This window comes from Anser cygnoides, chromosome 2 (assembly GCF_040182565.1).
Source record: "Anser cygnoides isolate HZ-2024a breed goose chromosome 2, Taihu_goose_T2T_genome, whole genome shotgun sequence".
Classification (NCBI taxonomy): Eukaryota; Metazoa; Chordata; class Aves; order Anseriformes; family Anatidae; genus Anser; species Anser cygnoides.
The window spans coordinates 22,665,164-22,809,342 of NC_089874.1; the positions used below are offsets into that span (position 1 = coordinate 22,665,164).

At 40.1% G+C, this 144,179-nt stretch overlaps 1 protein-coding gene and 1 non-coding gene across 4 annotated transcripts; one reads left to right on the forward strand and one right to left on the reverse strand.

The window, feature by feature from the left end:
- Positions 1–4,856: 4,856 nt before the first annotated feature.
- On the forward strand, positions 4,857–115,716 carry ITGA8 (integrin subunit alpha 8). 3 transcript variants are annotated; one of them, XR_007162541.2, is made up of 31 exons: positions 4,857–5,236; positions 5,320–5,444; positions 15,660–15,752; positions 16,462–16,562; positions 19,221–19,344; positions 21,606–21,667; positions 22,617–22,662; positions 23,659–23,784; positions 24,897–24,941; positions 26,652–26,695; positions 27,767–27,823; positions 28,017–28,069; positions 33,283–33,488; positions 35,647–35,838; positions 48,015–48,060; positions 50,117–50,224; positions 55,239–55,294; positions 55,827–55,981; positions 57,113–57,250; positions 57,715–57,782; positions 58,986–59,133; positions 67,447–67,539; positions 72,092–72,171; positions 75,401–75,481; positions 80,244–80,349; positions 82,018–82,176; positions 88,358–88,483; positions 91,881–91,994; positions 103,072–103,173; positions 104,449–105,985; positions 111,211–111,333. XR_007162541.2 is itself a non-coding variant. In XM_048061719.2 (31 exons), exons 1-31 carry the CDS (start codon positions 5,058–5,060, stop codon positions 113,321–113,323), a joined length of 3,243 nt encoding a protein of 1,080 aa, XP_047917676.2. In that variant the 5' UTR covers positions 4,865–5,057; the 3' UTR covers positions 113,324–115,716. The 3 variants fall into 3 exon arrangements, 2 of the variants coding, with proteins under 2 accessions (XP_047917676.2, XP_047917677.2); XM_048061719.2 differs by lacking the exon at positions 104,449–105,985 and adding an exon at positions 113,237–115,716 and having other exon boundaries at positions 4,865–5,236; XM_048061720.2 differs by lacking the exons at positions 15,660–15,752; positions 104,449–105,985 and adding an exon at positions 113,237–115,716 and having other exon boundaries at positions 4,872–5,236.
- On the reverse strand, positions 60,944–61,025 carry TRNAL-AAG (transfer RNA leucine (anticodon AAG)). The gene has a single exon. It is a non-coding gene; the product is annotated as a tRNA-Leu (tRNA).
- Positions 115,717–144,179: the final 28,463 nt, after the last annotated feature.

Sequence of the window (144,179 nt, forward strand, 5' to 3'; positions counted from 1 at the left end):
TTAAGAGAATCTGTTCTAATATTTAACTGGACTACCTAGCAAGTCTGAAGCTTTGGTTTTCCTGAAATGCTCAGGCTTGATGGGTACTTGCTTTAGTTCGTTTGGGTAATTTAAGAAAAATGTTTTCAGACGGACTTTGAAGGTGAGAGTTCACTTCTCTTGCTCCTTCTGGATTCTAGTGTCTGTCTTGGTTTACAATACAGGGTCTCACAACAGAGCTTGCACTGAATCTGTTAGAATGAACAGGCTCTTTCAGTCCTGTGTCAGATATAAATTATTTTTCATCTCACAGGAAAAAAAAAATAGAAGCCCTGCTGCAATACTCTGTAGGAATTTAGCTGATGCCTCATGTAAAGGAACCCTTTTTCTTACACCTTTCTTTTTTCCTTCAAACTGGCTGGTTGTTTGAGGCCTAACTTGGATGTGTACTGAAGTTTGCAGTTAGATATTCTCAATAAATAAATAATGGAAAGATGTTTTCCTAAACTGTGCAAGGTAAGCAGCCGGTATAAATCCAAATGTGGCTATGCTTGTTATATTCCCCATGAAGACCCCTTAAAACAGTACATCACTTAAGTATTCACAGGGCATTTTGGCTTTTGAATACTTGTGTTGAAGTTCTTGGCTTTATCTTTCAGACAGTGCTAATTTCTATCTGATCCATCGGTGCGCTTTTTTTATTCTTTCTTCTCTTCCTTGTGAGGCTGAATTTAGGGCAAAGAAGCCCGAGCTGGGCCTAGATAGTGTATATAGGTGATGTGGGAATAAGATGTGGGTAGTGAAATGACAATGTCTGCACAACACTTGGTGAGCAGGAACAAGAACAGCCATTAGTGTAACACATGCCACGCTGCATTTGCTTTCCAGCTAGATGAGTGTCTACAGAGAGCTTGTGGCCAGTTAGTCTGGGTACTCGTTTGCACACTGAACTGCTTAACATATAGGATCAGGCGTGCTCTGGAGACTGTAGTTGTGGGTTTGCTGTATTATGCTGCAAGTCTGCTGACCACAATAGCCTGGAAAATGCTGGGTAAACAGTAAATGCATTCAGATTCCTCCCTGCAAGATCCCTACTGCTACACCCTTCAGTGTTCCGTGCACTAAGCAGTCTGCTTTCACGAGGATGGTAGGTTAGCTTGTTAGACTGGTTTACATTGATTTCATATGATTAACCTAGCTGACATTTATAAAATAAGGAAAAATCTATTCCCATGAGATGTCTTGAAAATAAGTTGTTTGTTTGTTTTCTTCATGGGCTATAAGCTTAGGTCACTGGAAAGCTTATTCTGCTCATTCTCAAATTAGCCTTAATGCTTTTCATATCTGAATTAATTTTGCTAAGATTTATAACTTGGACAGTGTTCACAGGGGTAAGATTCAAAACTTAACACTGAAAATCATTTGTTGGCATGTCATGCTGAATTCACGTCCCAGCAACTAGTGTCTGGGGGAAGAAGAAAGGTCTTGTGGTAGTAAAATTCTTAATTAGTCTAAGGGACTCTAGCAAACCTTAAAGTACAGCTCAATGAGTTTGCTAATTACTAATTGATTTGGCTACAAGCAAAAATTGTCAGGCGTTTTACTCCCAAATGCAGGAGAGCATCCGTACTTAGGTCAGAAGTACAGAATGAGCCCCCTGATGAACCTGATCGCTTTGTTGCTCTCAGACTTGGATGTGGGCTAAAATTCATCCTTTTCAGTTAGGAAGGACAAGCAGGTGTTCAGATTCAGTAGCTGGCAGTAGCAAGCTGTTAAGAAATGTATGCCTTGTGTAGGGCATGGTCGTCTTCTCATTTCATCCTCTTGCTTTGCGACAGCATAATCAGTACAAAATACTGTCTGCAATGGCTCCAAGTGCGGTTTAGGAGAAGGCTTCCTGCTACAGAAAGAGTTACCGGCAAACAGCTAAGGGAACGGGTAAGCTTTCCTGTGGGAATTGGACACTCAAGGCTTCTGTACTGGCAGGTTTTGGAAAGATCCGACAGTAAAATTGGCGTTAGTTTTGACAAGATTTATGTTAAAATCCCATATGATTCTTTGGAACATTTATCCTTCCTCTGCTAGCAGACAGATTACTAAATAATGGCATAAAATAAGATTAAAGGTTTAATAATAAGAGTCTTGTATGAAATTCTAATATCTAAGTTTTACTTAGGCAAAACTTTCTGTAGAAGCTTTCACTGATTTATTTTTAAGGTTGGAAAGACCATAATGATATGTTAACCTTACCAACTGCATATAATGTAAGCTGCAGAAGTTCACACTGTGAATCTCGTACTTTATCTGTATAAATTATTTGGTTCCACATCCGACCTTCCAGTTATTCTGTAGAGTAAATAGGTTTATAATGACTTCTGGACTCTGGCTAAATGCTCTTATATAAAAGCTCTCTATCTTGGCTCCAGATCAGTTTCTAGAGCCTATTAAGACTTTGTAGTTCAACATAATAGACATTAGCGTAAGGCAACGTTTACGGTAGCTGAATTCCTATTCATAGAATGGAATCACAGAACCATGGAATGGCTTGGGTTGGAAGGGACCATAAAGATCATCCAGTTCCAACCTCCCTGACATAGGCAGGGATGAATATAGTAGTATCACGATATACAACTTTCATTTATTTGCCTTCACTTGCTTTAAAAATGTATGACTGTTAAGAGTAGGCATTATCCCCACAAGTCATTGAGGTACTTCTGAGTTTCTTATTGGTGCCTAGAACTCTAGGTGGTACTAGTTCCATGTAAAATGGCCAAATACTGTCAATGGTTATGTTTCACTCTAATAAGAGTAATAAAGTCAGTCGAGTTGTAAAGCTAACAGAATTAAGGAATATTACAAGCCTGTGGGGACAGCTGAGGGTCACATAGCTAATGCTGGAAATAAACACACTGTTCTATTTTCGTGAGCAGGAATGTCAGTCTTATCAGAATAATCTTACCATAAAACACTTAAAATAAAACAAACACAAAAGAAAAGAAACCAGAACCTCAGAACAAAACAAACTACTCTCAGCTGCTTTCATAGGTATGCACTACTGGAACATGTTTATAAATGGGTTTCATGACAAATGTTCTCAATTTTTCTGATCTTTCCCTGATATTTTTTGGACACATCTTGCATTATAAATGATGAAAAACAACACTTTTTGTCCTAACAGAGCTGATTAATTTTTTTTTTTCCCTTTCTTTGGGTTGGTCAGAAAAAATAAGACTGTCCCTTCTAGATGTGGGTGCGATGTCCCGTTTAGCCTTGTTGGGGAGGGGAGCATTAACAGGCAGATGCAGTTTTACGTACTCTTAACAAAAACAGCTAGAACACTATTGTCAGGCTCACTGGGGCAGAACAATTCAAGAAAGATGTTATACAGCTTCATTGGTTTTAGTTACTTTTAAGAAGAACTTATATGAGGAACTTTCTAAAATTTGGTGTACCTTGCAGTACAGTAGAGTTGGCCATTTCTATGGGAATAAAGGCACGACATCCGCACCTGCACCAAGCTGTGGCGAAGGTCTACAGCAATGCTGTCCTCTGTGCGAATGTAAGGACCTCCCTTCAGCACGACAAAAGCTTATGTAGCCAGGCAAGCACTAACAGAAACTTACAGAGGAATTTCCTAACTGCTAATGATGGCCTCATTCAGAGAGTTTTGGTCAACAGCTCAATGTCCAGGTGGAGATCAGTGACAAGTGGTGTCCCTCAGGGGTGGGTACTGGGAGCAGTACTGTTTAGTATCTTTATTAATGACATGGACAGTGGGATTGAGTGCACCCTCTGCAAGTTTGTGGATGACACCAAGCTGTGTGGTGCAGTTGGCACGACAGAAGGTAGGGATGCCATCCAGAGGATGATCAGGGAACTGGAGCACCTCTCCTGTGAAGACAGGCTAAGGGAGTTGGGGTTGTTCAGCCTGGAGAAGAGAAGGCTCCGGGGAGACCTTACAGAGGCCTGCCAGTACCTAAAGGGGGCCTGCAGGGAAGCTGGGGAGGGACTCTGTGTCAGGGAGTGTGGTGACAGGACAAGGAGTAGTGGCTTTCAACTAAAAGAGGGGAGATTTAGGTTAGATAGAAGGAGGAAATTCTTCACTCAGAGGGTGGTGGGGCACTGGCACAGGCTGCTCAGAGAAGCTGTGGATGCCCCATCCCTGGAGGTGTTCAAGGCCAGGCTGGATGGGGCTTTGGGCAACCTGGTGTGGTGGGAGGTGTCCCTGCCCATGGCAGGGCGTTGGAACTGGGTGGTCTTTAATGTCCCTTCCAACCTAAACCACTCCATGTTTCTATGACTCAAAAGTGTTCTGAACTGGGGGGTTAGTTAGCTTTACATCTTTCCTGTGGTGAGACATTTGGGTTTTTTGTTTGCATGATTTTGTTTGTTTGCTTTTTCTTTAATGCCCATGTCACATAATAACCTAATGAAGGTCTCTTTTTTTTGCATGTGTTCAGTTTATTAAAAGGCATTGTTCAGCTCTCAGACCCTTCAGTGCAGACTCTAGAACATGCTGCAAGCAGAGGGAAATGCCCGCACAAGCCTCAACTCTGCGGACAGGGCTGGCCACACGGAGCTTTGAGGGGACTGACTGCAGGGCAGATCTAAGGGGCTGTCCCAGCTGACAGCTTCTTCTCCCAGCTCCACTGGTGGATTGTCTGTGACAAATCCTCCTCAGACAGCCCGGTGAATGCGGTACAACCACCCCTCAGCTCCACGACGGAGCAACCGCCAGCGACAGCGTCGCCTCAGCGGAGCCCCTCAGCGGGGCAGCCGCGGCCGAGGCGCGCCGGGGCCGGCACCGCGGGGCTGAGGAGCCTCCACGGCCGCCGTGCGGTCCCGGGGCTTCCCCGCCACAGCCGCTCTCCCCCGGGGCCGCCGCCGCCGCCGGCCGCGGGGCCGCCAGGGGGCGCCGGAGCGCGGCTCGCTGCCCGCCGGCCGTGGCGGCGGAGGTGGAGGTGGCGGTGGGGTGAGCGGGGCCGAGCCTCCCCCGCCGGCCCCCCGCGGCACCGCGCAGCTGCGCTCGGCTGCGGGGCGCTGCGGCCGGGCTGGGCGAGCCGCGCAGCGAGGCGAGGATGCCGCGCCGCCGGCAGCCGCCGTGCCCGCTCCTCCTCATCCTCCTCCTCCTCCTCCTCGTCCTGTCAGCGCTGGCGGTGGCCTTCAACCTGGACGAGGAGAAGCTGACGGTGTACAGCGGGCCCCCCGGCAGCTACTTCGGCTACTCGGTGGACTTCTACATCCCCGACCCCGGCAGGTGAGTGCGGGGCCGGCGGCGGGGGGCGGCGGGGCAGGGAGCCCCCCGCGCCTCCCCCGCTGACCGGGCGCCGTGCTCCGCAGGGTCGGCGTCCTGGTGGGAGCCCCCAAGGCCAACACATCGCAGCCGGACATCGTGCAGGGAGGAGCGGTGTACCACTGCGCCTGGCCCGCCGCACGCTGCCGGCAGATACCCTTCGACAACACGAGTAAGTGAAGCGGCTCGCCGCCGGGTCCCCTCCCTGCGCTCCTCCCAGCAGCGGCGAGGGAAAGGTGCTCCCGGCTGGGGGAACGCGGCGCCTTCGCTCGTTTATTTGGGTTGCCCAAGCCCTGCCTCGCCCGCTTCTCCCACTCCTGGAAATCGCAGGTTATTCTGTGCGGTTATGCTCCGTCGCGGTACCTCGCGAGGCACGCCTGTCTAGTTCCTCACACAGAGCAAGAACCTTGCTTTCCTCCCTCTTCCCTCCTCTCAGGACGGGAGGCTAGCTGCAGACAGATTTAGGCGCAGTGTGGATAGATCACATCCACTTCCAAAGTCCCAAGACAGATGGTTCTTATTTAATTAGGGAGAGCACACATTTTAAACAGTTCAGGCTGTTTATGCTTTCTGTTGTCTCTTTAAAGGTCTTGAAAACAATTTGAACCTAGTGTTTCCAGGGACATTAAAACCGATCGGTTTAATTCAGGCGAACTTTGACAGTTTAGCCATTAAACAAAAGTTATGGTTCTTTCGGTTATATTAGATCTTAGCTTTTATGTCGTATTTAAATACAAACACAATACACTTCAGTCTTGGGCTAGGAGCACAAATTGACTTAGAAGAGCTTACTTTAGTGTAGCAAGTAAGTGCAGTTCTTCCCCCCGTCCAGCCCCAGCCACCCTCCCACTATGACTGTGTTGGTGTTTACAGCCTCCTCCATTCGGGACTCCCATCATCCCGTGTCTGAACAGGCTAGGAGCTCCTGCGCCAGGAGCCTGCAAAGCAGTACTGTATGTGCCTGTGGCTACTTGGGCATGGGAAGTGATGTAGAGCATATAGTTACATATGAATGGGAATGTATGGGCATGGTATGCATACAATATTTTTATTGTAATGTGACTTCGTGAGCTAGCACACTAATAAACCTAGCTGAGCAAATATTCTTCTATTTCTATCTTACAATTAGATAATTCGTGTACCAGTAGTAGAATATGTTACCTACACAAATTACTTTTAGGTTTGAAGAGAAAACTTTCAGACCAAATGAAAATTCCTTTGCATTTTAAAGGGGCGTTTTGAAAAATGAATGAAAACCTAGTGATGAAACCTAGAACGGCATCTGGCTTTCCTGTGGGAAACTTCAGAAAAGTTCACTGCAGAGGCTTAGGACAACTCCATATGCTGTAGGCACAGACTTCCATTTGCGGGTACTACGCTTTGAATAAAGGCACAACCACAGGCTGTTGACTAAGTACATCAAAAAGGCTTTGGACTGTGCCACATGACTGTTCAGAGAGGACAGAGAGCTTGGCATCTCCAAAGTGGTGTTCTTTCAGTCTGAGGCATTTTGTATCTCCTCTGGATAGATGCCTGAGTTGCAGACATTGAAGTTAAGCAAGAAGCCCGTTGTATGAACATAAATGCACGGTACTTGGAGGTGGGACTGCAGTACAGACATGTTTGGAAGTGTTACCACTGGCTTTCCAGTTCAGGTACCAAGGGCAGTTCAGGTGTCATTTCACACAATTTGGTGCTGGCCAGCTGCCCTCATAGACAAGGACCCCAGGAAGGTTTGCATAGCTGGTACCAATGCCCATTCTTCACTGCCAGCAACATAAGGGCTATCTCTAATATGCCTTAGATATTCACTTTACTGAAGAAGAGATGTGTATTTCATGTCAGTTTTGTCTCTCCAAAATACTTCACTTACTGGAGCAATTTTTCCATCTTTTCCACATTTCCCCCAGAGCATTCCATGTGAACTCTATCCTAGATGATGCTATTTTAAAGAGCCTGTTACTCACAGTTCCCGTCGAAGCCTTTGACCACTGTATGCCAAGTGAAAGTTAGCTGGTCCTTTTTAAATATTAGGGGTATTTTCAGATTACGGCTCTTCCTTGGACTGGCACCTTGTACTCACTATGTGTTCTCCCTCCAGCATCACTGAGAATTGGGAGTAATACTCCCATTTTCTATTTTAATTTCCATTTTTGTATCCATTCTGAGAAACAAAAAAGTGAGTCTAGGTTGTCAAATATCATACAGGAAGTTGATGATGGACCTGCAAACTGACTGGATTTTTTTGTCTTCCTCCAGTGCCTTAACCAGAAAATAATCCTTTCTCCCAAAGCAGAAACACCCAGGAACTGTCAGAAGACTGGAAATTCAGCTCTAAGAGCTTCAAAATTAAATTATTAAAACAAACAAACAAACAACAACAACAAAAAACCTGCTCAATCAGTAACAGTATTTTTAAATTAACATCAGAAGCTAAAATTGAGGGTAACTAGAAAGAAAGGAAGAGAATAATGTAGCAGTTAAAAGGGAGTGTGACCCAACAAATAGATAAAGAATTTATTAAATCAGTATTGTTCAGCCCGAAGGGTCCAATGAAGAACTTCTGAAAAGTTTGTTAAAGAAAAGCAGATTCACGCATACTACAACCCAAGTTAGAGACATGAAATCTCTGCAGGTCACAGAAACCGTGGAATTTCTACTGTAACCTAAAAATTCAAGTCATCAACAAATTCAGTTGGTTGATTGAAAAACACCGACTTAACTGCATATGAGCATGAAGGCTTTTGATATGCCTTCCATTTTTGAGGGCTGGGTACACAAAAGTAGTTCAGGTATGTTGTGTTCAATGCGAGTTATGCTCTCCCGTTGAGGGAACATACTGTGCACTTGGATGTTATTTGGACTTTTACTGCCAACAACAGCCATCATAGTTCAGAAACAGAGAAGGTTCACTGTGTAAATTAGGACAATTTTACCAAAAAAAGCGCATAGTAGTCTTTTTGATTGCAAGACTGGAATTATCTCACAAGCAGGGTGTCTCTGCTGCCCTGTGCAGGTGCTGTAGTGTGCAGTCATCGCAAATCATCCTGTAACGTCGTAGTGCCTCAGTTTTGCTGGTGGAAATAAGTCTGTAAGTGGGTACCTAGTTGGTGAGACTCATGTGTAGTTGTACAGGTTATTGCACTGTTTCCAGAAAGAAAATAGACCTAATTTCAAGGTTGCCTTCATTTGCAAATGCTTTGATATTATTTGTCTTAACACTATTAATATCTCATTCCTGTGAAAATAATGATGTCATTGAGTACATTGCTTTGTACTAATGCATTGTTTCCCGTTATTTTACTGATTCCAAGACAGTGTTCCAAGACAGACACCTCAGCGAAAAGCTTAACCTTGGTTAGGTTAATATTAGGATGGTAAGTGCTGAGATAGTCTATGGAGGGCCAAAGTTCATCCTGTTTTGTTGATGATTTTTTTTCCCTCTGTTATCATTACCTTCCTATTTTAAAAACAACTAAAGGTTTAGTTTAAAGAAAGCTGTTCTGTATCCTCCATGCCATAAAGTCCTGAAGGGAGAATAGAGATGTGAAGCCTAACTGGACCTGCCACCCTAACACTGGTGCAAGACAACTGCAGGTGTTCCACAGAGGATCGGAGATAGGACACTGCACAGGCAGCACTGGCAAGGTGCAGCTCACCTCCCCTCCACCACGCTCAGAACTAAACTCTGTCCTTTGTCTCCTGTAAGCCTTAAATTACAGAAGACAAACCCCTATGGCTTCTGAAGTTCTCTTGCTCCTTTTTGTTTTTCTTCAGGAACTAAGACTGCATGAGGAAATAGGAATTGTGTTGGTTGCTAACATATACCTAACCGGAACACACAATATTCGGTCAATTCCCTGTGAAAGATAGGCAAACACTTTAACAATGTGTCATTACTTCTGAGTGCCATGTCCTGGCTGTCAAACACAAACTAGGTTCCTTACTACTAGAGGTGATACTCAAGGCTGCTCCTGAACTCTCTGTGGCCCAGCCTGTAGTTAGGATGTACAAGCTGGTCTGAGTGCTATGCGCTGCTGCTGAACTTGTGTTAATGTGGCAGTGTGTGTGGGCTAAGCTGCTCTGATGAGAAGATGGCTTACTTAGAGTTAGCAGAGGGGTAGGAGTATCTGCAGCTCGTTCCTACAAGTCATAGCAGAGAAGCTGTGGATGCCCCGTCCCTGGAAGGGTTCCAGGCCAGGCTGGATGGGGCTTTGAGCAACCTGGTCTGGTGGGAGGTGTCCCTGCCCATGGCAGGGGGGTTGGAAGTAGATGAGCTTTAAGGTCCCTTCCAACCCAAGCCATCCTATGATGCCACCTAACTGACGTTGTTCTACTGAGACTTCTCCCAGATTGTCACTAATCTCTCATGTCACCCATCGTTGCTCCAGAGCAGTCAACCCAGACATTTCCAATGCACTGAGGTTACTTACCTGCAAACTATGTGTATAATTAGCCCTCCTGATGAAATAAATTGAGGAGGGAAGGAGGATGACATTTTGACATATGTTGGGAATTGATTCCGCCCAGCCATATGTAAGTCACGTAACAGGACATTCCCATTTGGGTGGACCAGTGATATGGCCTGCAGCCAAGAAGGGGATTTAGCAGTAACTCTCCGTGTTTCCTGCTGGTGATGCAGTGCTGACTCTGCAGTCCCTTGTTTGCACATCTTCAAAGCTCCCTAAATCTAGGTACTGGAGCCAAGACTGAGAGGAAGCTGAAAGCACTGTCCTTCAGAGCACAACTGGTGCTTTAACCGACCTTGTTGCAGCAGGGAAGTGAGATAAAGTATAATGGAAGGGCTTTTAGTATCCCCTTACTCCAGGAGATACGGACTGAAGGGCAGAGACTCTTCTCCCTTGTTTCCCTGCTCTGTGAGGCTGTCCTATCGCATTGCACTGTCAGGATGCGATACTCTTTGAAACGTAACGGGAGAACAGGGGAACAAGTGTTGGCATTATCGTAGAGAGATGTGATCTGAATTTCCTCTTTCCTACACAAAGCCAACTTCTCCTTTTCAGTTTCTCCATTATGAAATGAGGTTTACAATGAGTTTTTCTGCTTTAGCACTGAGGTAAAATTACCAAGTCCTTGCGTTTAAACTGGATGCTTTTCCTTTTGGCTGCCAGAAGAGGTAGCAGGAGAGCAATATGAAATCTTTCTCCCCTCTTTATTAACTGGGGAACTTCTCTCTCAAGGCATCTTGCAGCCAGAAGCAAACTTAAATGCCCCCTGAAGTACTCTGTTGTGTTTGAGATCTGTTAATAAGCTAATACTTTGTATTTCAGAAACTAATTATAATAGTTATTTTTAATTGTAGTGTTAATTGTAGTGTAGTTTTTAATTGTTACAAACTGTAACAAGTTCTGATGCTAATTAATGTTAAATTAGCTCTGAAGGGCAGAATTTTAAATGCTTGCCCTAGGTTTCCAGGACTCACTGGAGTCGCCTTTGCTATCAGTCACCTTCACCAGTTTTAGTAAAAATAGGTTATGTTTTTTAAGCTAGCTGGAGAGAATTTGAACGGGCTCTGAAGAGGAACAGGTGAGGGGGAATATAGGTCAGACCTGGCCAAGCATGCAGTTGATAAAAAACATGAGCTAATTTGGCCGGCAGTTGAGCTGATTGTAACAGAACCCAGGTATACTGTATAAGGGAAGGATGTCTTGTGGGACTCGAGAGATTCAGTTACATGAAAAAATCGTTAGCTGCAAAGATGCTAAGATTCTGGGGAAAACTTAGAATCTTGTTATAAAGCAGAATTTGCATCTCAAGAGAAAATGCTGAGGGAGAACTTTGTTGTACTTTGAAATGTTGACACATTTCAGTCACTATGCCAGTAAGACCTTATCTGGAGCCTCATGGTTCACTTGTGGCACTCTGGTTTATAATAGACCCTTGTGGGTTTCTTTTATAAATCTCAGCATTATCTAAAGAAAGGAAAAAAATACCCTTAGCTGTGTTAGTTCAAGCCCCGAGGTCTTAATTTGTTTTTGATCAGATAGTACTTAGGCAAAAAATCCTGTTGGGTTTGATGATGCTTTTTTTTTCTTAATTCATGGAATTTAAGTCCAAATAAAGCTCTCTAGATATGATCTATTAAATTAAAATAACTCATATGAATAGAATCTAAGGCACAATAAAATAAAAAAAAACAACATAGGAATTAAATATATGTTTATAGAGTCAGATAAATATAAAAATAGAGGCAACTCTTCTCGTCATGCATGGGTTTTGCATGTCCTTACTGTCTCAAATACTATGGAGTTTTTTTTTTTTTACAGCATTAACGTTGAATGCAACTGCTTGGCTTGGTTCCCTGGATCATGGTTAGCCTTGTATTTGTGTTCTGACTCTCTGCTGAAGACCTAGTATCAGTGGCCCTGTGGAAGCTATTGGCTTACCTTCGGTTAATAATGGGTGGTATCATTTGAATCTTTTATGGTGGTGATACCAAAAATAATCACTCTGCCATGGTGGTAGGGCTGACAAGACCACCTCTTACCTCACTTCTAGAGTATGGGGCCAGTACAAACCCTTCCCTCTCTCTCTTCCCTCCTATAAGCCATGACCTTACCAGTGCAGCAGGGCTGATCTCCAAGTTAAAGCAGGTTGCTTGGAGCTTTGCACGTGTAGCCAAGTTCTGAATTTACCCAAGGGTGGAGATGTCACAGCCTCTCTGGAGAAACTGTTGCAGTGCCTAATCACTCTCATTGTGAAGGGTATTTAATTTATATTTAATCAGAAATTCCCTTGCTGCAACAAATATCTGTTGCCTCTTTTCCTTTTGCAGTGTACCTCAAGTGGGAGTTTGGCTCTCTCTTCTCTCTGCCTATTGAGCGCGCTGACTGAAGTGCAAACAGATGATAGAGATCCTCCTTTGCTTTCTCTTCTTCAGGCCAAGCAACTGCAAGTCTTGTACTGGTGTCTCAAAACTGTACTGTAGCATTCTAGGTGTTGCCCCATGTGAGGGGGATATTCACTTTTCTTGGCCTATAAATATTTATAGAAATATAAATGTTTGGTTTGTTTATGTATTTAGATTCACGTTATAGAAATATGCATAGGCTGAGATGATTATTCGGCTCCACTCTGTGTATATGTAATTAGGTATGAATATATATGTAATAACTATATTACGTTTTATATTTTCCCTATACATTTGTTTATACACATGGATATGCATAAATACATAAATATATCAAAACAGGTATTTAAAAGGGATTTGCCATCCTGGATGTAGTCTGATTAGACACAGGTTAGTGGGCATAGTGTAACTGAGCCTGCTACAGGTGCCTGATGAATGGCCATGTATGTTTATCCATTCCAGCACATACAGGCAAACGCACGCACACAGAGCCAGTGAAGACAGTACTTAACAAAGTTCATGATGAGTGAGAACTGACCTGAAAGAGTTGCAGGTGCATTATATAGCTGGATTTGCTACTTTGATTAGAAGCATTGTTTTCCTGTATTGTTTGTTTAAAGTATTTTGCTTTTATTCGAGTATTTTCAAATTCTAGTAGATAATTAATTTTTTACTTCTAGTTTTCAAGAACTGGATGAGCCACAATGAGCCATTATCAGTATCTGCAAATATTTTTATGCAGATCCTAATTAACAACAAAAAATAAATACTTATAAGGGTGATGTTTGATTCATGCCTGTTAAAGAATTTATAATGTACTCATTCAGTGCCTGAGAGGAGACCAAGCCCTGTAGTGCCAAATTTAGTTTAATATGTGCAAATGATGGGTTGGCATTTACACTTTTTCCAGGTTCAGGCTTTAATTTCCTAAAACCAAATCTCTGTGCTGTTGTTCTTTTGCATTGCTGTTGCACTTTCCTGTCTGGACTCATTTTTTTCTACTTGTCCAGGTACTGTTTTGGTGATTTCAGGGGCCTCTTTCCCTTTAGTAGCCCCTAGGTAGCTCAAGTCTATAGCAGTGGCTGAAGGAACGCTGATCTTGAGAACCACGTTTCACCATCTCCAGCACTACTTCTGAAGCTGGCTTGTGGGGTAGTACCAATGCACAGGAGTTTTGGCTCCTGCAGCAGAAAATGAGATGATTTGGGGCTGCTAACATGCACCTATATTTAGATACAGACATCTCTCTGCCCTTTGCATACTCTTGCTTGTCTGGGCCTTAGCCTGCAATACAGTCCTAGCCAGTACAATTACGAGTGACTCCAGGGCTGAGGTTCAAGCCAAATTTGCGAGTGATCCAGACTGTTGACCATCTGGAAGAGCTCCTGGGCTGGCCCTGAAGCAATCCAGCTGGGACTGAGGCGCTCGCCAGGCCTCTCAGCGGGCAGGCCCAGGCGTTGTGTGCCCGGCCCAGCTGCTGCCTTCCAGCCTTGCTCTCCTCGCACAAGCGTCACGTATCGTGATACAAGATAGCCTGGACTCCTTCCTAAAAGGGGCCAGGCATGTTCCTCCAGAAGAGAAGATGACATTTGTATGCAACCTGAATTCGAGCCAAGTTTTTGCTGCTCACAGAAGTATAGCTTAGCCTGAGGGCAAAGCAGACGAGACATAGCCTGTGGGCCTCAGAACCCCATAAATAACACAAGGAGAGATATTTTGCTGTCTTATTAAGGGTGTTGTCAGGATACAGACATCTTTTGAAACACTTAGCGCAGTTTTGAGGGATTTACCAAAGACAGAAATAACTTCATTGTTTTTTGAGAACCGGAGTGGGATTTATCTGACTAAACAAGTACGTTTTATGTTAGCCTGCTCTCAGCTGGTCCTCCTTGGCTGTCTATAGTCAGTTTAAAAAAATGAAAGGTACTTTTAGGCCATGGTTCTTCTGACCTTCTCAGGTCCTTGCTTTAGGATAAGAACTGTGCAGTAGATCATGCCCTCTGTTGTAAGTGACTGACTAGCTCAGGAGGGGGCATTTATAGGATCTTCGTTTGGAGGCTTGCTGTGTAATTGAGTGCAGTCAGTGCACAGTAATGACGGTCCGTATGTATTCACACAAGTTAATTGTGTTTATAGCTTCATTTTGATAAAGTTATAGGGGAAGCAGTTGCTGTTTTACAGCAATCTGAAACACTGGCTGGTTGTTACATACTAAAGGCTAAACTGTATTGCAAAGCACAAGCTCAGAAAGTTGGCAGATGATGACAGCTCCAGCAAGGGTCCTGAATAAACGTGATTTGAGAATTTCTGTCAAAAAACACTTAGCCAGGGAAAAATAAAAAGCTATTTACTAATTTGTGTGTGTGTGATGTTTTACTAATCAATTTATAATGAAAATCCCATGCCACATGATAAAGGATTCATACTACACCATATGCCACTAAGGGGGACTACAGTTCTCGCAGATACTGCTAAATTCAGCTATGGTTTTCATAAATCCTGCAAACACTTGTCCTAGTTTTGAAACCTAACATCATCTCAAATTTTAGTATACTTTGCCAGTAGACAAGTGAGCTGTTTTGATTAAAAATGTAAGCTCTTTTTAAGTTAGAAAACTGATTGGGAGCCTCCTCAGAGCCAGGCTAGCATTGTCTTCTGTAAGCCAACCATGGCTGATTTTCAAGTTTCAAAAGCTTTGTTTCTATCAAGACCTAATCTGTGGACATTGATCATCTTCAGATCTGCTGAAGCATTAAAACAAATAAATAAATTAAATAGAGGTTTCTTTATGTTTGAAATGGTCTGTCTTCACTGGAAAAAATAATCAAAAGTGGGGTTGCCAACAAGTAGGTAGTTGGCAGCTGCCATAATGCAGTGTCAAAGTCACCGTCTCCCACACTCTTAAAGTTTATGCCTAATTTAAATAAATGTATTTCAAAAGTGAAAGTTTCTAGAATTTTAAATTATTATTTCTGAATTTTGAAGATCTAAATATTCCTGAAATTTATCTCGCTCTTATGAGTGCTCTGAGCATAGATTTCTGTATTAGCTTCAGCACAGCACAACAACAAATACTTGTATGAAGGAAGCTTTCTCAGAGGCTTTTCAGACTTTCACAGGTTTGTTCTTTTTCAACTTTCTTCTATGCTTATTAGAAAAATACAAAGGTAGGGTCCCCTTTTTCTCCAAATTTAAAGCATTTGTCTTTCTGTTTGTGTCTGTAACATTTATGAGATGACCACCGGCTGAGGTAACCAGTGATCCAACATCCTAGAAAAGGATTCAGATATCTCCTCTATGCCTATTGGGGAAATTCCAGGAAGTATTGACTTTTTACAGGTGACAATTATACCAGCTGCATTTTTCCTCAGTTTAAAATAAAAAAGCATATATATCCATAATATTTAATGTGAGATTCCTTTTTTTTTTCCTACGTTCCAAGGTAGACAGTATATGTTTTTATTTTCACTTAGAGTGAATAAAAAGAATTGATTCTTGTGCAATCCCTCTTGATAGGAACCAGAAACAAGCATAAGGGAATGCAGATACAAGGGGAAAGGAGTAATGCCCTGCTTATGTATAAATTGAGAAGTTCATTAGGAGTGACTGGTAAGGGAAGAACATAGCTCACGAACATATGGGAAATCAGTTTACTTCAGAGAACTAAGGGTGAAAGGAAGGGATGTCTGTTTTTTATTAAAACCTGAAATGCATTATAATTGGCCTGAGTCTTTGCCCAGATGGCTTCTCTTATGCTGACATCTGCAAGAGTGTATATAAAGCAACATTAAGAAGCTGTCTCTTTTGACAATGTGTACACATGTAATTCTGTTAAAAACGAAGTCCTTTGCTATCAGTAGGGTTGGGCCCTGAATATTCATGCTGAGAAATTTCACATTTGACAAAAACTAATTATAGAACGTGGTCTTTTTATTTATTTATTTATTTTCAACATGGAAAGTTTCTGCCACTTATGAGAAAAGTTTTTAGGGATTTTTGCTTATTTTTGTAGATTCCTGTGTGTTCACCATAATCTCCAGGTCATGTGCTGGGATTTTTGTTTGTTTGGTGATTTTTTGTTGTTGTTTTTGTTTGTTTGGTTGGTTGGTTTTTTTTGCGTGTGTATGTAACACAGAGTTTCACCTTCCTTTTTATTTCTGAAATTTAAGTGTAATTATTTTGAATTGTCAACTGATAGGATGATGACAGTGGATATGATGTAATTAATATACCCATTGGTCTGTTTACTCGTATCTGTAATTCACCGGGTAATACTTTTTAAAATAAGCTGTCAACATACTTCTTCTTTCTTCGTCAGACAACAGGAAAATTAAGGTCAACGGCACCAGGGAACCAATTGAGTTTAAGACAAATCAGTGGTTTGGGGCAACGGTCAAAGCTCATAAAGAAAAAGTTGTGGTAAGTCTTACGCACTTGGTATTAATTTGGAGATAATGTTTATCTTTTCTCAAATGTGTATCTTTAATAGCTGTCTGTGTATAGATTACATAAGCAAGTCTGTGATTACTCATAGAGTTTAAAACAGATGATGTATGTAGCTTGTAAAAAATCAGTGCGTAAAATCAAGTTGAACTGATCACTTGAAGATGATCCTGCTGCCATGTCAAAATAGCGGAATGCCATATTGGTTATGGAAGCAAACAATATTTTTCTTTAAACAAATAACGGACTTTTTTGAGACACACAGTAACTGTAATAGCTATATGCTTAAAAATACTTTGTATTATGAAGGTTTATGAGGGATGATAAATGTAAAATGTAATGGAAGCCAAGAATCTGTGTTGAAGATCAATTAATAAGAGAAAGCACTGACCTATTTTGTCACATTTACATTGTTTCAAACAGCTATGTCACAGGGTAGAACAGCCACAAAAAAGTCGCAATAAAAAAGCTCCAAGTCATGACTGCTGTTAAAGTGCAACATCTGTGTTCCGGTTTTGCAGAGCATTTTCTCTGTATTGGTTGAAGACCAATGGTCCTCACGGTGCAAGTAGTTTTATTGCTTAGTAAGGTAGTGGTGATGTTGCTTACATGCAGACACTTTATATTTACAATTTACGCACTTTAGTTTGCATTGGAAATACTACTGAAACAATTTTGATATGAATAAATAGTTTGGTGATACCTTATTATTTTTACAATTACAAAGCAATAACTTGTGTCCTGGTATTTGTTTAAAACTTCCAGTTATTACTTAAGAAATAGTCATAAGGGAAGCATCAAAAGGAAGTGCTTTCACTTAAATTGTATGCCTTGTGGTTAACCTAGAGAGGGATTTTGACACGGAACATGTAATGAATAAAACATCACTTACTCTGTTATAGAGTTAGCATATACTGTGTCAGTGTTATCACAGCTCTCAAATCTCATATGCATTGCCTTCATGTACCACTCTTTTGTACGTGCACTTTCTATTTAAATGTTAATTACACAAAGAAAGTATTTGTCACTTTTCTGAATTGTCAATGATTTTTAAATCTTAGAAGTAGCTGAAGATTTTTCCTTTTGTTTACTCTACTAAAAATAATTCACAAACTGTAATAGAATACTACTTTATCACCATTTGCTGAATCTTAATCAAATGAACTGAAAACGTCATCACAGAGTGATGTGTGGTATCTGTACTAACCAAACATTGTCTCCTTTCTCATATATCTCCTCAGGCTTTCTGAAACACAGATATAGTCAACACTTTTCAGGCAAAAACTTGGTCAGCAATGCTAGAAAATTTTCTTTTTTTTTTTTTTAAGGTTTGTAGACTGAAAGGAAAGAAAGGGAAAATGTCAACAAACTGTCAAATTTTTTTTAAACTACAAATCTAATTGTAAACTGCATGAGGTCGACATTTATGATATGTATAATTCTTGTTTCAATCCACTTTGCTCAATGCTATAGAATGTACCTCAATTCACCCTCACAGGGCATGTATTCCTCATTGCTGCAGTCTGGTTTTGCTCTCTGATATATCTCAGTCTGCAAGGTCTTCTAGGCAGGGGCATGTCTTAGGGTCCCTGGTCCTAAACTGGTGTTGCAGAAGCTCTGACTTTACTGGTAAGCTCTGAATAGCACAGGGGCTTGTCCAACTGGAACTGATTGCAGAACTAAGGCCAATAGAGTAATGTGAATAACAACGCCTTGCCAGGGGGAGATGGGTTTCTGATTGCAAAAGTGAAACAGGGCAGGATGCAGATGGAGAATTTGGTTGTATCTTACAGGGGAAAGGTTGTAGGGAGAAGGTAATATCTCTGCCCCACCACCCCCATCAACTGAAAAGTTTTAGGGCACAGGAGACCCTGAAGAGTGACTTGCATACCTGACAGCTTATCTTTTTGGTTTTATAATTATTTATTTTAAAAAAGATTCTCTCTCCCTACATAACTTAAATATATTTTATCCTTAGACTTTCATGTTTGTAACATCACTACCAGAACACAGAAGATGAAATACTAGTCTACTAGCCAAAAGTTATTCAACAAAAAAATTGTTCATTGAGGGTCTGTCAAATGCATTATAACCATATTGCCTCTGTAAAGGTTTGGACCAGGGGTTCATAAGACAGCAGACAATCTGATGCAGTGATAGGCAGTGTGGCAGAACACCCTGACAAATCTTCGATTCAGTAGAGGAAAATCATATCAGTTCTGCTGCAGTGGCCTTTATCTTAAGACACATCAGGACAGAAGTAGGGGTGTCCTCAGCCTAATACACGTAATGTACAGCTTAAAACTACGGGATTGGGTCCTGTGCAGTGAGCAAGCATATTACTTGTGAAGCAGGCTTAGGAGGTATTTGTAACGTACGCTTAAATGTGAGTTGTAGTCCCTGTTAGATTTCACCTGCTAAGGGCTATAAGGGAAGGATGAGACTGTTTTTCAGGTTATAATTTCATTATAAGAAGCAGTAGTTCTGCATTTCATTCTATCAATATGTTATGATAATTGTTACGTGAATGATACAACACCAGAGAGGATCCTTGTAAACTGTTTATTAAAAACTACATTTGTCAGGTACAGGAGTTTATGAAAGGTACGTGTGACATGGTTTCTGTTTTGATAGGCTTGTGCTCCCTTATATCATTGGAGGACGCTTAAAGATAGCCCTGAGAAGGACCCAGTTGGCACCTGCTATGTAGCAATTCAGAACTTCAGTGCCTATGCTGAATATTCACCCTGTCGCAACAGTAAGTATTAATAGAAACTAATTTGTTTTGGAGGAATTGATGTTTCACTCAATGTTTTCATCCTTTCAGTTTTTGCACAGTCTTGGTTGAATTAAAATTACTGTATGTTATTATCACACTGGATGAGGGTTTAAAGAAAAATCAACATTGAATTGTATGCCTGCAATTGGATGCTTAATTGTATAATTAAAAGAGAAGAAATTAAGTAAATCAAGCTCATGCAGTTACAGTGATGTGATATAATTGGTTCGCTTTAAATGGCTTTAAAATGTAACAAACAGACCTAGATAAGAACCAGACAGCATTTTAAACCAATTACTCATGTTCATGCTGAGTATAAATCGCTCGTCACAGGATCACCATCAAAAGACCAGACCCCACACAGAAACACACAAGCCTGTATCGCCATTCGTGCCAACGTCACCCACAGTGACTGACTCACTTAGGAAGGACTTCCAACGTGGAAGAAAGCCACATGCATTAGCACTGTTGTTCCTCACTCTGCTGTTCTGATGATGTGTGCCTTCACTCCACTGTGGTAGCAATCTCTGGGCCTTCTTGGGGAATAGGAAAAAGCAGTGCATGCATATTTAGAACCAAGCTGTTACCTAGAAGTCTGCAGAAAATGCCACACATCAGATTAAATCAGATGTTCATCCTGTTCAGCATCCTATGTCTAGGTGTATGTAATGATTGCTAATACTCTCATTACCTCAATGCTCCAAATTATTAAAATCAATATGAGGTATCTGGTGATTTTACTGAGCTTTGGACTGGGCTAGGCATACTGCAGTTTCTGCACTCACAGATCAGAGAATTATTCATTCAGTTACTTTCCTAAAGGTAATGTCTGTATGATAGCAAATATGATAGGCTTGCCTATCCCTTCCTTTGGAAACTCCCAAAGTAGAGTAATGATGTTGTTCGGTTTAGTAAGGTGGTTTGCTCTTTCAAGTTGTGTGTGCCAGCCAGTGCACGAGAAGTCTGCACATAGCCCCTTATCACAATACCCATTGAACAGATAACCTGCTATTGCAGCCAGCATTCTTAACCACGTGCACATGGGCTAATTTCGAATCGCACCTTCTGACTGTTCCTCTTCTGGAAACTGTGCTCCTACCATCAAGTTTCTCGTGGATTATTTTGCCAAAAAGTACCAGGCATTTTACAGGAAAAGTAGACACACACTTTGCATAATTAAAAGGTCTCTTTCCTTCTACAGTCAGCATTATATTGTGTAGCTGGATTTTCCTGACATCTGACAGATGCTTGATAATACAGCCCAGTAATGCTTTCCACAGTCTACCAGAAAATCTGTACACATAAAGCAGCAGAAAAAGCGCTAAACTGAGTTGTGCTACCAAGTGTTTCTTCATTGTCTAATCCTTATCCCTGGGTGGACAGATATGGAAAGAAGCTGAATTTGTAAAAGAAACGGTGCCCACAGGATCTGCTTCATGTAATTCTGATGTCTCACTGGAGTTTTGCCAAAAGCTGATGCCATTTCAGGAGAGAGTTGAAGTAGTCATTGCTCTGTTTCCTGATCCTACAGACTTCCAGCATGCCAGTGCTCATAGGGAACCCCTAAAATACATGCCAGCACACTTTGTACAATTATGTAAGAATTTGGAGACTAGAAATAAAAATGAACAGAAACAGGGAGGATGTTTTTGCATGTGCATCCAAAATTATATTTCACAAGTCCCAATTGAACAAATGTGTGTCAATTAAAGGGGTGACCCTTGTGAAGAACAAGTGTCCCTTTCCCATGCAGTAGCGCAGATAATCAGGATGCTGTTTGAACATTGACCCATGCTGACTCATCAACTATGTCAGCATTTCTTGAGAATGGCTTAGTAAACACTTAATTCTGTGTTTATGGCAGAGCAGGCTGTGGTGACCATTCTAGGATTCCTTGTTGTGTTGTTTACTTTTGTATCTGCAGACAAATTCAAACTGAATCCTTAGTAGTTGTAACAAGGGTCCTTCCTGGGCAATGAGAGGATGAAGACCCTAGTAACTGGTCCTATTTTCCAAAACCTTCACAAGGAGGCTGCATGTTCAGTGTCCTGTAGAAGGCCTTGATTTGCTCTGCCTCTTTAAAACAAACAAACAAACAAACAAAACAAAACAAAAAACTCCTTCTTTCTACGTAATTTGATAGTTTTGCATTTACAGCCTTACAGCTCCATGGGGTGTGTACACTGTCTTCTGCATGCCCCCATGAAATCAATAAAATGCTTCTCCTTTCATAATTGCAGGCAATGCAGATCCTGAAGGACAAGGCTTTTGTCAAGCAGGTTTCAGCTTAGATTTTTACAAGGTGAGAGATTGTGCTTCTGAAATACTTTGACCAAATATATTTATATGGCAAGTTTTGCAAAGTTGTTGCAAGTTCTTTCCTCCTTTGCAAGCTTCAAACTTTCTGGTTTCATTAATAAAAGAAATATCACTATCAGTAGCTGTTAGCAGCACTCAGATTTGTCTCTCCTCCATCTATCTTAATAGATAATTAAGCAAAAACTGTATGTGCTTCTCTCTCAGTGTTCCACACACACATTGCTTTCCAGAGACCTGACTTTCAGGAAATAATGGGCAGGCACCTGCTGTCTTCTAGAAGTCAAAATAGATTGTATAAGGATGCTTTTGGAGCCAGACCAATGATTGAGACTGTTCTCCTGTGGAGGTGATAGAGGAAATGCTGAAGGGAAATAGCTAGTTGTTCTTACATGCCAAGAGAGTCACTAAAAATACTGTGGGCCAAAGAATATACTTTGCAGCTATTGTTATTATCTTCGCCAGTATTACAGCACTAGGAGCCCACGTCTTTCACATCATTGGAATTGTTTTCAGTGTTGTGTAGCAACAATTGTTATTCACACTATTAATAGGCAAGTAGTAAAAACTTCATTGTAGAATGTACACAGCTGTATTTCTCTGTAAAGCATTACTGTTGCTTCATTGAATGTGAAGGACCTCTTTTATGCTGACTTTGTTTTCTTACAAATAATCAGCAATTTTTAGAATGCTGTGTTAGTTCTGAAAAAGAAAATAGGCTTTCATTCAAACGAAGATGCATAGGATGATCTTAACTTTATTTAACTGTGGATTTTCCTAAACATCCATGTACCTACATCCTTTGCTTGAACAGGACTGTTCTCCCTTATCATTGTTCTGATATTCTTTTGGTCATTTAAATTGTTTTTCCCATGCATGCTTCATTTTGTTGTGTTCTTTTGTTGTGTAATTTTATTCAATTCTGCTTTTTGTAGAATGGAGACCTGATAGTAGGCGGGCCTGGTAGTTTTTATTGGCAAGGTATGTTCATCTGGCTGGTTAACTTGATCTAAGAAGTGAAGCATAAAGTATTGTGGAAAACGTTCTAGATTTCCAGTGTTTTCTCAGTTTAAGATAACCAGTCTCTGGTCTATTTTCAAAAAGTCTAAACAACAGAGGAATTGTTTAGAAGCCACTGAGCATAAAAACAAGTCAGAGAAAATTCAGACTGTAGGTTATATAGAAAGTGAGACAAACAGAAATAACTATTTTTATCTTGGCAGTTTAGCACATTTGTTGTTTAATAAGCTGTTTTCCTAAAAATACTTATATTTTTAAAATAGCTAATATTTGTATAGTAAATGTAATATTTTCAAAGTTTTGTCGCTATTTGTTTCTGAACACCACCTTTTATTGCTATCTACACATATTTTTAGGATATATGTGGCATCACTGCAGTTTCTCAGATGTAGTTTCTCATGTAGATGAAACCTGAAGTAGTTTTGGTAAAGGAGAAAAAGGGTATTTTTGCTCTAACTGTTTTTGACATTTGTGATGTAGCTGATTCCTAGACTCTGCCTACCAACTTGGCTCTTGTCAGCCTCACTGATGTGTGTTTTTTCATAGCCATTAAAAAGGAAGATCTGATTGATTATACTGGTAGGGGATGCATGGCTTTGAATTTTCCATTAAGAAATTACTTCCATTTGTCTATTACATTTAAATTCTACAGCTGCAAAAGGTAGCTGTTCTGAAGAAGCTGAGCCTGAAAATGCTTGATTTTAGTTTGATTCAGCACTGTGAAATGTATATGGAGTTGTTTTTTGTGATTTTTCAATGCAGAATCAATGCCTTGATGTATTTATTTACATGTACTTGTGAGATTTTCAGGGTAATGATGAAGAAAGATTGAGAGAAGATGCCTAATCTTTGCATTCGTGCTATGTTATCCTTTGAAGCTCTGTTTTGATGTTCTGCTAGCTCTATTTTGTGGCTGTCCTTTGTGTCCCTTTCATTTATGAAGCTGTTTGAATTCAGGTCAGGTAATCACTGCAAGCATTGCGGATATCATTGCAAATTATTCCTTCAAAGATATTCTGAGGAAACTGGCACGAGAGAAGCAAACAGGAGTGGCACCGCCCACGTATGATGACAATTACATGGGTAAGCTAAGCTCTTTTTCAGTTAGCAATATGTCCTAAAAGCAAGGGGCTTATATAAATGAGAAAACAAGCCCTAAATTACTAATGTCCCAATTGTGAGATGATTCAAACACATTATGCCTTAAGTAGAACAACAAATCAGTAGTTTGCTTGTGACTTCAGTGGGATGAAGAACATTCTTCAAGTTATGCACAACAACAGGTTTTGAAAGTTGAGATCTTAAATGGCTGATTAGGATTCTTATTATTTGATCTTAAACAAATAACCACAAATACAAAGTTTTCCTATTTATATTTTCTTTCACGCCAAGATAATGGTTTAAAGTAATTAAAGACTATTTCAGGTTTTAATCAATAAAATTCACTTCTGCAGTATTTCATACAGGACTACATAAATACCCAATTTATTCTCACTGCAATTGCTTGCTTGAGTTGTCTTTTAAGTAATTTAAGACCGTTTGAGTATGTTATGTAATAAAAAAGGGCTCTTTGTACCTTTTATTTTCACTAAGAATTTGCATAATGTTCACACATCTCTGTATGCAAGACAATTTTTGCCTCACATTTTTATAGAAAAAATGCAGTGGAATTAGAAGGCAAAGATGCATCCTTTCATCTCTGCCCCTAGATTTGAAATTGCGGTCACTGATACAATCCTGAAGTCTTTACTCTGTCAATATCAATTATCTCACTGGCTTACAAAAGCCTGAGGAGGTAGTCAACTACATCTTTGGAAATCTATCTTCCATATAGAACTAAAACAGGATTCTCACACAATGCAGGACAGTAATGAAGACCTAAATTGTGTCAATAGCTGTTAGGGCAAACTACTGTAGTACCTCCCATTTTTTTCAGAGAAAGTATTAAGTATTAATGCTTTGGCAGCTCATCTGGGGAGAAGAAGGCTAGATCTGTTGTTATTCTTTGAGACCTACAGTTAATTAAGTCATAATAATGTGATAATTTTCCCATTTTTCCCCACACAGTTTTAGAATACTAATTTTAGAAAATTTACATTCTGGTGATTAGATGAGCCAACAAATCTGATTGTCCTTCCACATTTTTGGAAAGAAATGGTTTAACTTTTTTTTGCTTGTGATTTATTTTTAAACAGGATACTCAGTGGCTGCTGGGGAATTTACTGGAGATTCTGAACAAGGTAAGAAGCCATATACTTGAATCGAAACCACATGGCTGTGCACCTATTAAATTCCTCTATTTGGGTCTGTACACAGGTACATACCTTTTATGCACCTGAAACACTGGTGAAACTTAACCTATCTGTGCTCAATATTCTTAGAGGCAAATATTTCCTTAGAAGGTGTAGCATGCCAGAGCAGAATTTAAGTAACTTAAACATCTGAATCTGTTATTGTGGTGTCCTCCTGCTTGTGCATCTGTTCTGCAGAGCTGTAACAACATCATAGGTGGAGTCAGCTAAGCTCACTGAATTTAGCCAGTTCGGCGATGAGTAGTAACGAGTGGAACCAACTGTGCAATCCTCTACAGTTCTGTGGCCTGTACTCAAGTTACTCAGCAGCATAGAGGCTGCTGGAGCTCAGCACCTGGCTGGACAGATGCAACCTAGTTTAGAAATTTCTGTATGTTGAAACATACAGTTAGCTGTAAAAAACACTGTGATCCCTGATGTTTCATACCTTAAGAGCTATATATTTTGTGTAAGGCTGACAGTCAGAAAGTATTGCATAAAGAGGAGATTTCTTGAATATGAATAGCTCCATGGTCCAAACTCACAAGTCAATAGAGACCTGGTACATTTCTACAAATGAAGCCAGCTCCCCAGAACTGCTGCTGCTTAATCCCTGTAAAGTTTGGAGTTTTCCTGTCCTGTGCCACTCTGGAGTCAAAAAGAAAAAAAGACACAATTTTGAGTGCGATATTAAAAAAAAAAAAAAAAAAAGAGGGGAAAAAAAAAGAAAAAAAGAGATGTGCTTCTGATAGTGGAAGGCTGCAGCCACTATATGGTTGGCACAAAGAATTGCATCATTGGCTGACCTCACAGTCCTTTGTTACTATTTTCATCTCCTCTTGGCCAGACACATTCAACCATAGGGGAGTATATAAACCCAAAGAGGAATAGGTGAATGTTAGGTCAGTCAAGGAAGATGTCTGAGGTGCTCTGGTACATGAAGCTCTTTCTGCTGTCTTCTGATGTGGGTATCCTAATGAGGGAAGGTTTAGACAGTATGACTGCCGGCTGTGGCTTTGGTCTTTTTTTTTTCTTCTCACTAGTTGTTTAAGATTTGTTCTCTGAGTGGAATCATGTACAAGAGAGCAGCTAGGTCCAGTGTTTTGTGTTCTAGTTCAATGAATTCCCTCTATGCCACTCACAAAAACTTGGCTTGTAATGCTTTTAGATAGCTAGCGTGTGCACAACTTGTCAAACACTCCCATGGCATCAAGTCAAATAACAGATGGGAGAAAATGTTGTGCAGCCAGAAAGAAAAGGGGAGTTTGTAATGACAATCATATTTACCTTCTGTATGATAGTGTGTGTTGCCACAGCTAATTCTTGTTTGATCAATCCACAGCTGTTAGATAACAAGTTGAATCAGAGTAACAGCTTTATTGTACTGTTCTATGCTAAGTAGGTGGAAAGAGATCTCTGGCTAGGTGTGGAGTGTATTCAACAGTTCAGATGTAGTATTTCAAGCAACTAGATGCAGTGGATGAAAGTTAAAATCTTATGAATGAATGCCTTGTGATTTGCAGGTGTTTCTGATACAGATAAAAATTCAAAATCATAAAGATAATGATGTAACAAGGAAGATATAAGTGGCATGGGATGCATGTTGCATGAACTGCTCAGACAGCATAACCCGTTCACTGCCAATCATTTATCTTTCAGAGCTGGTTGCTGGAGTCCCGAGAGGAGCACAGAACTTTGGCTATGTACGTACTGGACTCACATTTTATCCTCTTTATAGTGAGAATGATGTTAGACCATTTGGAGTGTTAAAGGCTATATTATATTTTCTGTCTCTTTGAACTTTCTAATCAAATAAAACTGCCACTGGCTTTTACACTCAGGCTTGCCTGATTGGGTTGAAATGCCTTACTGGCATCAGCTTTGAATATTAAGCTCTTACTCCATTTTGAAGTCTGTTTTCAACAGCCGATTACCAGCATGCTTTGAGTATGAGTAGTATCCCAGTACCCACAGGTATTAGACCCTGGCCTAAGTTTACCCATAGGCTGGGGTATTTCATGTGCAACTTTCTGTCCACTGTGGAGAGAAGTCCAAGTTCTGGTTATTCATACACGGTGTTTATTTTCAGTGTTCTTTTTAAGGACATAGACTGACTACCAGATGAAAGGAGGTACAGTACACAGTTAGAAACTGAGCGAAGGGTGATGTGTGAATACACAGCTTTTCTCTTTTAGGAAGAAAAAAAAAAAAAGAGTTTCAGGTGTTTCTGATTGGGAATCAGAAAGATCCCAGCTACAGACACACTCTCTAGTTTTGTGGACCCAAAACTCCTTGTGTCTTTGTCTTTGACTCCTTGTGTCCCTGTCATTTTTCAGAGGAAAGGTGTGTATTTATGTATATATATGTGTATAGATGTAAATGTATGTATATATGTTATATGCTTATTATATTTTTTATATATATACATGTATGTGTATATGTGTGTATATATATCTTTTTGCTTAAAATTTCTCTTTTCGTGCTTAATGATGTAGCTGCTGATTATCTGATAGGCTGTGATTTGCAGCTGTTCACATTGTCTGGTAAGGAAGGAAACAATTTTTTTCCCAGTTTCTTCATGGGGGAGTTGAACTCGTAAAATTGTAGTGATTTATCCAAGATAACACAGGAAAACTGTGGTGCAACAGAAAAGAATTGATGTGTTTTCTTGACCACCTTGGACCATCCTTCAGTGTTTCAAGTTGGTTTGCAGCGATGCTATGCTGTATCATCTTTGTCTGTGCTTGAAACTTCCCATATCTTTCTGTTATCAGGTCTCAATCATTAATTCTTCTGACTTGACCTTCATCCAGAACTTCACTGGTGAACAGGTAATGTCAAGCAACTATGTGATGAAGTATTATATATCAAGAGGATATAATTTCATCAATGTAGTTTCAAAAATACGTAAAATATTTTTACCTTTTAGAACTAATAACCATAGAAACAAAGAGGTTTATCAGTAAAAACTTCTTAAAAATTGATATATGATATGAAAGCCTATTTGTTGTTTTTTATTTCCAGATGGCGTCTTATTTTGGGTACACTGTTGCAGTATCTGATGTTAACAATGATGGGTAGGTTACCAAATATATTCAGCTCCACTGAACATCCATAGAAGCAATGCCTGATATTTATTAATAAACACAGTTTTTCAGGTGCTTCATGCCTCAAAATGCTTCTTTTGGCTTCTCTGCTTTTCTGATTTTTCACTTAGGTTTTTCTTTATGCAATTACAGTGGCATAAATATTTTCAGGCCTAGTTTGGGTGAGTTTATCTTCCTGAATATTTATTCAAAGCAGCATGGCAGAGTGGGAATGTCTAAAGTCTTAGGAAACAAATCCAAGTAGAGGTACAGTGAATAAAAAGTGCACGCTGCTGTCGGGAAGAGATAGATGCAAGGCAAAAGTTCATTCTTCTATTCTTAAAAGCAGGTAAGTCTTTTCACACGTAGACCGTTCAGAACCTCACTTCTCAGTTTTTAGAGCTTTTCAGTATCATTGGTTCCTCTTTGCAGTGCCTGCTGGCTGGTCATCCTTTTTCATCATCTAGAGGTCCAAAAAGTGTCAGTGACCCATACTTGTTATGACAGCCATTGTGCTTGTCTGAGGGAGAATGCTGCTCATTAACTGCCAGGGTTATGCTTAATGACACTGACCCCATTCAACAAAATGCTTGCTAACTTTGATCTTATGCAAAATCTGATTAAATGCTTTAGAAAATCAGGACTTCAGTAAGCAAATATTGATACTAACTTTTTAGAAAGGAATTAAAGATTAGTGAGGCTCAGAACCTGGTAAGCCTGCATGAAGGTGAGCCAGGATTATATTTAGAGCTGTTCATACTCTTTCCTCTTGGAACATCTCAGCTTTTTCTACGCCATGTTCTTGTCATTATTTCTTATTAGTGGTGTAAACATAGTGCATTAAATACTTTCTCTGGGGTAAATCATTACTTCCCATCAGGAACTAGTGAACCCTTAAAGTTAGGGATATAAGAAATGAGAAGAGGAACAAGGTAATCAAATGTTACTGTAGTTCCAAAACTAAAATGGAGTGAATAAAGGCTTCAGCAGTTCCTGTGATATCTTTATACTAGTCAAGTCGCTCCAAGGTTCTGAGGTCAGATTTTGTCATAATACTTTAGCTTTCTAAAACTCCTATTTTTTCTGATACACTGAGTCAGGATTAGTTTAGTGTTACTGTAAGGTGTTACTAACATGAAAGGATGGAGAAATATTGATCTTAGTTACAATAGGCACTTATTAGACTTTCAGGGAACTTATTAGTTAACTTCTCATTGAACCAAACTATTTCGTAGACAGGTTATTTCCTGTGAATCATAGGGTTACTTGGCAGGTCTCATATTTTCTGTGTACCTCTAAGACCACAGTTTATGTCAATAATATAATCAAAATGCTGTTGAGGCCTGTGTGGTCTCCCAGTCTATATCTTAAAAGAAATCTAATGACTTTCTCTGAGATCCAAACATCCCACAGAAAACAAAACACAAAAAGCTCTACTTGATAAACATGTCTGATTATATATAGTCCATCATTGCTGGTTTGCACATATAGTCAATGGAAATATTTATCTGAAAGGAAAAGTAAAACTGGAGGGAAAGAAAACAAAAGCAAAAGGGAAATGTCCACTTCAAATTCACTTTTTTTTTGGGGGGGCAGCTAAAGACAAAGGAGGTAATGATGGACTTACCAGTAGCAGAAAGCTGATTAAGTCATATGCTGAAAATATTAATAAATATGATGAATTGCTCTAATAAGGCTGAAGATGTGGCTCTGAGGCTTATCCTAGGAAAACAGCTCTGTAGGCAGAACAGGGAAATTGAGGGTATTGTTTCAACTACCCTTTAGTTGCCCACTGCTAGTAATCAGAAATCTTCAGTGAAACTTAAATCAAGCTGTGCCATCAACTTACAGGCTGAATTCCTAGTGAAGAGAAAAAGAGAGAACACTTTCAATTTAGAGTAAAACGGTTCAATAAAAAATGTGGAATAAATTGTTTACTGGTCTTTTATTTGGCCTCTATCAAAGCTTCCCATAGTTATACTTTGACCTCTTGACACTTCCCATACTCCTGCTTTTTATTACAGGGCAGGGTAGAAAGCAACCGCATCCAGTCTCAGCAGGTGATCAGCTTGTGCTTTTAGGGAAGCAATATCGGCTAGTAACATTTCTGTGCTGGAACAAACATAAATATACTGATCCGTGTTAACTGCACCACCATAGTGCAGTGACAAAATAAATCTAATGGTGCAGTTCAAAATGCTGCACACTGAACTGCCCTTTTTGATTTAATATTGCTGTTAAGGGACATTTGCTTTGCTTTTGTTGCCCTTTAAAAGACAGGACGTGAGCCTGAATTTGGCTCACAACTCCACTTCTGTAAATATAAACTCCTACAACTAAAAGCCAATTGAAATGTCCTCCTTCACCAATAAAAATAAATAATTCCAATCACATGATACTTACAACCAAACAAGTGACAAGTGACTCATCTTGAGTGCTACGTATATTTAGAACCTGTAAAGGTCCTAAAACACTGACTGTAAAGCATGGTGAGCAATAATTGATTTCTTATTACCCGCTTGGTGAGAAACTAGAGTAAGAAAATGAGGATAACAGAAGGCAAGGTAGCTGAAGAATCCTCTCTGTCTATTGTATGTTGCTATGACAGTGAAAGAAAAAAAAAAGTCCGTCTTACAGAGGACTTGCTGAAGCAGCTTATCTTGACCTGAGCTTGGGCACTAAGAAAGAAGAGGGAAAAGCAAGAGGGTGAGAAGTTTGGTATGGGTGGGACGTGCCAAGAGCTGGAGGGAAGGCCAACTCAGTGCTCTGGGAGCTCCGGGTAGCTCTGCTACCCACAACAAGTTTAGAGGTAGGTCAGTCTAATTTAGATGAATGCCTTCCTCCCACCTTTACCTCTTAGCCATCTTAGCTGCTGGGTTCTGATCCTGCTCCCTGGACTATTCATGCTTTTTATACAGTCATTGCCATTTCTTTTAAGAATGTAAAAAAAAAACCAAAACATCCTAGAAAAATAACCCAGGACTTTGTTCTGAGATGCAATAATCCCTACATGACAGACTCTAGCTCCTGTCTGTTTGCTTTCCATCTCATCTGGTGACTCTTGTATTCTGCATTGGGCTTCTGCTTAGGGAATTTTTGGCCATGGTGGACAATGGACAGTCTGCCTCTCTCTCCAATTTAGGCACTTGGAATATTACTGTATGGCCCACAGTTTCAAAGGTATCTACTTATTTTACATTGATGTCACTGGGAGCTTACTGGCTCTGAATCTTTTGGTTCCCTACCACTTCTAAAATATCTTCCATTAGCCTTACAGTCCCTCATTTGTAAAATTTTAATTGGAGCCAGGCTCATCTTTTACCTCATGGTTTACACAGCGCATAACACCATGGGGTCACTTTATCAGTGGGAACTTGTGGACTGCAATGTAATAAAATTACAGATGATAATGCTACTGTGCAATGCTTTCAGTACATGGCATACATAAAAATAAAGAATATTAATGATCTGTTTCTGTTGTTGCTGTTGTTTCGTGACAACAGCTTCAGCTGACATTCTGTCCAAGCCACTAACAACTTCCATTAGCAGAGAACTTTTGATGTTTATTGTGGAAGGAAAACCCCACCTTTGCTGTTAAGTCAGCTTCTGCTTCCTTCCTTTTTTAGTTATCCATTCAATGGGGTAATATCTGACATATAAAAAAAGAACTGTACAAAAGTGACCTAACACTTTGAATTTACAGTTTCCTTTATGGAAAAATATATAAAACTTAATAGAAATAAAACATTTTGAGTAAGTGCTTTGTCACAATTTATAGAATGCTAAGTTCTACAATATGATTAAAAGGCATTTAAATGGGATATTCTCTATTAAATTCTGTGGCACACATCTTAGAACAATAGTGTATATCTGTGGTAGAGTAGTAGCTAAGTTACTCCTAAAACATGTTTTTATGTTTTTGTTGTTGTTGTTTTCTATCAGGATGAGGAAAAACAATGTAGTGCATTTTTTGCTAATTGGTTTGCTAATGAATAAAGCCTCTGTGAAAACATCACTATTCAGAATATGGTGAATTGAGTATATAAAGTTTTCTGTGATTTTTACAAAGTTGGAACAAAGTTTCATGTTAGAGCTAGAGAATATGTTTTCTAAATTTAAAATGCTAGGATTAAGCAGTGGTAATTCTTTGCAAAAACAGAGTTCCTCAATATGGATGACCAGTGCCACTGAATATAATGAGAATTTTCCTGTTAAGTTTACAGGGGCCTGAACAACCTTCAGAAATTCATCTGGTACCATTGTTTCATATTTCAGAATGATCTATTAAGAACATTTCCTCTTGTTACATGTCTATCAATCTTGCTTGATTTTATTCTTTACTGTCCAGTAAAGCGTCTTTTTTTTCTTGCCAAATAAACAAACGTTGATAAGATGCAACATATCTTTTGATTGGTCTGTCATCTTTTACTGATCCTTCTTGGAGTAGCAAAATGTAGCAAAATAAGCCTCATATTACTATGACTTTTTGATCTCTTTTCTCCTTAATGCTTAATACTGTAAAATAACAGCACATAACATGAGCGCCGCAGCTACTCTAATATTCAACAGAAGAGTTTTCAGAAATGAAGCTTTGGCTTTTTCTCCCAGCTTACGTTTGAATTAGTGATGAGGAATTCTCTATGATTTGATTTTCTGCCTGTTATTTCACATGTATTACTTCAAAAATATCCTGGCAAGTGGCAATTTTTGGTCTGTTGTTCACTTACTGATGTATAATGTTAAAAAATAAATCTACAGTTGATACTAAACTTTGTCTTTCACTAGCAGCATTAGCAGGATAGATCTACTGAATTTGTTATGCTAACACAGATCACCTCTGAGTTAAATTCCTGACTTCTGAATTATAAACTGAAAAGTATGGCATTTCAGTGTCTATTGTGGGCATGAACCAAAGTACAATAAATTCTATTTAAAACTGAGCAGAAAATTTTTTGCTGTGAGGTTGATTGAACACTGAAACAGGTTGCCCGGAGAGGTTATGGAGTCTCCATCCTTGGAGATACTAAGGCACAGCCCTGGGTAGCCTTCTCTAGTTGACCATGCCTTCACCAAGTGGTTGCACTAGAAGAACTCCAGAAATGCCTTCCTACCTCAGTTAGTTTGCTTCATGTTTAACAAATGCACAAACTTTGTTGGTTTTGCTCGATCTCTCAGTGACACTGATCTTTGTTTGACTCTTCCAGTTTAGATGATATCTTAGTTGGGGCCCCTCTCTTTATGGAACGAGAATTTGAGAGCAAGCCTAAAGAAGTTGGGCAAGTTTATCTGTACATGCAAGAAAGTGCTTTCCTCTTCCAAGACGCTCAAATTCTGACCAGCACGGAAGTGTTCGGTAGATTTGGCAGTGCAATCACACACCTTGGAGATCTCAATCAGGATGGATATAATGGTAATTTTTATATAATGTAGTAATATATATATGTGTCTGTGTATAACATTGATATTAAAAATGGCTAAGTAGTGAAGATGAAGTGTCTGTGCAGTGCCTGAAAAAGGCATTTTACCATGTAATTGCTTTTGAAAGTCGTGAGGATTTACACTAACCCTAATGAAACTGGTACTGAGGCCCAAACCACAAAAAGCTTACTTTTAGGACAGTCTTATTCACTACAGTGCTATTTTTTACTAAATGCTAACATGTTCATTTGAATCAAAATATTATCCGTTGTTTTATAAATATAATTAAATTTAAATACTTAGTTAAGATGTTGAATTTGTTTAAAAGCAGAGTTCCCTTTCTCTCTTCAAATGCTTGGATGAATTGAACAAGGCTTAGTAAATGGAGCAGGAGTATCTTGCCCACAATGAAAGAAGAGGACAAGTACAGACATACTGTTTTGGAATCAGACTTCCACTGGTACTTAGGCACTGAAAGAAACAGTTTCATGGTGGGATCTTTTCCAGATACCAACAGCACACAAATAAATAGCAAAACATTCACCAAGTAAACTGGGAGCCAAAGTTCTGGAAAATAGTCCAAGTAAACTAACTTGCTTAATTGTATGAGATATCTTGGATGCTTTGAGCACCTAGAGTTAGGCACCTACTCACGGTCAGTGACATTCTCATCTTACCTACATGCATTTTCTTACGTCCTGTTGCCAGAATGCTAGGGACCTGCAAGGAGGCATCTCTGCATCTAAAGCCGCAAGGTGTTTTTACTGGTGGAGTTATTTTGAACAGTAGCCTTAAAGATACTTCGGCCGGTAGACTAAAAACAAAGGACTTAGCTCCTCCTTTTGCACAGTGCTCTAACCACTAGACTGTAGGGCAGTATGGCGAATGTGTGTCTCCTGTGCAAGGGATAAGTCATCCCTAGATCCATAGGATTTTACTGGGGTTCAGGGTGCAGAAAACTTGAATCCCATCTTGCAGGAAGAAGTCACTGGGTTGTGGTTGGTGAGAATACCCTCACTGGGTTTTCTGGGAATCCCATTTCCCTGGAAGCCCCAGCTGGGCTGAACCCCATGGTGATGACTTCCTCTTCCTACCTGTGAGCAGTAGCAGATGCCTTCAGCTTCTCTGGGCAGGGAAGGTTGGTCTCCCTCACATTCTGGTAGGGAAAGGAAGGCATATTCCTGCTTGTATTTCTTGCTGTATAAAGAATGCTAAGAAGGATCTAGAGCCAAGGTATTCTGTTTCATAACTGAAGATGTGAGTCACAGAGCTTTGTTGTACTCCTGCCTTCAGAGGGAAGGTAGGAATTCCAGGTGCAAAAGTCAAGTTTAATAAAGGAGTCTAGTGTGAGCTCCTTGATGAGATCCTAAAAATTAGAGCTGTAGATAGTGTTTCCTGTTGGCTAGCTCAGCTAGTGCAGCTGCTGAATCTCAGTCTTTGATTCTCTCCACTTCAATCATGATTCTCTCCACTTCCTATGTGTTACAAGTGTGAAGAGCTTTGTGAGTTCCACTTCTTGGATATGACACCTCATTTTTTAAGCATTGCAGTGCTCAGTTGCGTAATGCGCAAGGCCTCCTATTTCCTCCTCCTCCATTTCTCAATAACATGTTGGCTTGGTATAGATAAAACCTTACATTCCATTGTTCTCTTTTGCATACTAACTCACTGGATGTTTGAGAGGGGTGGAGTTTTTGCCTGTGTTGAACATTTTGTCAGGAATAATAAAATTAATTTTCTATAACAGCTATTCCTTATTAATTAGGTGATAGAAGAAATCAGGGAAAAATTTTGTCTGACTAAATAAAATGAAGTAGGTTCAGGCATTCATTAAGTCTCAGTTTATTAAAGCTTATTAAATGTCCTGGAAATACAGTAGAGCAATACTGTGTGGATTGACAATTTAGTATAATGTAATAACACCTTCATAGGATGAGTTTGTAAGGCTTTTGTCATAAAAGTTTGACACATAAGATATTACGAACATTTTTGAGTATTTGCCCTGAAATTAGAATTCATAGAGAGGTACAGAATGTCATAGTTCTTGCATGTACATAGCAGAAACCGTTTATGTCTGTTTTCCTGCAGTGACTTAATTCTTGCTTTATTTTAACTGTGCCCATTCTTTTTATTCTTTTACTGTGCTGCAGACATTGCTATTGGTGCACCATTTGCAGGTGAAGACCGAAGAGGGAAAGTGTTCATTTACAATGGATACAGTAATGGGTTAAATACTAACCCTTCCCAGGTTCTCAATGGAGCCTGGGCCTCACAGTCCATGCCTTCGGGATTTGGCTTCACTCTGAGAGGAGACTCGGATGTAGACAAGAATGATTACCCAGGTAAGATTTTTCCATTAGAAAGGGAATTTCATACTTCCATCCCCTGGAAAATGCATCATGCCTAAACTGCTCCTTTTGGACGGCAGAGGTCAAATTAACGAATAGACATATTTTTGGATAGTTCAAGCTTGCTTTCCTGAGAGTTAAAATCAGACAAAACAAATACTCCCTTTCCTGTCAAAAGACATGATCAGAAAGTCAAGAAAGGGCTTAAACAGTTACATTAACATAAAACATGTGAAGTTTACAATACAAGCTTAACCCTTTCCCCCCACTGAGTGCTCTCAGCTCATTGAACTTGCAAGGTTTCCTTCATTCTGGCATTCTTTCTTAATTAAAAACATGTTGTGTTGTAGAAGAGATTGACTTGGTAGTGTTGCTAAGTTGTTTTTTGCTGTCCAAAGAGATGATGGGCTGTATTTGGGTTCTTAACAGCTTTGTTCTCATTACAAAAAACAGAGAGAATGAAAAGACATTGCTTAAAGACAGATACTTAATTTGGGCCTATCCATGGTTTTTTTTTGTTTTCATTCTGCTATGTCACCTCTTCCTTTTCAGGTTAGCTTTGATTCTTTCTTATTAGTTTCGGATTTGTCAAGTTGGTAACATCAGTTGAGTTTTGCTGGGGAGGAGGTGTTTGTTTTTTTAAAGAGGAATATTCCTAGCATCATAAGCAGTCTGAATGTTGAAGATATCTTACATGTGTCTGTGTTTGCTCTCTCTCTTCTGAAAACAAATCCGTTTTGTTTCTTTTCATTAGAATTCAGAAGCTGAGCAATAGTGTGCAATAAAACATCATATTTTTTTATTGTGAAAGGTTCGTCCACAGTAGGATGCTAAGTCTTTGTTTTCTAACTCTGAAATCTCTTTTGTTAGCCTGGATTGTTTCAAGGCTAGAGTTCTTAAAAGTTGTGTTCTTTAGAAAGGGAAAATTTTGATTTTCAAAGGGACAAAAGTGTGATCTCTTTTGATTTTGTGATGAATTGTAAAAACCTTAGAAGAGTTTTGATTTTGTTTTTCTCAGATGAGGAAGAAAGTTTCTGGGAAGGGGTGTTTATGATAGAAATTACAGTCTTACCAAACAGAAAAGCTGACTGCAAAGTAATAAAACGAGGCTATCACTTTAAGTGAGAGAAACTTTAGCCTTTAAGAAGAGAAAGGACTTTAAACAGTGTTCTGACTTTTTGTTTGCATATTGTCTGTGGTGCTATTAATAGTTTTTCATTGTCCATGACTAACGAGGTTGTTTTGGACAAGGGAGCTCTTTATTAAAGTTTCATCATTTAAACATTTTCTAAAGCACACACAAGGCCCCCCAGCAAAACCAAAGAAAACAGGATATTGCATTCCTGACATTTCTAAGATTGGAAAGATAGAGAGAGGGAAAGGAAAGATTCTTTCAGGTCTTCTTTGAGCCACACTGGGAAGCAAGAAGAGTAGAAGTCTACGTACTGTACAAACCACTTTTTGTGGAGCATCTTTTAAGCTAATTAATGAAAAGTTTGGATGATGGGACTCGATCTTTCTAAACGTGCATTGAGGAGCTTCTGTAGTCAGTTCAGTTGTGAGATTTACTGGATTTATCCTGCCTGTCATTGTTGGCTCTGCTATACATCCTACTTGAAGAATTTCCCATTGTGATATCAGCATACCATGCGTTAGATGGTTTGGTTTTATTACATTAATTATTTATTTTAGAAATACAAAACAAACCTACATTTATCATAATTAGCTTTTTCCTACATCCCTCATTGAGTATCTGGATGAGCAGTCCAGAGCACTGGTGAGAATCTGTCAGAAAATGACATAAGCAAAAAAAACCCCACACCTTACTATTAGTTGACCACCTCTTCCTTAAGTCATAGACTTGAAGCACCAAAACAGAGCTGTAAAAATAGCACAACCATGGCACAGTATTAGCACAAGAATAGAATCCCTTCCTGTGGGTAAAAGAAAGAAAGGAAATAATATGGGGAAATGCAGGTCTAGGACAAACACACTGGGCAATGAAATAAGTAATCCTTCTTGTGTCAATGAGCTTTTCTTTTCTACCTTCTGACGGAAATCCCGAAGGGCTGCCCTTGAATGAAGAGGAAAGAAGGGACAGAACTTCGAAAGAATATGAAGGAAGTTTTATTTTAGATGTCAACTGAGAGGCAGGGCATTTGCTGACTATAGAAGGACTTGTAATTCAGTGCTTCCCAAACTATGGGTCATCCCTGTGATTCAAAGAGGGTTGTATAAAATTAGGAAAGGATCTCAACATCTTTTTAATGACTATATTGTAAAATCAACCATTTTACAGAAAGAAAAGGTTAATAAAATCAGGTTATATTGACTCATCACTCTCAGAAGTTCAGTTCCCTGGAGATGGGGAAATAGGAGCCAGCTGTAATGTCTGGCTGCAGGTATAAACATGTATTGCCACAGTCTAAGGTGAGAGTCTCCCAGCAATTATCTCTTCTATGGTCAAAGAGTGGTGTGAAGATAAATAAACTCAAAAAGGGATCATGCTTTCAAGAAGTTCAGAACTTCAGACACTAGTTTGTGAGGGCTCATTTAATTTAAGCTGTGCTGATACAGTTTTTTCAAGCCCTAGTGCCTAACTTTGTTTGTGATGCAAGCATATCCCTGGCTAGGAAATGAGAGGCTGAGAGATAGGTGAATATCTGACATTTCATTTTTAATGCACTGTGTAGCATTTTTAGAGCTTTTAGAGTTTCAGTGCTTCATCTTTAAATCAGACAACAGATTAATGTTCTTGGAGCAGCACAGTGGATTCACAGACTTGGAGGCCAGAAGAGACCACTTGCTTGCTCGGCTTCCTCTCACAGATCACTGAGCTTCATCCTGGACTCTCCCAGGAGCCAGCGCACTTAAAGACTGAGTTAAAAGTTGGGGAATACAGTTTCTGAAAATTGAGGATGAATCACAGTCTTTTTTTTTTCTCCTATTTTTTAGTAATTTTTTAGTAGGGTCAGCATACAGACAGGGCTGCTTTTCCTTCTCATTTACGGTCCTCTCGGTGTAATGACCATCTGTCTTCAGCTGCCCTGGCATAGATATTAGTGCTGTAAAAGTAACAGACCTCTTCTCTGAGCATTGTGAAAATACAGGGATTTTTTTAACCTTTCAACAGGGAAGATTTAGTTTTTGTTATTAAGCACAACCCTAGGTTTACATCTCCACAGACTTCCAGAGCAGGACTTCTGTAAATCATGTCAAGTTCACAGACACTCCAGATATTGTGTGCCCAGAACTACTCCTTTATCTACATAGCTGGGGGTGATAACATGCTAGCCTCTGCTTTACAGGCCCAAAAGCAGTGGGAAACTTTCAGCCCTGGGAAGCACCAGGGGTAAAACCCTGTGCTGCTGACAGGTGTGTCTCTTGAAGGACGTGCAGCTGCCCCCTCTGCTCCTTTTTTTGTAGTCGTATGAGAGTTAGGTAAACTTTATAGTTTAATACAGTCTAAATTTGACCAAATTTTATGGTCAGTAAGGCTATAAGGGAGCAGTAAGAGGAAGGCAAATCAAGCATGTCAGTCAGATAGACAGAAAGTACCAAGCCAGCTCTGTCTGTGATGTGACTTTTCAGTGGGACAAACAGAAAGGGCAGCTTTCCAGTCTTCTCTAACCACAGCATTGAAAATATCAGTGAGAGAGATACTGAGACATACCCAGTGTCTCTCCAGTATGCCATCCATTCCCAGTATTTGAAAGAAAATACCAATCTGTCCTCTTTAACTACATCTACACTAGTAAATTAAATATGCTTGTGGTTGTTCTTTGTTTCCGAGCTGTCGCTGAACTGTCAATGTCCGTACCATTAAACTCTCTTTCTTTCCAAAACAGGTTCACTGTATGCCTTTTGGGCATGTTGCCTGCTCTATACTAACTCCTAATCATCTTCTGGAGATGCAAGCCAACTGCTTCACTGTCATTCTAATGGTACCAACATAGACATGGAGGTACAGCACTGGCATATTCCCTGACACTAATTTACTAATATTGACCTAGTTGTAACATCCTTCAGCAGATGGATGAACTTCACGGGTTTTTGGCAACCTGTGTTCTAGGAGGTCATATTTGAAGAAGAAGATCCAATCTTACTTGCGCTGCTATGTATCAACTATTGACTTAACACGGTTAATCTGAATTAACAATGGTGTAAAGAAACATGAAAGCAAGAATATGGGGAGGAGTGAATGGAGTGCAGAAGTGTGAAAGATGGGCTTTTTCATCAGCATATATCAAAATACAGTGGCAGTTTGAAAGAAATACGTGCAAGATTCTGTGCCACATTTTCCAGTGCTGGTGTTAGGGCATGGCACAGCAGCACTAGGCTTTATCTGAGGGTGTACTGGTGAGGCTTATAATACAGTTTATATAGCCATGGGATTCTCTGTAGCAGCACCTCTTCAAGGTTTGCCCAGGATCTTTTGCAGTCCCTTTCTCTGCACGCCTTTCCTGACTGCCTATGCTAGAACATCTGAACAGTCTAATGGTAATGTTCAACACAGTTACTGCTCCCCTCTCAGTTAAATCTGGAGCTTTTAGGGCCCCTTTGCTCCATCCTGAGCTTTATTTGTGTCACAAGGCCTGGAGCAAGGAATGAGGTCTCAGCTTAGGCTTGCATTTTGAATTGTAGTTTATTTTGTTTATCATTTTATCTATTTTTTTCTAATAGCATAGTTAGAAATTGCAACTAGTTAGAAAAAATAAACTTGTTTCTTTTTGCTTCTGGGAATCAGTTCAAAGCTGGTCCCAACTGAGTGCTTGAAGTCTGTGATTATCTAGGTGATGGTGCTGCACTTCCAGCTGGTTCATCTATCTGTGCAGGGCTCAGGCATTTGGAGGCTGTGAGGTTTCCACCCTCACATTTGAGCATATGCTCAGTCACTTGATGGCTGATTATAGCTGAGCAAATAGTTTATAATGAGAAACTTACTCAACTCATTAAGCTTGCTTTCTTCTTGTGGCATATCCTCCGGCAGACTGTGGTTTGTTCAAATGTTTTTGTGAGCCAGGATTGTTTAACCAGTTTCTTTTAACAGTGTGGGTGGATTCTGAGCAGTTCTCTGGATGAATTCACTATTCAAAGGCTGTTGATAGTTAATTAGTTAATTGCTCAAATACATTATGCACTATTGTTTCTGTTCCCTGCTTGCTTTGACACTTGTGTAAGTCTTCCATATTAACTTAGAGATTCCCGTGGAATAAGTGTCACCGAAACACTGCCATCAAGGTATCCCAGTTTTAAACAAACCCAGTTCTGTTGGCCTGTTCTTTTGGCTATTCTTTTAGTCAAGCCTTTTTCTGCCAGGGAAATGGATAAAGGCATCTTCAGGCCTCATTATTTTGGGCTCAGTTATTATCTTAAGAGTACACGTATTTATATTTAATAATTCAATTAAATAATTTAATACAATTTACTCTAGAAACATTTTAAGAAACAAACAAGTGTCATAATCAGACAAAATGTCTTAAGAACTTCGGCAATCCAGTGTAATCATATTAAAATAGGAGTATTTAACAGCTCGATCTGCTAAGTGCCTTAACTCAAACAGTGGGAAGAAAACACTCAAGTTTCTTTCTGAGAGGCAAGGGTTCTTCAGTGCTCATAAGTTTTTGAGAACAATAGGCAGCGTGCCAACAATATCACAGAATCATAATCTAGTGATGATTAAATTATGAAATTGGTCCAGGAGATTTGTGGAAGACAAACAAATTTAATCAATGAAAAGTTGCATCTGCTCTGGTAAGAAAAGACTGCTGAGCGTGGGAGCCAGAACAAGGGCGTGGGTTCTGCCAGCAAATGCAGAAGAGCTGGTGTTCCTACCAGCTAAATTTGTCTGCACATGAATAATCAATCAAAAATGTAGTGACAAGCCAAGAATCTCCTGCAAATATGTTAATTTTACAATTAACAATTGTGCAAATGATCTATTTAATTTATAGATACACTTTTCTAAAATTCTTTTGAGTTAATTAATGAAATTAATAATATTTTGCCCAATAGAGTATAAGAATAAAGCAGTTAATAACAGGAAGTAGGGATTGACTGAAGTGACAGGACATGAACTGCCTCCTTTTGAATTTGTTTGTAGTATAGCGGAGTGAATAATAACATTGCGTTATGAAAGGGTCTCATTCAGACAAAAGGGGAGCACTGAATTAGCCTTAGGTGTTATTCTTAACAGATCTGCTTCCAGAATGGTTGAAAAATGGGAGGATCAAGACAATTGAGAATGGTACAAGAAAGTGATTCTGATCTGGGTGGTGGTTGAATGTCGTATTCAGCTAAAATTCTTGAGTAAGGTTGGCTGAACTGGATATATCCTCTGTCCTTCATTATGGTCAAGCCTGTAGTAATGGCCATTTAAAAGGAATGTTATTCTGGACCTTTCCTACTGTTTAGTCATCTCTAAAATCCTGGAAAGCAGAAATAGAAATCTGGTGCTGGGGAAGTAGAAAAGAACAAAGGCTCACAAAGATTTTTAACAGGGTTTCCAGTTATGCCGTTTTCTCACTCTCTTTTGTGAAATTTCCATTAGCACCTACATTGATAGGATTCTAATTGTTTTCCAGTTACTATTTCTACTATGCAATTAAACTGACAGACTACACAATATACTGTTTAAAGCTGCCAGCAAAACATACCGAGCCCATAAAGCAAACACTTTCATGCCTGTATCCTGATAGAGTTGTGGTGGGGGCAGTGACTCATCTGTCTGTCGTTTTCATTTCTGGGTTTCTCGCAAATGAAGTATGTGCCAATGATGTAGTTCTTCACTGGCTGCTGTTCTTGGCCCCTGTCTCCCCATGAAGATGAGATTCCGTGCCTTGGCCGTGTCTCTTGGGACTGCTGGACAGACTCCAAACGAAGGGTGGAGTGCTGAGCATGCCACGTGTTCTTCCCCTGCTTAAGGCTCCCTGGGGCTGGATCTCTCATAAGGGATGGAGATGTCCTTTAAAAATACCAGGGGATCAAAGAATTTGGTCAAGTTAAGAAATGAGTATCTCTTGTTGAGACTGGAAGTAGAACTCTACTTCCTTCAGTTGGTTGAAGGTTCAGTCAGCATCATGGCCGGGTTCTGCCCTTTAGCACAGCCTTTAAGGTCTGTCATGGCCACATGGAAGGTACAGGTAAAGAGATCAGCTTACAAAACCCAGTGTGCCCTTCAGTGCCATCTGTGAGTGATCTTTCCTTAACTATTTTTGATAATTTTTTATCAGAAAATGAATTATTTTTCTCCAGATAACATATTGCAAGCCCTTTCTTTAGAGCAAAGTAAAATTTGAAATAAACATTACAATTGCTTTGTGCTCCTTGACTTCAATTAAGTACATGTAAGACACTTGTCTCAGGATTAAGTTCTGTGAACTCTATCAGTTGGGATTTTAGTAACATCCAGGAGACATCTTTCCTTGCATACAACCTTCAAGTTGTGCTGAAATGCAAGTTGAAAATTGCCTCTTTCCGTAGTTACTGAACATTTTGGTTGTGAACCCTACAGTTCATTTATTCCATAGCAGCAATGAGGCAGAAATGCACCAGCCGTTCCTTTAGCTCTGTTTCTCTGAAGAGGAGCAGCTGGTAGAGGATCTTCTCAATGAGTTGGCATGGACAAGGTGGTCATTTACCTGTATCTAGAAGGATCCTCATCCTCCTGAAAACATGAAATAGAGAAGGAGTGAAGGCCATTTTGTGAGTCAGATACTTCTCTCTTTCTCTATTTGTACATTTTATTCGGACCTTGAAAAAAAAAATACAAATGCAAAGGTGCAGTTAGAAGTTTTCATATGCTTTCCTTCAGGCTCTGCTTGGAAGGGTTACACTTAGCTAAGCTGTTTTTTTTTTTCCTTCTTTTTTTTTTTTTCATATGTAATTCCAAATTCCTCGTTAAACCCTTGTTTTCTAACTAGTGGACTTTATATCAGTGACACTGCATGCGTAGTATTAACAAGAAATGAATAAAAACAACTTCTCTCTATTTTTAGGAGCGGAAACTCGCCAAGCCTCAGATAATTTAGCATGCATTTCTTTCATAGAAATGATTAATAACTTTTCTTCTTCAAAATGCACAACAAATTCAAAACTTCTGCATATAAGTGATCTGATTTGATGTGTATTCAAATCTCTTGGGTTTGTACCAGTGTCAGAAATGTTTTTTTTTTAATTTTTCCAAGTGATAAGTATAAGAGTTGACCCCAGAAAGCATTGAAAGAAAGAAGAATAAAGCTAAATGGTCTTTAAGAGAACAAGTAAAAGCAAAGCATAACTGTAATGGATCTTCCAGTAAATCCTCTTCTTGAATATATAATGACTTGGTCCTTATGTTAGATCATAGATGTCACTCCTGGACATAAGTATGTTTTATTCTTTGCATATTTATTCTTAAGTCCACTTTTCCTTCTTAGTAGTTTCGTGCTGTTGTGGTTTAACCCAGTGGGCAGCTAAGCTGTTAATTTCCCCCGCAGATGGATGTGGGGGGAAGAGAATTGGAAGGGCAAAAGTTAGAAAACTCATGGGTTGAGATAAAGACAGTTTAATAACAAAGGAAAAAAATAAAAATTGCATACCCAGCAAGTGATGTATAACGCAGTTTCTCACCACCAGCCGATCAATGTCCCCAAGCAGCTCCCCGGCCAACTCCTCACAGTTTTATGTTGAACATAATGTCATATGGTATGGGATATCACTTTGGTACGTTCGGATCAACTGTCCTGGCTGCGTCCCCTCCCAACTCTTTGTGCACCCTCAGCCTACTTGCTGGCAGGGCAGCACGAGAAGCAGAGAAGTCCTTGACTTACTATAAGCACTGCTCTGCAACAGCTAAAACATAGGTGTGTTATCTCATCTATTTTCATTACAAATCATACGTTTAAAAAAAAACAAAACATAACACTATACAAGCTACTATGAAGAAAATTAATTCTATCTCAAGCAAACCAGCACACACTCATTCAGGCTCTTTGGCTGAAGAATAATTATGGCCAAGAGTATAAAATAAAGGACCTGTCAGGGAAAAACTAAGTACTTGCAAATGAGAGCAGGATGAACATGGTCCCAGCTGTCCTAAGCATTTACTCAAGTGGAGCATTTATGGTACCATTATTGAATGTCCTCATCTTTCTTGCTGTGTCTCCAAGCCTGGTTGAGGTGGCAATGCAGAAAGACTGCTCAGTCTTTTGGTGACTGGGGACTGTCATTGTTCCTCTAAAACCATTACCTTCTGTTTTCAAATAAGCTGTGTTCTGTCCCAGAGAAACCAGGATTTAACTATTAAGCAGATGTGCAAAATGTTCTTCAATATGAAAGTGGGGATGCTGAGATAGCAGGGACATAAGTTCACACAGCTGTAGATACTGAAATTAAGATTTCACTCACGTTGCTGAGGCTAACTATGTCTCACAAACTCATTCTGTCTAACTTCAGGTTCAAACAGGCTACGGGTTACTAAACTTGAATTCAAGTTGTGTGTTCAAGCTTTACCTTGTGTCTGTGAAGGGTTGGAGTGCTTGATTTTTTAATGAAAAATCAGATTATGAAATCATCGCAATTGTGGAATATGGATAAGTCATAGATATCTGCTAGTTTTGTCAGTGCCATAGCACAGCCCTGTAATGAAACCTTTTGACTTATCTAGTCTGGTATGAAACAGTACGTAGCCTAAGTTAAGTCAGTTGCAGGATTCATAAAGAGCATCCAGCTAGGAACAACAGATTTAATGTAAAGTCCTTCCTTCTTGTCTCACTTTCTGTTCATAACACAATAGTTTTTTTGTTTTTGTTTTTTTTGTTTGTTTGTTTTTTGTTTGTTTGTTTGTTTTTTAATAATTTTTGGGTTACTGTGCATACTGTAGCTGTTAGGGAAAGTTCTGCCGTTTGCATTGTGTATCCTTTATGATGATAGGTATGTCTCAATCAGTTGTTTGTTTAAGAGGATAATATCTTTAGGTCTCAGGATTGTGAGCAAGCTCTCTATAAAAGCTACTAATGAAAAGGACTCATAAATATCCCAAAAAGGAGATAGAAACAACACTTATTTTCTGCTGTTTAAAGTGTTCCTGACTCTGAAGCATGTTTCTGTAAGGCCAATGGAAGCAGAAAAATGTAAATGTTATACAAAAGGAAGATCAGGGAAGATCATAAACTGTCCATGCCCTCTCCTATGAGGATGTTCATCAGTGGAATCCATTGTAGGACAGGCTGTTGCCCATGTGGTGTGCTTGTTTAAAGCTGTTAAATCCTGACCATCTGAAGGGCAGACAGCACTGGAAAACACGCTGCCGGACTGGCCTGAACCCACCAGGCCAATTAGCATCAGAGCTGTGTAGTTGCGTTATGCTCCATGACTTCAGTGCCTCTAAGCAAACCAGTGCTCAAACTACGGAAACAGCAAGTAAGGGGTTGTTTTTCAGCCGTGTCTACTGGTTCCATGAACTCAGTTAGATCAGTTTAGATTGCCAGTCTGTGCCACTGCAAGGCCTGTTGTAAGACCCAGCCTACCAAACGGCACGTTTGTAAATCAAACCATAGGATAGCAACAGTAGAGAGAAAGAGGTACCCAGCTGGGCAGTTCATTAGGGCATATGAAAACAAAACAAATCTCATTTCCCATTTGGGCTCCAGCTAGAAGCAGCAGAAAAGCTGATCCTTTGTTCCCTGCTGCTTGGCCCCAGCTTTTCTCCAACAGGAACTGGAGATCTTTCCAGCAAGCCAGTTGGGATCTTTCCAGAGAGCCCTGTATGGGGACTCCAGACAAAAGGAGGAAATATTTGGGCCTGTAGGATTCCAACCCAGGCCCAGTAACAAAGATGTGCACAAGGCCCAGTGAAATGCTAGCACTGTTGACCCTATTTGTTCGAAATGGTGACCGATGATGGCTTTCAACTGATAACTATTACAAGCCTTAACACATCCTCCTGTGATGCTGAAAGCACTAGTACCTATGAAATCAGCCATTCTCCAATCTATGTCTTGTATTCGTGGTCACAAAGAATTATTGTGCCTAAACTAATGAACAAATGACTTAAAGCACAAAGCAGGACTGGAAGGATTGTCAAGAAGGAACACCATTAACTTTCAATGTGAACTGCATGCGAGTGACCAAAAAGTTGGTTTGCATCTCTTTGTGTAATGGTCAGTTAGTGGTTTGGGATAAAACTGAGAGCAGCCCTGAGGAGAAGGACCTGGGGATATTGGTGGATGAGAAGCTCAACATGAGCCGGCAACGTGCACTTGCAGCCCAGAAAGCCAACCATAGCCTGGACTGCATCAAAAGCAGCGTGGGCAGCAGGGCGAGGGAGGGGATTCTCTCCCTCTTGTGAGACCCCACCTGGAGTGCTTCTCTCAGCTCTGGGGCCCCCAGCACCAGGAGGACATGGACCTGTTAGAACAAGTCCAGAGGGGGACCATGAAGACGATCAAAGGGCTGGAGCAGCTCTCCTGTGAAGACAGGCTGAGGGAGCTGGGGTTGTTCAGCCTGGAGAAGAGAAGGCTCTGGGGAGACCTTACAGAGGCCTGCCAGTACCTAAAGGGGGCCTAGAGGAAAGCTGGGGAGGGACACTTTGTCAGGGGGTGTAGGGATAGGACAGAGGTAATGGTTTTAAATTAAAAGAGGAAATACTTAGATTACATATTGGGAAGAAGTTCTTCACTCAGAGGGTGGTGAGGCACTGGCACAGGCTGCCCAGAGAAGCTGTGGATGCCCCATCCCTGGAGGTGTTCAAGGCCAGGCTGGATGGGGCTTTGGGCAGCCTGGTGTGGTGGGAGGTGTCCCTGCCCATGGCAGGGGGTTGGAGTTGGATGATCTTTAATGTCCCTTCCAATCCATTCATTCTGTGATTCTGTGAGTCTATGAAAATGTATGGAAGTTGAAGGCATTCTTACTCTTCAATACAAGCTGCGGAGAAGCAAGATTGTGCCATGCCTGATCCTGTGTTAAACAAATTGACACTGACTGGATACAACCAAGATATTTATGAGCCAGTCTTGTCCAGTCTTAAATGTTTTCTTTGAGATAGCAGTGTTGAAAATATTGCTAAGAAAGTGGGAATTACATTTGTTTCATGTTACTGCATTCTGAATATAATTAATCTTATTTAGGATGGGAAAAAAATGCATGAGAGGCGTCTATATAGTTCTTCTGAAGCTGTTTTCTTTCTCCAGATTTAATTGTGGGTGCATTTGGAGCTGGAAAAGCAGTTGTTTACAGGTACGTGATAAATACAATGGATTTTTAATTTTACAGCTTCAGTAGGAGATCTGTGAATAAACAAGTGTCACATTTCTGTGTTTCCCTGGTGCAATGTGTAAAAGATGCTGATTACATATGATAAATGAAACATTGTGTGAGCAACAAATGTTGTTTTACAGGTTTCTTTTTTCTCATTCTCAAAACTTCCCATTTTTCATGAAAATTTCCATGCTTAGCCTTAGTTCAAGGAACTCCTTCTGGAACACTTGACTCCTCAGTTAATTTTAAATTAGATAAGAAGAGAAAATAGTGTCTTTTCTACCTTTAAAGTAACCTCACGCAAAATTCTGTATAGTCAAAAAGCTCTCCCTACAGCTTGTCAGAGAGAAATTTATGAAGCACAACACTGAAAATTCATTTATTTCTTGGAAGAGTGGTGCTAATAAGAAATTCAGATTTTCAGGTGACTCTTGACCCTTTGGTGGTCGTGTACATTAAGACACAAACTATTTATTAGAAATAAAGACTGCTGCTTTTTGCTTCAATTTAGAAAAAATGTATGCCCTTTGCAAATCTCCAGAGTTGTTGGCTGACTACTGGTTTTCGCTAAATGCACCGTTTGATTAGAAGTATAAATTACAACTACCAAATGCATAAATGAAAATCTGCTGCAGCCCTGTTAATGCTGACATGCAGACAGTTCTTTGCATTTAAATATTCACCATCTGTTGCTGCAACAGTGTAGTCATATATCCTGATTCCTCTCTGTCTTCTTGCTGTCTGTATTCCGAACAGTACCTGTCTGAGAGAAGGCATGTTCTGTTTCCTGGATGAATATTTGTCAAAGCATAAGAATTTTGTAGAACAGGAGCATTAGCTCATTTTTGGTAACACTGTAAGCACAGTGAGAAGACCTGGTTTTCCTGCTGCCCTGTTTTAGAATCATGCAAATATTTTGCAATGCATCACTTTGCAGCGGCATTAAATGACTGCACAGGATGTGAAACATTGGAGAATTAGATCCACTGTGTACTTTAGATAGCAATAAAAAATGTGTTCTATTTCATTTAGGAAGGTGAATAGCAAGCAAGAATCCCTCAATCTTTCTGTTTCCTGTCCAGAGTGTACCAAATACCTAACTTGTCATACTGGAGAAAGTTTTATTAGCTGAACTTTGCTACAAAAAAAGGTTTTCCCTGTTGCACAGAAATGAAGGAAGTAACTTTATTTTTTGAGTGTCTTGCTGAAACAATACAGAAAAGTGATCATAAAAGCTCAACTGTGGGTTAAAATATGTGGAAAGTAACTGTAGTAAGCTATTTTTGGCAGAATTATCTAAGTTACTGTAAAACAGTATCGTCTTAACAGAATTTTGTTTTCTCTTTTAAAATGCTCTCAATTACAGATTAGCTCATTACTTACTAGCAGATTGTTTTTCAGAGGGATGTTTCCCATCACCACAACCATGTACTGACATGCTCAGCAGAATTTTCTGTGATGATTATTCTCATTTTCCAAAGTCAATTGTCTCAAGACATGATGTCAGACAGAGTTTACTTTATTGTTGGCTTAAGATAATTCTAAATCAACTTCTATTTTAACTAAATTATGTTCATTTTTTGAAGAACCTTAAACAGTGATAGCAAGCCTGAATATATCACTGTTCATGAAGAAACACAAACCTGACAGTTTATAAAATAACAGCCAAGGGACTTCTGTAATTTCCAAAAGGCAGGCTCTGGTCCTTTGTGAAAACCCAGTGTGATGAAATGTGTCTGATGTGCCTGAGTCCCAGGACGGACCTATTGCTAAGTGTAGCATACTGTTTCAGCGATGCTGTTTGCTGTTAACCTGTGGGGTTTTTGTGAAGAACTTTCAAAATGTCATAGCAGAAAGGTAGTTTCTGACCAAAAAAAAAAATCAAAGGTCTTTTGGGTAGGAGCAGCATTACAAAAGTATTTTCTCCAACGTCACCCTACATTTCAAGCTTCTTTGTGGCTCTCTCAGTTGTTTTCTCTGATGCAACCTAGGTACTAATGTGCTGCATGTAGTGAATGTTATTTCTGTCCCTCAGAGCCAGACCTGTTGTGACCGTGAATGCTCTGCTCATTCTGAACCCTATGATTGTCAATCCAGACAATAAGACTTGTCAGCTCCCTGGCTCTCAGCTTTTGGTAGCCTGGTAAGTTCATGATTAGACAAAAAACATCTTCAGCATCCTCTTTTTTCTCAAATAACTTCCCAATCCCAGCTTTTCTCACAGCTTTTTGTTGAACATACAAGTATTCAAATATGCTATAAGTGCAACAACAAAATGATATAGAACAGAGTTCTTTTTGACACCTTCCAATACTTCACAGATTCTCTAAATGAAGTAACTGAAAGTTCAGTGGTGTGATATCCTCCTTCATGGGAGGATGTTCAGTGTTTTACAGGATCAAGCTGCAAAATCACATTCAGTGTCTGGATGAGTGAAACGTGTAACAGCCAAGACTGACAAACCACAGAAGCATTCACCTGACAAAACACACATCTTTGCTGAGAAAATGTCACAGTGAAAGTGATGCAAAGAGCTGGTGGTCCCACCAATTTCTGCTACAGAAAGAGAGATCTTAGCCCTTTGTGGAAGAGAGCAGGTGTCCTGCTCACTATGCTGAGAGCAGTTCACGGGATGTTGTTTCTGGCTGTCTTTGGTCAGAGGAAAGCTATTTTTAGTGCATCAGGCAGGACAATGTTGGATAGATCCTTAGAGAAACCCTCTGCCGTAGTAGCATTTAACTTTGAAAAGAAAAAGTACACTCAGAACCTTGAAGCAAATTGAAACAATTCAGGATCAGTTACAAATATAAATGTTGTAGGACAGTTGGAGGCCATCTAATAGTATTAGCACCACATGCAGGTGCATTTACAACACTAGAAGAAAATCACTTAGAAAGGACCACAAATAACAGCTGATAAAACAGGCTATTAGGAATACATTAGATGCTTTTTAAAAGTTGAAATCATAACAAATGAGGAAACTAAAAACAAAACAGAGCATAAACACTTGCAAGTTGAATATAAAATTCCAGTAAGTCCTGCCAGAGAGACTGTATGGAACAAATTTCTAAAATATAAAAACTAGTCTTATAATTTTATTTAAACACATTAGGGGCACAAAGCCTGAAGAACATGGGATGTATTAAAAGCATATCAAGGTGTAAAGGAGAAAGACAAGGTGACTGCGCAAATTTTTCACTGCTTTTAAACCAGAGGTGGTCAGAGGGACTCCCCACACTGGAGACATTCTTTATGGGAGATGAGTTCTAAAAATAGTCTCAAACATTAGAGTTAGTAAAGGAGGTTTTACATCAAATTGATAAATATGAAAAATAAAAAATAATCATGACCAGAAACAGTTTACTTAAGAGACATACAGGAACTCAACTCTGACACCATTAAACCACTAAATATATGGGCTTTAAATGCAGTGGATGCAATTTGTGACTCAGGAAGTGCTACATCTACTGACTGTCAAAATCTGGGACAGGGTTTTCAAGAGATTTTCACTTTTACTCTATTCTTTTACTCTTTATGGAACTGCTTATATTTATCATTACATTCCTCTTTTCTACATTGTGTGTAGTAAAATCACCCACCTACAGGGGAAGGTAGAATGCACTTGGTAGAACTGTGTGGTCCCAGAACTTTAAAAAGTTTAGCCCTTTCTGAAGGAGGTTCTAGATAAAGATCTATCTTTATATTTTGATTCAAGCAAATTTTGTTTTAATAGTTGATGCAATAAAAAATTCAAAGTATCAACACTGGGCTGTAGCATATTCATTGTTCCAAGTGCATTTGATTTTTTTTCCCCAAAACTTCAGTTTTTAAGACTTTTAAAGAATCTTTTGGATAGGATTTGTACTGGAAAAAAAAATCAATATTATAGCATTTACTGACAGTTTACTGGAAGAAAAAAAAAGATATGTTTATTTTTTTTGCACAAGACAATTGAATAAAAACATCTCTGCTAAAAATGTATTCCTGCTCTAAGGTACTGTTCAAAAAAGGCTTGTGTAACATGTAGTTTTTTCATTACTTTTCACTTCTGTATTACAAAAAGACAGAAGATGTTTGGTTCATATCTACGAGACTTTTACTATGAGCATAATTTAATTTCTGTTTGCTTTATTCCAAAATATTCTTCCCTAAAGATTTAGTTCGTATTATGAACTGACTGAAGACCAGCTGCTATTTTCCATGCTGTAATTTTTCTCCTTAGTTGATATAAGCTTGTATAGTACATATGAAAATAATTAGTAGGGAAACTCCAACAGGCAAGGAATTCTTCAGTCCCTTGGGATAGATTTCTGTATCCCTTAGCCAGCTGTGCTGGTAGTATAAAATGTCTACTGACTGACATTGCAAAATTAGAATGAAAGAAAACCTCCTACCAGAACAGTTTCAGGAAGTGTAAAGTATGAATAATGTAGATTATTGTACACTTTCTAGTATTAGGAAAATATTATTTTTGCCATTATATAATTTGGAAAACTGAAGTGCAGAGGAAGCATGCATAAAAAGTTATTTTTATACACAATCTTACGAGAATTGTCCTGAACTTCTAGAAACATACAAATAGAAACTAACAAATTTGGAACAAATTCTGCAACTTTGAAGCTGTCAAAGACAATGTAAACAGACTTTTTTTTTTTTGAAAGGTTTGAAAAATAGAGGTAGCAATTCCTGCTCCCACTGGCTTCATTGGAACCTGGATGTGATCAGTGCCCCACAGTCGGGGACTGAAGGCCTTCATTACTTTGCCCAGATGAAGGTCTATACCATCAAAACTTTGAGTGCCTTTCTGCTAAGGCATTATCCATCTTCCTGTCTGTGTGCAGTTCTGTATTCTGAAAAAATAGCCAGCAATGACAAGTAATTTCTGGTAGGATCTGATAATTCCAAACTTGTCACTTCCTCAAGTACATTTCCTATTTTTTTCACCCAGTAGCACAGTCAGATTAAATTCAATTATTTCTAGTAAAAATGGCAGCCCAAAAAACATTTTTGGGGGGTAACCATCTTTTTTGTTTTTCTAATACTATTTTCACTTCTCAAGACACTATCCCCATCTATGCTACATGTTTTGAATGAAAAGAAATACTTTTAAGCTTGTTCTAATAGCATTAAAAATGTTTCTGTCTGACTGAAGAACATAAAATTATTTCAAACAAACTGCTTTGTTAGTCCAAGATTACCAGGGAAAGCTAGTGTGTTCAGTTTGAAGGCTTTCCCTGTATTTCATAGTCACAACTGAATACTGATCAAACCATGAGCTGATTGTGATGGCAGACACTGTTGAATAAATGCAGTGCAGGGATCTCCTACAGAGAAATAAGACTGATAGCACAGAAAAGATCGTATGCTTAAGGATGATGGGCCATTTCCCAGGCTTTTCTTACCTGCTGAAGTTTCCTTCCTTTTATTGTTAATTGTCTTGTTTGCTTTATGGCTCCTGCAAGCTCAGAAGATCAATTATTATGTTTCTTCATGTGCCAAGGAGTCAGATCTTAAATCTCAAAAATATCCTGGCCTCTTCTGTGGTCTACCTTTTCCTCTGTTTTCTTTTTCTCATGGCTAAAACATCCTGCAAAATCTCCACAGCAACTTCTTGTCAAAGTGATGAGGATATCTCTCTGTAGAACTGTTTCTGAACTGAGTATCCTTGAAATCAGAAATGGGTGGTGGAATTCTGCTAAACCCACAGTCTTGCCAGTCAGATGGGCAGAGCCAAGAGACTGATAAATTCCAAAGTTTTGATTTTTTTTGCATTGCCATTCTCTTCTTGACATACTGTGCCTGGAAAGGAAGGATTAAATCTTGGCTCTTACCATAGTACTTCAGAACATGACTTGGGTTATCAAATGTGTATTATGAATTATTGCATTCACTACAATCAATTAAATATACATTATAGTTGTGCAATTTAACAATTAATTCAATTCTGATTACAATCCATTTCAAGCTGGATTTTTCACTCAACCATTTTTTAAACAGGATAGTGCAAAAATTATTTGAGATATCAGGAAGTGAGATCACCAAGTTCAACACACAATGGCATCTTGTGAGTTTACATTTGAGCAAATGCTCTTCTATGCTATGACATGTCAGACTAGTTTGTGAAGCCTGACGTCTAAACCGCATTTATGCAATTACACAAGCTTTTCTCTTTCATGTTGTTTGTTCTTGCCCTTTTGTGTCAGCAAATGATCGGTTCTTCGTCTGTTAACTCATCATTCTAAAGAAGTAGGAATGTGACTGAATTTGCAATTTCTGCATGGAACATGAATCGACACTCCTAATGTCATTTGAAGGCTATGGTTAAGCATAGCTTAATGGCATAAGGCAAAGTTTTTGGCCAAGAGGAAAATATTTAATAAGGTCATGAAAGTTATATGAATCCCAGATGTGGCACAGTTTCATTACGTTTGTCAGAGAAAGCAAACATTCAATTAGAATATTATTGCAGGTTATTTTAAAGATTGTGTTGCTGGTTTTTAATCCACTACATGGAGAATTTAGTATACAGTGTAACTATAGGAGGAGATGAAGAGCAATGGCTAATTCAAAAATATTTCTATTTAACCCAAGGTATTACTGTAAAATATGCTGGTTTCACATCTTCCAATGATGACTTACTATCCATGTTCAGCTGATTCTTCCCTATACAAAGCAAAATATTTTCTGAACCCATTGAAGTATTCCGTAAGAATGATTGGTAACCAGGGACACTTTGTATTGAATTGCACCATCTTGAAATCATGGAAGGCTTTCTTTCTTCAGCATGATGAAGCAGAAAGGACTTCTACAGGCAGCCTCATACAATAGTGGCTTGCTGAAGCTCAGCATTAGGAACCCAACTTTGCCAGTAGTATTACAAGGATGATCTCTATAGGCTTTCTGTAGAATTAGTTGGAAAAGTTCTCTATATCTTTCCTGGGAAGATATTCAGAGGCTACCCTGTCTTTCTTCTTTGAGTATTGGTGGAGCCCGGGAGACTTGCTGAATTAGTTAGGGGATATGTTGGGTGCCTAAATACAGATCTCAGTGAACATCATTTAAGAAAAGGAAACAAAAACATGGGTATGATTTGGGAATTGCTACTCGTCAGATAAGCTCTCTTTATGCTAATAATTACTTCTTCTTTTTATACCTAGTTTTACAGTAAAAGTCTGCGCAGCATTTGAAGGTCAAAGTATTTCAGATGAGATAGGTAAGAAATGTTTTATATTCCTGCAATTTAGTCTGTCCCACTTAAATTCGGATTTGTTTTTTTTCTTATGCCTTGAAAGATAATAGGACTACAATGTTCCTAAGGTAAGAAAATGCAGTTAAAAGGGTACTTATATAAGCACAAATCTTGTCTTATTCACTTGAAGGATTTTTTATTCATTTTTAGCCATTTTACAAAAATAAGCTTGTACCCAGCTGGAGAATGTTCTGTTCTGAAAACAAATAAACAAGCAAACAAAAATAAAAAACAGATTTCCTGTATACTACACATATGATCTGTAAATGAACTTGCAAAGGTTGACTGAAGTTACATGGAGGACATACTTTGAATCAAAAACTAGTATGCTCCTAAACAAACAGATACCTTGGGCATGGATTAGTTTTACTTGGAAGACTTTGCTAGTTATTTGTTATGTTAATGCTAGTTATTAACTGTAATATTTAATGAATTGTTTGCTATTTTTTCTTTCCATGTTAAATAAATAAATACTCAATTTACTTATATTCTTTAGTGCTGAAAGGTGAATTGCAGTTAGATTCATTGAAACAGAAAGGAGCTGTTAAAAGGACTCTCTTCTTTGACTACCATCAGTCACATCATTACTTCTCCATTGTGATAGAAAGACAGAAACAGCTCCGTTGCCAGGACTTTCTTGTTTATCTCAGAGTAAGTTTAAAATATTTTGGACTGTCACCATAATTTGAGTAGTATCAGGGATTTTAAAAGGTTAATAAAAAGGGGGAGCCATTTGAAAAGCAAGCACATTTTAGAGTGTTCTTAGATCCCAGAATTAGAGAAAAGAGAGATAAGAAAGGCCTGGCCTGAGTGTCCAGACCATTCTTCTACCTCAGCAAGAATTCCCATGTAAATCTTTGTCTGATTTTTTGTCAATGTAAGTATAAAAGGAAGATTTCCTTTGAAGAAGAGTGTACAGTTCTTCTGTGTACAAATATGTTCGTTTCATGCTCTTCTGTAAATTCTGATTAAACACTGAATCTCCTTATACAAAAGTGCAATATTGTTCTCTCTTATAGTATGTGCAGTAGAATAATCAACTGAACTTGTTAAATGTCATTTCAACTCAGTTCCAACAAATATGTTAAAGGCATGTTGCCAACAACATTGGCCTAAATTAATACATTATTTAAAATATTTTTAAAATCTTTTAAAATATTTGTTGAAAAATTAAAACAGTGGTGCTTAAGTTATGAAGGAGAAAAGGTCGTTGGTTACTCACTTGCAGCTAGAATTACCTCCTGCCATTGAAGCAGATTCCAAGGCTGGTCCTAGAAATGAAATGGGAGGTGAAATAGAGGAGTCTCAAGATGTATGTAAGACAGCATCAAGACAATGGAGTTGGTGGAGTTTTACCATCACTAATCCATATAAGTCATTGGTTATGGAACAAACCAACAATATTACCTCCACAAATCCACGCATGCACTCCCTCCATTCCAAACGGAAGGCGGGCAGCAGCTGATAGCATTTGGTTTTGCGTGTCTCTTTTAAACAGCTTCATTTTAAGCTAATGCTTTGAAAATATTCTGAGTCTACTCAGCTCAGCCAGCTTCTTCCAGATGTGGGGCTGTGGAGGCAATGTGTTCTGGGCATTCCAGTTACATGTGAGTCACTTTGCTTTCATAATGATGTTACAAATAGGCAGATTTTGGCCAGCACCTGTCAAAGAATCATATCTCTACCTTCAATAAGACTAATTCTGAATCTGTTGCAATACCCTATTCATCTGAAAGAATTACATTAAAATAATGTTTTTTATTATATGATTGTCTCTCACAGGATGAAACAGAATTTAGAGATAAATTGTCTCCCATCAATATAAACTTGAATTATAGCTTGGATGAATCCCATTATGAAGATGGCTTGACTGTGAAGCCAATACTGAATTATTACCAGAAAAGCTCATTAACAGAACAGGTATGAATTTTCCATGCAGCATCTTCTGTATATAAACTCGAAAATGTTTGGAAGTATTATGTGTGTCATTTTTCTTTAAACGGAGTATCAGGCCCAGAAATTGCACAACAAGGATTTAATTAATTCAAAATGTATATTGAAGATAAATATAGAACCAGGGAATCCTTTAAAGCATTTCCAAAATTTTGTTGTGTTCATAGTTTTGATTGCATTTTACGATATGTAAGCCAAGTTACTGTGGGAAAGGGCCTGAAAGATGTTATTATTCTGGTAAGGACATAGTTTACAATCTAAATAGTCTCCAACAATACTTAAGTGGAAAGGAACTTGTAGAAAGGAGATTAATTCAGAAGGGCAGCGGTAGTGGCATTTAAGACATTTAAATTCGGGATATTTAATGAAGTGATCTGGACTTTCAAGCATTTACTAACTGTATTATATATATATTTTTTGTGACTACACAGGCTTACATTCTGGTAGACTGTGGGGAGGACAACTTGTGCATTCCTGACTTGCAGCTTTCTGCTATGCCGTAAGTTAAATAAAATAAATGATGCTGTATAAAACAAAACCCAGACAATTCTAACTGCTTTAGCAGAATGAAGCACAGTTCTGTTGTTTTCTGTATCTACTTATTCTACCTGATTTCCAGATTTTAACTTGTGCATCTAATTCATCTAGAAAACCAAGAAGTGGAGAAATATACACTTATAAAGTATGTATTTGTCAGACATGTTCATGGTGTTTAAATGTTATAGAAAATACAGTTTGCAAGTGTTAGGAGCAGTACTAGTTCTCTGAATGCCAAGAGATAACACCAATTGTTGTTCAGAGGAGCTTTTAAATGTACTTATTTCACTGTGACAGTAAATTTGAACTTGGGACACAATTCTCTTGAACTCACTGTACAGTGAACTAAATGAATCAAAGAATAAAAGAATTTCAAAACATGGCAACAATTCCTCCTGTGGAGGGAGAAATACACCAAGCAGGATAAGTGGGGAACCTCTGGCAGTTACATGGAATCACAGAATCACAGAATGGCCGAGGTTGGAAGGGACCTCTGAAGATCATCTAGTCCACCCCCCCCCCACCGAGGAGGATCACCTAGAGCACATTACAGGATGACATCCAGGCAGGTTTTGAATATCTCCAGAGAAGGAGACTCCACAACCTCCCTGGGCAGCCTGTTCCAGTGCTCTCTCACCATCACGGTAAAGAACTGCCCTCTCGTATTCAGCCAGAACTTCCTGTTATCTGTCTCTGTGCCATCAAAATCAGTAGATAGCTGTGAAAGGAAAGGTCACAGTGCCATTGCAGTTCTCAGGAGAGCTTCTGTCTGTTCATTGTACAACAGGCATGAAGGGATAACTGAAATCCCACCAATTCTGTTCCCTCCAGAAAGAAGTGCTGATGGGTCTCTGGTGGCAAGTATTTTCCTCCACTAGATACTTGTCTCTAGGTTGAAAATAGTCAGGCTCTGAAATTTTATACAACTGACTTTCAGATTCTCTGGTAGTCTACTCTGATCATCCATGGTATGTGTTTTCCTTTGAACTGTCTCCTTCCCAGGTGCTTGCATACTTTTCCATTGAATCATTTTTTATTAAAAAAAAAAAAAAAAAAGTTTTACTCTGTATTCACACAATATTTTCCAGAACAGATGCTATGAGAGCAAAATGGCTTTCTGCTTTAATCATATGTAAATTCCTGACAAGTTGTATGTTCTATACAGAGATAAAGATCCGCTAGTAATTGGAGAAGAAAACTGTGTAATGCTCATAATAAATCCAAGGAATGATGGAGAAGGAGCCTATGAAGCTGAGCTACATATAAAGATTCCACCTGAAGCAGATTACACTGGTGTTGAACGCAACAACAAGGTAAATGAAAATCAAAATGTTAGTGATAATCATAGAATCATAGAACCCTAGAATCATTAAGGTTGGAAAAGACCTCCAAGATCATCTGGTCCAACCATCCCCCTACCACCAATGTCACCCACTAAACCATGTCCCTAAGCACCAGGTCCAGCCTCTCCTTAAACACCCCCAGGGACTCCACCACCTCCATGGGCAACCCGTTCCAATGCCTGACTGCTCTTTCTGAGCAGAAATTTCACCTAATTTCCAACCTAAATCTCCCCTGACACACCTTGAGGCCATTCCCTCTAGTCCTATCACTAGTTACCTGTAAGAAGAGGCTGACCCCCAGCTCCCCACACCTTCCTTTCAGGCAGTTGCAGAGAGCAATGAGGTCTCCCCTGAGCCTCCTCTTCGCTAGACTAAACAACCCCAGTTCCCTCTGCCGCTCCTCACAGGACTTGTGCTCCAGGCCCTTCACCAGCTTCGTAGCCCTTCTCTGGACATGCTCCAGGACCTCGACGTCCTTTTGCTGTGGTTTAACCTGGCCAGCAGTTAAACACCACACAGCCGTTCACTCACCCTCCCCCCCTCCCTCTCTGGGATGGGGGAGAGAAACGAGAAAGTGAAGCCTGTGAGTTGAGATAAAGACAGTTTATTAAGACAGGATAATAATAATAATAATAATAATAATAATAATAATAATAATAATAATATGTACGAAACAAGTGATGCACAATGCAATTGCTCACCACCCGCTGACCGATGCCCAGCCTATCCCCGAGCAGCCGGTCCCCCCACCCCGGCCAGCCACCCCTATATATTGTTTAGCATGACGTCAGACGGTATGGAATACCCCTTTGGCCAGTTTGGGTCAGCTGTCCTGGGTCTGTCCCCTCCCAGCTCCTGCTGCACCCCCAGCCTGCTCGCTGGCAGGACAGAGCGAGAAGCTGAAAAGTCCTTGGCCTGGTGTAAACACTGCTCTGCAACAATTAAAACATCAGCATGTTATCAGCGCTCTTCTCATCCTAATCCAAAACATAGCACCCTACCAGCTACTAGGAGGAAAATTAACTCTGTCCTAACTGAAACCAGGCCACTTTATTGTAGTGAGGGGCCTAAAGGTGAACGCAGTACTTGAGGTGCGGCCTCACCAGAGCCGAGTACAGGGGGACGATCACCTCCCTGCTCCTGCTGGCTGCACTGTTCTGGTACAAGCCAGGATGCCGTTGGCCTTCTTGGCCACCCGGGCACACTGCTGGCTCATGTCCAGGCAAGCATCAACCAGCACCCCCAGATCCTTTTCCTCTGCACAGCTCTCCAGCCACTCTCCCCTCAAGCATGTAGCGCTGCATGGGGTTGTTGTGACCAAAGTGCAGGACCTGGCCTGTAGCCATGTTGAACCTCATCCCATTGGCCTCTGCCCATCGACCCATCCTGTCCAGGTCCCTCTGCAGGGCTTTCCTACCCTCCGGCAAATCGACACTTCCCCCCAGCTTGGTGTTGTCTGCAAACTTAGTGAGGGTGCACTCAATTTCCTCCTCCAAATCATCGATAAAGATATTAAAGAGGATGGGCTCCAACACTGACCCCTGGGGAGCACCACTGGTGACTGCTCGCCAGCTGGACTTCACTCCATTCACCACCACTCTCTGGGCCTGGCTGTCCAGCCAGTTTTTAACCCAGCAAATCACGTACCAGTCAAAGCCATGGGCTGGCTGCCAGCTTCTCCAGGAGAATTGTGTGGGAGCCTGACTGGTCCTGATCCCCCACTTGTCCCACATATGCTGTGTGATTGCATTCAAGGTGACCAGTTCCATAAAAGAGCTGCTGGCAGCGGTGGGATTCGAACCCACGCCCCCGAAGAGACTGGAGCCTTAATCCAGCGCCTTAGACCGCTCGGCCACACTACCTGCCTGGTCCTGGCTCTGTCATCCGTGCACCCTCCCCTCAGGTGCTTATGGACACGCCCAGTTAACCTACGTAGGCTGTGCAGGCTGAAAGCAGCAAGTGGACGGGTGCCTCTTAGGAGAGGAGATCCCATCGACTCTCAGCTATCTTTGCGCTCACAGCCCGGGCTGAAGATCAGCCGTGTCACATGCAGATGGGAAAGTCAGGTGCATCCTGGTTCAGAGCCAGATCAGGTCCAGTTCCTCGTCATTAACTTAGGTATGGTGCCACACAAGTACTGTCATGTTTCTTCTAGTGTGAGAGCTATTCACATAGTTCAGATTTTGAACCAGTCAACCCATGGGGGATCCCATGGTGTTACCGCCTCTCAGTCAGGGTCAATAAGCCCTGCTGAACCCCAGACACCCGGACACTTCTGTCTCATGCTACCAGCCCAGCAGTGTTTTACCATTGCTAAGGGTATTCCAGTCTCTGATATCCTGAATAATTGAACATTAACTGCAGTATAAACTTGACGAAGTTGACCTCCTTTCTATTCAATTAACTTATCTTACGGATAGGCCAAAAAAGCAGTTATAATGTGAAATGTGGCAATGTTCACAAAAGGGCTGACTCACGTCCCGCTGAGCTGTACTGAACACACAGTGTTTCCTTTTGGGATCTGTTTGTTTTTTAAGAGCACAGACGAAACACTATCCTGCAAACAAGCAGAGTGTTCTTGTATTCTCTGTTGGACAGCGAGTCTGAATCACCTCATCTGCACATAAGTCTCCCGGGCTGTTGCAACATGAACTTTCTTTTTTTCTGTCAGTGCCTGGAATGTGCAGCAGGGCCTCAAGGGTGAGAGTGGGAGAAAGCAAGTTAATTTCCTTTCTGAAGGCAAATTTCTTTAAGGAAGTTGAAAGTAACTTACAAAGTATTTCCTTACTCTCCTTCTGTCAGTGCCTTTATTATTGGGCTTTTAACCCAATTTGGAAAAAAAAAATGACAAGAATTAATGCTGTCACTGAAGATGGTAATGTGGAAATTCTCTGAAAACTCACTTCTCAAAAGCATATATTTGTGCACAAATAAGTAAAGACACCAGCCTCTTGCTGTCATCTGCATTTCTTTTATTCTCTTAGCATACTCCCTTTTTTCATACTGTGATCTACAAGGCATAAGGAAAACTTAAGTTCTCTTTAACATGTACACCTGGCTGTCTTTTTCCTTTGCTGCTCTTTGGGAATCTTTGGCTGTTCTTTTGGCCATTACCAAGGATGTCAGGGGAGTCACTTACTCCAAAGCCCACACATATTAGCCCACACATATCTATCATTCGGACCAGACAGAAATCACTCAGGGCTTTTCATTACGTTAGGAAGACTTGAATTTTGTAGTGCCAGAAGGGTAGGCTCAGGGGGGATAGGAAGGGAAAAAGAGCTGTGAGAGTCTGGTGTTTTGCAAGAATGAGGATAAGCTAGAAATGGGTTGGCAAAAGATATTACTTTTTCTTTTTTAAAACCTAGGAAACATAACAAAGCTTTTCATATTCTTCAGTTTTTGTGGAAGGTAATATACATTTTTGACAAGTCAAATTCTGAATCCTCCCATATTTATGGAAGAATTGCCTTCATTTTCCCCACGTTTAGTTAGTTCACTAGAGCACAGAATTTATTTCATATTCTGTTTTCATACTTATTCTATCAAAAGAGATGTCATTACATTCTTTCTGAGAAGTATCAGAACATTAGTCCTGCTGTCTACATCGTTGTTATCATCTTGCCTTCTACACTGCAGGTACAGCTTACACAAGAATTACACATGGTACTGAAAGAAAGTTTGTTCTTTCTACTGATTTTAAACTGTAAAAGTATATTTTTGAAAAGAATGGTCTTTGTGATGTTACAATTCATTTAACTAAAAAATTCATTTCTAAATCTTTATGTGGGAGGGAAATTGATATTGTAATTTTCTTTAAAAAGACAAAGCTAAAATTTGCTGGCATTTTTCTGCTGATGGAGGTTGGTTCTTGTACGTATTCATAGAATCAGAGAATCATTTAGGTTGGAGAAGACTTCTAAGATCATCTGGTGTAACTTTTAACTTAGCACTGCCAAGTCCACCATTAAACCATGTCACTGTACTGACATGCTACTTAAAACTGCTGTGAACATGACAAAGAAGAAAATATAGTCTTCTTAATTTAAAAAAATAAATTTACAATGGAAAAATATCACTCATTTTAATAACTCAGATATTCTTTTATATTCTTCTTATTCAATATTCTTGTTTAATTTATCCCAGGTAAATGTACAGATTCAGTAGGATCACCACCTGAAACAAGAATTAGCCGGCAATTTCATTTTCCCCAGAGTGATCAGAACCCTAGGTATCAGAGGCCCATCTGTTTCAAGGATGATTTGTTATAATGATTTTTATGGGTCATAGTACAAATGACTGTAAATTAGAAAAGGACTCATTTAATGCAACCTGTGGGGTTTAAAAATCTATGGCAGTTTGAACCACTTGACAAGAGCTCAGAAGAACGTACCACATTGGTATGCAGGGAACACTGGGGTATACGGACAAAAGTTCTCTTGGTCTGTAGGTACTTTGAGGCATGGACTGTAGATTAAAATTAACGTTTTGTTGTCAGGTGCAGTGGAGCTGGGATTTCATTTCTTATTTTCATTTTTGTACAGCACCCTGGCAATGCGGCATTTGTGAACACTCCTGAAATACAGATAATTGAATACAGAGTGATTTTGGCAGACAGGTGGGCTTGTGGTAGAGGCAGTTGCGGTCATGCTCTTAAAGCTCTGCATCCAAGGATTTCATCAACTATTCACTGTATATATTCACAGTCCTCTGTGTAGTTGTTTTTCTCCATACTGCAGACTTCATTGTACTAATGCAGAGATGATAGACATCTCAGAAGCAGCAAAACAGGTAGGCTGAGGGACGAACAAATGGAATGTAATGAGCCAAAGAAATCACTTGGTACATTTCCGATGGAACCGAAAAATCTTTAGAATCAAATTATTCTGTTAGGCTGCCAGCATTTTGAATCAACTATACTTTTACAGGATGTTAGACTACTTTATTATGGGGCCACTCTGGATTTAGTCTAGCTAATAGACAAATTTATTCCTTAATTGCTTCTGTTAAGCCTGATTTTTTTTTTTTGGAAATAATTTCTTGGGTTATTCTGTATTATTTGAATTACACTGTGAATGTGTTAAATACTTTCAGTTAAATAATTTAACTGAAGTGTTAAATAATTTCAGTTAAATACATAACTGAAAATTCCCACACCTGTTACCTCTTCTCTTCAGCTCGATGCAATGCAGCGTTTGGCATTCCTCAGTTGTCATTAGCTTGTTATCTCCGGCCTGATTCTGTAGCATACTGAACCTAGACTGGGCAACTGTATCAGAAGAGTAGCTCTTTGCAGAGATGTACATGAACACATGCAAGTGAAGACCCAAGCTAGTGTGTTTGATCTTAAAGTCTGAGGTCAAGGATATGATTTTGAAGTTTCTTTGACTCTTGCACGTACTGATACTTCCTTCAGTCAAAAACTGGTTAATGAAACAATGACTTATAATGAAATGTGTTATTCATTAGTTGTATCGTGGGAACACTTAAAAGCTCCAGATACCAGGTAAATGAGAAAATTACCACAGCTTTACAAGTTACTGGAAACCTTTTGGCTTGTAATAACTGTCCATATGCAGTAGGTGTGGAATTACAGGAATTAGCTGCAATGAAAAAAGTATAACCACATTATATTACCTCACATTTCCATGGCCAGCAGTAGAGCCAGAGGCAGTATATACTTGCTGTATGGTAACTTCTTACACTACAATAGCATGATTGTGTGCTTGAACCCCAAGCCATTGTCTGCATACTCTACACTAATCCTTTGCCCAACAAAAGAGTTTCACATACAACTCCATCCTGCCTTAGTAGTGATGGGTGGAGGCCAAATTATCATGGAATAATTAGAAGTAAATCAAGCAAATACAAAGCCCTGTTAGGTATTTGTTCCATACCAAAAACATTATGTATTTTGGCATGACTATCTCTGCTCAGGCTGGGAACTGCAGGGCTATTGCAGATCACAACCAGCTTTACTCTTCAGTGGATAAATCCAGAGCTTTTAGCCCCATGCCTTTCTGAATTATATCATTATACTCTTTTAAAATAGGAAAAGATACGCAACCTTCTTATCTTACCTGAAAATTCATATTATAAGAATAAATAGAAGGTGGCTGGCTAGATGAGTCATAAATTGAGCCTTTTGAGGACAAACACTAGTTCTCATTTATCAGTTAGATGAGAAGCTAGATTATGGAACCTGGTACCTAATCCATCCATTTCTACTCAGAAGACAAGGTTGGAAGGTGTTGATCAAGAAAAGAGAGGTGTTTTAATCCACAGCCTGTAGTGCTTAACAATTCTGGCATCAATTTGTAATTCATTGCTAAGACCACCAGAAAGTTTCAAGTTTGTAGGCTGCCTGGATGACTTAGAGCATCCAGTCATTTCCTAGTTAAAATGCACCCTGGGAGCACATGTGTTAATTGTTGGGATTTTGCTTCTGCTCAAGATTGCCAAAAAGACCATGTGTTGCTATAAAAATGTAAATTGCTGCCAGTGGCAGGTAGTAGGATCTTGTGGCAAAACCTTCCATCTGGCTGAGTTACATATGAGATAATGGTACTGACAATACCGGGTAGATAAGTTTCTTTGCTCTTGCTTGCTTCCTGCCTGGTTTTAATTTGAGGTGTATTGAACCACCTTAAAAAGGTGATCAGTGGAAAAACAAAGGCAATTAATCTCAGTTTTGAAGAAATTGTATCACAGATCCCTGTCACATCTTTTTGCCCACAGATGAGCTTTTGTGATTCCGGTCATATAAGTTCAGTTCCATTAATCATTTTTAGTCTAAAAGCATAACCTACAAATTGCAGAAAACCTAAACTTTTCTATTTGCTTAGCCTTCAAGGGACAAAAAGTGTGTGATAAGGGATGAAGTATTCTGTTCTGGTGTTTAATACGGTATTAATAAAGAAACTGCAAGGTATGAAATATAGATGAATATCTATGTTCAAACATTTAGACCTGAATTTCAAAAAATAAAAAATAAAAATCAAGAACAAAACCATAAACCCACAAATCAAGCTAAAATGAACAGTTTTCCAGACAAATTTGGTTTCAACTGTGTTAACATTCTTGCTTCTCCCATGTGTTCCTGCCCACCTCTAATTAAGCAGTTGGGAAGAATGTAAAAATCCTCCACTCCCTGCTGTAGAGAGGCTTGGGATGGCTGGACACACTATGTAAAAAACTTTGTTTCCTCCTCACAAACTGTAAAAGTGTCAATATGAATGAGGTGCATACTGAGGGCATGCTTCACATGGGCTACATTTAGGACATGCCCTATCATTTCTTTCAGTCTCAGGAAGTGATAAGATCAACATGTCCACACTGGCTTTTACAGATTAGGAGTGAATTGGTAGCCAGTGGTCTGGAGATTTCCCAGGTCTTTTTATATAAAGAGCATGACCTCGCATGTATTGCTTAATCTGTGTGAAGCACAAATGAGAGGAAGGGTAGTGGGAGAGCCTTACGGCAACAGCTCTAGCTGCATTCTGCTTCTACAAAGCTAGTTTACTTCTGCACATAATTGTGACTATTTTCTCCAATATGCCAGAGAGGTAAACAGAAAAAAAAAACAAACACATTTTGTTGCTTTGTCTTAACTCCTTATCTCCTATCTTGTGCTATCCTATAGTTGTTCCTCCTTCTGTACAGTCTGTTTTCTATACAGATGAAACTACTAGCAATACAGATTACAAAGGGTTGAAAGAACAAACACATTTTACATTAATAATTTTAGAGGGAAATTATTTAAGTAGTAATCCATCTTCTTTGTTGCTAAATTATAAACTACAAGTAATGTAGTTACAGAAATAACAACATGAAGTTGTAACAACATAAACCATAGGTTGGAAAATAAAATTCTAGGCTTGGTCCATTTGTGGCCAACGCCACAAATTCATTCCAGAGACTTCTAGTGACAGATAATAAAAGTATTGCAATTAGTGTGAAACCTGTTTCTTTCACCCCTTTTACCTATGCTTGTTTTCTCTGTTGAGTCATTATGGCCATAAGGAAGATTTACAACAGCAAAGACGTATGTTAAAACTGGAACTGGAGTGATTGCCCTTCAGGTACTGGGAAACTTCCCTGTTTGTTTTTCCCTGGCATCAGTTTTCACCCATTGTCTGACAATAACCAATTAAATGTTTTCCTAGTGCACTGAGCAGGTGTCTGAAATCAAAAGAAATGTCACGATCAAAAAGGCATCACTTTCCCGACCGGATACGTTTCACTGTGATCTCTGACCTCCATATTGGTGTCCTTTTGTTACAGGCACTGCGTGTATTGAGCTGTGATTACAAGATGGAAAATGAAACTAGAATGGTGGTTTGTGATCTTGGGAACCCCATGGTGGCTGGCGCAAATGTAAGGGAAAACCAGATGCATTTACTGATTTTTATCTAATTGAATTTTAAAGAGGAACAAATGGAAAACTATTCAATTAGCAGAATGTGTCCAAATAAGTAGCAACTAAACCAAATTATTTACTCAGACAGGAAAGTGTTGGTGCAATAAGAGACAGTACTGTGCTTCTGAAAAACTAACAATCTGTTGTTCTAAAAAATTGATGATATTAGATCACACATTTTATTTCACATACTCTAAAGAAAGTTAGTGTCCCTTAATTTAAGTCCCAGAAGTTGCACTAGTATGATGAGAAGAGAATCCCAATCCATAATGTGTGATATTTATTTCTGCCTTAGTATTCTTTCTATTTAAGATGTGTGTAGTAAATGACTGATTCTTTATTCTGAGTCTAATCTTGAGTGTATGACCATTCTCTTATCAGTTTATATCATGACTTACATCCATGAAAATGAGGTTGGAGTAAAGTTTTCCTTCACGTTACGAATGTCATTTAGATTAAACATTTGGAGACAAAAAAAGAGCTACCCATTCAGTGGTTATCATCACTTGTTCCTATTTCCTGACAAACAGTTCAGGGCAGCCCCAGAAGAGTTGAATCTAGGAATGTTCTGCCATGGATGTCCCTGCAGAGGAATTCTAGCGCTGCTCATAACCTCAAGGGGCATAATCCTATAGGTGTTTAACTCAAACTCTTTTTCAAGAGCTTTCAAACAATCTTGAAATAGTTCCTGTCTCACCCTTGATAAAAGAACCAAATGGATCACATGATAGAACATTTGGACTCCAATAAGCTTGTTTGGGTATGTAAGGTTGGCTTCAGATCAGTCATAGAGCTTTTGAAGGCAAATGTGAGACCAGGTGTCTCGTACAGTCATGGTTACCAGCAGTCCCAGGCAGACTCCTTGGGATTGCAAGGAGCTAGAAACCACAGAGAAACGAACTCCAGATGGTGGACCCACTGGGAGCAGGAATCTGCTCGGTGAGGGTTCTGCTCTGTAAAACTGCTGCGAACTAGAAGTCTGAAGAGGGGGACTTTAGAAGTATTTTCTGGGAAAGGCATTGCGCTAGGAACGCTGACTGCATAGATATTGGAGTCAGTGAGTATAGAAAACAGGGCTAAAAGGTTCTGCAGTTTTTGTTTTATTCTATTAAATGAAACTCCTAAAAAAAGAAGAGGAATTGAAAAAAATACTGAGGAATGGAGTTTTCCTAATGTGATGATGGGAGGCACTGATGGTCCAAAGCACTAGAAAAATCCAAACTCTAGGCAGATAAGATCTCTTACCAGAAAAGCAGCAAACTTATCTACAGAGTTGTTTCCTGGTTAGTCTTATGGCAAAAGCAAATTATCAAGATAGACAAAATTGGACAAGAATCTCATGGATGATTGTGCGGGTAAGCATTAAAGATCCATGGGTTTTGAAGAGGAAAGGGAGACAAGAAGCACTACCATTTTATATCAATCTAGGAGCAAGTCTGTGTTGCTTTGCATTTTATCTTAAGTATAAGCAATGGAAAGGTCTGTGTGTGGAGATACTAAGCTAGAGCCCCTCTACTCTCCTCTGTGAATCCAAAGCTGTTTCCACATCATCCTTGACCCAAACTACTGGCAGTATGGAGACCTCAGGAATGTTATTTGGTGGCCACTGAAGCAGTGCTACTCTCACCTGTCTCCTCATGGATTCTATCAGCACAGCTAATCCTGTTTTGCTTCAGAATCAGCACTCGGGCTGCTGTAAATGCATTGTTACCAAATAGTCCTCAGCAAAATACTTCATAAAGGGAGACTTGGAAGTAGCATAATAAAACAGCAGGGTTCATAACATGTTTAAGAATATTCTGTTTTGAAACAAAAAGAATCTCACACTTGAAAATTAAGGCATACAAAGATAAAGCATCACAAAGCCAGATGGCAAAAGTGTTGGATTATAGTTAGTGAAAGCTTAAAGCCTAGCTGTATCTTTGAAACCAGCTCTCCTGGAAGCTTAGTAAAGGTGAAAGGACTTGAGGTTTTTCAGTATAAACGTATTTATGATGGCAAACGTACTTCCAACAGCAAAATACCAACCCTTTGTACAAATTGCATAAATCATGAGAGGCTGCTCTGATCCATTTCCAGTTTTGCAAAACAATTCTGCTCTGGCAGGAGATCAGTTATTCTCAAAATACGCAGTCAGAAAGGGACTCTGTGGAAGTTGTGAGGGAGTGGGAAGAGAGGGTTAGGTCAAAGTCTAACATTCTTAAAACTCTTAACTATTGAGTCACTGTAATGACTTTTCAGCACCCTGAAACCTGGGGATTCTCCAACACTTTAAGATCAACTTTCTGAGGATGAGAATTATGTCAGGATTTTGTGATGTACCCCATGGGATATTACTGCAGTGGGCTGCAGAACACTTTATATTTTCAACATTGTCATCAGACTTACTATCTCTCTGACTTCTTTAAATTCCATGACCTTAAAATCATTTACTGCCCACAGAAAGTATGTATCCTTTTCAATAGTATCTGCATGGTTTAAAAAAAAAGAAGATAAAAAAATGAGAAAGAAAATCCCACAACCATATGGCCCAGAATTCAGACTAGATGTATGTGATACCATCTCACAGGCAGCGATGAAAGATGCTCGAAGTACTTAATTTATGAAATGGATCATACTGACAAGATTACTCTTCAGTGGTCCTAGCAAGTGAAATGTAGGTCTTATTAGAAATTGTGGTAGAAGAATTTGGAAGGGAATAGAAATGAATGGAAATAAGGTCGGAAGGTTGGGAGGCTTGGAAGATCTTGCCTATTTCTTGGTGTGTAGCAAACTGATTTTTCAAGAGCACAGAGGCTTTATCTTTCATACGCCCTGTAAGACATGTCAAAAAACGCTAGCCATCTATCTCCCAGCGTACTCCTGGGTGCTGCCGAACATAACAGATTAAAGATTATCAGTAATAAAAGAAATGTTATGTATTTCAAAGATGCACGATGATTCTAACATGGCAAATAATGCACTTTAGATGAAAGTAACTTCACTTGGAAAATTTAAATAAAGTTAAACTATTCTGATTAGATGAATCTCCTACTAAAATAAGGAGGTCCTGTGACTGCTAGTGTACAAGCTAAAGCAAATTCAACTCCTTTGGCCTCTGAGTTTTCAGCAAGGGCATATGAGGATCTTATTAGTAGCAGTGTCAAGGGCTACTTGACATTAACAAAGTCGTATTACCACACAAAGGCAACATCTGCAGCTCATTAGACTCATACAGTAGAGGTATGTTTCAGTATTAAATAAGCGATTAAACCTGGGACATCAGGGATATAACAGATCATCAAAACTGCAGTTCATGCCTGCTCTGTTAGATCTGAGGAAAATGGTGTCTTTGGTTCATCAAAACTTTTTTTCTGCTAGAAATGGAAACAAATTTATGCAGATTGATCAGTAAAAGCAGTAAGAAATCAGTATCTGATTTTTTTTTTTGTCTCAGAGATTAAAAAGATCATGATACATTTCTAAAGTTGAATCAATAAGGTTAAAATCATCCCCAAAATGGTCATAAAAATAGTTTACATCTCTATTCCAAGCCAACTGTTCAACTTCTGTTTAATTTAGTGAGTATTTTCCTTTCATCTTAAAGATTTTACTTCCAAAAAGAGAGATTAGCTCTAACTATGATATTAAAATGAAAAGAATTCAAAGATCTGAATGTGCCATTTTTTAATGGTAACAGTATTGCTTCAAGCATAGGACAATTGAAAGAAGTAATTGAAACACATTAGCTAAGTCTTGCTCTGCAGATGCATTAATACTCAGTGATCCACCACTGCAAGTGAGAAAAGAGGGAAAACTGAGTGAAGACATAAAACAACGCTTGGAAAAAAGAAATTTCGTAAACATCCTAAATGATACCCACAGAGGAAAATCCTTCCTCGTCAGTGATATTGAATCTGTGTCCCAGACAGAAAACTACGTTGTTGTGTTGTGTTCTGTTGCTGGCAATGCTGCCCCAAGTATGCCAAGGAAAGCATACCAAAGAGACAAGTCTTTATTTTTCTCCACATGGAGAATATGGTTATATGTAACAATCCTTTTTTAAAAAGGAAAGCACATATGCGAGTTATCTGTCAGGAAATGTTACCATCAGACAATGCAGGAGGTGAGAAGGAGGGGAGAAGTGGTACTTATACACAGAGTATACATGCTGTATGCTTTGCTGTCAGCCTCAATACAAAATTCGGATTTCAGAAATCGCCAGATTAAAAACATACGCAGTTGAAATGAGGCAATTAAAAGGATTAATTTAAACATTGCGGTACGATTTTGTTAATTTAATGTGGAGGACAGATGGCATCTCCCCCTCCTCCCTAGCCACTTGCATAACCAGTGCTGTAACTATGTCCAGCAAGAGGGTTACAGAGACCCCACCATATGCTGTTGTATATTCCTTAACTAGCCTTGCAATTCCATTCTGTCTTCTGAATGAGCTTGTTCTGCTTTATTCCATGACTGTTTCAAAAAGCAAATGGAAATTAGTAACCTGTTCTTTTGTTTCTTTTCCAGTTCTCTACAGGCATCCGATTTTCTGTTCAGCATTTTGAAAATTCAGATTTCAGCATCAATTTTGAGCTGCAAATAAAAAGGTTAGATGTTTTATCATGAGCATGGTTATTTAAATTCTGAATTCCTGTCAATACCTGGAGTTTAAGAAGTTTAACTCTTCAACATTACTAGTTACTTCTCCTTTGGCAGCTTTCTTCAGGAGGATTTGTAGAGCTGGGGCCATGTTAGCTTTTAACTAAATCAGTCTTAGAGTTATTCTAAGGTTTTTATTTTGTTAAAATACAGATTAACTAATTTTGGTTAGTGTTCCAAGGCTCTTCCACAGATTTGCCAAATTTGCATGTGGTTCTCTACTTCAGGATTAATGAACAGTGATCATTTTCCAACAAAGTTCTGTATTTTAAAGCATAAAATGCTCTTGAAACATAAAAGATATGCCACTCCTTCACAGCAATATAGAAAATAGGTGAGCGGTTAAAATCTGATCAACAGTTTTCCTTTCTTTTTTTTTTAAGAGATGAATTTAAAAATATTTTCAGTTGTTTTATGTCTGTATTTTTAGATTTACTCTTGATTTTTTTACTGAAATTACCAGATAATTGTTCTTTAACATATATAAAAATGTTTCTTGAAAGTCAAAATGCTTCATATTTCACAGAAGATGTAGTTAAAGTTACTGTCATAAAGAGAGAAAGCTGTTTCAGTTTGTTTCAGGTGAATCTATACTTTTTTTTTAGTTCCTCATTTGTGGGGATGAAATATTACTTCTAGAGAATCTTCTATTTTATGCTGGGCAATGCATGGGGACAAAAAAGCACAGGACAGGCTGGGTTAGGATAACAGCAAGCACAAACTTGGGAATTTTTCAGTAGGTGGCAGAGCTTCTGCTACGTCTGTCCTCATCAAATACACGCTGGAGTTCCTGATGGGGCCCTCCCTGCCCCACACACAGAGACTTAATTGCTAATGTCTGGCCTTTAATGAGGGCCTTGATCACGCTCACTATGGTAAATAACTGAGACATTTAAAATGTTTAAGTCATGCTTCCAGAATGTAACCCTGGACGGAAAGGACATGCAGAAACCTGGGAAGAGCACAGCAACAGAAGGCTACAGAAGCCAAAGGGCTGGGACGGTGGCTGACAAGCTGGAGGCCATGCTAACCTGGGCATGGGCACCTCCAGAAAATACATAACTTCTAGCTTGCAGGTCCCCTGCTCACACCACTGTTCACTATCAGGGCATTAATGCAAGCAACGCAGTTATATATGTGAAATACGTACCAAAGGCTCTCGTCACTACCCTTTTTATGCTGTGACACCAGGGAGGCTTGGAGCTTGGTGGGTTACTAGATCTTTCCAGCTAGAAAGAGCTGAGGGCAAGTCACTTTGGTAGAAAAAGTGATGAGGAAGAAGTCTGAACTTCAAGAGGCAGCAGCACCTCATACTTCCTCCATATCTACTGACTGAAATGTAAAGGCAGGAAGTCTGGTGGACTACCAAGAAGACAGGACGGTTTCCACAAGTTGGTATCAAAATGCTGAACAGCACCCAGCTACTTAAATAAATACATAAAAGCTAAGCTTCTTGCATAAGGAAGATATCCTATAGTTCACACACTCCTGAACATTGCTTCCCAAGCAGCAATACCATTCATGTATTTCTTTGTCCTTAGTGAACAGGTAACTAAAAAAACAGGTAAACTAAAAAAAAAAAAAAAAAAAAGAAACAGAAAGTTTTAACTCAGAAAAAGGAAATGACCTAAAATGGAAAGAAAGGGAAGCAGAGAACATGTCTGAATCTGTGTCCTGGTCCGTTATTCTTAAAGACACCTTTAATTTCCTCCAAAACATCAAGTGGAAAACAGTTTTTTTGGTTTGCACGACTGAACTTCATCACTTATAAGAAATAGGCAAGAGGCTGAGTAGTGTCTTGAAATCTGATTCGTTTTCTGCTGTGGATTTTGCTAGGCATTATATACCCCTAAGCGATGGAGATGTCCTGGCACTTTGTAAAAAACTATCGTTATCTACAAAATAGCATAATGCACAAACAAGATTTAAATACCAAATACATGTGATCAAAATCTGTATTGTAACTCCATGGAAAGTAGAATGGTAAGAAATTGGAGAACAGCTGATACTAACAAATTAATAGTATAGTCATTTTTTACTTAAAAGCAAATTTTAAACGCTGACTGCAGCTCAGAGCAATGGCTATGGAGGATTACTTCAAAAGTTCAAATGACGTTTGAGGGGAATCTGCATTAGTTTACAAACAAGTTAGAGCTGCTCCTAATTTTAGCAATCTGTAACCAGAAAGCCTGGATCAAAGCGCTATTGCCCTTTACTCCTCGGGAGTCAGTCACTGGGAATGCTGGCCTCCTCTGAATGTTTCCATTTGACTGATGCTACCCAGATGTGATAACAGTAAACTGTGACAGCAATAGACACTTAGACTCCATGAAGTAAGGAAGTGCTTCCATGCTTGCTTGAGTAAAACCTCCTAACTTAGTGTCATTAATCCCATAATTAAATATACTGTAAATCTCTAAATATTTTTTTTACTGTCTTAATGAATTTAAACCTGGAAACTGTCCTTTATGTGAATGGACTACAGTCACATGAACGGCCACTTGAAGTGAGGGAAACTACTTTTGCTACTAAGAATTTCCAATAGGAAAAGAAAAGAATAGGAGTGAGAGCACCACACTTCAAATGTAGAGATCTGTTTTCAATGCTAAGTGGGATTAAGAGTGTAAACACTCTCTGGATAGAGGAGGGGAAAGAATAAGGGAAAGAAAGCATTTATTTATTTATTTATGTGTTTATCTATTTTTGCTTTAAAGACTCTGTCATGCAGAAGTCACAAGTTTGGAGAATTGTAAATTTTATTGTAACAAAGCCTATCTTGTTCATTAACATTGCCTTCCTTCACTGCATGAAACAAGCTCATATTCTATTAAGATATCCCTATCCATACAGATAGCCAAGTTGAACAGGAAAATTTAAATTATATTCTGAGCCAAATAAATCTGTATCATGATATCCACCCATATCCGCAGGATTCTTTAAAGGAAGTTTGAGTTGATTATACTATGAAACGTGATGAGCTCAGACTTAAATACAGATCTCCTACAAGACTGAAGAGTGGCAGTAACAAAACCCACATTGTCATATGTCCAACGGCACCACTTCCCAGCTGGAGACTTGTGGGTGTTCAGTGCTGTATCTATAACAGTCTAGAGTTCTGCTTAAAAAAAAAAAAAAAAAACTTTTTTAACCTTTGCACCAATCTTCAATCTTTTCCAGTTCTAATAAGATCAATCCAACCAGCAATTTAGTTAACCTCCATATCAACATCAGTGCTGTGGCTCAAGTACAGGTCAGAGGGTAAGTATTCCACCATTTCAATTCAGAATGGTAGCTGGTTTTGCATTGAATCTTTCTACATATAATAAGTATGTCTAGTGGAATCTTTCAACATTTTATAATCCCAAGGGCCTTTACCCAACAAGAACACCTGAGAATTCCCGGGGAGTCTCACCACCGCAAGCCTGATCAGCTAAGGATTTAACAGGCCATGTAGGGCGGGACTGCCCACGTGGACTTCTATAAACTTACCGAGTGTCGGTGCAAATGCAGCGCACTGTAGAATTCCATTTTGTTTGGGTATTCAAATCGTGTCCATGGACATTACTGATACAGAATGTCTCTTTGTATGTGTCGGTCTGCTTGTGCAACCACCTAGGCACTTAATTCTCAATACCAAAGCAGAATCTGCTGGTTTTATCACTGGAATGTTGAAACGAATTAAGGCAAGGCATATGCTAATAGAGAGCAGAGTGAGACCTTTGGAGAAAAGATGAACGAGGAGTGAGCTATGACTGTGACAAGAGTGCAGCCAGCAACTACTGTAGTATTCTTCAATTTCTGCCTGAAGCACGTGCCTGTCCACTGACACAAGGGATACTGAAACTAAACAAGCACAGGATATGATTGAAGATGATTATTTCTATTGTCTCTATTTTCACATACAGCTTGGTTTAGGAAACTAAAAAATGCAATTAGGGGATAAGAATCTCAGACTGTTTTGTAAGATCTTGGAACTAGACTGCTATCTTGGCATCCTGGAAGAGATCAGCAGAATGTTCTCCTAAAGCAAATGATTGCCAAAATGCTTTTCGTCTGGGAGCTCAGATTTCCTGCATCGCCCCTTCTCACATTATAGCTCTGGACCTTAACCATTCTCAGCACTGCAGAGGGAGAGCAGAGGTACATGCCCTAGCTTCACTCCCACAATCAGACCATAAGGTCTGGTTGATACAAGAGGAGTAGATGTCTCTTACATGATCCACCTCAGCAGACTGCCTGAGATGTAAACAAATATTCATTTATTTACGCTTTTATAGATTTATAAAAATCAATTTATTATTACCACTTCTAAGACAATATTTTGACTACCCTGTCCCATAAAGAATCCAACCATTTTGCAAATCCCAGAGATCATGTTTTCTGTTCTAAGACTCAACATAAGACTATAAGGGAGATTTTTGAAGAATTTTTCAACACAATTTGTAAGTGCTTTCCGGGTTAAGAAGGTTGCAGTCTGGTGGAAAGAAGACAACAGGCACACAAAAGACTATGTGGACATTTGTTAATGTTTATATTTCTGAAAAGGAGCAGCTGTAAGACAAACTATTTAACAAGAACAGAACCTAAGTCGTTCTATGATTCTATGATTGATTCTGTGATCATATTTTTTGTAGTTAGTAATGATCACAGGGAAATGATCTGGACACACTAACAAGGTGAAAAATACGAAGTCAGGGGCAAGGTAACAGAGAAGTAGAGGCTGAGGTAGGATCAAAGGAGTTAGTTGGTTGGCTGCAGACAGGAGAGAGAATGCTGCTGGGAGAGAGCAACTGCTGGGTATTGCCATGAGTGGGTGCCCAGATTAAAGAATGGCTAGAGTTTCAGTGCAGCAAAGAAAAGGCTATGGATACAGAACATGAGATTTTTCAGTAAGGGTTGCTTTCACTGCTGCAGATTCTGATTCTTTTTCGGTGATACTGCTCAACACCTTCATAGAAGAATCTTACAGTTTGTATTCTTTTCAAATTTCACCAAATACGACTCAAACGACCTTGGTTGTTAAAAAGAGCAAGCTGACGAGTGGAAAAACGGGCCTGAATTGCTGCCTGCAGTGGTAAGAAACAGGTTGTTAAATAGAGAGAATTATTTAATTGAATGACTTCCAGTTGCTTTCCTCTTAAGTCTTTTGGTTTTCATGTTAGCTGTAGTATGCGTGTACAAAGGAAAATTCCCAAATGCTTTGTTGACAGATTTTGCTAATTACTCAGAGATGGTGAAGCATACAGCTCCATGGGAACTATTTGCTCATTATTTCCTAGATAAAAATAAAAGAGAGTCTGTGTCCACATTTGGACTGGAAAATATCTTACAATGATTTCCCTACTGCTCTGCACAGAGGTGGATGAAGTGGGACTAGAATGATTATACATTTTACTGAGGAAAACTAAGTGCACTTATCAAATTGTGCATATGCATATATGCATATAAACTTACACAGTAGATGCATGCAAATACTACCCCTATGAGAAAGAAAGAAATCTTCTCTAATAGCCTCTTCAAAAGAAATTTGAGATAACTGCTTAGATTGTTCATTGAATGAGTAGTTGCTCAGATAACTGAGATTTGATTATTCTGCTTACCTATATTTCTATAAAAAATTAAGTGTTTTATAGCTGTAATTGTGATTTCCCACTGCTGAAAGAGCATTAGAGGAATGAGGGATTTAGGAAGGAAGCAATTTGGACTGGGAGGACTTGCAGCAGGCAGAATTTTTATTAGTATATCCCATATAACCATTCTTTGTAGAACTTCTTTTATCTAATTTTTTTCAGTGCTCGTGTTTGTCAGATCATTGTCATCTAAAAGTCCAGGAAAAATTCACGGCTAATAAATCATTCAAATGTCAAAATATTCTAGGTTAATTGCAAAATAAAATAGTCAAAAGAGAGGATTTCTGTTTTATTTGACCTGATTTTATTAACTTCACATCAATAGCAGAAGTGCTTAAAATAACTTTGTAAAATCTAGTAAAATAAATGTACACATTCTTATATAATTTATAATCATTTTAATTGCATGTGTACATTTGCACTTCGTACTTTGTAATTCTGTAGATGAGAAAAACACTGTGCAGGGAATGTAATAGAGAACACTGACTTTTAAAACCCCGTGCCTTCTTTTTACTGAAGTACACTTTGTGTTTTGAAGATTTGTGTGTTAGCTTAAGGGTCTCCATGTCTTGGCTTTTCTAACTACACAGGAAAGGTCCCATTCTCCACAGACAGTTTATAATTAAAGTTCTCATTGGAAGCAAGGTTATTTGTGAAACACAATAAGTTAGGCTACGTAACTCATCTGAAATGACATTTTATGAATATGCTTCATTTTCTTTATTGTTTGGCTTTGCTTTTCAATTTGTCTTCTGATATACTTGTTAGTAGGAACTAGTGGCATTTTGAAGTCTGTGGAAGTATTATCTGGGGAAGAGTTAGCAGGATTCTCCAGGATGCCCTACATTTCACGAAGATTTATACTTTAGCTGGATGGTATTATGTTATTCTTCTCCAGGATCCCACCCTGCTTTGAGAAGCTATATTCTGTGGAAACGTTTGTCAGACATTTCATTCATTGTATATGGCATAAGAGCTGGAAGCAGGAACATTTCTTCTTCCTAAAATATTTTGAAAATGTCAGGATTTGTAACAAAAACTTCTAGTTTTCTGTTCTTTACTTCAAGGGGAAAACTGTATCTGCAGTGATGCTTCCTCTGTTTATACTCAAGTGAAAGGGAATTGACATCAATGAATAGAAGTCAATCATTTCACTCAAATTTTATATTCTGCACAAAAAAAAAAAAATCACCAGCAATTTTATTTTTTTGTTTTAACAGTTTTCTGTCAGCAAACTCCCAGCTTTAGTAGAGTAAGCACTGAAATTCAATGCCTTTCCTCTTAGCTAAAGAATCTGGGAAGCAGCAAAAGTGAGTGAGAGCTGACCCTTGTAAAGGAAGGGTAGTGCTTACTGTTTTAGCACCAAGAACTACCTCCAGTACAAGCAGATGACAGATGTCTGGGCCAAAACTCACCTACTACACTGAAAGAAATTCTTGGGATCTGATTTCCCAGGCTCTCAACAACTGAACAAGGTTACAGTTGGCATCTGAATGAAGTCCCTCCAGGCAACTTTCAGTTTTTATGGGAAGTAATGCTTGCGATTCAAGTGGAAATGTTAACAGAAGACTGCTTGGTCCTTTCTTAAGATCAGACCCAGAAGGAAAGGGAAAACAAAATAGCGGACCTAAAGAAAGATGTCAAAGTCACTGTTTTTTTTTAATTTATTTTTGATTTTCATTGTCGATATTGCAACAGTGTTTTGGGCAATGCCCTAGCTACCACTTTGTCTGCAAAGCAAATGGGAAAGCCTGGAGCACTGTTTCATGCTCTGCCTATGAATTCAGTTTCTTGATACACCAATTTGCTTTGTGGCTTTATGGAAGTCATTTGCCCTACCTGTACCTCAGCTTTCCACCTGTAAAATGAGGTAAATGACTACTTTATCATTCTTTTTTTTAAAAAGGGATAGTAACAGAGGTTATGAGGAATTTACAGTCAGAGAAATTAAATAAATATCTAAAAAATACATGCAGGAAAGTTATATGGATGGCATTAAGCATCTATGGGCTTAAATGGAAAATGGATTATTTACATATCATTACTCTAGTTTTGTGGCTAATGTGTTCACATAACTCATCTGTGAGAATGATGCAAATGCCAGGCAGACTGCATTCCTCGTCACCAATAGAGAAGGAGTTACTGGAATCCTGGAAAGGATTACCCTTCAGAGGAAGTCTGAAACTACATGCTCACCCTTGGAAGTCTGTAAGGAGTCAGCAGCACCTTATGGAAGCATCACATTGTTCGCCTCACCTAACTGTAACGAATGTGCCCAAATAAAGCGCCCTTCAGGGTTCAGGTCACTATAGGGGTCTTAATTTTCTCTAAAAGTACTGCAGCTGATCACTAGCAATGGATACTGTTTTAACTCATCTTATATATTACAGAGTGTCTCACCCCCCACAAATTGTTTTGCCGCTTCACAACTGGGAACCCAAAGATGAACCTACAAAAGAAGAAGAACTCGGCCCTTTAGTAGAACACATCTATGAGGTAAGACTAATTCTCATCAGTTAGATACCATCTGATCTTACCAGTCAGATACTATCACATCCTGATTCCATAGGATGTGGCGCTGCTTCCAATGAAATCCTGATGAATTTGGATTGTCGTCTTTATTGACAACTAGATAAAGCCTTATATGTAAATATTCAAACGTTAGGACCTGACCCAAATTTAATCCAGAAATTCACAACCCTCTTTGTGTTAGTGGAAGAGACACAAGTTTATGCTAGAAATCTGCCTTTGACATTTAATAGATTTATAAACATTTGGGGGGTTTGGCAAGAATTAAAAACAGTGCATAAAGCTCATTACAGCCCATGTCAAATATTTTAAGTGACTTGACTGTTTCTTCATTCAAAGCTGTGAGAAGAAGAGTTCAGGTTAGAAACAAGTGCATTTAGTGAACTACATGGAATACAGACCATCTTTGGAATCTGATGGATGGCTTTAATTCTAGGGCGTATAACAGAGTGCTTCACATGTGGTTACCATTCACAAACCAGCACTCAAGAAAATAAAAGCAACAGAGTTTAATCAACAGTGTAAGATAAAAATTTGCATGACATACTAAACCGTAGTGAATCAGATTATGAAATACAAAATATTATTTGTGAATTCCTCATCTTAACACATTTCTCTAAACTGAAAAGTCTCTAACAAATTATCCTATCTCAGCGATTTGAGCTGTTTATGGAATAATATATGTGACCTCAAAGATATTTAAATAGTTACAGTGATTCAATAGTTACAGTGATTAAAGCCTTTTTCATGGTTTACTGATATCAGCAAAGCATAAAAAAGCCCAAACAGCAACATAAAAACCCTTTACTGAAGAAGGTGTAAGACTAAAAGCGTGTTTTATTTGGTTCCAATTAAAAAACACATTAAAAAAAAAAAAGGTTATTTCACATCTCCAGAAACTTTGAGCAAAGCTCCATGCTTTTCTGCTTCTGTTTCTCTTATACACAGTGATAGCACATACCCAATTTTTTAATTTCTGTTATTTCTATCTTTCATACCCAAAGTTTTAATTTCTGTTATTTGTATCTTTATTTATTTTCCCAGAAAAGAATGATGTCCTGTAATGTTACATTAGGAAAGCTAATTCCTTTTTTTTTTTTTTTCTTCGTGGGAAATATTAACCGAGAAGTGCTGGAAATAGAGTTCTTAACCACAAAAACGATGTTCTGCTACACCTTCTATTCCTGCACCCTGAAATGTGATTCTTTTGTGTCATGAAGTTTCTCCTATTATTTTCCAGTATTTTCTGTTATGGTTTGTTGTTTATATTTATGCAGTGTATTTTGCTAATGCGTTTTGGTTTGGGTCTTGGTTGGTGGGGTTTTTTAGATAGTTTGGTAACTTCAGGTCTCTCATATGTATGAAAAAATGGGAAAGGTGATGGTTTTCTTGAATATAGAGTCATACAAAAAAAATCTTGTTCTCCCAGATTTGCCATAACTAATATCTCAAAGTCCTTTTTCATACCCTGCCACAGATCTTCCATCAATAAAATTATAATAATCATTTATATATCTTTCCTGAAGTACTTCAGCACTGTGAACATGAAGAATTTGGAAATGACTAAGTAGTGATTGCTGTGTTTTTAGTTATTATTCACTGCCTTTGAAAGCACTGATAATACTTGTTTCTCAGCTTCACAATATAGGTCCCAGTGCCATCAACAACACAGTTCTCCATGTCGGTTGGCCTGTGTCCAATCGTGAAGAATTTCTTCTTTACATTCTCCATATTCAGACACATGGACCACTGCACTGTCAGACAAGCTCTCCTATTAATATACTGCAAATAAAGGTAAGTCACCCACTGCTATTTCCATCTCTATGTTTGCTTACTTTTTTCTGCCTACATCTTCACAATAGGGTGAAGCTTTGGGGATTTTTTTCATAATGGCCCTGATATCATTTTCATGTGTAAAAAGCAAGTTAGAGATAGTCCAGTATGTGTCCAGTGTGACAGTTGTGTTGCGTGATATGTTTGGTTTCTAAACTCTTCTTATTAGCCGAAAGTTGTATGTTTTGATTAAGTATTGCAACATTAGATAAAAGGTAATTTTTAAATGGAAATTTTAAGTATTTTTATGGAGAGCTTTCTCTATGCCTTTGAATAGACGACAGAAAATTCTACTGTTCTCATGGGACCCGGAAAATTCTTGTGCACTAAGGAGTACGTTAATTCAGAAAGTCACCTGTACAGCAGAGCTTAGCAGATGAGTTCCCAAAGGTGGCGTAAATCTTCAGTTGAGTCTGGTACAACATAGCACTGGTTTGTTTATCAAAAGGTCTTTGATCTGAACCTGTTAGCAGTGTGGAACATCCTTTATAGCACAATACTGCAATATTATCAGATTGAAAGACATGAAATTCTTACAGCTGTTTAATAGACAGCAGGCAGCCACCAGCCATTGTGCCATTAAGTATTTTTTTAGAGTATTTTGAGTTACAACACAATTTTAGTGTTTTGTTTTGTTTTGCTTTTTTACTCCAACAATAATATAATTTACAGGTAACCTGTGTGGTGATTTGTTGTTTAGGATTATAGTCTAATTATGGTTAAAAAAGACCTCAGGAGGGCTTTGATCCAACTTGATCAAGCAGGGTCAGCTGTGAGATCAGACCAGGTTGCTTAGGGTTTTGTCCGCTCTGATCTTGAAAACATCCAAGGACAGCGACTGCAAAACCTCCGCAGGGTTTTTTTCAGACATCCAGCCTGAACCTCTTGTTTCAACCTACTCCCATCGCCTCTCATCCTCCTCCCATTATGAACCTCTGCGCAGAACCTGGCTCCTTTTTTGTGACAACCTCCTCGTATGTAGCGGTGTGTTTCGGTCCCCCCTGGAGCTGTCTCACCTCTGAGCTGAACAAGCACTGGTCCCTCAGCCTCCCCCTGCAGGACAAGCTCTCCAGCCCCCACCATCCTGGGGGCTCTGCACTGAGCTCATTCCGGTTCATTGATGCCTTTCTTCTGCTGAGTGCTGAGCAGAGGGGCGTGATCGCTCCCCTTGCTGTACTGCCTCTGCTCCTGTTCACATAGCCCAGGCCCTCAGCCCTCCCTGGCTCCTCCTTAGTTTAACCCAGGTCCTCTTCTGCAGAGCTGCTGTGTAACCACTCAGTCCCTCAGCATGTATTGCTGCCAGGGGCTACTTCCTCGCACCAACTATATGATACCTATGTTTAATATCACATACTATATTTTGTAGTATGGTTAAGTTCAACATCGTGTGAGACAGTATACTCTGTAAAATTAGAGTCACTTTAGAAACCTATGTAGTTTTTACCTGTCTTAAAATGTTCGTGATTTTAAATTTTCAAAGAACATGCTTTGAATATCCTATGAAGTAAACTACCAATTAGGATTCTGCACTGAGTATACTCCAGAAATGAAAATGTTCATGTATTGCCACCTGATAAAAGGACTTAGTCTAAAATTATTTTAATGCCTTAATCAATATTAACTCTTTAAAAGTTATATCCGTGTCAGCTGCGACAGGCTTTTTTTGGTTTTGTTTGTTTTTGTTTCCTTTTTTGTTATCTACTTGGAAATGGTTCTGTGATTATTTTAATCATACCAACAGAAAGGAACAAAAAGAAATCCCCAACCATTTTCTTCATGTTACTCCTAGGTATTGCTTCCTGTTTAAATCATTTCTCTTTCCATGGTTGTGGTTCTTCTGCTACAGCAGAGCTGTAGATCTCAGAGTCTGGGGGAGGTGGTACCAAGGGGAAGCCTAGTAGCAGCCTCCTCAGCACACTGTTGATAGGCCAGTGTCTAAAAGCCTGTTTTAAGATCTGTGTTTGTGATGGCAGATCCCACAAGAAGAATTGGGTTTGGCTCAAAGTCAGAAGATTTAGCAAAACACAGCTCTACATATTATCCCATCAAAAACAAGGTATCCAGTTTATTAAGCATAACTGCTTCCAGACACTTCTGGAGTAAACAACACTTCTCGAGTTTAACCAGTAGTCTGCTAAACATCTTGCGGGGTGAGCCACGTTCCAAACACTAAAACTGCCGTACGTCGTCTGCATACCAGGAGGGGCTGAGCTCAGTACAGTGGATGAAAGTGGAGACATCTTTCTACTGAAGAGGATTGCTCCCCACCACAGGAGCTACGTGACAAGTCTTTAGCTTACAGAGACAGAAATGCAGAATGTACTTACAAGCATATAGAAAAACTGATGTATAACAAAAACATTATGGCTAAATTTTTACATTTCCCCCAAGGAAGCCAGAGAAGGGTTAGGATTCCACCCTTCCATTTAGTTTCACTAGAGGATGAAAAATGAAATGAGTGATAGGGAATTGGGGATGGAAAAAGTTTCCATTTTGTGTCCGAAACACAACAAGTTTGGAAATAGGTATTTTTTCCACCTATTTTTTTAAAGTGGTGAGGAACAAGAAGAGAGATGCCAGATTTGTATTTGCAAGCCTAGCATCTCAAAGACACTGCTCGGATCAGGTTGCAAATATATGAAATGCATGCTGCTTTCTGCTTTAAGTTGCAGTGGTTCAGTTAAGAAGCTGAGATGGGAACATCGCTGTCAGGAGGACAGAGCTCCTGGGTGGAATAGTGCCACAGCTCCTAATGACATTTTCAGACAATGTATTTTTGATGACTTTTTAATATTTTGAGTTTGTTTTTCCTGTCCTATTTGATAAGGATTACATCTGTTACATAAAGAAGACTAAATCTTTGTGAGGCTTGTGTGAACTCTTCTTGTACTAATGAAATACCGGTCCATCTGTCTTAGCAGAAGACAGCCTCAGATGCTCAGTCATTACTGCAAGAATTAAACATCCTTTCCTTGTTTTAGCTTCTCGAAGCACTGAACAGCATGGATACACAAATTAGGTTTCAAATACTTAAGGCTTGTGTTATGCTTCAGATGGGAAGAGGATGCAGGGGGTTGTGTAAACACGGGATATCTGGCTCAGATTTCCAAATAAGGCTGAGGACGCCGCATGTCTGGCTGCTCTTGGATTTCAGAACCTAGCTCTCCCAGGGTGCTGGGGTGTTTCCCCTTTCAAATGATTTAGATTGTTCAGATTCAGTTAAAGCAGTATATTCCTCCCCATTGTTGAATTTATTACCTTGTAGAAAGCTTTCCTGTATGCTCCATTGTTTCATTCATGAAGACACGTTTTGCTTGTAAACCAGGGCGCACATGGGAAGACTCCTAGTTAGGGGCTTTTCCTGTTCTGTAGCTTATCTTACACTGGGGGTGGTGGTAGTAAAACTATGAATCTTGCAAATGGTGTACAGAGGAGCAAAAGGACTGATCAAAGATACGGAACAGCCGCACTGCACAGAAGAAGTCGGTACCCTAGGTGCTTCAGTCTAGAGAGGAGGTGGCTGTATACAGATCGGATCTGCAAGGCCAGAAGTGTCAGACCCGTGGGTGGGGACTGACTGCTCTTTGCCCGCTCCTGCCCAGGAATGCAGTGTCCACTGCACAGGAACTGCAGCATCAAATGAAGCTCGCGGAGTCGGAGTCAAAGCAAGCAAAGGGGAGTGGGGGTTTGTGCAACAGGTATTAGATGTCTGGAGCTTGTTGCCAGAGGAAGTAGTGGGGGTTAAAAGTTTACATGGTTTTAGGAGGAAACTGGACAAATCTGCAGAAGTCCAGTGAAGATTAATAAATGAACAGAAACTTTATCCACATCAGGAAGTCCCTGAGCTGAAAACATGTGGAAGCTGCAGTTTTTTAGGAGAGAATATCATGTATGCATGCCCTGTTCTTACTCTTCCTTCCACATCTGTTTAAAGGCAGGGCTGATGAGAAGGAGGCTCAGCCAGATAGGCCTTTGGCCTGATCCAGTGCTTCTGAGATTACATTTTTTTCCAGGCTAATAGCAAAAAGTAATTGTATGCAGCCTGTGCCTATAAATACCAGAGGGATAGGCTGTGGCTTCCAAATATGACAGACCATACGGGGTGACCAGAAGCCACACCGGGGGTAAGGTACATCCACTAACGTGACTGGCAGGTGCTAACCTCTGCCAGAGGTGGCATCTCCTCACGCTGCGGAGCTGTTACCAGTGTGTGTAAGTTCTGGTCCAGAGACACACATAAAATGTCCTCTTCAGAGCATTTCTGGTGCAATTGCACATTGCAGCAGAGGCTGGAAGAGGAGGAAAGCTAAACTGGCTTTTTGCGTGAGAAGCGAAGAACTGGAGATAGCTGGAAATCTGCTCAAGACGACAAGGCTGAGGATAGGAAAGAGCAGTATAGTTTTTCCTGGTGGGGAAACCGAGAAAATCAATTGTAGTTAAAGAAAAGGAGCAAGAATCCATTTCAGGTAAGGTAATAGTGTGCAAAATATGTGGTGTATAGAATGGCTACAGAGACAGTTGTCCAGTTCTGTGCTATTGGCTCAAGACAGATGAAATAATAACTTTAATCTAGTATCTTTAACCCGAATATTTAGGGCACTGGAGAAATTCTACTTTTGAACTGTGGCAGGAGACGTGTGTTTTTTCTTAATCACCAAGGGCTGTTTTCTAACCCTAGCTGTAATAATTCGGTACTGAAGATGCTGACACTAGGATCTATGAAAAAAATAAGTGAATGTAAAGATCGTCTACTATTCAAATGGATCTACATATGTCTTCATATTGTCTTCGTATACTGAGGGCTTCTTCAAAGGCGTGTCATTATATTGTGGTTCTTTTCATTTGTCATCATTAAAGAAGCTCATATATCCTGGTGAAAGAATCCTGGAAAGAGAATTCCCACATGTTATCACATGGAGATGGAGAGATTTACTAGCTATTTAACTGTTCCCTTATTGCAAAAGACAATGTTAACCTAATTCAGAAAAAAAAAATCTCATTTTTGTTTAAGTGTTTTTCATTAGTTGATTAATTATAGTATCTTCCACTTTGCAGGATGCTTTTGACTGAAGATCTCAGACAATGTCAAAACTGTTCCCTCTTTTGTGTCATAATTTTAATCATTTGAATGGTACAGATTTTCCAAATCAAGTACAACACAGTATTAGTTTATGGAAGGTTTTCTGTGTCTGTGCCTGTTCTCATCCCCTCAGTGGTACAATACTTCTTATAATTACTAACATTTTCTTTAGTAATTTAAAATATTTTGTGCTCAGAGGTTACAGAAACTAGTAAGATGGATCTGACATAGCTGTTTCTAATCTGAGGCCCATTATGAATAGTGGTGTCTGTGTTTAGGTGAGTTTCTTTGAGATCTTTTTGCAGACTTCCACGTACATTTTATTTGATTCAGCATAACAGGATTGTCATAAATTAGTATTTATCTTTCTCTCTGTAGAAATTTGAGTTCCCAAGCATTCTCTGAAGCTTCTTGAAAGAAGCTACAAATGCTTTGTATATAAATTAAAGACAAAATGGCAACAATAGAACTAGGTTTTAATCAGAGATTGAAAATCCAGGAAGATAAAGCTGAAGAGGATGCATTTTAATATGAGTTTAAGAATGAACAAACTGTTGCATTATACAAAGTTAAGTTGTTACCCAAAAAAAAAAAATCTTCAACAAACAATGATTAAAAACTGTGTTACTAGAATTCAGATTTCCTTTTTTGCTGTTACTTTCTAATGCTGGTAAAATCATTATATTCCAATAGGCAGCTTCCGATCTGAGCTAATGACCAGATTTCAGTGCAGCAACTTCAAATTTATCCTGTTATAGAGATCAGAATCCAGTCGCAAGCACCTAAGAAAAATAAGTACAACAATGACTCCAGTAAAAATAGAGTGGAAAAAAATGTTACCTACTGTAATTCCTATAACCAGGCAATATCTTGCTGTGCTATTACTAATCATACTCCTGGTTGAAGACAGTATACTCTCATGGCTGAGTTGTTAAACTGGGAAAAAAAAAAAAAAAACAACAATGTTGATCCAAAATTCAAGACCTCTGAGAAGGGAACAGATCTGTTAGATTCATTGTGTGGATATATCATTACCATTTGCTTTTTTGTTTCTCTTTGCAGTTTGCTATTCCACAAGACACTCCTGAACTTGCTGCTTTTTTGTATAATTCCACAATTTCTCATTATATCAGGAGAAGGGAGGTCACAGTTGCAGAACCTTACAGGAGAAACTCTGCAAAAATACTGGTGAGTTAACTAAAATCCATAAACTGGGACTATGTATGCAGTATAATCAAACTGGCTATCAGTTTGACTGCAATTTATTTACAGGTTTGTAAATACTAAGTAATTCTTATCCTCTTATTGTAAAATATTGTTTGCTACATATCACTGTGCCACAGGCTGGAGATTTTGTTTGGCAGTTTTTTACATTAAAGAGCATGCATACCAAATTCCTAGCTGTGCTACTTCTGGCTGCATGCACACAGATGGACCTTTGTGGTCATGCAATGACCACTTATCATGCAATCACTTATCATGCAATGACACTTATCACAGGGAGGTTCAGTACAAATTTAGAGAATAGGCCCCTGTTCCAGGAATGAAATTTCAGATTCTGACTTCTGAAATGTAAGTCTTTCCTTGTTAATTTGGCTCCTGGTGTTCTGGCATAAACAATAGCTCATGCTTAAAATTAACATTTTCATGGAAAGTAACAGCTCTGACATACTTTGGAGTATATTTGATTCTGTCAGTAAGTATATATATACTTGGAAAGGTAGGACTTTCCCTTTCCAGTGCCACAAGCAAGGCAGATGGGACAGGTTACCATGTTTTTAACATTCCAACCAATGCTCCAAAGCATCTGAGGTGCTTAAAATTATGAGCAAGAGCAAAGATCTCTCTCCCGTCTAGTCCAGGAAAATAGTTCTGATTCATTGGTCTGGTACCTGAGTATTTCTACTTGTCTGTATTTTCAGAAGGGTTTTCTTTTTTTCCATTCCTGAATTCCGTGTTCAATCTCAGGGACACTTAAGCACTATAGGCATCAGCTCGCCATGCCCAGAGGCTGTGTTCAAAGTTGATGACCTTGAGGTCAGTCGTGGGATTCATGTGGTCAGTGCTTGCCATTTATTTTTATGAACCTCAGGCAGTTTCTTTCATGCAGTCCATTCTGTTATTAGGCCATTTACTGCAGGCTCATTTTTGAATTCCTTGACATCACCAGAATTTGGTAGGAAGAGAAGCACCTCACTGACCTAAGTATTCTGGAGTAATAGAATAATTATGCTGCTTCCGAAAGTTAATTTGGCAGTTTTTATAACAGGAAAAAGATAGAATCTGAAAGTAATGAATACCATAATGTTATTAAGTACAAAATCACAGATGAACCCATTTTGAAACAATAATCACTGCTGATGCCTATGTAATTCTTACATTAACCTAATAGCCTGGGAAGAATCTGATTCCACTGGGGCTGAAGGAAAAATGCCTAGGCTTTCAAAGACATACCAGTCAATACCACAGAACATTTAATCCATTCTTCAGTAATACCTTAATTGTCAGTTGTCTTTCTCAGTGACTAGGCTTGTATGCTGCCAGCATAGAAATCACTGCAGCAACTGTGAATGGTTAACCAAGATCATTAAGTATGTACTGTGTCTGCACCTTATTACTCATTTTAAAATATGAGGCAGAGATTTTTGAGCTGCTTGATGTAGACAGAAACTGTTTAGCTGAGTACATAGGAATACAAAATTGGCACATGTGATGAGCAGTTTTAGAGTACAATATGCTTTAGATAAACATAAATTGAGATAGGATTGGGTACAGTGCCTACCAATGGAAATATAGCAGGGTTTTTTCAGGATGGGCATAGAAAAGTAAGCAAATAAGTATGTTCAGTTAGAAACTAGTCCCAATTCCACGTCTTCATTGCATACCAGAAGTCCAAAACATATTTTTTCTTAATTTTGAGTCATTGGGAGATTATGGAAAGCAAATGTTGCTGCTGAAAATGCCTAATTGGCTAAAGGTAATTTTTGATCAAAATTTTATATTCTTTCTTCAGAAATTTTAAATTATTTTCATTTTCATCAAAACATTTTCACAGAAAGGAATAATGTTCTGAGAACCTCTTATTATATTTATAATGTTTATTAAACATTTGTTTTCTCTTCCTTTAGTTCTAATGTTACAGTGTTCTGAAAATCACTATGGGCTAAATGCATTACTTATTAAAAATAGAAATATGTGTTCAGGTCCTAAAATGTCAGCCAAAAGTAGGCTTTTTGCATACTAATGATTTATTTTGTTAATATGTGGTTTTGGCCACTGTGATTAATGAATACAGCTCTCCTCCTTCCTGCAAGATAAATAAATCTGGATGGAGGATGTTTAAATATGAAAAGCCAAATAAACAGATACTCTGAAATCCTCTTTTAAAAAAAAAAAAATCATAGTTTGCAAGTTCCAGTTTCATTTTCAGGCAAATTTAGACAAGGGTGCTTAAGCATGCAGCTTCTATTTAACTTGTAATAAGGTAGAAGTCTGCGGGGAAAGCTGTCCATAAAGATAGAGGATTCCTTAAGGGTGTTTTCACATCTATTACATCCATCATCATCTCAGTTTCTGAAGTATGGGCTTTGCAGTGAAGCCATTCTTACTCCCCTGAGGGAATGTACATGTGAGAACTCAGCTTTGCTATCAAGGTCACAAGATCTTCTGGTATAAGTGTTAGTGAAGTATCTGCAAGAGAGGTAATGTATGCTTTGTTATAAAAATATGAATTAATTAAAACCTTAGTCTTCCTCTTGAATTAAACCAAACTTTTGGTGTAAACACCATTTGTATATATACAGCTATACTTTTTTTTTTTTTTTTCAAACCCTGACACACTTTTAATCATTTTTTCTATGAGATCTGCCTTCCTTTCTATACCCCAAACAACGCCATCATTTCTGTGGTTTCCCCATGAGACTCTGCTCATTCCCTCCAGTGGCTTCCAGTCAGTTTCTAACAATTTTTTTGACATTCTTCTGGCAGACTTTAACAGAGTATATAGTTTTGAGTTACATTACTTGGCTTTTGCCTTCCGTCCTGTGTATAAGCCAGAATCACTGCTCATCAGGAATGTTTCACGGACCACAAGTTTCAAGTAGAGCAACTAATGAATCTCAGCAAACGTTCTGGCTGCTATAATGTAAATAGCAGTAAGAAAACTGGGAGAGTTGGAAGAGGGGAAAGATTAAAGAACATAAATATAGGCTTCAGGCATAGAGAACAGAAAAAGTATGTGTTGAAATGACAAAATGACTGACAGATAGAGACAAAACAAATGGTTCATGCTTGATAAGTACCTGACCGTTTTAAGAGTTCTTCAAACTAAATTGGTGAAAGTTATTGCTTTCATTTTCAGTACTACAGTAGCTGGTTGTATTCACTGGTGGTGCAAAAAGAATCTCCGTCTTGGTTTATATTCTCACAATCACTCATGAGGTATCTCATATGTATTAGATAAAATTATTGGTTTCTTAACTCTTAAAGGGAAGGTTGATTGGTTTTGATAATTCTGAGCATTTGAAAGTGATTTCTTACATTTTTAAAGCATATGTATGACCTCCCTTTTTTTTTTTGTACACAGAACTGTACAAATGTGAAGTGTGTCCTAATTTCCTGCAATGTGGGACAACTGGAAAGAGGGAAGAGCGCAGCACTAAAAATCAGGTCCCGGCTATGGGCCCAAACTTTCCTGCAGGTAATGCAAACAAAATTTTTTCTATACACGCGTATCCCTGCATCTTTGGCTTGACCAGATATTTAAGAATATAAATGATGAAATTAAATGGGCCAAATGCAAACCCTTCTATGTTATCACTTTCTTTGAAGGTTGCATCTCACTAGTTCATGTCATATGCATTCTGCTTTTCCTTCTCTCACTGTCAGTCCCTCTCAAACTCATGTCCTGAATCTTTCCCTGAAAATTCTACAATGATTTTTAAACACCTTTCCTGTTTTTCTCTCTGCTTTCTGCTTTGCTCGTATCTTTCCTGGTAAAAGATCTGTCTTGGAACCAAATAGTAGATGGTGTACGCTGTGTCCAGCTTACAAATAAATTGTTACTGTCTGTTAATCTAGGGTAGTACGTATCAAGCTCATATGACATACAACACTCAAGTAGAGATGACTTGTGATTTACCACTAAAAAGAAAGGCAGTGCATGGAAAGAATGAACAACTTCCTGCAAATTCTTGCACTTCCAACTTCACCTATTCTCAGAGTTGTATTTACAGTGGGATTGCATTGTGAGCTGGTACCTCATTGTACCTGGCCATGTGTCTTTAGTACTACGTGGTTGTTATGAACTTGCCTCTTTTTACAGTAGTGTTTTCCAAAAGGTCATTTTGAAGGAATCCTCTCTATTAATTACACGTACATTACTGAAAATATAAAGATAGTACATCTTGTCTTTGGATATCAAAAAATCCCACAGTATATATTGAGATCTGAAATGTAAAACTTTCCAGACGTATGTTGCTGTAGTGCTTCTCTGAAGGATCTGTTTTTCTGAGAGATAACTTTTTTAAGCACTCTGCAGGAGAGATTGGTAAGACTATCAGCGCTCTGGATGAATACCTTTAACAGTACACTGAGAAATTTAAATTAAGATCACTGTTAACTAGGAAATAACTGCGGATCCAATCTTGATCAAACTGGTCAATTATCACTTTCCTTCTTCAAGGAATTTCAAATCTCCTGGTCTTTCTACCTGGAACCAGCCTTTCTGTGTTCCCCATAGCTGTGGGAGAAGAGTGGTTTATCCCCACAGTGCCTCTTACCCTAGCGGGAGAAAAATGGAGAATGCTCAGTTTACAATGGGAGCTTTAAATTGAGCTCATCATACCTTTTAAGTTAATTTCTTCTATTCCTCAAATGTGAAGGTAGATAAAAGAAATTCTTCCCCATTTAACTTGCTTCCCTAGAGAAACAAGAGAGCAGGTGGGATCTTAGCAGACTGGCTAGTCCCTGTTAAATTCAGTTAAGAGCTTAGCTGAGCTACTTCACTGTCCCTAATAGAAAGAGACAGACAGAGAGGCAAAGAAATTATCCACGTCTACAACCATGTATGATAATTTTGACCACTGCTGTGTCCAAGCAATGTCACCAGTGAACCTTCCCCATCTTCCTCACCAAACAAAAGATAGAGCTTAGCTGCCTTAGCTACAGTACTGGGAACAAGATAAGTCACGTTTGGGATTCCATCAAGTCTTTCTCTTCATCATTCTGCTGGTGAAATCTAATTAACTGTGCAAGGACCAAAGCCTTGTCTTGTTACAAAAACAAAACAAACAAACAAACAAACAAACAAAAAAAAAAACTATAAATGAACCCCCTTGCACAGATCCTAGACACCAGTTTTCTAGGGTATTTACAGCTCTTTCAGTGGGAGTTAGTCTCATAAATGTTTTTCTGAGTCCAGTTCAGTATGTAGCAAAAAATAACTACAAGAGATTAAAGCTAAACAAATTTAATGAGAAACAGAGGGCAGTTCTCTGAGATTTTGTTTGTGACCGAGGATCTGTAACAGTTGGAAGAAACTAGCTACAAAAGACTTGGTGTCTCCTAATCAAGACAGAATCTTTTTCTACAGTATAAGCTAAAGAGCTTATATTAAAAAAACTTAAATATAAGCTTTTTCTAGATGATAAACCTAACAGGCTCAGAAGAATGATAACTGAATGAAATTTAGTGGCATGATTAATACAGGAGCAGGAGGACTCATCTTACCCAGTTTTAGTCATCTGAAAGTTACGTGCCAAAGGTGGTTTTCTAACTCTAGTCAGTGGCAAGACAGGGAGGTGTCTTCAGAGGATGTTTTGTCCATGTGATTTTAAACACCCTCCTGTGCCCTCCTGATCTGAATGGTGGAGAAGGGCCACAGCTCTGCTTTGGGACACAGGTGTGTGCAAACACACAGGCAGTACCAGTGAGGGTGCTGCGGTCCCTTTAGCTCCTCCTTCTCCCTTAATAAATCCTTCTTGCCATGACTGTATCCCCCTCCACTTAGTGAGCTTGAGGCAGAGGTGCATCCTGCCCCAGCCTGTGGGCAGGGGCTGGAATGAGCCATCCTGTAGGCTCCCTGCGTGCTGAGACCCCACGACAAACACTCCTGCAAGTATACCTTTTAGTACTGCACTGTCCTTACATACCCTTGCTATCAAACAAGGTTTGTTTTTTTTTATGGACTTTGAGGATTTTGCCTTTTATCTATATCCTTCAGAAGCATTTCTGTTTCCTTCAGATAGTAGCTTACACGCTTTATAAAAGAAAGACTCACAGAAAACTCCACTTAAAGCAGCAGGAATTTTTTTCCACATAAAAACAGTAGTCACCAGAGAACTGTTGCATCTTCCCATATATGTCTAAAAAGCTGCCAGAATAACATGACCCCTGCTTCACACGCAAACAGATATTGAGAAGAGAGAGAGAGCAAGTAGTGTGATGGGATCTGGTTGCCTTCCTCCCACTCACCTCCAAACAGTTTTCTTTCTCAAAGCCCCTTTTAAAATGAACAGTTATACAGCCATCACCATAAAAGATGATATAGCATAATTAGTTGCCTAAAAAGGGCATCTTTTGCTTTTAGTAAGCCTGTAAACTTTGAGTTCCTAAGGTCATCCCACAAGTAAAGTAAGGTACACCTAAAAAAACTACTGCTGTTAGCATGGCTGAAATCTGCAGATTCAAACTGAGGATTAAAATACAGTCAAAATAATGAGGATGTGATGGTTCTGCACCAGGACGCAGTGTTCAAGGGACAGACTGAACCCCACACTAATGTTTTTGTACAGAAACTGAGAGGAAAAATTGCTCTCTCTACAGCAACATCCCAAACTCTTTTGCACATGCACTTAATGTGCAGAATTTCATACACCAAAGCAAGCGGGATGAAGGTGGCATGCAACATTCCTCAACTGTGTTATAATCTAAATGAAGATATGATGATCTGCAGAAGAAATTCTTTGTGCTCGTTACAGTTGAGCACAAACTGTCAGTATGCATTTTCTCCTCACAGATATGCTAATGTCTCCTTATAGATACTCTAATGGAAACCTGATAAAAATTCAATGTGATTGGTTAAAGGTAGGATGAAGTAATTCGTGTTTCTCATCAGAGGTCTATGGATGAGCCTGCGTATTTTGTTGCCACAACAGACCAGCCCTGCATTGAGTGACTGCTTCCTTTTCCACTTAGTTTAACTGTCAGCAGCTGACCCCCTTTGCCTCTTGACAGTTGCAATCTGTCACCTTAAAACCCAAACGCCCATAACAAATAACAGCTAAATGACGTGCAATGATTAGACGTGTTTAAGTAAACAAAAGGAGCCCAAATTTCTCAACCAGCCAACAAAGATAGAGACAGACGTTGTGCGAAAGCCAAGAAGAATCACAGACTTTTTTTGGATTAACTTCAAAGCCTGGCTGTAAATGTGAACCCTCTCCTAATGCTGACTTTGGGATTCAGACTTGCTGATCTAGCAAATAGTAGCCTGATTCATGCAAAAGAGAAACAACCTTACATGGCCACGTTACGTTGTGTGCTGTTAGGGCTCTATTATGTCTCCACTTGTCTAATGGTGGTATTTCTGAGTCATCAGAGGGAGATCCAAGGGGATCTTGCCCAGCATTCTTTGAACTCTGATGGCTATTTCTAAATATAATGCTGAGGAGCGGGGTAGTAAAACATCAGTTCTGAAAATATATTTCTAAATGATGAATCTGTGCCATCTGTCTGATGTGTGACTTCCTTCCAGTCCCCAAGCTCTTCGGACACTTACAGCCCTGTGGGAAGTAGGACTCAGCTCATTCTTGACTGTTTTTTCAGCCTGTATTGAAAGTTCCTCACAATGATGAAAATCTCCTTCTGGGTAGCCTGAGGAGACAGTAACATAAAAAACAACAAACACAGAAGGTGTGCAAGGTTCCCAAGAGGTTTCAAGTTTATTTGATTTCTTTCTGCAATTGAATGTAATTGTGTTGTTTCTCTCTTGGCTTTTACACAAATCCATATATTTGAATGTGGCACCCCTGCCTACGTGAGCTTTAATAGCTAGAAGGGAGAAAAATTTAGTTTTAATCTGAGAAAGCTTAAAAGCAACAGAAATATGGCAGCCAGTCTGTAAGCAGGTGCTCCCTTAAAATGCAAATCCATGTTTTGGCTTCTCTACAGAATACTCATCTTTTCAGTGTTTCTGAACATGCACTGCGCCTATTTCTTAGATCTTTAGATGCCTAAATATGGAAATAGTAAAGACAATCACTGCTGTGACACCCACATCTTAACCGCCTGGCCCCAGGCTGGAGTCCAAAACCTGAAGCCTTTTAGTACGTAGGGTTCCAGTACAGCGTACAGAGACAATCTGGTACCTCAGAAAAACAAACAGACCTGCATTAGCCATCAGGGTGGTGCTCTCCTTCATCAGGAGGGCAGACAGGAACATCAAGATTAGGCAGGAGTATTTCCACCCTTTCAGAATGCAAATCCAAAAATCACTCCCAAGGGGAAATACTTACAACGTTACTTGAAAGACTTAAGGAAAACTTTGTTTATTCAAAATTCAGTCACAAGATTTAGAGCTGGCAGTCTAATGGTCAGAGAATTCATGGTTGGAAGATGTGAATTCAGTTTCCTCCTTAGGTTGAGAAACCTCACATCCCTGCTTTTATAGGATGATGGTGTTCCCTGCTGCTCGGGAAGCACATTTACAAAGACACAAAAAGAAATCCATTGATCTGGAAGAGCACAGGAAAGGAAAAGGAAACTGATGGAGTACCGTGGTATTTGGGGCCATCAGCTAGAAGTCCTTCCAGTACTCTCACCTCCCTTTGCCTTCATTGCCTACACCTGGAGCTGTCATCACTGTTAGGGTGTATGCTCTAGGTGTACTTCCTTAATGAGAAAATTTGTTGAGAATTTCCATATTTTACTACTGGTAAACTCAAAAACTCTTCTTAGTGTGGCAGAAGGTAAGCCAGGTAGTGGTTTTGGGACACGAAGTCAATTTAACTGCACAAAGACCATTGGAGGCAGAATGCAGATAAGCAGTGCCGTGGAGCCACACAGACTGTCCTTTCCATGGCACGTGTGGTGTTTGCAGAGCCTTGAAAATCAGAGCAGAGGTGAACTGGTGGAGGTGGCCCGAGACAGGTGACAGATCTACCTCTTATATAGGCTTCTTTATCGAATCACTTTTTTCCATCTCCTCTTTCCTATGGGAGGAATTACTCCATCCGCAACAGAGATATGACCCCAAGGAACAGTAATTTCTATCCTCAGCATCCCCCAGTGTAGAACCTCTACCTGTGCCCAGTGGAACACGTCTCAGTCAAGGGAAGCTTACAGAAGTGTTTTCTGAAGTATAACTGCAGCCAGCCTAAATTCCCTGTCAGTGGATAGAAGCAATGCACCAGGCTACACAGAAACTTTTCCTACAGGGAGGCAACAGACAAATTAGTGAGAGAAATCTTGGTCTCTTGATAATTGCTATGGAAGTTTAAGTAGATTATTTTAATTCAGACTGAGGACTGAAAGCCATAAATTTGATGCACTGCCCTTCAAGCCACATATAGAAACAAAAGGAGGAAATTGTCAGAGAAATTTGCCCTTACGTCAAACAACTGTTGTTATTTGAAGAAACAAAATAAGTAAAAAGGAAAACTGCGTGTGGCCAAAAATGCCATATTATGCTGGATTTGACTGTTTATGTGGAATGAAGGCTAGAAAGAAAGAGCCTTTGGCATTGGGCTGGGCCAGCTGGAAGTTCTTTTGGGTGTAGGCTAGTTTTGTTTTAATTCATTGTTACTTAAAATAATGACAAAATATTAACAAAGCAGAACATGAGGATCTTGATAGATGTGCTGAAGTGTGCATAAAGTTAGGTGAATGGAAAAACAAACATCTTAAACTGATAACCATTAAAATCTATGTCAAAGTGATCTGAAATCACAGGATATCTGCATCTATAAATTAATTTGAAATAGTCCATTTCAATGAATGTAGAAGATACAGTATGTCAAGTGTAAGAGATTAAAGGTAGAGATGAGGATGTGTTGATTTTCAGAGGAGCTGTATTGTCTCTGTTCAAAAGATATATTTGCATAAACATACCATTTTAGTACAAACAGCACAAGTACTTTTTGACTTTTTGAATCATAGACACACTTTTTAATGAATTAATAGAAGAACAAATAGTTGCATGACCTCTACTCTCAGCATTTATGTAAGCTACCCTTTACTGGCTGTTGTTCAGGTTTTTGGAGGTGTGGGTCAAATAAAGCAAGTTAACGAATTCCCAAAGCATATATTTAAAAGGAAACACGATATTGCTTACTGTCTCCTCTCTAAAATGTGCCAGACTCCAGTGGACACGAAGGGAAACAGGTTTTAATCAGCAGAGCCAATGTTGTTACCACAGCACCGAACTCTGTATGCAAGAGATAAGTTTCTGGGGGAGAATTCCACCGCAACTTGCTGTAGAGAAAGTACGTGCCCTTCAGCTAGACTGACGTCACTAGACTACATCTAACCAGAAGGAAAGTATTTTGGAGTATTGTTGAACAACGCTGCCTAGAGGCAGTGGAACAAAGTCATTCTGGGGAGTCTCTCTACTAGTAAACTCTTCAAACCTGCAGAAAAATAAGTACCTGTCAGACACCTTTAAGCTGCTGGAAGTGCTATTTCTCCTCCCTGCAGTCCAGACCAGATTTGCCCTCTGCATTTAGTCTGCCCTCTAAGATGCCTCTGTACGCTTTAAAGATGCTTTGGAGACTTTGGGTCTTTGCCTGAGCTCCCTGCAGCAACTGCCAGCATTCAGCTGGAGCTTGGAGAACTCTCCTTCAAATTGTCCAGGAGTTTCCAGCACTCCCCACATTATTTCTGTTTGTCTCAATAGCACTCAGGCAAAGAGCTGTCTCAGCGATGCGTACGAGAGCAGGCTCTGCCATGATGGGAGCTTCACAAGGCCCAAGTAGCCAGGGCTGGGCACCCACTGTTGGCCATTAGGCGCCGACATTCAGAGACTAAATTCCTTCTTCCCTTTCCTCTGAGCCATAATGAAGCCCTCAGCTGAATTGCAAACCACAGGTCCTGCTGCTTCCAGTAAACACTGAATATTTAAATATACGCTGTTTAAAAAATGATATGGTAAAGAAATGCAGTTTCTCACAAATGACTTGAGAATTATAAACAGCACTGTGAGAGACAGCTGCCTGTATCTCCAAGGTGTTGGAACAAGTAAAATCCTGTTTCCAGTTGATGCTGACCACAGTTATTGTTATAAAGCTCTTTGCCACAAACACACATTTCTGTGAACACAGGAAGATCCTCTCTAGTCTTTTATATTGCTTTACAGCAATGGAGATGTGCAGCATTTCCAAGGGCCTAATGATGGGTTGAGAACACTTAATAGCTGTGGGTACAACCCAAGGTTATTAACCCCAGTGAAGCATTAATCCACAGGAAATATTCTCCTCTGTTGTTCTTATTGCTGATATAAGCTGAAAATTAAATAAGCCATGTATAGTAGGTGGAAGGATTTATTTTTCTATGGGCACTGCATTTCTTTATAGGATATTTCAAGGGACTTAATGCCTTCACCGTACCTTTGTTTAATACCTACTTCTTCAATAATGTAACATATCTTACTTATCCATTACAATTACTTTTATAAATCATATAAATCATAGCCAGAATCCTGCTTAATATGAATGCTTACAATTGAAAACATGACTTTTTTTCAGGCAGAGAGAGTTCTGGAATTATGAATGCAAATTATTGCACAATTACAGAAACATTCTGGGGCTGCATGTGAGAAGTCCAGTGCTTGGACTCTCACAGAAAAATGAAGAACGGCTTGAGTCTGAAAATGGAAAACAATTAATGTGGTAAAGAAAAAAATATTTTTCTGAAGACCATCTCATGGATGTTAAGCACCATGAAAGAGTATAAAAATTATTTATTTGCTAAGTCTAATATTAAGTCAGTGTTTTTCTTAATCTTATTTTAAACACTGTTGATAGAAAACGTAGTTTCTTCCATTAGATGTCATCTGTATTAAGGAGCTGATTTGACTATCTCTATGTAAGTCACTTAAGGCAATTTTCTTCATATTGCTCATTCCTAATACAAGCCCAAAGGAGAGGTTAAATGTTCTGATAATAAACATTCAGCTGCTCTTGGTATTTTAAAAGAACAAAATTATGGCATAGCCAAATTAATTCCAGAAGGCAATAAATATGCTGGCTTCGTGTCACCAGTAAGCACTCATACTTGAAGAGAAAGTTCGTTGTTTAAACAGAAAACAGAAGGGACAAGGCAAATACCTGAACTACAGCCCTGGACCTCAGGAGAGCGGACTTCAGCCTTTTCAGGGATCTGCTTGGAAGAACTCCATGGGAGATGATACTAGAGAAACGAGCAGTCCTGGAGAGCTAGTTGATTCTCTAGGATCACCTCCTCCAAGTTCAAGACCAGTCCACCCTGACATGCAGGAAGTCAAGCAAAGGTGGCAGGAGGTTTGCATGGATGAACAAGGAGTTCCTGGAAAAACTCAGGTGTAAAAAAGAAACTTGTAAGAGATGGAAGCAGGGTCAGTTGACCTGGAGTAGGTTTTGGCTGGGGAATATAGAGATGCTCTCTGAGCGGTTAGGAAAGCAAAAGCCTACCAGGAGCTGAGCCTAGCAAGGTAGTTACAGGGCAACAAGGCAGCTTGTATAAGTACATCAGAAGAAAAGAAAGGCTGGGGAAAATATGGACCTTCTGCTGAATGGGGTGTGCAGAAGGCCAAGTTACTTGATGCCTCCTTACTAGTAAAATCTGCATACAGTAATCCGAGGCCTCTGCAACAAGAGAGAAAACCTGCAGCAATGAACATTTACCCTCAGTGGAAGAGCATCTGGTTAGGGAGTATTTTTAAAAATTGGACATACAAAAGCCCAAGTGACCTGATGGGATGCACCCACAAGTGCAAAAGGAGCTGGCCAGTTATAGGTGGAAGTAAAGAAGACAGAGCCAGGCTCTTCTCAGTGATATTCAGTGACAGAACAAGTCAAATATGGGAAATGCCATTTAAACATCAGAAAAAAAAAACTTTTTACTTTGAAAACACTGGTCAAAATTGTCACGGGGTCTTTTTTACCTCAGTCTTTATTCCATAAAACAGATGAAAAGGTGTCTTAGACTGATTAGATTTATACCTTTGGTACAGCTGGAGATTCCAGAGGAAAACAACACTTAGCAGGGAGGAAAAGATTTTGGATAATCGCATGGGAACTAAGTCTTGTCAATAGAACAGAACTCCTAAATGTGCCAGAAGTAGAAGGAAAGAGAAAGTCTTGCAGAAGGGGATTTAGGAAATGACAAGGTCTTTCTAAATGCACTGGATACGATTACAGTCGATAAAATAAATTGTTATGACAGGTAGAATAATTTTAATGATTAATAAAGCGCTATGTAATGCAACATACAGAAGAATTTCATATGAATTATTATAAAAATGGGAAATATTTAGGTACTAAATACAAATATGACTTCAGAAGATGACAAATGGCTTTTGGTACTTCCACATTAGTCAACCTGGAAGATGGGAGAAATTTCATAAGTGCTTGGAGATTATGGGGGGGCAGGGGAGGCAACTGAGCTTTGCAAAATGGATAAGGTAGAATTTACATTTGGCTCAGGTTACTGGGATAGTTTAAAATTCATCCCAGTTCGTCTGTTATTCAATGTAGTCTGTAAGCAGCTGGTGCCAAAACAGAGGAGCACTTCACTTACAAGGCCCTACCTTTCCATAAATCAGCAGTGGAATATTGTGTTGAATTCTGATATTTCAAAAAGGATCGAGACAGGTAGCAGAAATGATTAAGTGTTTCTAAAATATTCTTATATAAAAGACTAAAGTTGTTTACCTCAAGGAGTCTAATGCAAAGGGATATAATGTTAGTCATAACTACTAGGCCTTATTTCATTCTCTTCGGGGCTTACCAATGCACTTTTAAAGGAGATCCATATCAGTACCCCGACTTGACATGAGATATGCAAGATAAGTCACATGTAATGTTACCCAGAAAAATCAGTTGCAGAGTTGGAATGAGAAGCAGGTTTCTTGACTTCCAGAAGAGCATGGTAGCCAGTTAGGCATCCTTCCTTGGGATAAAAACAAGAAAACAGGTAGTTAGCATGCAGGATCTTCTCTCTGTGACAATAACATTCAGTGAAATGCAAAGACCTCAAACTCAAAGTGTACTGAAAGATTCAGGAGTTGGACTTGATGATCCTTATGGGTCCCTTCCAACTCGGGATATTCTATGATTCTGTGATTTACTCGATTCCTGGTGTACCTAACCTTCAAAGCTAGTTCCAGTTAGATACTGATGATGTCAGGATCTCAACGGGATTCAAAATATGTTTGTGGAAAATACGTGTATCCATTGTAGTAAATGTTGCCACCATTGTGGTTCTTCTAAAGAGCGTGCACTTTCAAATGTCAAGTTTTACACCAATTCATTACAGATTTAGGCGTCTTTTTTCCAAGGGACATATTTGCGCTTGACTACCATTTCAAGGCAGTTTGCGCAGAATGGAGGTTGCTAAAGAGCAGCTTTATGCTCTATTATTTGTGGATACATACAGGTCACAGGACTGATGGACCCTTTACTGAAAGAAACCATCTTTGCCTTAGGAAATGAGCTCTCTCTATTTTTTCTCTGCTTATTTCTCATCATGCTTTTAAGTAGAAACATGGTTTTTAATAATTTCTTCATTTTATATAATTTCAGAGAAAAAACGATCCCTATACTCTTTCTTCCAACGTGTCCTTCGAAGTTAAGAACATGCCCTATAAAGTGCAGCCAGCAAAGCTCCCCCGAGGAAGCATAGCAGTAAGTAACTGAAAATTATATCTTTGTGTGAAGCACATGTATTTGGTCATTCTGATCACGGCTGTGAGAGTTTTTATAGGTGAAAATATTGAGATCAGTCTTTCCTGTGTTTCTAGTGTAAATTCCTGAGGTAATGCCTAAAGGAAATACATTTATTGCATTCTGTGGAAGTTGCTGGTATATAATACTAACTCCATTTTAAATAACTGTGTGCTGCATTAATGTGCAGACTGTTTTATTGCAAACTGGATGGATTTTTCACCCAGAAGAAAAGAACAAAATCATGAAAGCGAGTATCTAATTACCTCATCTGGAGTTAAAAAAAAAAAAAAAAAGAGGAATTTTTTCATGCAAAATCCAGTTTCTGTCAGGTTTAGAGATCTCATCTCTCTCCCAGTTGGCAGTTCTCTTACTCAGTTTATGGACTATCTATGTCAACCTCTCTCTTATCTATATTAAACTTTCTTCTTTACCCTAATTTTCAGAAGGGTCTGCATGCCTCCCTAGGTTTTGCCATCTCTTCAGGTAGGAGATGTAAAATTGTCTGGCAATCCCTACAGATGTGTTAGCTGAATACTAAAGTACTTGCCTTATTTTCAGAGTGAGATTAATATGGCTCTGGGTTCTTATATGAAAAATGAATCTTGGAAACATAAATTTGATTTGTTTGCTGTTGCCAAAGCGTTGAGTTTGGGGAGCAACTTAAAAGGAATTTGCTTCTTTTGGTGTCTGATATCATGGTTAAAATTCACTCTTATTTTGTCATTACTGCTGGAAGTGAATAAAATATGAGTGCAAAATTTGATTTTAGTATGAGTCATCTGAAATTTGAAGGGTTATTGTTCTCATCTTTCTAAAGATTTATCATTCACAGCTCTTTTTAAAGGTAAGATCAATCCAAATTTCTTCAAGTTAAATCCTGATGCAAATATATCATATTGGTCTGTTGGGATGTAGTAGTGGGCAACAGAAGATTTTCTTATCTTTGAAAGCAACATCATACACTTTAAAGTTTACACTGAATGTATGTTAGAGGATACAAGCTATAAAGTTTTGTTTTGAACAAGCACAGGTTGAATGGCTGGTTGATATTGCACTGGGAAGACACAAGGTAAAATCCGGGTCCTGTAGGCTCAGTGACAGATCTTCAGCCTCTAATACCAGGAGGGCCATGATTTCACCAAAGAGATTTGATCCTTAATGCAGTGTTCACCCAAAAAGGTTCAAAGGCTCCGAGCTGACAGATATATTCAGGCTCTTTTTATTTTCTTGCAGCATGTGTTCCATACCAGAAACACATGTTGTGCAGAGCTCTATTGATAGTGGTGCCTTCATCTGGACTGAAGTGCTTTACCCCAGGTGATAGCCTGCTGTTCTCAACGAGTGTCAGATGATCTACCAAGTGATCAGATAAGCATTTTATTCTCTTACTCCAGCCAGTATAATGCTTGTTATTTGGTGCAGATGATTTACAGCAAAATGCCTGTAATGGCAACTGTAAAACGTTGAAAAATGATAGCGCTTTTATGTTGTTTCATATCTGGACATGGCAGTGGATGTTTGCCAGCTCTACAGCTTGATGTGTTATATGCACAAGCTCTTTTGATGTTCCACTCTCAAGAAGAAAATATTTGCTTGAAGTTGGGCAATGCTTAATATTTTTGCTTATTCTGAAAAAGATCAGTGGTTGTGTTTTAAAAGTTTCCAAAGATTTATTTTGGAAGTTTATAGTTTTCTTTCTAGAGAGTGCAAGGGGGAAAGTGGAATAACGATTTTAATATTTTAAAATCAATTGTCGACAGTACGTACTTAATTATCAGCTAGCACCTTACATTTTGTGCAGTTAGGATAATATATTCAAAAAGAGCAGAGCACATGTCCTTCATTTAACTCACACAGCACTGGTTTCCAGTTATGCAGGCTGATACATATATTTAACTTTAGTGGTATAAGTAATCCCATACCCGTCAGTTACAGTTACATACAGAGTCATGTATGTGCTTACATATTTGCAGCACTGAGGTCTTTATTTTCATCACCATGGAATAAAGGTCTGTATCTTGAACAGAGGTAGATGATACATAGATGTGTGAAAGGTTATGATAAATGTTATGATAAATTCTGAATCTTTTATAGTAAAATGTTAGAGTGAAAATGGCATTGAACAGAAATTAGCTTTGAACTTAGTGGGTCTTAAAACAAAATCAGCTAGCTGCTGTATAATTCAGGGGAAAATGTCTTTTTTTCTTAGAGATATTATTATGGTAAATAATAATGCAACACTTGATGAATTTCATGTGGAAGGTGAAATGATACTTTTTATTATGCAAAGTCTAGAGTTAGAATAAGCAGTAGTTTGTTCTATTTTAATTTCTGGTTCTTGAGCCCGTTTGGAGTTTAACAAGATACAATCGCTTTTCTTAAATGTTTGATAGGGTCTTCAGAGGGGATACCTTTAGTATAAAGTTTTTGACCAGTGTCCCACAGTGCACAAAATTGTTTTCAGACTCAGGCTTATAACTCATTTTTAGCTATTATATAGTGATGAATACTTTTATTTTAAATATGCTTATATTCCATATGAAATGTGTTTACACAAACATTTGTAAAGTGTAAACATAAATGTCAATATTAATTATGACTCCAAGCTCAAGGGAGCTTTTACATTCTATTTTTCAGCTTTGTTGCAGAGCATGCAAGAACATCATTCTGCAGAGGTTGGGTGGAAACATAGAGTGCTAAAGAGTTACTGTCTCATGGTCACTGCAATAAAATGAATAAGATTAGAAGAAGGCCATCATAAGCAGTAAAAGTAATTGCATTAGAATAATTAATTTAGCTACTGTTTCTTAAAATAGCAGATAAAATGATGGAGAAATTATTTTTTTAAGAGTGTCTTTTAAAGGACAAAAGAAAAAAAAAACTTTGTGAGAAGCTCATTAGCAGGTACTGTATTCTCACCGTTGATGATGGATGTTTGCAACAGTAAAACCTAATTCCTATCTATCCAGAAGGACCTCCTGGTGAACCAGCAGCTTACCACACATTCCTCTCTCTGCGTTGTGCTGCTGTCCAGTGGAATCAAAGACAATTTTGAAACTATGCTGAGTAGCACCAAAATTAGGAGCAAAATCCAAACTGTATTAAAACCAAAGTCAAAAAAAAAACCAACAACTAATATTTCTTTTCTAACTCACAATGTGCTTTAGTGTGGCACAGAAAAAATACTAAAAAGGTAAATTAAAAAGAAATAATAGCCCCCCTATAGAAATGCTTTCATGGAATCACGGTAGTGATTCTGAAGTTAAGACTATCAGACAACATCTGTTCTAAGACCAGCTTGGATTTTATTTCCAACAGCAAGCAAAGCGCTGCCTGTAACTCTGGTTGGCTTCACCTTCACCTCCGTGCTTGAGCCAGACAGCATTCCTTGTCACCCCATTGCACACCCAAAAGGCCAGAAGTCAGATGGATCCCGTCTTATGTCTGCAAGGTGTGCTTTTCACCAGTCTGACAGAGAAGCAATCACTGTTTTCAGCATTCAATATAAAAAAGTCTTCTAGCTCTGAAGAGAGAAAAAGCCAAAATGCATCTAAAGGACAGTGCCAACATGCAACACGTAAAAATTCCACTTCTTCATATTGGCCACCTTAGACGAAAACAGATAAATCTCCCCCAAAACATTCCCTGGCTCTGATCCTGCAGCACTAAACCTACCACATGAAGAACAGAAATCCAAGATGAATAATGTAGACTTGTCTTAAATCAAAATCATATGTAAAAGTGTTGTGGACAGCATGGGGTCGAGGAGGGACAGTCTTCTGTGGAAACGGTGAAACGAGGCAGGCAGAACTGAAGGGATCCTTTGTTTCTTTCTTCCCCTCCAGCTTCTGCCTCAGCTCTGTGGGTGTTCAGGACTTGCGGTGCCAAGCTGTTCACCAGGAATTGTGTTAGCTCCACCAGTCTTTGTATGAAAGGAGGCAGCCCCGGGGCGCTAACTCTACTGTCAGTGCACACAGGCAGGAGTGAGACCACGTGTAATCCCCTGCTCATATAGCTGCTCCATGTATCTCAAGTATTTAGCACAACCATTCGCTAGCTTTCAGAAACCTGAGACAGCAAAGGAGGAAAGGCTGGGTGAGACAAGATTGTTTTAAGATTTTAGCAGGCAAATTAACTGTTGGTCTTACTTCTGCTTCAAGAGAGCAGAGCTGAGGCAGCTTTGCAGCAGCTTTCTGCTTGGTGCAGGATGGAGCCCATTTCTACTGTTATATTCATTGCTGATAATCTAGGGATTATATACACAATGTCCTGCACTTCTGTAAGATTAAGTTTTCTTGTTTATATTTCAACATTTGTCAGGCTCCAGCTGAGCTACTGAGCTACAGGAAATTACACTGTGAATTGCAAGCCACTGTCTGTAAAGGTGGAACAAGGGGAGAAAGATAGGGATGAGGATTATGAACCCACGCAGTACAAGCCAGGCTGAGCACTGCTGCACCGTTGCTTACAGCGTGGCATCAGAAAAACCCAGCTGTCCCTAGCTGGATCTGTGCTGACATGTTCTCTGATAGGTATCACAAGAAGAGCTAGATTGTCTTCTTCACAGCCTGAGAGGAAAGAAAACAGAGCAGACAACTGCAGCACACACCTGGGAAGCAGTGCATCGAAGGAGACATGGAATGGCTACGTGGGTACCCACCTGTAGTTCCGCACACTACCTGTCAGCTTTATCCAAAACCGAATGAAATCCACTGCCCATAACGAGATTCTCTGTTTCCACTGATTTCAGTGGCGTCTCAAACATGTTTTGAGGTCTGGATTGACCCCACCTAATTTTGAACAGTGAGCTGAAGCACATTAGTTAGAGTCTAATTGCTGTGCTCCTGTGCAATCAGTAGGCAGCCTTCTGAGCAATCCAGATGTTAGATAATGCCAGGAGCAGCTTAGCTCACCTTTGTCTAAAAGCACCTCCTTGCTGAAGGAGTTGCCTTGGCGTGGATGAAGGTGGACTTGTGCTCAAGGAGGCAGCTGCGGATCAGTCAAATACTATCTCAAATCTGTAAACAAAAAATATTTTGTACAAAAGTAGGATAATCTCTGTATTCAGAATGTGTGACTTCGTTAGACTGCCTCTCTACCAATCCATTCACAGCTGCCCGGCAGCTTGCTGGAGTCCTTTTGTCCTCTTTTGCTGATGTTGCACAGCCCGGCCTGGAGCAGCGCTGCTGCCTCCGCTTCCTGTTGTATTAACCTCAGTCACGTTATGCCACTCGGGAATTTGGCTCAAGCTATCCATACCAGAAATGACTACATCCAATTTTTGCAAAAAAAATGGGTCTTCCCTGGGATTTGACCTTACTGTAAAATGGAGTAAATCATTTCATGAAATTTCAAAGGATAGGAAGCTCTGCTTGCATTGGCTTTCTGCTGTTGCTTGTAAGCAGCACGGTCACTGGGGTATCACTTCAATGTTCCTCTTCCACAGCAAAATGCTTGGATACGTGGTAGTGTTAGCACAGAAGGGAAGCTCAAACCTTACGTAAGTAAGGTATGTTCATAGCTTCAGAGCCTTCTCAAATAATACATATATTTTTAAGGTAATTTCTTGCTTGTGGTACTACAGACTTTGCCAGCAGAGGAAGCACGCAGTATAAATGAATTGTGTTGTGTGGTTTTTTGCAGTCAATCTCAGTTTTCTCTGTCATGGTGCTCTTTGAATTTTTGCCAGCACTTTCTAGCCCTTTCTTCAGTGTTCATGAGGATTTCTGAGCAGTAGAAGGAAAGTAGACCACTTTCTTCGCTGGGCAGCTGAGCTCATTGCTTGCTACAGGCTTCATGCAGCCCATCGTGTCCGCATCCCTTCTGCTTGCCCTTGCCAGATGAGCCTTTTGCTTTTATTCATCTTTTTCCTTAACTGGCCTTTCTCTGGGAGGAGTCTCTGCAGACAGTTCAGATGACCTTTTTCTCATTTTCTCAGCCCTTGCATTTTAATGCCAGATGCAGTGCCACTCTAAGACACAAGGAAAGCCATTCAAACATACTTATTAAATAAGCACTGCTATTGCTGAATCTAGTGACACAGAGAGCCTACAAAGTTCTGCAGTGCTTCAGAAACCTCCCAGAGAGATGGGAGTGGTATCCTTGCAGTGCCATAGTTATTCTAGCAACATATCTGATGGGACCCAGGCATGGGTTTCCATGGTTTTTAACTAACTTTGTTTGCCTTGAAATAAATTTCACTTGCTCTAGTTGGCTAACTAAAATTTATTCTTTGCATATGCTATCTTTATGTCTTGCCTTATGTTAAATCTAGTAGAGTAATAACTATTTACATTTTTTTATTACCGTTTTGGTAATACTGTGTCAGAGTAGGGACAGTTGGCTACACAGGTGATGTACACGAAGACAATTACAAAGTGTCTTCCAGTTAAGCATGGATGAAAGATCTGCTGGCACTTACAGAATGAGACGTCTGGGAAAGATCAAGAGGAATAGTAAAATTGGAAAGGGCTAGAAGTTGCGGAAAGGCTGAAGTTTGCCATCTTCAAGGAGAAAAGTGACAGAGACACAGAACTGAACTAACTGGGAACCGGACTACAAAGTCATGCCCAGTCTTCAAACTTAGCATACTGTTCCATGAATTGGCAAATTAGATTTATGCTAAATTGCAGGTGTATCAGCCACTGAGTTAATAGCAAAAAAAAAAAAAAAAGAGAGAGAGAGAATTTGCAATGAGTGCAGATCAGGGACTGGGCAATAACCAAGAAATCTATTAGGAAGAGCAGATTTCCTAGCTGTACCTCGAGCACTGAAGAGGAAGATAATTTGAGAGTTTGTGTAATCAGATTGCAAAGCAAACTTGCCACCTTGTCATAAAGACTAAAATAACTTCAATCTGCCACATACCTATCCTGTTAAAGAGGGACTAGGAGTAAATGACAGAGGTCCAACAGAAAGCCGCAAAGAAATTTAACTTCCCAGCCTAACAATTAAGATAAAAAGAAGACAAAAGTTTGACAAAAAAAAAAAAAAGACAAAGACAAAGGGACATAACTGTGTCTGAGGAGATAAGAAAAGCTCAAAAAGCTCAAACTCACTCCTTCTCACTGGGGAATGGCAGGGAGAGAGCAAATATTAAATGAGATTGATGAGGATCCTTCCAAGCAGAGTCTGACAGCATAGGATAAATTTGTCTACAAGGTACAAAGGGGAGAGCAAGGAGGAGGTTGCTTGTATGGATGACCCCAGAAGGAGAAATAAAGAAGGGTTATTATTACTCTTTGTCAACATGAAGGTCTCAAGAGAGAAGTTTGCTGATTCAACTAAAACCTTCCATAAATTGTTAGACACACCTGCTGCTTTCTGGAGCCTCAGACAGTGACAGACAGTGTTTTATGCTTACTTCCCATTTACGTAACGGGCAGTATGCTTGCCTCCTTTCAAGGAGCATAATGCCATACGGGACTCGAGGCTGTATCACAAGGACAATGCGTTCTGCTTGAGTTTCATTTTTGGACTGCTTAGCTGAAACACAAGTCCTAGAAAAAATGTATACAGGCTTGTCAGCAGAAATTAGAATAATAATAATAATGTAGCTGGTATCTATTGTGGTTTGAATTAAGAGTTTGGGCTGAAGTCAACCATTGTTCCAGAATATTTTTATATAAGTAAGTTACACTGGCCCAGGCTGTACCAGCATACATGTGAGGAGAAATTTTCTTCTTGAAACTTCTTGAATTATCTGTGCAGAAGGGTTCTTTGTTTTTCGTTTTTGCTGTGTTGTATTAAGGGGAAATGTTTCTTACGTCCGAGGTGGCAAGTGCTTTTGTAGATGTGCAAATCCCATTTCTAGTAACTATCATGAACAAGAGAAAAGAAACTTGCAGTAAATGAAGCCAACATGGGAAAATTCCAAGCAACGTGTGTTTCTAATCTGCAAAATGCTCTTGAAGTGAATGCTTATAACCTGTGTATTCTACTGTCAGATTTGCTTTACTTATTTTTTGTTCATTTAAAGTATTCTCTTCGTTTCAGATCAGAACGTCTGTCATTTGGTCCACTCCAAATGTCTCCTTTGTAATCCCTTTATGGGTTATAATACTAGCGATTCTTCTTGGACTACTGGTACTAGCTATGTTGACCCTAGCTTTATGGAAGGTATGTTGTGTTATTACTACTTCTGTTGCCTTAAGGAAAAAAGAAAATCTGAAAAATGCTGGAAGATGCTCACAGATAAGGAATAAAAGAGGTTGTGATCTTTAATGGTTTGGAGGAAAAGCAACAATACACATGTGTCTTCTTTGTTTTGGCGTTTCTGACATGCTAGTGTCACTGACCTTTATGTAGGGAACATGTTTTCAAAGTCCTCCCTTATTATTACAGTGTGGTTATAAATGGGCATACAGAGTTTGGCTGTTTTCCCAAGACCTATGATCCTCTTTTTCAGGATGTTTAGGTTCATAAAGAAGTGACTCTAACTTTGTTTTCTCTGAATACTTAAGGAATTTCCAGTTTTTGTTAGCATATAACAACAATCCCAGCTTTGAGAATTAATTTTTAGATTTCCTTTTATATTAGCGTGCTATATTTTCAGTTTTCTAAGGTTTTTAGTTCTGTGTTGGTTGTTACTCTCCCTTCACAAGTTTTAAGACAAGTTACTGAAAACTGCTACATTACGGGGAGCCAATGTAGCTTTTTGCCATCCTTTCAGTTACCAGTCAAAGAAAAAATAATTTCATAAGTTAGGATATAGCTCATCCGCTTTTAGCTGCCTAAAGGAGGTGGATTAAGTATGCAGCCTATAGCTGTCCATATTCCCTTTGTAGTCTGTTAAGTACAACAGCAAAGAAGTATCTCTAGAACAGGTGAGGATGAGAGGAGTCACCTTTTGGTAGTACTCTGCTTTGACCCCTTGTGAAGCCTATGTAACTAGTTTCAACCAGAAGGCTAACTTTAAGGCAGTTACAGTTAGGTGACAGTAAACTCATCTTTAGTGATCTTTAGCCTTGGTTACAACAAAGTCCTGTGCACATTTCTGAACACATTTTCTATGATTATTGTTATTGTTATTATTAAGTAAATGTATCCTGGGCTGCATCAGAAGCAGCGTGGGCAGCAGGATGAGGGAGGGGATTCTCCCCCTCTGCTCTGCTCTCGTGAGCCCACACCAGGAGTGCTGCGTTCAGCTCTGGGGCACCCAGCACAAGAAGGGCATGGAGATGTTAGAACAAGTCCAGAGGAAGGCCATGAGGGTGACCAGGAGGCTGGAGCAGCTCTCCTATGAAGACAGGCTGAGGGAGTTGGGGTTGTTCAGCCTGGAGAAGAGAAGGCTCTGGGGAGACCTTACAGAGGCCTGCCAGTACCTAAAGGGGGCCTGCAGGAAAGCTGGGGAGGGACTCTGTGTCAGGGGGTGTAGGGATAGCACACAGGGTAATGGCTTTAAACTAAAAAAGGGTAGATTTAGATTAAATATTAGGAATAAATCCTTGACTCAGAGGGTGGTGAGGCGCTGGCACAGGCTGCCCAGAGAAGCTGTGGATGCCCCATCCCTGGAAGTGCTCAAGGCCAGGCTGGATGGGGCTTTGGGCAACCTGGTCTGGTGGGAGGTGTCCCTGCCCATGGCAGCTGGGTGGAACTTGATTATCCGTAAGGGTCCCTTCCAATCCAACCCATTCTATGATTCTATGATGATTCTATAATTATTTTGTCTGTTCTGATATGTATTCTGAATGAGTGTCTTGCTGAACTGAAATTGACAGTTTCCTCATTAGTGTCAGTCAGTATCAGCATTCAAACGCGCCTTTACATTGCCTTCAAAGACAGCTTTCATATAATTGGAATTTTTAAAGCTATACTTTGGAACTCAACGTCTTGCACCTAAAACTTTCATTTTTTATAGGGAATGATTTGAATAGAAACAAAAGTGTTCGCAGTCTATCAGGTTGCCATAGACTGTACCCTACCTTTCAGCTTGAGCAAGCAAAGTATGAAACGGTGGCTGAGACTTCCTGTGTTTTTTTTATCATGACACACCTTTGTTTCTGTTGATTGTTTTCTGCAGTGTGGCTTCTTTGACAGAGCTAGACCCCCTCAAGATGACATGGCTGACAGGGAACAACTGACAAATAACAAGACTACTGATGCATAGAGGAAGAGAGTGACAGATAAGTCAGAATCCTGCCTGCGACTAGAAACCGTGAGGAGTAAATGAAGGTTTCCTTCCACCAGTCTTCTTTTGTACCTGCAAGTGACATGGTGTCATAGCCTGATCTATGCAACGTTCTGAGAACATGCCACATGATGGCCATCCTTGCCAAAGAAAGCAACTTTATCACTGCCTTAAGAACACACTCACCACTGAACAGAATGTTTATTCCATATTTCAGTCAGTCTGCATTTTACCAGATGCTTTTGAACACGTGTGGTATACTGAGACGCTTCCAGAACAAGCCCAAATCTCCCAAGGAGAAAACGCCTGCATTGCTGTATTGTCTAGAAGATGGACCAAGACAAAGCTTCTGAACACTACTGTATCACGCAGAATACCTTTGACACCTCCCTAAGAATAAGAACTTTTATGAAATTATGGCTCAGGGAGACAAGCAATATATCAGTACTGTGAAAGTACTTCTGAAAAACAAAGGTAGTCTATAAAGAACTTTATAGATGGGGCACAGTTATTTATTTTCCACCTTTTCAGGATAAGTATCTGATATAATCATCAACTTAGATTTTGAGAGAAAAAAAGCCAAAATGTAGAAATCATGTACTTACCTTGCATGTAAATAGAAAAGTAAACCTATCGTACACACAGAGCACATCTTTCTTGGTTACAAGGTGTTTTGCAGAACAGAGGATTTATGCAACTTTTTACAAGATAAGACATAGGATAAACAAGTATATATTCTATCTCTTTCAACCCACAGCTGGCAGTATCACATGCAGATAACAAAATCCGTGTGCAGCATAATACAGTGGATGAGTTACCTGCTCATCCCATTGCTGATGGCTGCCACCTGGGCATCTGACACAGGATGCAGTCCTTTGTGAAACGCTGATTTAAATTGTCACAGGCATGCATCTGTGGTCTTATGGAGAGGAGCTGGGAATCTGGGGCTAGGATGAATTTTCTTTACCATTGCCCTGTTACTTGGTTGAAATATCCTCTTAAATGGCTACTGCTGGTGTATCTTCTGTTGAATTTGTGTCACAGACCCTAACATTTTGTTCAGCTAAGGAAATTTTTGTTTTCATTTTATGGACTACAAGCTAGCAGCATATTTAAAGAGTTGAAGAGATTTCACCGAAGTTTATAGTAGAAGATAATTATTTCGTAAGCAAAGTCTTGTAGGGAAGGTGAGCAAGGTTTGTATTTATGCAGAAAACAGGATGCCAGCCAGCTAAGTGTGAACACAAAAAAAAAATAAAAAAAAAAAGGAAGATATTTTGAGGTAAAGAGTAACAATATACACGTTTGTTTTTTTGTTTGTTTGTTTTTCTGACTCGAGGATTCTGAAGAAGAGAGGCTTCGTTCTTTCTCTCCAGTGAGCAAAAATAGGCTTGGTCCTTATCTCAGCTGGGGTTCTAAGCTCTGGATCTATGCAAATTTGTGCCTGAAAGCTCAGGTCTTCCAGTGCTGGCTGAGTGTGAAATTTGCTGTCTTGTGTAAACTTCAGGAGTGATTGTTCATTTTCTGAAACATCTATCACATTTTCCATCTCCTGAGCTCTTTTTCTCTCCCGTCCATCTCAGCTTCTCAAATGGACAGATGGCTGTATCCCTTCAGCCACTGCTTGTCTCCATTTGGATACCCGCCCTCCTGCTTCCTGGGACTTTAGGACAGGAGTAGCCACGAGACATGGCCACTTCTGTCAGTCCCACAGGACATTTTACAGTCTTACTATTTCTGGCACACGGTCTGACTTGTGAAATCTAAGCAAGAGCTGGGAAACCTAGGCAGGTGTGTTCCGTCCTCGTGTCTAAGGCAATTGGCAGGAAGACCTTTACGGAATCTTTATCATTAATCGGTTATCATTTGCATGCCCTTGAGACTTACTGAGAGGAAGAGACACAAGCATCAGACAGTGGCACCGCTGGTTCCTGAGACCTGACCACTCCCCAGGCCCCCAGCAAACTGCTAACAGCACCCGTCCCCAAAGGGTTTGAGAAATCAGCTGATAAATGCCACCACGCAGCAAGCCCCTTCCACGTTTGCACGCCTCTGTGTCCCGTACATTCCAGGTGAGATCGTCCTCCCGTGAAAAAGACAGCGAGCTTCTCTCTTTTGTAAATATTGATTTGTTGTGTGTAGCAGATTCTGAACTACGGTCAGCTAGCTCATTAAATTCACGTCATTGGCACAACTCTGATGAAATAGCACCATAAGGAGCTACCAAACATAGGACTTTTGTACGTGCAATACTTTATATTACTTATATACCTGAAGCATGTTTACACTGGCATTTGTGGTTGTTTTTTGAACTTCTGAATATGCTGATTAATGACTACAATAAAGAAAAAAGAATAGGAAAAAAGAACAAACTCAGCTCTGTTCAGTATTTGTTCCAATGTGTTTTCAATCCTTCATTGCCCTAAGGATGGGACTAGGTGACCTAATGCGTTCTTTGCAGTTGTAACATCTATGGTTCACTTTTGAGCAATTACTCTCCATTTTAATGATGGGCAAAACATGTTCAGATACTAAATTTAAACCAAAAAGAACCTCGGTGACTGCTGGGCCTGGCTGGAATCCATTGGCTGCAGCTGTATAATGTCACTGGAAACCAAATTAGAGGCACATGATCTGACAAACAGTTACTTTGAGCAAAACTTTGTTTTAGATTTCTACATCCTTGTAGATTAAACTTCCCCCATGGAAATGTCTGGAGCCGTGTGCTGTCAAGGACTGCAGTCCTGGGTTCCAGCGTTTGTGGACAGTTTTGGCTGCAAATTGCAAACAGCTTTGCAAAGGAGATTTCTGGGTTTCAGTGCTTGCCAAGAGTGTTTATCCCCTGGGGAGATTGCATCCTGGATGTGGACACTAGCAGGCAGTTAACATAATCTTTCCCCCCAGTATATCAGCAATGTGCTACATGATAACCTCTGCCACAGCCCTGCAGGAGTGAACTTTTGTTTCAGTGATGTCAGCTTTGCAATGAGTTCCTAAATGCAGCTTTCTGTACAAGTAATTCAGCCTTACACGTCCAAGTGTATGTGGTGTGCTGCTAATTGCTGAGAACATAGCAATAGTCAGGAGAGGGAAAAAAAAAAAAAAACAAGCAGGAGGTTGCTTTAAAACCATTTAAAACTGTTTACTGCTGTGACCCACACAGTGGTCTAATAAACAAAGATATCCATCTTTCATTTCACATGCTTCTTGCAGATTTTGCCGTGCAGCAAACTTCTGAAGGATATTGACTTTTAAAAACTATCAGGTGACATTTTCTGTTTTATGAAAATTTCAGAATTTACACTATAGGCACTGGTACAATTGAATACCTCACCACTTACAGATTTAATCTTTGAAGGTATATAACAAATACAATTTTCCTGTAACCACCAGGTTGTTAACAAGAATTTTCTCTTTTTACCATTCTGTGACTCATTTACATTTTTTTCTGCCTTTTTCAAGTTTTTTGCGCTCAGGGCAACTACAGGTTTCCCATATTAAATATCCTTTGAAAATGGCACAGATTTTCTCTACCTTTTAGCTGTGATTTTTTCATCCATTTGCAAGAAGGATCTCCTGGTAGTCATAGCACATATTAGCTAAAAAGCCTTTGGGGAACAGGCAGAACATCTAGCGATACGCAGTGGAGAGAAAGCCTCAGCTGCTCATGAACTAAGGTATTCCACTATTTTGTAGCAAACTTTTTTTTTTTAATGAAATACCATCTGACAAACTGCCTTTAGGAATTGTTTATGAGTGAGTGTTTTATTTATGATTGTTGGCGAAGATCCATATTAAAATGTAGTGTAATGGTAGTGCCTCTTGACAATAAAGAGTCTTGAATTCAGCTTAGGCAGGCGCCATGATGTGACACAGCAGGAATGCTTTTAATATCGAAGGGCTGTTCTTGTTTTGACTTTATGCTGCATTTGAGGGGCACTTAACTGTTCAAGATGCTACCCTACTGTACACAGTGATTTTTGGACGAGAATGGAAGTAATTGTTCAGCTCACTTTTCAGATGGTTTCATTTGTTTTCGTCACGCTGCATCTACTTAACCGATGCACTGCATTTCATTTGGGTGGGTATTGTTCCTTTGTTTCAGTGATGGTTCGTAAAGCGTGCCTCAGCACGGCTTTCCAAAGCCGGGTTGTGTCAGGCAGTATTGCTTTTCCAGAAGCAAGCTCGGGATAGCAGCAGCGGAGCAGAATTCAGGATGCTGTGCGAACTGGTCAGTGCATCGCAGGGGATAACTCATTTTCCAACAGTTTTGTACAAATTCAACCCGAGTCACACTAACAGAACATCAACCTTAGATTCCCCATTTCCCCTGAAAGTGAGGGCCAGGCTGGGCCCTCTATTATTGCTGTAAGCAATCCTCGTGACTAGGCTGGGGAAGAGAAGGCACATCTTTGACTTGTGTAGGAGAAATAAAAGGCAATCAAATCAAGTGAATAGCAAAAGTACAAAAAAATCTGTCTTCTGATACAGTCTCCTGGTCATGAAGGTTTATATTGTTTTTTTCCCAGCAAAAGCAATCTGCCCATCATCGGTCAGCAAGAGCAGAAAATAATCTCTGAAGTTGCGAAAAGTTTCCATGAATCTTGTTTCCTTTGTAGAGTTTTTACATTTTTACAAGTATATATGTGATAGCTCTTGGCTCTTTAGATAATTCATAATTCTGGTGGTGGTGGTGGCTTTTAAAATTTTAATAGCATTTAGGAAAAGTTAGGTCAGCTTCGTAAAAACTAAAAGAGAAAACATATTTATAAACTGACAGCGAAGTCTCAGAAGGGACCCAGGCTTAGATCTGGACCTCGCTTTTCCATTTTTAGGCACAAAAGGGACTTCAGGAGATATCTCAGGTGCCCACTGAGACTTCCACAGGTGTTACCTGTTCCACAGGTGTTTTGTCATAGCAAACACTCTGATGTCAACTCATGTGCAAACAGAAGGTTTTATTTTTAAAGATCCAGCAGTGTATCATCCCCTACTGTATGCCCTGGTAAATCAGAAAAGGCAGAGCATGGGCAAGTGGAACCATCAAAGCAGACAGAAGGATGAGAAATGCTTGATGTGGCTCAGTACGCCAGAAAGAATTTTTCCTGTGGAGAAGGACAAAGAGTAAATTTACTCAGCACCTAAAAGAAGGAGAGATTTGGTTTTCTAGAGGAGAACACGGAACCATGACAGCGCTGTCCTCCAAGCATAACGGGTACGAGTATAAACGCAGGTCGGCTGGGCACAAAGGGCTTTCAGCAGTTAAGGAGGCTGCAGGCAACTATGTTAACTATAAATAACTTTGATAACGAAATAGAAGGTAAGGGTAGGAGGCTCTAGAGGAGAAATCAAACCTTCAAACACATAGGTGTTACCACAGGAACAAGACGAAGGTTGATTAGTAAGATGGATGGATTGGAAATAAGGCTCAGCTACAGCAGATGAGAAGTTGTGACCCCAGCAGATAACATGACTAATGATCTACTGCAGTGATTATTTTTTTCACAATGACCAATTGATTCATTGCTCATACAAAGTTTGAGGAAGAGCATGTTCCTAGTAATTAAATAACGAAAGGAAAAAATATCTCTGCAGCTGTGACAGGATTATTGGGTTATCTGTGAATCCCTCTTTTTCTTAGAAGAAGGCAGTATTCACTCCATTGGCTTTGAGAGAAGGAAGGAGGTGGCAGAAACATAAGACTTGAATTTGTTCCAATGTCTGCTAAAAGCTTCTGGTCCGACTGCTGTTTCAAAGTGACTGCTGTAGTATTCATTAAGGCTGTGCAACATCTTTCACTGGAGTGGTACAGACTGTGCTGTCCAAAGGTAATAGAAAGACAACTTTTTCAAATGAGTAAAAAATTAATTCTTTCATGGAAACCTTCTGTCTATGCCTGGCTAACCCAAGAGACCTGAGGAGTAAAGTGATTTTTAAGTGTTTTTTTTTTTTTTTAATCTTCTTTTTGCATTTATGAAGTGTTGTTACGTACATTGGAAAGCTTTTCTATGTATGTCGATAGCTTTGGTTATAAGATTCCCCACATACAGTTTCAAGTGTTTGAGCTGCAGTAATTCCTTGCTGACCCATGAAGGAGGCACAACTTAATCGAAAAGTTAATTAATGCAATGAAAAATACACTGATTGCATTTCCCTTCCAGTTTTGGTTTCAATGACTGTTTTGCTTGACATTTTTAAAGTTAACTATTTCTTTACATTTAATATATTTTGATACTAATGAAGCACTTCGACACTAGTAATAGTGGTATCGTTTGCTTTGTTTCGGAGTCTCAGTCTAAGAATTTTCATGAGGAAAGAAATCTTGATGTCTGTTTTCCTGAAAGAAAATAAAAAGAAAAAAACAGTGGTTTGAAATAGTAGTCATTGCCAGTAAAGAGACCAGTGGCATTGCAGTTACACCTGCCTGCAGCCCCTGGGAGCTCCTGTGCCCAGTGCCTTCCACAGTCTAAGAAGCAGCAGGACGTGAAAAACTCTCCAGATTGCTCTCTGTCATCTCCACCTCCTCATTTCCTTCTTAAGCAAGTACCAGAAATGTGAGACCGCAGATGTTTGTGTGGTGCAGACGGGGGTAGCCGCTTACCTCATGAGAGGTTTGGGATCTGTTGCTACCCCACCTTCTGGTTGTCCAAGAGAGCCCTGAGATGAGCGTGGTGAATTCGGGGTGCCAGCCAGCGAGGTGTCGCTCCTCACTGAGGGGCCTGTGGCGGGGACAGGGTATGGGCAGCACAGGAGAGAGGAGGCCAAGCCACCCGACCAGCCAGGCCTGGCTTGCTCTGCAGGCAAGGCTATAGGAGCTGGCAGAAAAGGAGGATGTGATCGTTTCTGGTCTCTGAGGGTAACTCTGAACCCGAGTTTATCTGAGAAGTGTTTAATGTAACAAGATTCCTGCTGACACGTAGATGAGGCATGAAGATGAGGTGAGGGGGAAGGCTCTGTCAGGCTGCTCTCAGCTCCGCCAGGCAGCAGCTGTGGCTGACAGACTGGGTAGAAGAAGCAGTTTCTCTCACCAGGAGGGGAAATCCTGCCACTGTAACTGCTCACACTCCTTTGGATGTATCCTCTTTGCCTTGAAGCATCTCATGGGCTTTAACCTCTGCATAGCTCTGCTCTGTTGGGTGCTGCTTGTTTAGTGTTACCTGCTCTGCTGTCTCCTCCACACTCGTTTTGGAGATTCAATGCCATCTCCTTTCAATCCGCTTCTTGTTTAAAAAGCTGAGGCTAGCTCCTGTCTCATGAACATCTGCAACTTTCTGGTAATTCCCATAGGAGTGAAGAGAATATGTTCTGCTTGATCCGGGGGGAAGGGTTATTTAGTCTCTGCCCCCACTCTTCTGTTGCCCTCTTTTGCCACATGAAGAGGCAGGGAGTCCTGTGGTATCTATTGCGCATTGTTTCACTGAGCACCCAGCCAAGCCTTTGCTCTGTAATTTAGTAGAACAAAGTAAGACCACGAACTTGACCCTCCAGCCATTTCAAGCTAACAACATCTGTGTGAAGCCATTAGGTTTCCAATACTTCCACTCGCTGCAATGTCTTTTAGGGCAAACCTTCTTGCAAAACATGTTGTGGACTCCTCAACATCATCACTCTTCCTCCAGCTCAGTCCTTTGCCCTTGCTCCTTCCTGCGGCCTCGCAGCTCCTCCTGGTGTTCCCAGCCAAAATCCCCCCGGTGTCCCCACGCAGCAGCAGCTCCTCTGTTCCCCCCCCGCTCCACCTTCACCAGCTGTTGCCCGGCACCACGCTGTGACGAGGCCCCAGCCGGGCACCACGGGGCTCCCAAGTGTGAGTGTGCCTTCTCATCAATAACAACGCCCCTCTGGTCTTCTCTTTTTGCTCAGTGTAACATCTCTTACCCCGTTTTTCTTTCTGGGTTCACCCCTCATGTCTCAGGACAACGTGCTGGTCTGCTCCTTGCAGACTGCCTTCAGAATAAACTCTCCCCGTGCTCTTCCATAGCTGAGCTCTGTTCCCTTCAGCTGCTGACACTGGCCTGGTCTCTGGAGCTGCCAGCATATCAACCCTGGAGTTTTTACAGCTTCCCCACCACCACTCCAGGCCCTACAGCCTCCTCTGGGATGGCCACTTGCCGGTGTAAATTGAGAGCAAGAGAGGGAAGGGATGGTTTTGCGCTCAGATTTTGGGCTGAACTTGGGCAAACATCGGCTTGGCCACAAACTTCATGTAACGTTGGGCAAAGCACTTCACCCCTCACGTCCCCATCCGGAGGGGGACAGCACCAGGACACGTCTCGCAGATCTCGCGGGCTGTCACAGACTTACAGCTCTGTATCACTACTGAACAGCGTCGGCCCCTGGGGGCAGTTACCACAAGCCCAAGTGCCCGTATTGCAAAGGACTCTGACCGCTCCCTTTCTTTCCCCACAGACCACAAAACCACACATTTTTAGCTGCTTATTCCTGTTTTATTAAGGGCACCGGTTCTAACTGGTGAAATAAAGTAAAACCAAACTAATGAAGAAAGTAGTTATGGGTACTGTGATTTAAGCTATTTATTCATCTCAGGCCAACTGAAAAAGTCTGCTCGTTCCATTACCATCAATCCAGTCACATACAAAGCTACTGAAATGTCAGACAAATAATAGTTTTCAAAGCTGTTGTGTAGAACAGTTCAGGAGGGGAGAAATATTAATATGAAATACTGTTCAACTTTGGACCATGGACACCCAGGGGATCAGGCTTGCTTTTCTTTTGAAAATATAATTATCTAGGAGCTGTATGTGATTTCTAGAGCTTCTTAACAAATCAGTCCGCGGCTTTTCAGCAGCAAGTTAGAAACGTATAGCTTTGCCTTGCCTTTGCTCTACCGTGCACCAGAGTATTGCCTTTGTATCCAACTGAAGGGATGCAGACTGGGGGTACAGATACACAAACAACCACGAATCAGATCACCACAGAAGTCTTTCAGGAAGGAAAACAAGAGACCCTGAGCATCATCTGGACTGCTGTGTTGACTCAAGTATGTGGTGGCTGACAGTAAAGTGATCAGGGATTGAAACCTTGGGTGCCTTCTGTAAAAACAGAACTGCTTTAAGCTGAGCAGCCAGAAACATTATAACACTTGAAAATCTTGGCCCAGGCATGGCCTTTTGTTAAAGCGAGCAGGAATTCTTCATATTAGCATCCAAAGCCTCTGTGAAACCACCATGAGTAGAAGGGGGTAGCAGTGGAGCCTGTTTTAACATCGTATTTCCTTGTTTAAACTGGCTTGCGTCACAGAGGCAGTGATGACCTACAAATCTTCTGTCAAAACTGCCTTTTCTTCTCAGTATATTTGGCAGCGATGTTTACAGCCTAAAAAGGCAGATATGAAAATCAATCTCTTAACTTGCCCTCCAAGTCCTGAATTTTTGCTCCCATAGATAGCAGGCATCAGCAGGCAAACAACTCAAATGTTGGTGCTCAAAGTAGAAATTAAGCACTTTTCTGAACTATCTACTGTCCAGACTGTTCCATTTAGTTTAGCACTTCTTGCAGGGGTTGTGGGGGAAAGGCAGAATTTGGGTGTTGGCATGCCTCTACTATGTGCTAAGCACTGAGCAAAGACATGGCACAGAAAGCCTGCACTGCAAATGTAAAATATGGAGCAGCAGATGGATGCAATAAAGCGGGAAGCATACGGAAACAATGACACGATTATGAACAGCATAATGCGCAATGGCCATAGCACACCAGGGCCCTAAGCAAATGTCTCATTATGGATGCCTAAATTGGGCATCTTAATACCTAAATAGCAGTCATCTGGCCCAGCAAGGCAATCCAGAGCATCTCTCCCAGTTACTCCAATGCCTTATACAGCCAGTGGCAGTGACAGCCGTGGGACAGCAACTCCCTTGTGCCCTGAGAAATAAATGGTTATTCAGATCCTGGCTGGTTGAATCAAGCCAAGTATCCACTTTCTCTGCTCTGTCCCTGGGTGCTGCAGCCAAGAAGCTGTTACACAGTGTCCCTGTCTCCTTTGGTCCTTTCTTGAGCCACACCAGTTGCAAAAACGCTGGCAATGAAGTGCTCAGGCTGATACACCTCTGAGTGTAAAGCAAGAGCATCCAGAGAGAGCCGCAGCACAAAAAGCACTGCTAAGGCTGGGTTCCTCCAGGGGCTGGCAGCCCCAGCTAATACACGGTACCAATTGCTCTGTTGAACTAAGGCTCCTAAATTTCTCTTAAAACAACCTTAAGTTTGCTAACAGTCAGTCTAAACGTGGTCTCTTGCTAATAACAAAAAAAAATTAAAGGAGCTCCAAGTTTCAGCTATTTAATTTGAGATTCCCAGTGGAAGTCCTGGCAAGTTTACAGCCTTGCCATGTTCTGCTAATCATTTAGGAGTTTAACCTGTCAGATGCTCTGAAGGTCACCAATTTGATCTTTCTTGCCTGAACATAGTGGCCAAAATATTTCCAATTTGATTGCTCAAAACGTGCACCTGAAGTTGTAGGTAGGCACCTAAATCAATAGCTTGCTCTGTCACAGTTTGAGCCCTGCATCTCCGAGAATCAGATACTTTAGATACCTGCATATGGTTTTAAGGAGCTAACTTTTGGCAGCCAAATTCATGTATTAATGTTTGTGATAGTTTCACGTTTCTAATAAGAATCTAAGCATAAACAAGTCCAAAGAAAAGGAGAAAAGCAATACTCTGTAGGATCTCTATGTGTTGACATAAAATTGACAAAACCAATACCATGACTGTTGCATCTGTATATGCAGGGTTTTTTCCAAATATGAATTATTGAATTGGTAGTTCAGAGTGCCCTTGGAAGAGAACTACTGTACCTCACACCCAGCAAGTCATCAGGCTCCATGCCGAGATGTTTTGTGGTGGTGACTGAGGTGTCCATCATGCCTCAGCAGATGGCCTTCACTCCCTCCCTCCTGTGTCCCTACTCCTACTCCTGAGCCTTCTCAGAAATGAAGTTTGGTGTCACTGATGAGTGAAGGTTTTCATGTTTTCTGTTCTTATGCTATTGTCTTAGTGGTAACTACTCTTGGACAAGAGTGTTAAACTTAGTGTGTCCACATCTTTTAAGTTTATTTTTGGGATTGTTTTACCAGACAGGTGAAGGAGCAGCAGAATGAGGGCAGAGGAGAGCTCTGGGCATCAGGCCCACACTGCAAACTGAAAGCCCCAGGAGGATTCACGGATGAAGAAAAAGTCAACAGTATGATGCCATGTCTGGTTACATGTAGATGATATCCAATGCTGATGGTGGCAGAAATGACTTGGTTCAGTGATTTCATTTCAAAGGGGCTTGGTTTTAATTTTACAAATACGATATGTTCTTTGACATACTTGCAGCCTCAGGAGAAAATAGATTTCTTCCTGAAGATCCCTTGAGAAGCTGTGCTTTATTTGTGAGTTCAGAGGAAATAAACTCAGAGTTTTGCTTTCATTAATGGAATAAACAGCATAACAGTACATCAGCAGGGTTCTACGGTGGAGTAATAAAACACCGTTTGAGTATTTTGAGACCATTTCTGTGTTTCCTCCATCTGGTAGACTAAAGAACCCCCAGAAAGGTCTCGTGGGGACTACGTTCCCTTCTCAGGGACTTGCCGCCATTCCTGTTGGTTCTCCAGGGAATGGCACAGCTGAGAGTGCTTGGGGAGGTCTGTCCCCAGCTCCTTCAGGAGGAGGGCAGAGGCTGGTGATTTTGGTTAGCAGAGAGCATACCTCAGCACTTCGGCTTTCTCTGCCGTGCTGCTCACCACAAGGCCAAAATAAAACACTGTGGTCCCCTCATCACTACCCTTAGCCACAGTGTCTGTCAGGGCTCCAGGCTGGGAAGATAGAGGCTTTTACTGTTACATCGGGCCCAGGCGGAGGTTTAGCTGCAGCCACCCTCCAGCCACAAAAAGTGGGAAGCATTCCTGTCCTCTACACAGAGACGGTAAGAGCATGTGTTGGAACTAGCACACCTAGGCCCAAAACTCAGACTGAAATCCAACATGATCACCACACTCCCCTCAGGAGAACACTGAAGTGGAAAATGGAGGGCTTTCCTACTCTGGAGAGCATCTGTAGAGAAGCATGAGAGCTGTGGAGCTGCCACAGGCTTGCATATACATGTTTGCTGTGATCAAAGCCCCCCAGGGAGGATGTCTGCGGCACCTTCAGACTTTGATCAGCCTCAGAGTTTGCAGCAGGAGCTCCAGCAAGTCACAAAGTTCCTTGCTCAGGCCATAAATTGAGGCACATATTTCTTTCCCTATGTGTGCACAAACACACATGTATTCCTCTCCCATGTACTGTTAGGCAAGAAGATGAATTTCACCTAGACAGAGGCATCTGAAAGGGTTTAGCACTTCCACGGCTTTGTGTGTGAATCAGCTCACTGGCTGTAGTCGGATGTTGTATCAAGCCTTCTTCATTCTTTACATTCAGTACTTCTCAGTTCAGCCTACACCCACCAAAAATCTTTTCCATGTTTTTCTTCCTTACAAGGAAAATAAACTTGTAAAGAGGGAGAAGTGAAGGGTTACATCTGGAGGGAGTTATGGCTGTGGCTCAAAGGAACAACTGGAATGTGGGCAATGCGGAAGTTTCTCCACACAGCCATTTTGCTCCTCTTTTGGGGAAGCACGGGCACACACTGCTTCTGCTCACAGAACACGGCCCCAGTGCAAATTCCGGGGGGGGGGGATTGCAGCAGCAGCCCCGCAGAGAGCACGGGTGGTGATTTACGTCGGTGCTACCCGTCTGGCCTCACGTCAGGAGCATTTCAGCAAGAGGAACTTTACCTGGCTGCAAGCTGATTATAAGAAGCCACAGCCATAACAGTAGCAGCAAATTTCATACTTGTCTAGTTTTGATACTTTGTGGGGTGTTTGCAGATCCCACTGGACTCAGCTGGCATCAGGAGTGTTTGGCAGAGACATAACCCCTTTATGTAGACAGAGACGTGGAAATCAGCAGCACTGCATCTGCTACTGCCCCACAGCTTCATTCACCTGTCGTAGATATGTTGGAGGGTGACATCTTCCATCTTCACGCTCAACTCTGAATTTTGAATGCCATATGGGATGAAGAGGCAGAAAAAGGAAAACACTTTTCTTTGGTGTAAATTAATGATGTGCAGATTGGGGAAATCTAGGTGCAAAGGGTACCAGTCTCTGGTATGTCTAGTATACCTGTCTAGCCCCACTTTCCAAGGGTTGCGGTTTTTTGAGTTTCATGAACGTGAACGATACGCAGTTCAAAACCACTCTCTGCTGTCTTCTCAAGTTGATATAGTTTGTCATTAAACAATTTTTAAACAAAAACTTGATTTCTGATCCTGAGACTCAAGTGTTTATCTGCATCTGTTTTTATTTTTAAATCCCTCTTGAAAAAGAAGAAACTTGCCCAAACACTGAACTACGTAAAAACAACCCAGTTTCTGAAAAGAAGGGTCAATGTTTGAAGCTTTTAATATTTATCTAAGCAGAAGTCACAAAGTTATTTTAAGTTGATGTGGTATCTGTAAAAGCATTATCTTTAAGCTCTGAAATTTTTACACACAGCCTTACAATTTTGAAATGTTTATAGACAAACTAATTTGGGAATAATGAAAGCCAGAGAAGAGAAAAAATAATTTATGAGGCAATAACATTGTCAGTGATAGGTATTTTTTTCCGTTCATAATGCCTGGAGTATTTGTAATATACAATATACTGCATACTGTTCTTGTTTTGGTTTTCCCACATGCATGCCAGACTCAGGACAAAGTTTTCTGAAGAAATATTGTATTCTACTTGTTTTAAAAATGACATTTAATGTAGAATGGAAACTATCCTTCTCCATTATGGATCTTCTTTTTTGTCAGAAGTATTCTAGCATTCTATTTTCATTTCACATTTTTTCTTTCCTTTCTAAATTGTCTAACATAGAGCAAAACTATTTTGAAGTGAAAGTATTGATTAAACAAAAAATTTGTTATTCTCTTCAGTGTTTAATGTATTTTTGGAAATAATTTTGAGCAGAACAGCTACCAATATTCAAAACGAACAACATCTGCAGCTCGTCTAGCAACCGGCTTTTGAAACATTCCCATGTGTGCCTGACTTGGTCCTCAGCCGTCTCCAGTAACTATTCCTGGTAGTTACATGTGTCATCAGATGGGATGTGGATGAGCAAGGGTGTTTAAAAATGGTGAAAAGTGCTATGAAAATGCTAGGACAGAGAAGCAGGTCTCCTTGCTCACTCTTGAAACAACCCCGCTGGTCCCAACAAGACAGGTATACAGCCACTGGCCTGACAGTCCGTCAGCATGAAACTAAAGACTGTACTGCACCTCCTCAGCTCTGGCTGTTCTTCATCCTTGAGTGCTTACCTGCATCTTCTGAGCACCCAGTTGTGTGGGAATTAGTTACGCACTATGTTAAATCCATAATTTATCTGTCTTCACTCTTGACAATCCACGTCTCATTTGCTGTCCAAATTTCTTTAACTTCAGCACACGATTACTACATCTTGTCACACCTCTCCTTTAAACAAGAGAGTTTGCTATCAATATGTTCTATCAATATAAATATTTTATATTTTTATTTAAACATTTAAATATTAGAGTAATATTTATATTTCCTATCAGATTATTGATAAAAACATTAAATAACATAGGAGCAAAACTGGATTCCTCCTTGAAACATAGGAGCTTAGTGTTGATATTCCATTGCCAATTTTCCCCTGCTTCCAAATTATATTTTGACACATATTATCTCTTCAGATGGTAATCCACTAAGCCCACACTAAATTCAGCTGGCAATCGGTCGCAAGTGGTGTTCCCCAGGGGTCAGTGTTGGAGCCCGTCCTCTTTAATATCTTTACTGATGATTTGGTTGAGGGAATTGAGTGCACCCTCACCAACTTTGCAGACAACACCAAGCTGGGGGGAAGTGTCGATCTGCCGGAGGGCAGGAAGGCCCTGCAGAGGGACCTGGACAGGATGGGTCGATGGGCAGAGGCCAATGGGATGAAGTTCAACACGGCTACAGGCCAGGTCCTGCACTTTGGCCACAACAACCCCACGCAGCACTACAGGCTTGGGGCAGAGTGGCTGGAAAGCCGTGCAGAGGAAAAGGATCTGGGGGTGCTGGTTGATGCTCGCCTGGACATGAGCCAGCAGTGTGCCCAGGTGGCCAAGAAGGCCAACGGCATCCTGGCTTGTACCAGAACAGTGCAGCCAGCAGGAGCAGGGAGGTGATCGTCCCCCTGTACTCGGCTCTGGTGAGGCCGCACCTCGAGTACTGCGTTCACCTTTGGGCCCCTCACTACAAGAAGGACACCGAGGCCCTGGAGCGTGCCCAGAAAAGGGCTATGAAGCTGGTGAAGGGCCTGGAGCACAAGTCCTGTGGGGAGCAGCTGAGGGAACTGGGGTTGTTTAGTCTGGAGAAGAGGAGGCTCAGGGGAGGCCTCATTGCTCTCTGCAACTGCCTGAAAGGAAGGTGTAGGGAGCTGGGGGTCAGCCTCTTCTCACAAGTAACTAGTGATAGGACTAGAGGGAATGGCCTCAAGTTGCACCAGGGGAGATTCAGTTTGGAAATGAGGAGAAATTTCTTCTCAGAAAGTGTGGTTAAGCATAGGAACATTGCCCAGGGAGGTGGTGGAGTCCCTGGGGGTGTTTAAGGAGAAGTTAAATATGGTACTTAGGGACATGGTTTGGTGGGTAATTTTGGTGGTAGGGGGATGGTTGGACCAGATGATCTTGGAGGTCTTTTCCAACCTTAATGATTCTAGGATTCCATGAAATCCATTAGTGTGCGCCACACTGATTCTAAATGAAGCCACTTTGCAGCCAAAGTATCCTACCGTAGCAAATGTTTTAAAGAAGTCTGCCTTCTATCAGTGCTGCAGGTTTTATTGCTTAAGATATGGATAGATAAAAACAGACTTCCCATCTATGTATATAGAGTGGCAAAAAAATCTGTTACTTGCATTGTGGAAAGGGCTTAGTGGCCTTCAGCAGCAGGCTCAGCAGCCAGAGCCTCTCGCCCTGCAGAGTTACAGGCCTACTTGGGAAACTGCAGGACCTACTCCAGATGGAAGTGTTTCACCACAACCCTCCTTTGAGGGACTAATTTAACCCTAGCAGTTAAGGCAGGATCTTGCCCTTCTAAACTGACATCCAGCAAGGAAGAGACAAATCAATAAGGTTTTACCCAGAGTAAGAAAACGCATAACCACTGCCAGTGATGGTCTTAGTCAGTCCCAATGACAAAGAAAACCCTTTCCTTCTCTAGTACAGGTTAGGTTTCTGTACCCAAGTCATTTGTCTCTGCTGTCTCCACCACAGCCATGAGCTCTGCAGCTCTTCTCAAGGTCAGAAATACACAAAATATAGCAGGAGATATGATGTCTACGCAACATTTTTGTTGTAAATGTGTTAACACTTATAACTATGTGTGCAGACACACTGAAACTTAAAATGGGTGCAATTGTACATAAACAGTTTGGCCTTTACTCCTAAAATGGAAAGCAGCCATAGAATGATTTGCCATGACAAGAATAAAATAAATCTTGCATGCAGCATAGGTTTGAGGGGGAAAAGAGAAGGAAGGGCTTTTTATATAACCGTGCATTTTTATTGAATCCTGATTTGGCAGCACTTCCATTGTTTTTTCTTTGGGAAATGTTTCTTATCAAAATGGCTATCTGTGATCCTTCTCTTCTTTTGTTTCTCATTTGTTGTTGTTGTTGTTGCTTTCTTAAAGGAAACATTTAAAAATACAAACACCATTTTTACTCTTTACATTTTCAGATCCAGAGCGCCTGTGGCTTCTGTTCTTCCTAACACTGAGGGCCAGGCAGCTGGAAGAAAACCATCTCCTTTATAAATTGAAGCACTTGCTTCATCCCTTTTTTACCCCCTTGTCCAGTCATCCAGATTAATTCTAGATCGAGGACATAACTTTGAGCATTTATTGCTCTTCCTCAGGCCAGAGGACATTTATTTTTAAAGGAAAATCCTCATAAATAATACTTTGGCTTTGCTACAGTAAATGTGCAGCAGAAGCTGAACTGTCATAAGCTTTTTTCACCCAGATGGCCTGCAATTTACCAGCCTCATGGGAAGGGCCTCATCACTGGGGCACGAAGCCAGGGCAGCAGGTGAGATGTTGGTGGGGTGTTTTTCTCGGGTGTGACACACAAACACAGCAGGTGGGCTGCCTGTGAACCCTGGGCTGTGCTGCTAATCCCTACTGTGTCCCTCCACCCGTGGCTGCGCGCAGCAGAGCACACCTCGCAGTGAATGAGCAGGCACAGGGGGGTGCACGGGGCCTCAAAGCCCAGCCGCTGGCAGTACCGCTCCTCTTGCTTCGCCCCCACTACCAAACATCACACCGATAGCAATGACAAATGTGTTGAGGGGAATGAGATTAGATAACAGTAAGGAAGAGGGAGGAGGCAAAAGAGAAATGCACTCCTTCTGCTGACATGTCATCGCTGGAACATCTGCGTTATGTCTGGGCGTGCTAATGACCCCTTCTTTGAAACCCCACTGCGAGACAATTAGGGCTGATAAATCATAGGGGTTTTTTGGTTATAAGATCCCAGATGCTACGGGGGAAGAAGGGGGGAAAATGAAAGAATGGACACTTTATCTCACCTTAAATCTGCTGAATGCTGACACAAAAACATAACTTTAAAAAGATAGTGGAGTGCCGTAAAACACAAAAAGGGCAGGTTTTTTTCCAGTTTTGCCTGGATTCACCAACTCATGCTCAAGACATACTTCATAGCTCTCTTCTTTTTATTGTGAAAAAAAAAAAAACCACTAAAATGAATGGAGTCTAGTCTTTAGGAGTTGTGTATATATGTTCGTGAGTGATGAACTCTTTTATACTGACATGATCCAATAAAAAGTCATTTTAAAAAATCAAACCATACATTACAGGATGATTTCATAGCAAAAGTTAGGGGAAAGCCAGAAATGTTTGCTAATGTTTATTCTTTCCCTCTCTAGAACGTACTCAGTTAAAAGACAGTATGTATGGGGGGCTTTTCCAGTTGTGTTTGTACACAGTCTCCCACACCCTAACACAGAGGTAGAAAGCACAGCACATATTGTCTATAAAACCAAAGCTGGACAAACTATCTGCATTTGGGTCCGATTAGTGCGAGCCTCCACCCACAAATTTCAGAGAATTTCACAAATTCTCTGGTAGTTGATCCTGGCATTTCCAATCAGGCTGCTACTGCGATTTGTCCAAGCTGATCCTCCAAACTGGAGGAGCTGGGCATCAACTGCACCACTGCCCTGGGGGACCCCTAGCAGATCCACAGCTTTCAGCGACCTGGCATGAACTGACCGAGAAGTTTACAAACACTGAACTGCAAGTCAATCACAACAGAGCAGCCCCTGATATTAATGAAAGCTCAGCTTTCTCAGAACTGATAAGCAGTGTCTGGAGTTTGTTGCTACAGAACCTCCCTCTCCAAAGGGTTCAGAAAGAGGAACTTCCAGAACATGACATGATGGTGCTCACAGAGACCTTATATGATCAAGGCTTGCTGGGAACATACTACAAGAGTGCTGGATTTGCTTTGAGTACTTTATACCTCAGTGAACTTCTCAAATGCTTCTTGTGCAGGGTCTGGGGGCTAAGTGTGAGTGTGAGGGCTGCCCAGAAGAGAAAGAAAATAGAGGGTGAAGAGCAGCTCTGGAGAAGATGCTTTTCAGCAGCTCATTACACCATGGGTAAGTGTCCAGAGACTCGCATATACTCATCCTTTTTCCCCACAGAGCTGGGACATCCAGGACAGCCCAGTTCAAATGGCATGCAATGCAATGGCCCTGGAGAGGCCAAATACAAACTGGATGCATGCCAGCATGTGAACAGGGTGGCTTCTTTGTGAGGTGACTGCATATCAGCACAGCTAAATATCCTGGACAGTCTCAGCAGAGTACAAAGCAATATCGGAAGGCAGCTGGAAAAACATCAAAATAATTCACAACAGAGATACCACCACACTTGGACTGTAAAAGGAGAGAAGCTGCACCTCTACTCGTTGCCAGTATTTTAAAGATATGATTTGATGAAACTCAGAGGTGCATTTCCGTAACTTTGTAACTCTAAAATGACAGAGAGGTTGCAGAAAAAGAAGACTCTTTGTAGCTGGACAAAGCTGGTGAAGTTGGCCATTAAAATATCCGCTACTGAGACCCTGCTGTCTTCCTAAAGGGTCAAACAAGCATGAGATAGAGAAGACCTTCAAGGTCATCTAGTCCATCTCCTTGACAGTGTTTGTTATTTTCTTTCTCCCTGGTTTCCCACGTCTTAATTTAAATTTGTTCTTATTTCCTTCCTCCTTATCAACCATATGAATCTCCTTTAAAATAACTACCCTCTTCCTCAGTATCAGATCAGATAACAGAGTACAGATTTCATGCCTTTCTCTTGTAGAACCTGAAATTAATCTGTCTCCATTAAGAGCTCAATTGCAGTTAATCATTGTTGTCCCCATCTCTTCGTTTTTGCTTGTTCTGTGCACTTTGCTTCTTGTCAGTGATGGTCAACGGTCCTCCTCTCCCTTGCCCACTCACGTGTGAAATTTCTCCTGCATTTAGTCACAGAACATTTCTTACCCCTCTCTTTAATGATTTCTGAGTACTAGGATCTGCATCTAACTTTGATGTTTTGAAAATCAACAGTGATGGACTTCATGAACCAAGATAATATGCCTGTAATCACTTGCTCTTAGCCTGAACCCTACCTTTGCTTCCTTGCAGGTTCATTAGCTTGCTTCCTTTATAATTCACTTGAGGCCAACAATAATGTTTGCTCTTGCTCCTTCTTTTCCTGTTCCCACTGGTAAACATTTAATCTACTTGCAATGCTTCCACCTTTCTTTCTTGCAACCAGAAGCCTGGGCTGCTTTGTAAGGCTGTCCTGACATTTTCTAAAGGAAGCTGACCACAGGATAACAATTGCTAGTTAAAAGCAAAAACTACCTGTAGCAATTAACTGCCCAGTTACTAACAACTCTTTTATTTGGCCTTGTCCTCATAATTATGCTCACTTAAAATGCTACTGACAAATACAGCAGTTTTTCAATAGACTCTATGATATTGTAGAAAAGAAAAGAAAAGAAAAAAGAAAAAAAAGAAAAGAAAAGAAAAGAAAAGAAAAGAAAAGAAAAGAAAAGAAAAGAAAAGAAAAGAAAAGAAAAGAAAAGAAAAGAAAAGAAAAGAAAAGAAAAGAAAAAAAGAAAAAAAGAAAAGAAAAGAAAAGAAAAGAAAAGAAAAGAAAAGAAAAGAAAAGAAAAGAAAAGAAAAGAAAAGAAAAGAAAAGAAAAGAAAAGAAAAGAAAAAATACCATTACCAGCTTTGTTAGTACTCTAATATCTAATTATCAGATTATAATTGATCAATAAGGTAACCTTATGAGTACTCCAATTCTTGAAGCAGGAAAAACCGTAGTAAATATGAGTAATTTTTGCACCTTTATAAGCTGGCTATTCAAGCAGCCATGTAAAAACCTGAATCGGAACTATCACTGTGTGCAAAAGTCAAGGAGCCCTCAGTGTCTCACCATGCCTTTACTGCATTTTCGATTTCCCAAGGACATAAGAGAGCTTGAATATATTTATTTAGGCGTGGTCAAAATGCATTAATATACAGCTGCCTTAAGCCAGTGAAGACTGAGCAGGCTGTGCGTAGTGACCAACACACGTAAGATGGAGGGGCTGTCCCCTACCTCTGTCACAAGTACCTACGACTATCTTTCTCACGAAACTTCACAGCGCAGATGCATTTCTGCATCTTTGCAAGTGCTGATGATTTTCAAGCTGCTGCCAGTCTTTATATTGCCCCTTACTAGAATGCTTTAGTGGCTTTCATATGACAATGAAGCTGGCCAACGTTGCAGAGTTAGATTCCAACAAACTTCTTTTGCCCCAGTTTACAAACACAATCCATGAGATTTTCAGGGAACACAACATGCTCCAGAGAACAGGCTTCAGCCATTTACTGTGTCAAAGAGCTTTCAAATCAAAAGTTAAAACAAAGTCCTTTGACTTTATCATGACAAAATGCTGGCTTCACTCAAATGAAATGGTCTGATGAGTCCAGTTTGGTACTCTGAAAGTTCAGCTTTGGGGAATACTGCTCTGAATTTTGACTTTTCATTCCAACCAGAGATGAAAGAAAATTTCACGTCTGCATATCTACATTTTTTTTCCCCCCAGAACAGAACTTCAGCATTTCAGCCAGCTCAGAGCAGATTCCCATTTACACTGCTGATTTCCTGTCTGCTCTACAACCTTCTCTAGGATTTTCGGGCAAAAACTTTCCGCTCCTATCTTCAGTAGATCAACTGATTAAAACAGTATCTGATTCTTAGCAACCAGAGGCAATAATTTAAAAAAAAAAAAAAAAAGAAAGAAAGAAAATAAATTTCCTCCTGCCCTTTATTTTTGTTTCCTCAAGGGAGTGCAGAAAAAGCTTATGTTATCTACATACATGTTTCTGTTTTAAGAGGCCACATGCACACGGCTCCCCCCTTCCTGGAGTCGTAACCCCTTTCGCTATAGCTCTCTGTGATATCTCATTTATCCTTCCTCTTGTTATTTGTTGTGCATCTTCCAAAACAAACACAACTGTAGAACCACAGGATAGCTTCAGATTGCAAGGCTTAGGATCAAAAACTATATTGGCTTTAGGCCGGAGGCACATGGGGATTTGAGTTAAATCTCTTTAAAAAGCTGCTATTTTTTCCATTCCCCCGTACATATTAGAGCAATGTTCACAACAACGCCTTTATGTTTTTCAAGAAGCAGACACTTGGTTTCATGCTTTGATGAACAGAGAATGTTCCTGCCATCATTTTTTGTTGGAAAACTTTATTCCATAAATGCACTATGAAAGAACACTCTAGAGGATATGGGATGGAAATTGGTATTGTCAGGAGGGCAAAACTGGGCAAAATCTGTGGAGTTTCATTTGTCTTTCTCAGATGGGAGTGTAGGGAACTGGAACTGTAGCTCACATTGTTTCTGTGTGAATTAATATGTGGTTGTGCATTGCACAAGACAGCATAACCCATATGCCTCATTGCCCAAGCACCCAGCAGGAAAGAAACAAATGCTGTCATATCATCATAGCACTGTAGCTCAATTCCTAAGTAACCTCTTCAGATCAACTTAAGGATTAGTTTCCCAGACTCTACAGGAGACCAGAAATTGCATGTGAACATTAGCATGTCAGCAGCAAGACAGTTTATTTTAGAAGATTTGCTTTGTCTAGTAAACTCTGAAAAAAAAAATTGTTTTAAAGATCAATCAGATATATAGGGAAATCAATACCATTTGCACAAAAGTGAACTAGGTCACATAGGGAAATTTATATGTTCTGTGTGATAATGTATTTTCCTACCTTCTGGGCAAGTGTAGGGACTGAGGGCAGTTATACAGAGGGGTGCAGGCAGACACGTATGTGTTCACTCTGCCTTCTCCCTGAGCTGGCAGAACAGGAGCCAACTCCCATCTGGAAGCTGTACCTTCGCATTAGCATGGCACTGTGCCGAACCTAACAAACACCACCTCTCAGCGCTTGGTCCTTGTTATAGGCCCAAGTATATGCTGTAATAGTCAGCATACTTTTCATTACAGGCCTTCAGGGCTCCAGACAAATGTGGGAAATACAACTTCTTTGAGAGGCCATCATAAAAATGAGCATCTCATACTGAGGGGTTAGCTTTGTGCTTTCTTCACATCCTCTTCTTTACCTCCAGTTGACTTAGAGACTCACCCTGGCTATAAGACCGTCACTACATATTGGGGAGCCATGACACCCTTCAGTATGACTGCCAACAGCTGTCCTCTCTTTTTCCTTCTTTTTTTTTTTTTCTCTTTTTCTTTCTCCTTTTCTGTCCTTTTCCTAAAATTCAGAGAAAACTGACAAATAATATCAAAATCTCAAATGAAAGTCACACAAGGGGTGCAGGTGGAGGGTTTCAGCAGATACAAATGTACCCATCATAAAGGACATATGAAGAAATATATAGAGATGATCTATACCTAAAGAATTGAGTTAGAACAAAGACTGGGTGAGGTGCTGACATGGTTCAGGTGCCCTTTTCAGACCAAGTAAGGTCCTTGTAAAGCAAATAGAGATGAAGATACCCAGCCTCCACTGCCACCAAAGTGCACAGTTGGAGCTCCTCAGCCACTGGAAGAAAGAGGAGGAGGAAGAAGCAATGGTCCAAATACAGAACATTGGAAAAACCTCTTTTAGCCTTCTTACGTCAACCTTTTTAGCAGTATCAACTTCTGATTGCTTTTTATAGAGGTCTTCATAGACAAAGCCTGGGAGCTCTTGCAATGCTCAGCTACAGAAAGAAGTGGCCTGTCAATAGTATCTCTTAACAAAATATTTTTTACTTTCTTGTGATGTCTAAGGTCAATATTAGGTTAGGAAAAGAAAAAAATGGTCTTAATATTTTTCAATAAAAAGTTATTTTTGTGCTATTCTTTTGACTCACCTTCTCTTGACTTCCCTCTCAAGGCTTAGTCCTACTTGTTCTCCAGTCACCCGTACCCGTAAAAAGACTGCAAATATAACTTGGTATTCTGATGCAAAACACAAGTAGAAAAGCAAGCTTTGTGTGGATGTAGGACATTTCAGATTTCTATGAAGCATCAGCGTTCAGTATCCTTAGCTTTATACCATGACTGCAGTGGAATAATGAAAAAAATCAGAACTGAACCACAGGAGCTGATATTTTTAAAAGTGTTCTCTGGTTTCGCATGTCTTCACTTGACAGTTTAATTCAAGGTGGAGAGATAATACGAATCTATTCAACACACTACTATCCTCAATTACAGAAAGCGTACAGATCTTCCCTTTAGGTGCCTTTGTCTTCAGCTAAGGTTAGAAAAACCTCAGGCAGGATGTGACAGTCTGTCCTGACACAGCTGAAAGTAAAGAGCCAACAGAACTGTCTAAATTAGAAATACCAAACAATATGGAGTCTCATTTCTACCTGCTTGTGATATTCCAAGAATATCTCAAGATATTTCAAGTCTCAGGAGAAAAAATAATCATGAAATGTTTATATATTATATATATATATATTATTTTATGTTTAAAAAAGAAAGCTACACAACAGCTTTGTCCAAAGGTCAGGCTGACAGCTGTAGCCAGCTGGCCATGACTGGTTCCACAGCTCACTCTCAGAGGTGAGAGTTTCACACTTTCAAGTGTATGGTACTGTAATTTATTCATAACCAAAAATACAACAGCAGTTAGGATATATTGATTTATTATTATGTTTTAAAATTATTTATGCGTGCAGCAGTAGAGAGAGTTGTGAGACACTTCGCAATGGTGCAACTCATACAGAGCTGATCTTCTGCAGAGCTTTTGTGGGATGAAACGATCTCAGATGACCCTCTGCACTATTATAGTACCCATAATGTCAGAATTTCCTAGTTCTGGACCAAGAATAGTTTGGCCAGGAATGCAATGTGGTACCACAAGCAGTCCCAACCTCCATTTTACATTGAGGTTGCTTTAATCATCTGTGGAGACTTCAGCTGGAACAGGAGCAGCGCCTCAGCTATGTGCTGTAAACAGCACTTCTGAGCCACTTGACTGTCTCAAGGATGTTTCGGGTCGTGCTGTATAATCACATTCAAGCAGCAAAGTTGAGAAGGGTTGTCATACTGTTCAAGTGCTTGTTTCCACTATGAACAGGACAGGCATGAAATATGCTGAAGTTAAAGGAAAAAAAAATGTTTTGAGCAATATCTACAGGGTGCTTATGCTTACATATATATATTTAAAAACAAAACAAAACACTTTTTCTGCTGAGAATAAGTAAAAAAAAATGCAAAATGCTTGGAGTAAGATATCAAAATGCAGAGAAAAGAAACCACTGATGCTGAAATTACTCTTAAACAGATTAGATGAAAGCAACGGCTTTGCTTTCCTCTTTGAACGGGGACAAACGACAGAAGGCTGCCACCAGGCCCGAGGCTGTCCTTGGCACCCTGGGCGCTGCCCTCGCCCCCCTTTTGCCGCCAGCCCCCGGCTGTGCCCACCCGGCGGTGTCCCGGCACAGCAGGCCCGCAGCCGCCGGCCTCTCGGGGCGGGCCGGGCTCGGCCGGGCCCAGCGGCGCCGTAGGCGGTGGCGCAGCGACGCCCCGCGGCCTCGCCCGGTGGCGGTGGCCGGGCCCGGCCCAGGCGGCCCTGGCGATGAGAGCCTTGGTACTGAGGCGCTGAGCTTGGCGGAGTCCCGAGCCAGAGCCGGAGGCACGTCGCCTCCCCTCCTCTGGCGCTGTCCGAATTACCTAGTCATTTAAATAAAGTAAATGACAGTAGTAAAGACCCCCGGGGCAACCGGTGGGCATTCGGTTGGTCCAGAGAAGTGGTGTGAGGCATTCTCGCTTCAATATTTGCTGTGAAACAGCATTTGGATTCGTCATGAGAAGTAAACTGGTTTCTGAGAGGCAGAAAACACGATGTTTTGGGGAGAAAGGTCCAGCTTGCAGCGGTGTCACTGGTGTGTGTGTCCTGCAAACACGCTCATCGGGTCAGCCGTGCCCACCCCAGTCTTCGCTTTAGCACAGACACAGGCATGGCTTATGTCACGGATATAAAATGGGGCGAGCTGCAGAAACTCAAATAGCAAGAAACTTGGGGGGCAACTTCCTTTAAAATCTGCTGTCTTTATTACATTTTAATCTCTTTAAAATGAAGTTTCTCTTAATCTGCAAAGCAGATCATTTAGCAGATGGCAGCAGTTCTGCTATTATTACACAAATCCAGCACAAGAGCATCTCTAAGGAAAAACCATACAGAAAAGGAAAAAAACTGGTTATGTCTCACCAAACACCTACTGAAAATGTAAAGGCTAAATTCTCATGAATGTCAATAATTTAAGGAGAATAGCATTACTGATGTGATTTACTTAGTGTCTGCTATTTAGCTATGGACTCCATCAATTGGTTCATTTCATACTGGCGATACTTTATTACTGAACAAAACCATTGCTGAAAGTATAACGATAGATGCGTATTTATTGCATTTATTTATATCAAAGATGCTGTCTTTTGGTACTTATTCCTACCTGAAAATAACGAGTTGTAGTTCTAACAGAGGGGATTGTGTGTGTGTGTGCTGGTTATTACAAAGATGGATATCACAATAAGCTGTAATGATCTTGCTTGATGGTCTTAATTTTTAAGTTAGTTCCTATAGTGACTACTGTATTTGTGCTTGTGATTGCCCCGGCCCAGGTGCAGGACCCTGCACTTGGCCTTGTTGAACCTCAGGAGGTTCGCCCAGGCCCACCTCTCAGGCCTGCCCAGGTCCCTCTGGCTGCCATCTCTTCCCTCCTGCGTGTCGACCGCACCACACAGCTTGGTGTCATTGGCAAACTTGCTGAGGGTGTACTCGATCCCACTGTCCACCACACTGACAAAGATGCTGAACAGCGCTGGTCCCAATACCATCCCCTGAGGAACACTGTTCGTTACTGATTTCCACCTGGACATTGTGTATACACTGCAGGTTATTAGATTTATGAAGAAGGCAAGATGCTGAGAAAATGCAAGAAAAGGTGCCGGTAAATACAAAATATACTGTATTTTGTGCAGAAACCCAGACTGTAGAATTCCAGAAAGCTGTTGAGGAAAGTAAAATATGTCAGGCCTTTCCGAAAACAAAGAAATAACCCTATTGCCAAGAACATCGTTGGAGTCATCTAATGAGCGACTGGGGCACTGCTAGCTCTTCCAGAGGGCTCCAGAAACTATATGGGGAACCGCAATGTGAAGTGACAGAGCAGTCATCAATGGCAGCTCCTAAAACCCACTACCTGTTTCTTTGCATAGTCATCCAAAAATACGTATTATTACCTTTGGCTTTTTCTTGAAAGTAGGTGTTTCTGTTTACTTCATCATTTTTGCTCACTTCGTATAAAGTTATTATTGTACTACTTTGGAGCTGAGGCTGAAAATGACTGTAACAAGCAGCGATCGTTCTCCAGCAGCCTGTTGGTCAAAATACCATGCCTGCTGCTGCACTAGGAGGCAGCTCTGAAATCACATCTGCAAGTCGTTCAAGTAAGTGACTTTGATTCCACATTAAAAATCTCCTACAACTGTCCAGTTCTGGAATTTATATGTGGTTAGTGTGATAAATGTTAAGTGATCTTATATATATACACAACAGACAAAGGATAATCATGAGGTCAATGAAAAATGATAGTGAGGAATAGATATTGAGTGATAGGAAATAGCACATTTGTTAAACAGCTCATTTGTAGCTGTCTGCAGAAAGGAAAGGGAGGGTGAGAGTCTGCTCACGTGTTAGAGATAACAGCAGTATCATCTGCAAAAATACTAGATGCACTAAAAGCAGGCCTAAAGTCCAGATAATGTACATCCATAAGTTTGTAGGAGAGACACATCTGCAGTCCTTTCACTGACGTTTTCTAGAAGTTCACAAGGGTCAGGAAGAGATTCCTGAAGATTAAGAATTAGCAGATTTGAATCCCACATTTTAAAGGGGGCAAAGGACACGAAACTGTAAACTAGCAAATGGAACATTGTTTGTAGAGAAACCTGGACATTGCTAAAGTGATTCGGCTAAAGAACACCTGGAAATGTTCACTCTGATTAAGGAAAGCTAGAATGGTTTATAATTCATTATGTTGCTTGAGGTCTTTAGGGAGATTACTACTGTTGGAGTTCTTTATTGATATGATGACTGCTGTGAATCAGATGCGTTAGTTTGCGTCATGGTAATGTGAACATGGTTAGCATGAAGCAACAGCACATACTCAGCTTTTCTGTGCTCCAGCTGAAGTTTCTGTGGAGGTGCAAGGAAGGTTAAATGCTAGACAGAGACCTCTGTTGTCAGTGGTAAGAGGCTAAAAAGCAAAGACTATTAGAATACCTTTTTCCTTTGAATTTTTTTCATTATTCCTCCCTCCCCCACTTTTTTAAATTATGCTTTCGTGAGCATTTTGGAATGTTTCATGAAATTATTTCTAAAACAAGCTATTCTTCCCTTGGCATTTTTCAAAGCAACAAAACCAATCCTAGTGTCTTGCAGACAGAGCAAAATTAGTTTCAGTGTTGAAGTCCGCTGACAAGGCAACACATCCCCTTTCAACTCGAACTGAGAATTTGGGGGAGGGAGGTGAATACATGGGAGCACACCTATGCTCCATGCAGACTTTTTGCAATGCCAGTTCTGCGTTTGCTGTTGCTCTCAAGGGCCTCATAGAACTGAAGAAGAGACATACGAGGGTTGTTTATGTTGCTCTCAAGAGCTTGGTAGAAAGGAGCTGTACCAGGAGCAGGTGTTTCAGCAAAGAGGAACAAAGACAGATCTTTAGCCCAGAGCTTCTCCTACTGACCTGATTGCTGCGCAGACGGGACGATGTAGTGCTCGTCTCTCTCACAGTGTCCCAGACCACCTGTGTCCCCTTGGCAGCAAGCAGAACTGACCCTTCACTATTTCAATGAGAATTTGATAAACAGCATGTTACCAGCTCCAAGTTACAGGTCTGAAGTCAGGGTCTAACCCCAAAGTGAGCCTCCCCAACTTGCATCCTCCTTTCCTTTGCCTTCCCAGGATCCTGCAGCACCTACATGCTCTCAGTGGGAGGGAGAAGATGTTTCAGTAGGATTCTCTTCTTCCAGACTTCCCTTCTCTGCTCTCTTGAAAGACATCCTTCAGTCACATCTCATTCAAGTTGTACTTACTGCATTATGGAGCTAGTCCTTCTGCTCTTGTCTTAGGACATCAGTTTTGCTTTCCCCACCAATGCCAGCCCTTTGGAAGAAGTGGAGAGAGAGGCTGGGTGCTGCTAAGCAAAACAAACGTGCCATGGGGCTGTTCTGGCACATCATCAGTATACATACAGATTTTCTGGCCCTAAAGGGTGCTGCATTTGAAGAGCAAAGAGCAAGTAGGATTTCTGGACACTTCCCACCTTCTAGCAGCCTAATTAAATGGGGCTGGCTGCCAATAAAGAAGGAAAACAATTTCCTCATTGAAATTTATTACCACTGTGTATTGGAACCTACTGGAAAATTACTTACTGCTCAGCATTGTCATTAACTCAGCAATAGATTTTCATGAGGTTTCTATTTTCATAGGCTGGGGGCCAAATTCATCCCAGACGTAACTTCATTAGTGCCAATACAGCTATGCTGAGAATAAATTTGTCCCCATGATTTTAGGATCTCTGAGTGTGGGGACTCTTCTGTGGTTCATGTCACTGTGTGTCACACCGTGAAAAGGACAATCTCTTGGAGTCACCTAACTATTCTTAAGCAAAGATTTTATTTAAAACGAAACAGCTCAAGTTCAAGTACCTCTCCAGTGACCGGGAGCTCCGCAGGCAAGAGCACTTGTCCCAGCACAGCAGAAGCCAGGGACAGATCCACTCAGATTGTGTAACAAATCCACTGTTTTTCAGCTTCCTATGTGGTAGCCAAAGTAATGTAGAAGGCGTAGAGAGAAGTAGGTGTTCCTAAGAGGGGGAGGGGGATTAAGATGTAGAAAAGGATTCTGAAATAGAACTATCGTGAGGACAGTCAAGAATATGGAGCACCAAATGTTCCCTGAACTCTCCTTATTGGTCTTTTACTGTGTTAGATTTAAATAACCTATGATTCAGGCGTTGTATAAATGGAAGAAAACCCAATTTATGTTTCCAGACCGGTGAGGCTTTTAAAAAGCACAACAATGTTTCTATCACTGAACACTATTCTAAGTATCCTCAGGCTACCTAGGTTCCATTCGGGTATGTGCCAACGAGCAGTGCCGTTAACTTTTATTGAGAGGCACGCTTCTGAGGCCAGCAGCGCCATGCTCGGGGCAGGCCTCAGCACACTTAATACCCTGCATCGCCCCTAATGAGAGCTCAGAGGGCTTCTATAAAAATATAAAGGATTAGGCTTTTCTATCCAGAGCTTAGACATGTCTTTCAACACCCCTTTCTGCTTTGGTATTACCACTGACCAGGACAACTTTATTTAGTCAATGCTCATGTCGAGAAGAAAGGGCAGTAAGCACTCGCTTTCTGTTCTGAGGATGTTAAATAATCTCCACACAGTCGTTACACTCACACTAATGACATTTATTCACTTCATTAGAGTTTTATGTGGGTATCTGAACACAGAATCACGCTTAGGTTTGGATTTAATTTAATGTCAAAATATTGATCTTTCCTTTCTTTCCATTTAAAAATTTGTTCTTTGGCAGAATTTCTACCAAAATAATACATTGGTTTTATCTATTGCACAAAGGGTTGATTTTTTTTTTTTGCTCTTCTGGGCTTCGTCTGACTTTAAACGCAGAAGTTAAGTAAGTGCTTAAATATTTTGTGAGGTGGGGCCCTCAGGCCTCACAGAACTAACAAAGAGACATACAGAGGTTGTCTCTGTTTTAAAGAGAGGTGAATGAGGAATGCTGAGGTAGTTCAATGCCATTAAAAAGCCTAGGGCTTATTCCTGGACAGAAACTTCCTCTGGTTAGTTTTGAAGATTTAAATTTTGGAGAAAAAAACAGAGGAGTACATACACGTGTTACTGCTTTTTAATGTTTCTTGGTTGAAGTCTGACTTCAAAAGCTGGAAATGAAGGACTTTTTCAGGCATTTTCTTGAGTAGTTTGGAGGTAGCTCCTGTGCCTGGCGCTAGACCTGTGGCACAAGGAGCTCTCTATCGTAGGCAGTTTTCGTCATGCAGTTTGCCATGCCCAGCAGGTCGGTAGGCCGCCCTCACCCCAGCCACCTCAGCAGCCTTAGGAGCTGTAGAGACTTCACACTGCGTACAACGGCACTGTGATCTGTTGTCACCTG

Bases quoted from the DNA above. Each gene is read 5' to 3' on its own strand.
- ITGA8 (XM_048061719.2), top strand. From the start codon at position 5,058: ATGCCGCGCCGCCGGCAGCCGCCGTGCCCGCTCCTCCTCATCCTCCTC. The intron at 26,696-27,766 runs GTACGTACTGGA...TTCTGTTATCAG, and splicing joins GAGCACAGAACTTTGGCTAT to GTCTCAATCATTAATTCTTC. The intron at 67,540-72,091 runs GTAAGGGAAAAC...TTTCTTTTCCAG, and splicing joins CCATGGTGGCTGGCGCAAAT to TTCTCTACAGGCATCCGATT.